At 42.2% G+C, this 144,179-nt stretch overlaps 4 protein-coding genes and 1 long non-coding RNA gene across 7 annotated transcripts; 4 read left to right on the top strand and 1 right to left on the bottom strand.

Annotated features, from left to right (window-relative positions):
• Nucleotides 1–4,865: 4,865 nt before the first annotated feature.
• Nucleotides 4,866–53,264, top strand: LOC136675926 (leucine-rich repeat and immunoglobulin-like domain-containing nogo receptor-interacting protein 3). Its single transcript, XM_066652741.1, has 3 exons — nucleotides 4,866–5,156; nucleotides 51,142–51,657; nucleotides 51,780–53,264. Exons 2-3 carry the CDS (start codon nucleotides 51,187–51,189, stop codon nucleotides 53,121–53,123), a joined length of 1,815 nt encoding a protein of 604 aa, XP_066508838.1. The 5' UTR covers nucleotides 4,866–5,156; nucleotides 51,142–51,186; the 3' UTR covers nucleotides 53,124–53,264.
• A 13,794-nt stretch (nucleotides 53,265–67,058) lies between these two features.
• Nucleotides 67,059–84,092, top strand: LOC136675907 (uncharacterized). Of its 2 annotated transcripts, none has more exons than XR_010796229.1 (4): nucleotides 67,059–67,313; nucleotides 70,065–70,185; nucleotides 73,747–73,951; nucleotides 83,828–84,092. It is a non-coding gene; the product is annotated as an uncharacterized lncRNA (long non-coding RNA). The 2 variants fall into 2 exon arrangements; XR_010796228.1 differs by lacking the exon at nucleotides 83,828–84,092 and adding an exon at nucleotides 75,447–76,329 and having other exon boundaries at nucleotides 67,068–67,313.
• LOC136675906 (one cut domain family member 3-like) lies at nucleotides 72,020–99,020 on the bottom strand. Its single transcript, XM_066652709.1, has 2 exons — nucleotides 97,994–99,020; nucleotides 72,020–72,312 (listed from the first exon to the last, which is right to left on the bottom strand). Exons 1-2 carry the CDS (start codon nucleotides 99,018–99,020, stop codon nucleotides 72,020–72,022), a joined length of 1,320 nt encoding a protein of 439 aa, XP_066508806.1.
• Nucleotides 99,021–125,619: 26,599 nt separating this feature from the next.
• Nucleotides 125,620–132,965, top strand: LOC136675909 (E3 SUMO-protein ligase PIAS4-A-like). 2 transcript variants are annotated; one of them, XM_066652712.1, is made up of 11 exons: nucleotides 125,620–125,778; nucleotides 126,582–126,861; nucleotides 127,176–127,260; nucleotides 127,667–127,708; nucleotides 128,708–128,798; nucleotides 128,940–129,065; nucleotides 129,247–129,352; nucleotides 130,103–130,176; nucleotides 130,495–130,655; nucleotides 132,075–132,208; nucleotides 132,595–132,965. In XM_066652712.1, the coding sequence occupies exons 1-11, from the start codon at nucleotides 125,752–125,754 to the stop codon at nucleotides 132,681–132,683; spliced, it is 1,215 nt and encodes a 404-aa protein (XP_066508809.1). In that variant the 5' UTR covers nucleotides 125,620–125,751; the 3' UTR covers nucleotides 132,684–132,965. The 2 variants fall into 2 exon arrangements, with proteins under 2 accessions (XP_066508809.1, XP_066508810.1); XM_066652713.1 differs by having other exon boundaries at nucleotides 132,598–132,965.
• An 845-nt stretch (nucleotides 132,966–133,810) lies between these two features.
• On the top strand, nucleotides 133,811–140,924 carry LOC136675547 (dual specificity mitogen-activated protein kinase kinase 2-like). The gene is made up of 11 exons (XM_066652140.1): nucleotides 133,811–134,698; nucleotides 135,101–135,311; nucleotides 135,829–135,975; nucleotides 136,380–136,457; nucleotides 136,597–136,648; nucleotides 136,761–136,885; nucleotides 137,032–137,245; nucleotides 138,607–138,659; nucleotides 138,769–138,830; nucleotides 138,989–139,034; nucleotides 140,244–140,924. Exons 1-11 carry the CDS (start codon nucleotides 134,610–134,612, stop codon nucleotides 140,352–140,354), a joined length of 1,188 nt encoding a protein of 395 aa, XP_066508237.1. The 5' UTR covers nucleotides 133,811–134,609; the 3' UTR covers nucleotides 140,355–140,924.
• The last annotated feature ends 3,255 nt before the right edge of the window (nucleotides 140,925–144,179 follow it).

A 144,179-nucleotide genomic window follows, 5' to 3' on the forward strand; every position in this document is an offset into this window, starting at 1 on the left:
GGTCAACCCTCATTTATTAGTTCTCCGTCTTGGCTCTGGGGCGGTCTGTCCACACCAACCACTGCTTGTTCTCTTCTGTTTGATCAGCAAATGTCCTGATTTCCATTTTGACTTTGATTTTGTCGCTAAAGAGGACATTCCGTCAACACCTGTGTACATTAGAGGACAGGGGTATACATAGTCTCCTGAGAAGGCCAGATGTAGGCCAGATGTTGGAACATTTCTGTGAGGATATGGTGGCTGTCAGCCTAGAGAATATTGGTAAGGTCAGGCGGTGATGTTTTTCTTAACATCTGGCTGCTCACTCAAGGGTTCACCATAACAGACCACCCACTAACCTGTATGCACAGTTGAATTGGCACCTATTGTACACCACATGCCAGGCTCTGATGTTGGATGATTAGCTCTGGAGTGCAAACACCACCCCACATCACTCCAAAGGTATTGTGGAGCTGCATCCACAGCCCTGGTTTTCTGGCAGTGGGATTGTGAATCTAGGCTCATGTGCAGCTGCTCAAGAATGTCACAATTCATTACCACACATTTCTATGGAGATTGTAAAAACACAATGAAAATAGGGCTGAAGTATAAGGGGTGTCGATAAGTATTTGGATATATAGAGCCTGTTTACACCTGGCATTATAATGCGTTTTTTTTTTATCTGGATTTACTTTGACCAGATTCATTCCAGGCAGGAAAACACATTCTGTTCACACTTGTGTTAAATGTGGACCACCTCTGCATGTGGTTTGAGTCATCTAATCACAAACCGATCACATTGCATTTTGGGGGGTGTTTACACCAAGCTTTAAACCTGGTGGACAAACAAATCCAAACGTGATCCGATCACCAAACACGTATCTTAATGCCAGTTGTAAACAGGCCCTTTGTGTGTTTGAAAATATCCAGTTGTAAATGTTAGCCATGTCTCCATCTGGACCCTGTCCACGTCCTCGCTCACTCACTGATAAAGGCAGCTGGAGATAGTCACAGTCTTCTCTTCCCTTTTTCTCTCTTCTTTCTCTTCCTGGCTAATGCTCGGCCTAATGAAGCTGTCAGTGCTGATCTATCGCTCCATCCCAGGCTACACTTTATAGATAGCGAGAGAAGGAATGCTATTTCTTTGGCCTGGCGACTGAAAACAAAACGATAATTGCCTTCTGTGTCATGGGTGGCCATTTAGTGCCTTTGCGGATGAAGTAATACACTATACTTCCAAAGATTTGTGGACTTTGGTGCCTCCATTTAACTGCACAGATATTCACCTGCAGACACCAGAGACTCTGGTCACCGTTAGCTAGAGGGGTGTGAACTTTTGGGCTGTGAAGTTAGCAAATAAGAGATGAGCATGAGAAGTAGGGGCCAAGGATGTTATCTTTGGATCCTTTGGTTGGGGCAAGATTTTTTCCTTCTACAATGTCGACATTTCATACATTTCACTGGAAGAGCAGGTTCCCTCAGTTGTGCAGCCCACCCCTAGACACGCCCAGAACAAATCCCCCATCATCTGTATCATCCAATGGTTTAATGCCATCAGATCCTCACTGAAATGTACCACTATCTAATCTACAGCCTTCCCAAAACAGTAGAAGCTGTTACTGCAGCAGAGGGAGAGAAACCACCTATAAATACCCTTTGTCTTCTAAGTGCAGCTGTCCACATACTTTTGGCCACAGTCTGTATGTCTGTCTGGTGACAGAGAAAGACCTTCCTGTTGCACACAGTGGCTTATGATCACGTGATGCACCTCTTCTTCTCGCCCTGTGACTCCTCACATTGTATAATTGCCTCAGGCAATGCTCGGATTTAGAAGAAAAAAAAAAAAAAATAAATGAATTAATGCATGTCATTAGGTTCATGCAAAGTCATAATTACATAATTAGCATAAAGGCTTTGAATGCTAATTTCAAGCCACACAAAACAATACTGAGATTCCTAATGCATTTCTGATGAGAACCGGGGTATGGAAAGGTGGAAGTGTGCATAATTGTAGCATTCATTCATCTGTTCATTCCTCATTCATTCATTCATTCATTCATTCATTCATTCATCCTTTGATCAGCCCTTCATTCTCATCAGGGTTGTGGTGGATCCTCTGGGCACAAGGCAAGAACACACCCTGGACAGTGTGCCAGTCTGTTACAGGGCATCGCACACTCATACAGACACTCACAGTGTTGTTTGGATTGCAGGATGAAAGCAAAGCACCTGGAGGGAACCCATACGGACAAGGGGAGAACACTCAAGCAACTCCTGAAAGACACAGGTGCTGACCCCTCCCTCCTTTGTTTCATTGACTGTCATTGTCTGATATTCCAGAGCAACAAGCCTTGATTTTGCAGCTTTAACACGACACAAGTGTGGCTTGTTTTAGCGGGGTCTTGCCCAAGGACTCTTTATCAGTACAGCACCGTGTACCTCCCCAGGCGGGGCCTTGAACCCCATTCCGCTTTCACACAGGACGCAGCAGTGTTACCCACAACACTACACTCACCACACAAGCCCCCAGCGTGCACTAAACGATTGCATAAATATTATGAATGTTGCAGAGCTGCATGAAATCCGAATGATACCTCAAATATTTATTGAGCCGGAGCCTCCGTCTCCGAGCCCTCTGTGTCCTACTATCTTTTTTTTTGAAGGATAAATATCAGCGTGTGAAGATGCAACAGAAGAACAGGAAAGGCTTTGAGAAGATTCCAGAGGAGCCTTCGGTCCCTTCAGTGCTAAACAAACGGCGAGGAACTGTTTTGTAACTCGGTGTGTACGCTGTTGAGAGTGGCAACTTCAAATGTGGCCTCAATTTGTCACATCTAAGGCTTTTAAATGAGTGCCTCGCAACGGAGGCTTTGAACAGGGTTTTCTTTCATTGACACGTTTTAGAAGAGGCAAATTGCGGAGACGGTTTCTTTAATGGATCTGGCTTTTGTTTCTCGCCCGAATCCGCTGCTGTAAAGAATCTCAGTGACACTCCGTGATTTAAATGTTGATTTCGGTTCGTCTCGGCCACAGAGCGTCTCGAGAGCTTCTCCCGGGAGAGACTCCTAATGGCTCTTTAGAGGTAAATGACTCAGTTAAGTAGATGTAAAAAAATGTAAGCAGCTTAATTAGCGCAAAATGCACTTAGTGAATGTCAAAGGAAGACTGCTCATGAAATGTTTTGTGAGATGTTGGTTTGTGGGGGTTCGTTTTTCAGGGAGGAATATAAACATTTCTGCCTGAAAGTGTTTACACATGCAAATAAGTACAAGTGTGAATTAAAGCATCGTTAAATATAATTTAAAAACTTAATATCAACTATTAATACACATTGAAACCATCTTTAAATCGACTAAACCCAAACACACACATGCTTCTGGCTAAAATATTAACCCCAAGAACAGAACACATTGATACACATGCTTTTTTTTATTGAAGTGACCAATAAATCCTTCTCGCTCCTGGATATATATTTTTCAAGTATTTCTTTCTTTTTATTTTATTATTATTATTTATTTTTTATATTTTTATATTGCAATAGTGACCTTAGTGACCTCAGGGGTGTTGGATTGTTGTGTGCATCTTGAACTGAAATATATAATTGAGCCTGTCATCTTCTGTTTATTGTTAAAATGAATAAACAAAGTTTGAATGAGGAACAAGGTGAAACAGAGGCAGCGTGAAGACAGCAACACAAGACAAGACAAGACCTAACAGACATTAATGGACAATGAGTTTCAGAAAATGGAGATAACCTCCAAAGAACCACGCAAGACCTATATGTAACAAAAAATAAGCAATTAACATCATACTGAGAACAAATTAGGGCATGTGTCATTGTCTGAGAGAGAGAGAGAGAGAGAGAGAGAGAGAGAGAGAGAGAGATCAGTTCCACACCGGGCTTTTCCACTGCGACCACAGAGCTTGGCTTTGGGGTCAAAGCTAAGGTCAGAGCTTTCATTTCTGCTGTGGTCTTGTGTCTCTGAGGTGGGGAGAGAGAGAGAGAGAGAGAGAGAGAGAGAGAGAGAGAGAGAGAGGGGGAGAGAGAGTGAGAGAGAGAGAGATTTGATTCTTTCAGAGAAGCAGTGGCCTGAAGTTTGTGGTCAGCAGGCTACTAATATTCTTGACCCTGACCTTCGTCCAGTGCAGTTATTCCACCCTGACACTGTGTACTACTCACTCGAGATAACAGGGTCTTGCTGGTGCTGTTGAGCCGTGTGTGTGTGTGTGTGTGTGTGTGTGTGTGTGTGTTTATTTGAAAACCAGAGGGCAAAAAGGCAATTTTGGTATTTTCATCGTCCACCATCTAGAGCAGGTTAAAAAGCGTAATGTCCCCATTGCTCAAGCCCAAGCATTAGCCAAAGGGGTAACCCTCCCCAGTGTTGGGCTGGAGAACAGTGGAACTGTGTTCTCTATAAGGGAAGTACCACTGGGATGAGCTGGAGTGGTGTTTATGATCCAGAGCTGATCCCCACCCCTGGTTTCAGGAGAAATGCTCCCAATCCTTTGGCCTAATAGGGTACAGCTCATTATTGACAATATGAATTTTAATATTACTGACCTCATCCACAACACAAGCAGGGCCCCACATTCAGAACCTACACATTCTTTCATTAGCATATTTTTAATTATCCACGATCCCTTAACTCTTCTACGTAGTTGATTTGACGCTGCACTTGTGAGACGGTCCCTTGACGACGAAGCCGAACAACGCGAGGACAGAGAGAGACGCAGCAACGGCTCCAGAAAGCGTCGGCGCTCCAAGCCTCTCTCTATCCTCACACACACACACACACACACACACACGCGCGCCCGCGCGCGCACTTCCACAGAGAGAAAGAACGAGAGGCAGAGAGTGCGCGCGCTCTGCTATCCTGGCAGACCCCCTTAGGAGGGGTGAAAGGGGGCTCGTTTTCTCCTCGTTCATGCATTGAAGACCCACACACACACACACACATACACACACAAACGCACTCTCTCCAGGGGCTGTGTGAAGAGGAGGAAGTGATTGGCATGTGGAGCGAACGCGCGCGCACGCTCTCCGATTCGGGCACCAACACGGACGCCGTCGTCGTGTGACTTATGGACGCAACACAGGCGCGCGCGCCCGCAAGCTCGCGCACAGGCACACAGACAGGCAGATGAGGACGGGGCAGGAGCCACGCGACAGCCCTTTGGTGAGGAAACTTCTCTTTTCTGGCTCTTCTTTCTCCCGCGCGCGCACATCTGCAGGGGTGAGGGGTTAATAAACGTCAGGACACGAACGGACTGCCAGGACACTTTAGATTTGCCCCGTTACAGTGGGTTCCAGAGTTGTATGTGTGTAATTACACAGTTATATCACATAACTGCATACTTAGTTACACTGTAATTACATTGAACAGCCCTGTCGTGTAAATCCTCGACTAAATCCTGTGCCGTTCTTATTCGATACTCGAGCGGACTCCACTAAGTGTCCACAGGAGTTTTCATGAACCTTTAGTATTGATCTTTTGACTTCGCTGCTCACAGCACTAGCTGGATTAGCCTAGCATGGAACATTCTTGATGCTTTATATGAACTGAGGTGCTGTCCTTGTTGTCAGGTTATGAGTGGGCTTTTGTGATGTGGAACCAATGTAGCTGCAAGTTCAAGGTTGATGTAGACGCTGATCTGGGGTCAGGCGCATATTACTGGTCTGAATAGCTCTCTTTATTCTCGTGGCATGGCTTGAGAGTCTGACCTGAGGTCAGTTTATTGAGGAATGTTGTGGCTGGACTTTAGTTCTGTATTTATATTATGCACCATACTGACCCATCCATGCTCTACCCACATATTCCCTCTATCCTAGCAACCGTTAAAAGATTGGAGAAGCTTTACAGGACATTGGAGGCACCGGTTCTCAGCCTGAGAAAGTGTAGGCAGGTCTTGGCCAGAGCCTTCACATTTCTCAGAATGGACTGTTAATATTCCAGAGTAAATAACTAATAAATGTAGGTCTGATATCACAAACAAAACCTCTGTTAATTTTGACCTGGTGTTCTCCTGTGTGTATTGAGCAGCATGTTCTCCAGTGTTGATGTTCTCCTCCAAGCATGTTCAGCAGTTAGTGCTCTCCTTGAGAAGTTGAGCCACTAGTGATCTTCTCTAAGCAAGTTCAAAATAAGTAAGTGATAATAATAATACATTTAATTTATATAGTGCCTTTCTCAAACTCAAGGACACTTTCCATAGGATAAAAAAAGATAACAATAAGATGATTACATTATAACAATAAAGACAGCAGATAGTCAAGGTAACAAGACTGTGTTCTCCTCCCCTCCAAACTTATTTGTAACTGGAGCTGTTTAGTTTTGTAACACTTTCAGTAACACAGTTAACCATTTCCCAGGTTTTTAGACATTTCCACCTTAAGTGATCTGAAACAGAAACAATGCGACAGTATTACCCACCTACGAAGCAGGAATAGAGTAATATCCTCGTTTTGGTTCACGCTTTTTAGCGTTTGAAGTTCTCTCCATTGTCTAAAAATATTCCAAATTCCCTAGAGAAAGGACGCCTAGCACACTGGACAGGGACAGTTCGTAAACACATTAGACACACTGTAAAACATTTCTTGTAAATTTTACAGTAAAATACTGGCAGCAGAGTTCCCAGCCATTTACCGTATTTTTACAGGAACACTACTGTATTTCAAATTTACAGCATATTACTGTAATTGAATAATACAATAATTTACTGTAAATACTGTGATTTACAATAAAATACTGTAGCAGATTGCTGTAAATTTACAGCATATTACTGTAATTTAATAATACAATAATTTACTGTAAATACTGTGATTTACAGTAAAATAGTGGCAGCTGAGTTCCCAGCCATTTACCGTATTTTTACAGGAACACTACTCTATTTAAAATTTACAGCATATTACTGTAATTGGATAATACAATAATTTACTGTAAATACTGTTATTTACAATAAAATACTGTAGCAGACTTGCTGTAAATTTACAGCAATTTCTTACAGTGCAGGTGTCCAGGACGTAAACAGACTTGAGAGGCTTGGCATATGGTGAGGAAACATCTTCTGTATTTTATCAAACGTGTTTTTGATTACACTCTTGAACGTCGCCTTTAAGGTTCTCCTCCAAGCGTGTTGAGCTCCTGAATGGCGCTGGGTGCACTGCAGTCTCAAAAGGTACAATTTTGTACATTTGATTGAAGTAAAACTTGTCACACCTCGTAACATCTCCTACAAAATTGCATCTGGGAGTGAATATGGGCGCATTAGTTCTGGCATTATCACCAGCCAGGCAGACGCGCTGGAAAAGCTGGAGTTGATAAGCTGTACGTTCCTGCAGCTGTACACAAACGTGCAGAACTGTTGTGTGTCCGTCTGCGTGCCACGTTACTAAAAGCATGCGCTGCGAATCCTTCGACTCATACCTACACACCGTACAAAGAAGGCTGTTTGTGAGTGTGTGGGAGTGTGTGTGTGTGTGTATTTGTGCGTGCGGCGTGTGTTATCTGCCTCTCTCTCCCCCGCTCGTCCATGCCATTATCAGCAAGAGCGCTTCTGACAGGCGCTTTACCGCGTTGCCCTGGGCAATGAGGAGCTTTAAACAGGCAACAGGAGAGCCTCCAACTGGCAACAGGAGCATCACCAACAGCCAGAGACAGAGAGACAGAGAGGCATGAATATATCAGCATCTAGTTCCTTCTCTTCACACTCCCTTCATCTCTATCTGCCTTTTATTCACGGCACACGTTTGCTATTTATGAACCAAGTGCCTTTTGTTGTCGTGGCAGGCTGAAGTTCCATCAGACTCTTATTTTATTAATAGGGACTCAATTATTTTCTGACACAAATGCTTTTATTTCTGTTGCCCTCACGCCTTAAGCCTCTGTCAAAAACAATCATTTTCATGGATCATAACTGACCATAATTAGAACTGTGCCACTGCAGTTGGTTGGTGGAGTGGATAACTCCACATGACAGTCTAGGGTTTCAACACCGCCCTCCATCTTTAAGAGTACTTGAGCAAGACTCCGAACACTGCATTTGCCCTACCAAGGGCATATCCAGCATATTTTAATGAGCTGCCTTTGGGGCCGGTTGGAGGGAGGGAAAACCAGTCAGGTATGTTCTTTTCGGTACAAGTACATTATTGGACACTAAAGGTACAAACAATGTAAATGTAAAGGTACAGCAATGATGTAAAAGTCCAGTTGTGTTCTCTATAGTTACATTGTATTCTCTTCTGAACTGCGTAGAATAATACATCCTGGAGTCCTGGAGATGCACTTATGAGGCGTATGAAATAAACACAATGTATCCATCCATCCATCCATCCATTATCTGTAGCCCTTACAATCCACCCACCAACATGTGTTTTTGGACTGTGGGAGGAAACTGGAGCACCCGGAGGAAACCCACACGGACACAGGGAGAACACACCACACTCCTCACAGACAGTCACCCGGAGGAAACCTACACGGACACAGGGAGAACACACCACACTCCCTACAGACAGTCACCCGGAGGAAACCCACGCGGACACAGGGCGAACACACCAACTCCTCACAGACAGTCACCCGGAGGAAACCCACGCAGACACAGAGAGAACACACCACACTCCTCACAGACAGTCACCCGGAGGAAACCCACACGGACACAGGGCGAACACACCGACTCCTCACAGACAGTCACCCGGAGGAAACCTACACAGACACAGACAGAACACACCACACTCCTCACAGACAGTCACCCGGAGGAAACCCACGCAGACACAGGGAGAACACACCAACTCCTCACAGACAGTCACCCGGAGGAAACCCACGCAGACACAGGGAGAACACACCAACTCCTCACAGACAGTCACCCGGAGGAAACCCATGCAGACACAGGGAGAACACATCAACTCCTCACAGACAGTCACCCGGAGCGGGAATCGAACCACAACCTCCAGGTCTCTGGAGCTGTGTGACTATGACACTAACCTGCTGCGCCACCGTGCCGCCCAAACACAATGTATTCAATTAAAAAAAATAAGCTACAATTATGTTCCCCATCTAAAAGTAACAGAATATGTTCCCATGAGGGTACCACCACAGTGACAGTGCACTTCCTTGACTCAGCTCGACTCGGCTCTACTCAGCTTTTTTGCTTTTTTTATCGGACAAACCTTGTACCTGGAACCGGGTACTTTATTTTGTGCCTGCTCGCTTATGGTTCCATGTGAGTCGAGTAGGGACTAAACCGTAGCCTGTAAACCTTGCAGAGCGCAATCACAACGAAATGCAGATGTCCAGCACAAACTAGTGTTTTGTAAAATCTCCAAGCTTCAGCAGAGATCACATCTTGTTTTTATCGGAGTCGGAACAGCAGCTCGTAAACTTATGCCGTTGGTTCAAATGCTCATTGGATCTGTGGCTGATGAAAGACTCCAGCGAGAGCAGGGCAGTGTGAAAAAAGAACAAAAACATGAACTGAACTGTTGCACAGAGCTGTGTTCAGTCCCAAAAAACAACAACATGCAAAACACACAATGAGTAAACCATGCTTACATTTACAAGTGCTGTTGCAGTTTGCAAAGCCCTTGGCTCCTGTTAATTATGTTAGTTGTTTAGCAATGTTACATGATATTTTGGGCTGGGGGGGAGGGGGCTCTATTGTATTGGACAACCAACTTGTATCAGTGACCAAAACAGAGAGTAGAGCCGAGCTGAGCTGGGTGGAGTAGGTACCTCTTCTGAAACTAATATAGTGGAACCTCTACTAATGAACGCCTCTACTAATGAATTCCAAGATACGAACCGGGCATTTGAATATTTTTTGCCTCCACCAACGAACCATGACTCTAGAAACGAACCCGAGCCGGCGGCTGGAAATGGCCACTGACCCCAATAGGCGAGTCTCCCAGCGCCCAGACTTGAGTGAGCTTTTAAGATTAGCACATTGTAGCTTTAGCAATTTAGCATTAGTGTAAATAGCAGACATCAAAATTCGTGCTAAGTTAAGCCGTATCTACGCTTCGTCTCCCCACATTCACCACCTACTCTCCGTTATTCCACCCACCCCCCACCTCCCGTCATACAGCCAGTGCCTGTGTTACTCCTCCAGCCAGTCGTCACGTCTTCAAGGTAGCGATGTGTAACAACTTAAAACTTTATTTCTATTTTATTACTGTTTCCACTGTATTTCTCTTTTATTTTTAGTAACGCTACATGTATTTTTTTACTAATTTGAGAGTGTTGTAAACACATATCAGTGCAAAAAGGGTGACTTTCAGGGTGGGGGCTGGAACGCATTAATTGCTTTTCCATTATTTTAAATGGGGAAAATTGACTCAAAAAAACACACTTTTCCACTTACGAACCGGGTCACGGAATGGATCAAGTTTGTAGGTAGAGCTTCCACTGTATTGTCCATTGCCCTTAAAGCAACATTAGATAGTCTTTTACCTTAAATTTACAGCTTCAGAATTATTGTTATTCCTCACTGTCCTGTAATAGGGAGCCTCGGGGGGTGTGGGGCACAGCACTGTAACCAATGTAACTTTTGTAGAAGTGGTAGGAAACTTGAATACATTTATGGTTTGATAATTTTTAAAGACCCAAACTTTTAATTATGAGAAATGTAAACAAAAGTGTAACTTGTTTTTCACCTGTGTTTGTGGGTGGATTTATATCTGTCATTTTTCATGAGTCCTTAGACACAGATGTGTTTTTCTGCAAAGGCTCAAGCTTAATTACAACAAAACAAACCAGTGATTACGGCAACCGTCCAAAGCATTAGCAGCGGTGTCCTGCCGTCGCCGCCATTATGAAAAACGCCAGCAAATTAGAATAAATACATTGTTTACCATTCTGATTAGCCGGACAGGAGGGTTGATTATGAAGATTGTGTGTGTTATGTTGCATAAGGCTTTGGATAAATTTGCCTTTAGAAGAACATAGTGTCCACTGAATTTAGTGGGGATTTCTATCCTCTGGCTACTTTGTGTGGACAGTGTTTGTATCCCTGTATGTGTGTGTGTGTGTGTGGGAAATGAAGTAGTGGCCAAGCCCCCCCGGATATTATGTACCACGTCCTGTCTGGAGCTAATGAATTTCCCGTGTCCTGTCATCATGCACCCTGCCTCGCCACTTGGCACTGGTCCTAATGAGCCCACCTCTATCTTCCCCTCACAGCTGAGAAAGTCTGGCTTCGGACCCCCACTCACCCCTTGCAAAGCGAGGCTATTTAATAAACTCGTTTTCTTGATTGGCGTAAATTGTAAACACATTTCCCTTTGTGTAAATTAGAGTGCCAAAGATGTTTCCACTCAAACACCACATACAGTTCCCTAAAGAACCTCAATGTGGATGTTCTTTTAAAGAACTATTAATCAGTTTGACCTCCAAAAATACCCAACAATGTTTATAAAACGTATTCGTATAAGCGTGCAACTCTTATGAGACAGACTCCAACTGCTTTGATGTCACAGAACGAACGGATTTATGCTCATCACAGTGGGTCCCCCACAAGGGCAACCTGCTCCCTGCCTCTGAGTCTTCTATGGGAACCATATTTGAAAAAGATGTAGATGTTATGAAAAGACTATAAAACGTTATAAAACCCTTTATGTACAAATAAGCGTTGTCATTAATTACACACGAGTGTGAGCAGAAATTGATGCTCATTCTGTCACTAATGCTGTTTTTCCACTGCATGACTCTACTCGGCTCAGCACGTCTAACTTTACATTGTTGTGGCCATTGTTGTCGTTTCCAAAGACAGCGATTCCTGTTAGAGACAGTGTTTTTCAACGTCACTGGCTCCACTTCACGAGGGAGCCCTGCCTGTGGAAAAGCGACAAGCTGTAAGCGAGCAGAGCCGTGTGGAGTCGAGTCGTGTAGAGCCGGACTCATATGTGTAACATGAAGGAAGCCTCCTCCTACTCCCTTTTGCTTTTGGTGACTGCTAATAAAAAAATAAGTATTTCAGCCAGCGACAGACAGCACTGTCTTTGTCCTGGGGTTCCTCTCCCTGGACAAGACGCTGGCTCTAGAGGTCAGTGCAGTGCTTCAGACTGATATGGTTCTAATCCCTGTAACTCTTGGAATGTATTTAAGCTCTGTATGAACTCTGGCCTGGCTCGGCCCGGCGAAACTAAATCAGATCGTCCAACTTTAGCTCTTCAGCCTTCACTGCTCTTTTCACCCGTAACTGCCCTCACTGCAATTAGCGTCCTGGTCCAACGTTAAAACGCTAAAATGAAAATTGATTTTCTTGTTACTAAGGAGATTTTCATGGCTCTGTCACTGTCTGAGTGTAATGCTCTCTCTCTCTCTCTCTCTCTCTCTCTCTCTCTCTCTGTTCTTTTTCAGTGAGGAGATAATAAGTAATATACGTGACATTATTTGAAATAGATACAATTACTCATTTCTCTATATCAGAGCATCTAAAATATATTACAGGGAGTGAGCTGAATAATAACAGATTGAATTAAAGTTACGAGGCGGAGGCTTTTCTTTCCTGAACACAACACATTTCCACTGCCTCCAGGCAAGTCACTTAAGGCCCCATCCTTCCCATGTGCTCCAGTCAATAACTGTAAACTGAGCAGAATGCGGAAGCGAGGATGATACCAAACCTCAGGTTAGATGTGTTTACATTTAGCTCCGAGACTGAGAAAACGGACTGGACCTGGAGCAGCGGCGGAGGGAGGGGCGGGGAACAAACTGAACAGCAGGGGGCGTGATTCCCATGATTCGCCCGTGTGCTCTTTCTCAGTAATATAGCTGATGTTTGTACAGGGGCAACACAGGGGTGCACTGCAGGGTCCCGGGTCTGATTCGCACCTCGGGTCACTGTCTGTGAGGAGTGTGGCGTGTTCTCCCTGTGTGGGTTTCCGTCGGGAACAGTCTGCCAAACGTAACCCAAAAATAAGAATGCAGTATTTATGAAAGTCCAACTCACATGAGAAAATGAATCTAACTGCCTTGTAGTCTCAGAATGAACCTGTTTATGCTCCAAAGAGTGGGTCCCTATCATGTCTTGGTTGCTCCAATTCCCAGGATCTTTTGGGTGCTCACATCAGCGTTTCCACCAATCAGAGAGCGCCTTTCCGCTGTCCTTCTCCAGAGTACTGATTGTTTCCCCCTGTATAAGGGTAATTAAGTGGTGTGCACTGATGATATTTCATGTTCTTGTGGCCATCACATCCTCACAGAAATATTCCATGGTGGAGTCTAAAGCCGAGAAAAGATGAAGCTAGATATCCCAGAGGAACACTCCCCATTGATCCCATCGATTTCAGAAGAAACATTGTTTAAGCAGTTGTTCAAATACTTTCGGCTCTATATGAGAATGTATGAGGTGTGATCTCTCTCCACGCAGCTCCGTGAGCCCAGCAGCTTTAGAGAATTAGTGGCAAAGAGGAAAAGCTCTGTTCCTTGTCTATGTTTGGCTTTGATTTGTAAACTCTTCTCACACCCAGTCTTTCAAAGGCGGCAGTGATGAAGCTAATCTGCTAGCGCCTAGCCCGGCTCTTTGTCTAGCATTGTGTAATTGTTGGTTTGATGTGTGAGGCTGGTCGAACTGCGCATGCGAGGCACGCTTCAAGGTCAAACCTCCATCCTTTAACTCCACCCCCCTCCTCCTCCTCATATTTTTGGTGCAGTTGGAACCCGTTTCCATGGAGGTTTTACCCCTTCAGTCCCTCCCCCATCTCCAGCACTGGGGTAGAAACAGTGGGAGATGTGAGGAGGAAAGGCTGGTATTCCAGTAATGTTCCAAATAAACACCGTAGACTGGTTGGTGTTCTTTAGCTTTCTTTAGGACATGACTGAGGCTAACAGTTGTGTACATTTCAGCTGTATACAGATCAATAATTACTTATCAGTGATTATCAGAAGATTGATTTATTATCTGACCATAACCAGCAGGTAAAACATGTGAGAAACATTCATAATAATATTTGGTTTGTTACTTTACAACTATGTTAAGGGGAAAAATATAAAATACTCTTGGTTGGCTGTTTACATCATCTTCGTTCCATCATTCATTCATTCATTCATTCATTCATTTGTTCATTCATTCATCTTCAGTAACCACTTCATGCTTCACCTATGGGCAGTTTCACACCCTCACTCAGTCACTCACACACTCATACCTGTGGACAGTTTCACACACTCACTCAGTCACTCACACACTCATACCTGTGAACAGTTTCACACACTCACTCAGTCACTCACACACTCATACCTGTGAACACTTTCACACACTCACTCAGTCACTCACACACTCATACCTGTGAACAGTTTCACACACTCACTCAGTCACTCACACACTCATACCTGTGAACAGTTTCACACACTCACTCAGTCACTCACACACTCACTCAGTCACTCACACACTCACACCTGTGGACAGTTTCACACTCTCACCCAGTCACTCACACGCTCACACATGTGGACAGTTTCACACACTCACCCAGTCACTCACTCACTCATACCTGTGGACAGTTTCACACCCTCACCCAGTCACTCACACACTCACACCTGGGGACAACCTCACACACTCACCCATTCACTCACACACTCTCACCTGTGGACAGTTTCACACAGTCACTCACACACTCACACCTGTGGGCAGTTTCACACACTCACTCAGTCACTCACACACTCTCACCTGTGGACAGTTTCACACAGTCACTCACACACTCACACCTGTGGGCAGTTTCACACACTCACCCAGTCACTCACACACTCACACCTGTGGGCAGTTTCACACACTCACCCAGTCACTCACATCTGTGGACAGTTTCACACACTCACCCAGTCACTCACACACTCACACCTGTGGACAATTTCACACACTCACCCAGTCACTCACACCTGTGGACAGTTTCACACACTCACACCTGTGGACAGTTTCACACTCTCACCCAGTCACTCACACACTCACACCTGTGGACAGTTTCACACACTCACCCAGTCACTCACACACTCACACCTGTGGACAGTTTCACACTCTCACCCAGTCACTCACACACTCACACCTGTGGACAGTTTCACACACTCACCCAGTCACTCACACACTCACACCTGTGGACAGTTTCACACACTCACCCAGTCACTCACACCTGTGGACAGTTTCACACTCTCACCCAGTCACTCACACACTCACTCACACCTGTGGACAGTTTCACACATTCACTCACACCTGTGGACAGATTTACACACTCACCCAGTCACTCACACCTGTGGACAGTTTCACACATTCACCCAGTCACTTACACCTATGGACAGTTCCACACACTCACCCAGTCACTCACACATTCACACCTGTGGGCAGTTTCACACAGTCACTCACACACTCACACCTGTGGGCAGTTTCACACACTCACCTAGTCACTCACTCACTCACACCTGTGGACAATTTCACACACTCACCCAGTCACTCACATCTGTGGACAGTTTCACACACTCACCCAGTCACTCACACACTCACACCTGTGGACAATTTCACACACTCACCCAGTCACTCACACCTGTGGACAGTTTCACACACTCACCCAGTCACTCACACACTCACACCTGTGGACAGTTTCACACTCTCACCCAGTCACTCACACACTCACACCTGTGGACAGTTTACACACTCACCCAGTCACTCACACCTGTGGACAGTTTCACACACTCACACCTGTGGACAGTTTCACACATTCACCCAGTCACTCACACCTATGGACAGTTCCACACACTCACCCAGTCACTCACACATTCACACCTGTGGGCAGTTTCACACAGTCACTCACACATTCACACCTGTGGGCAGTTTCACACAGTCACTCACACATTCACACCTGTGGGCAGTTTCACACAGTCACTCACTCACACCTGTGGACAGTTTCACACATTCACTCACACCTGTGGACAGTTTCACACATTCACCCAGTCACTCACACCTATGGACAGTTCCACACACTCACCCAGTCACTCACACATTCACACCTGTGGGCAGTTTCACACAGTCACTCACACACTCACACCTGTGGGCAGTTTCACACACTCACCCAGTCACTCACTCACTCACTCACTCACACCTGTGGACAATTTCACACACTCACCCAGTCACTCACACATGTGGACAGTTTCACACACTCACCCAGTCACTCACACACTCACACCTGTGGACAATTTCACACACTCACCCAGTCACTCACACACTCACACCTGTGGACAGTTTCACACACTCACCCAGTCACTCACACACTCACACCTGTGGACAGTTTCACACTCTCACCCAGTCACTCACACACTCACACCTGTGGACAGTTTCACACTCTCACCCAGTCACTCACACACTCACACCTGTGGACAGTTTCACACATTCACCCAGTCACTCACACCTGTGGACAGTTTCACACACTCACCCAGTCACTCACACACTCACACCTGTGGACAGTTTCACACATTCACCCAGTCACTCACACCTGTGGACAGTTTCACACACTCACCCAGTCACTCACACACTCACACCTGTGGACAGTTTCACACACTCACCCAGTCACTCACACACTCACACCTGTGGACAGTTTCACACACTCACCCAGTCACTCAAACTCTCACAGCTGTGATGAATTCTAATGTTTCACAGAGCTGATTGTATTGATCAGTGTATATCGGATACACTTATTAAACTGGATTATTTTCATGACAAAATGATAAAGCCTTATGTTGGGAGCTGTTGTTAAATATCGTTATTTCATTATCGTGGCTCATATTCACAGATGCTCGGGTCAGTGACCTTGGGCCTATGTCAGAAGTGGGAGTTAACATCTGTGCAGCCGATATCAATAATAGATTCTGGCAATAATTGGTTAATAATAGTGGCAGCTGGGCGGAGCAGGGCTGAGGATCAATGTTGGGGATATTACACATGCTGTGGACATGACACAGTCCAATCCTGGCTTGAATTCTGCAAGATTTATTCAATTGATTAAATTTTTAATGCCCTCTCAAAAATAGCTTGGGCACTTTCCGTGTGCTGAGGCTTCCAGCTGAACGCTGGCGCTCAGCTCACAGCTGGGTTTAACGTGAGGAGGCTCAGGATCCGGGAGGATGACTCCAAACATTCCTTAAATTTCCCCAAAGCTGTATTTTGGTTAAAAAAACGAGGACTTCATTTACATAATAATTTAAACAGTTCTGTTCATTTTAACACTGCAAATACCACTCAGAATCAGACTGTGGTCAGATCATAAATCCATCATCAAACATTCTGACTCCGTTGATCAGTGAATAGAGGGTATCCTCCTGTTTCTTTATGTAGTACGCGTATAGTGTGTGTGTGTGTGTTTGAGAGAGAGATAGAGAGAGGTGATTTACAGTATTGTGGTGTCTCTCTATGGACAGAACACTGCTGTTTACACAAGACAGATTCTCTTCATTCCCTCGTCTGTCACTTACTCTCTCCCTTTCTCTGGCTGAGAAGTGACAGCACACTTATTTCTCCACTTTCTCTCTCTCTCTCTCTCTCTCTCTCTCTTTACCATACATTAAACCATTAAACTCATGGTATATGTGGAAGTAGAGTGTGTGAAAAGTGCTCCCCAGTGTACCATCTCTATGTGTTCTTACTTAAATGAAGATGTCCCAGAGGAAGAACTCAGTTCCACTAAAGCTCACAGTGATACAGAGCCCCGTCTCTCAGGACAGCCTATGGTATAGATATGTTAATAAAAATGAGAGAGAGCGAGGAGGACCTTTTATTGGACCTGAATATTCCTCCAAGGATGTAATCTCAACTTGAGTTTCCTAGCAACAGTGACAGGCATATTCAGATCATTAATAATTAGTTAATTAAAAGCAAACAGATTAATTAATACTTTCATTTTCCTTTTAATGACTTCATTCACAAACACTCCATGAATCACATTTACATACATCCATCCATCTGATCTGCGGTGGCTTAGCTCCGCCCATTTATGCTGAGGTTATAACTGATTTTGAATGTGGCTCAGCCAATCAGAGCAGGTCATTTACATCAATGAATCTTACAGACACAGTAACAAAGGCAAAGGGCTGGATTGTAAAACATGAAGAGAGGACAGATAAGGGTCATGAAAAATGGACCATTACAGTTGCTTATAAAATCCCAGACTGACCACAGGGGGATAAAAGAGGGAGAACGTGTGAGAATGTGAGAACAGACCTGGCGCTGAGCTCGGGCACATATTACCTGGTGAGTGTCCTAGACCCCTGTAGGAGCTGTGCTCTCTTTAGCTTTAGACATGAACAGGACATCAACCTCCAAATCACTACACGAGAGCGGCCAGTCAGAGGAGCAATGACAGGGGGCTGCAGCTCATACAGAATACAGAGAGAGAGAGAGAGAGAGAGTGAATAGAGCGAGTTGGACTGGAATTGAAGAGAGAAAGAAAAAAGAAAAAAGTGAGAGACCCAGCTGGACCTTATTCATTCTGTTGTAAAAGAACAGATCCCCAGGTATTAGCTCTGCATCTCGTTCTCTCTCTCTCTCTCTCTCTCTCTCTCTCTCTCTCTCTCTCTCTCTCTCTCACTCACTCACTCTCACACACACACACACACACACAGGTGGTTACATCGTCCTTTAGGCCAGACACTATGGCTAGGGCTGGTATATTATTTGTTCCTCAGCTCTGTACGTTAGAGCACTGCAATAGGAAAATTAGCCTGTAAGCACTCCTCAAAATTCCACCAATCATAGATCTTCAAGATGATCTGTTCCACAGCATCTTTGATCAACACGATTGAAGAAGAACACTAATTGCCAGTTGTGTTAAAGTAACACTAGATAGTATTTTACCTTAAAATTACAGCTTCAAAGTCATTGTGATGTCATAGAGGTAACAAAGCCTCTGTTGTTGCCTCTGTTGTTGCTCCAGGCTCAGCACTACAGAAACTGCACTACGCCCCTTTAGTAGGACACTCTTTTTTTAAAAAAAAAGGAGCTACAAAAGGTTCTTTGAGCAATGCCATAGAAGAATCATGTTTGATTCCATATAGAACCATATTTGTTAATACATATAAATGGGTAAAGGACCTTAAAGATTAGAGATAGAGTGAAAGATTTTTAAACCTTTAAAAACGGAGAGGGAGGGCCGTCCTGTTTGAGGGCTACGCTGCCCTCCCAGAGACAACAATCAGCACTATCAAGACCATAAGTAGCTAGCTTCACTTTACCAGACTGATGACTCTAGCTAATGACTGTTAGCCAGAAAATAGTCGATGTTTTGGTGGAGCTCTTTTCTTAATTCTGGCTTCTGTGCATAAGCTCCTCCAAACTCATCCTTCAGCACCAGAGGCATTAGCTCCACACTCGCTAAATCTCCCATGATGAACCAACACCCTCTCACACACCTCAGCAGCAAGTCAGCTCTGCTAACATCACACACACTCACTCACACACACACTCACACTCACACACACACGCTCACAAGCTCACACAAAAGTGTTTTGAAACCTTTCACCATTCTAGAACAGCGGTGACACCTTCTGATAGACGACAGAGAGAGAGAGGCTGGGAATTAGCTGCGGCTAAATGGGGAAAATTATTAAATGAATATGCTAATGGGCAATAAAAACAATATGCCTCCAATATTGTGCCCTTAGCACTGAGCTATAAAGACCTTGGCACAGCTTTGAACCCAGAGTCAGTCTTTAACAGCCCCCTCAGATCACATGCTCTTTCCCCTGTTAACCTCTGTCTGAGAGAGAGAGAGACAGAGAGAGCGATGGGAAATGGGGATGAAAAGCAAGAGAGTGAGAGGGAGAGAGAAGAGAAGGGCTGAGTGAGAAACGACAGCTCTGGTTTTAAAATAGCACCAACGTCTTCAAGAACGAATTTCACCATCGTACTTGTTTTTTTTTTTTTTTTTTTTTTTTACTGAATTATTCAAGAAGGACCGTTTGGCAAGGACAGGGAATCAGAGAGGGATTTTTGAGTCATGTGAAATTGATGGCGGAAGGAGAGACAAGAGGAACGAGAAGAGGAAAGACAGAAGGGGGGATACAGGGCAGCCATGTCGTCCTAACCAAAACAACAGAGGAAGGCAAAAATTAATGAGTGCCAGTGCTAAAATATTTAATATCATTATTTTTTTTTTATCCCTATGTATTATGTGTTTGCAGAAGAAGGCAGTGAAACTCTGGGCCTTTTGCCCTTAGTCCAGGTTATAAAACTGCCAAATATATTGTTTATTCATGCCTTATTTCAAACCAGAACTCGTGGTCATTCATTCTTTCTTGGCTCCTTTCTTGGTTGTTGGCTACTTCTACCTCCACCAATCATCAAACAGCTCCTGATTGGTAGAGTTTCAGTTGTGAGTCTGAAAAAGCAAATACTGTGTATCAGATCGAGTCATTACCCAGTGTCTGCGTCTTTGTCGTGTGAAATTTGTAAACAGTTGTTTGTAAGTGTGTGAAGTTTAAATGCTCTGTAATGTTTTATTCACAGTTTGAATTACCACAGAAACACATTTGTAACTTTGGGTAACGCAGCTAACAGTCTTCCAAATGTGGAGGCATTTCCACCTTAAATGACCCAAACCTAAATTTACATTAGAATTACAATCACTTTATTGACCACTGTGCTTGCACAAAGAGGAGTTTGTTCTCTGCATTTAACCCAATCCGTGCAGTGAAACACACATTTACCCACACACTAGTGAACACTAGGGGGCAGTGAGCACACATTACACTCATTACCCACCTGTGCAGCAGGAATAGAGCAATAACCTCATTTTGGTTCATGATTTTCAACTGAGTTCTCTCAGTTGTCTGCCGAGAGAGAGAGAGAGAGAGAGAGAGAGAGAGAGAGAGACACTAGCTTACAGGACTGAGACAGTCTTTTTACGCATTTGCTGTTTGTTCTATCTACTTAACATTACATACAGAAGTGTATTTCCCAGCAATCCAGCAATAATTGTGTTTTAAAAGATGTTTTTTGACACATACACACACTCTCTCTCTCTCTCTCTTTCTCTTTCTCTCTCTCTCTCTCTCTCTGTCACTGCAGTGGGTGTGAAATCTAACGACAGCTCCTGCAATAGGACCCACAAACACTTGATAAAATTGTCTCTCACACCTTGTCTTTTACTCATCCACACACACACACACATACACACACACACAAATACACACAGAGGACAGTAGGGACAGATGTGAACCGCTGGCCAAGGGCATCTGTACTCTCAAGACAAATAAATGTCACCTCCATAAGACTCTGAACCCACTGAGGATACACACACACAAACACACACTAAAAAACACACAAACTGCATTATCAAGGGTCAACTGCAAACCCCATGGCCACACACTCACACACCCACACCTGTGAGCATTTTCTCCACTGCAAATCCACCTACCAACATGAGTTTTTGGATTGCGATAGGTCCAGGAGGAAACCCACACAGACACTGGGAGAACACACCAACTTCCTCATACACTGTGACCCGAGGAGAGGATTAAACCCCAGAACCCCAGGTGGTTTAAACCCTGGGGCTGTGTTCCAGCGACGCTGCCTGTAGCGCCACCATGCTGCCCCTATCGTAATTCATATACCTACCCTGCGCTGAATGTTACATAGTACGGTTTCTGCAGTGACGAGGCTGGAGTAGCAATGGCAGAGGCTCTATTCCCCCGCACTGAATCATCACAATGATTCTGAAGCTTTTGAAAAATGCTACCTAATATTCTTTTAACGGCAGTTTTTTAAAATGATGCAAATGAACCACTGTGCACTTTTTTAAGAACACCTTGTAGAGGCAGGGTCCACAGTGTGTGAGCTTACGGCCACCACACTGTAAACCTGATAAAGAGCGAGTGATTTACTGCACCATCGAGCACATGATTCAGGCCGATTGTAAACGAACAAAACGGGCGAGCGGAAGTAGTCCGTCTCACTGCCTCGTGCGATTCCATTCAGTTTCCTTTTTGGGTCATAGCCTGAGAACGGGCAGCGTTTTGTTCTGAGCTTGTTTACGATCTTTGAATAAAACGATGTGTGTGTGTGTGTGTGTGTGTGTGTGTCTGTGAAAGCCCATGGTAGTGCTTTGATGGATAAAGCCTACCGTGTGTTGAATAACAGCGTTTGCCGGGGTGGATTTAAAGCTGGCTTCTCAATAATGGAGTGAGGAGAAGGCTCTGTTATTTACTCAGCGTCCTGCTTTATTTAACGTCTCGCTGCAGTTAATTATTCATGAGTGTTTATCTAAAGAAAGGGCTTCGGGAGGGCGGGCACTTGCTGTTTGATTAGGACGGATAAAACAAATCTCGACGTTCACAAAGCCTTTCCTACTGAATAATAGAAAAAAATGGCTTTTATAGTGGATGAAGTGGAACTGTGTTTTGTCATAAGGCAGAGCGCACGCGGGTGTGGAGTGGCCTTGAAAGGGCTTCACGTTTTAAGTCCTAAATGCACTATACTTCAATGTACTTTCAAACATCCTGTTCAGCCAAAACATAAAATGTACTCCTCCTGTTTTTCAGCTCTACTGACCATGTAGCTCAACGTTGTACTCCTACAGCTACAGACAGTTGTCCAGACGTGGCTCTGCATACTTTATTTGTCCTCTTTCACCCCTGGACACCACAGAGTAGGAATGATTTGGCTGGTGGGTTATTCTCAGTTAGTGTGTGTTGGACTGATTCAGGTGGATCAGACACAGCAAGGCTGCTGGGGCTTTTAAAGCCCGTGATGTCACTGCTGGACTGGGAATAGTCCAATGACTAGAGCAGGGGTGTCAAACCAGATCCACGTGGGTGCAGGTTTTCTTTCCAGCCAAGCACAAGCCACACCTCATTCCACCTGTTTTTAATCAATGGATCTTGACTTGTAGTAATGTGGGGCTTCTGCTCGGTTGAAAGGAAAACCTGCACCCACACTGGCCCTCTGTGGATTTGGTTTGACATCTCTGGGTTAGAGGATGTGCAGCAACAGATAAGCTACGGTCTCTGACTTTACATCCACACAGTGGACAAACCAGGTGGGTGTGTCTAACAGAGTGGACTTAAAACCAAAGTCCAAACCTTATTACTGGCTCTTGTCCTGCTCTTCCTTTACTGGAATACACCCTGGAGGGGGCACCAGTCCTTCATAGGGCGACACGCACTCACACCTACAGACACTTCTGAGTCGCCAGTCCACGTTTTTGGACTGTGGGAGGGAACCGGAGCACCCGGAGGAAACCCACACAGACACAGGGAGAACACACCACACTCCTCACAGACAGTCACCCGGAGGAAACCCACACAGACACAGAGAGAGCACACCACACTCCTCACAGACAGTCACCCGGAGGAAACCCACGCAGACACAGGGAGAACACAGCACACTCCTCACAGACAGTCACCCGGAGTGGGACTTGAACCCACAACCTCCAGGACCCTGGAGCTGTGTGACTGTGACACCTACCTGCTGCACCACTGTGCCGCCCACCCTTTACTGCTTATCATTAGTTTTATATGAGAAGGAGAAATACACTCCATCTGCTATAACTCTGATTTAAAAGTGGGCCGGCATCACGTGCTGACAGGTTTGGGGCAGGTTCATCTCAGAGTCCAGGCTCCATCTGCACTTTCCTGTGTGGGTAGTCACACACACACACACACATACACAAAAAATAAAAACACAAAAAATATGTGACTTTTCAATCCACAGTTCCCTCACACAGTGAGATATGAGGAGTGATATATGGGAAGAGATGGAGATGATGTACACAGCAGCTGTGTGACACAAACACACACACACACACACACACAATATATTACACCAGAAGTGCATTATAACACATTCTTATAAGTCTTCTATTCTATGAATCTTGCATTTTCAATAGAGCTCACTCTTCTCTAACTGCAGGGCATCACTGACCCGTCCATAACCTCACACAGAGAGATACTCTCTCTCTCTCTCTCTCTCTCTCTCTCTCTCTCTCTCTCTCACTCTCTCTCTCTTTTCTTCTCTCTCTCTCTCTCACTCTCTCTCTCTTTTCTTCTCTCTCTCTCTTTTCTCTCTCTCTCTCTCAATTCCTCTGTCAAATTCAGACTCCCTTCATTCTTGTATTCCTTTGACTTCTCTTTTTCTCTCTATTTGTTGTCTCTTCTACTCTGTACTTCTCTTTATCTTTCTTTCTGCTCATTCATTCCATCACTATCCTTGTTCTCTCTATCTCTCCCTCTGTCTCTCTCCTCTCTCTGTCTATCTCTCCTCTCTCTGTCTATCTCTCCTCTCTCTCTCTCTCTCTTTCTCTCTCTCCCTCTCTCTCTCTCTCTCTCTCTCTCTCTCTCTCTCTCTCTCTCTCTCTCTCTGGACACACACAGATGTAATAAATAGTTCCTAGCCTGAGTATGAGAGTGTGTACTGTATTTTATCTCAGTGCGGGGGTCTCTTTGAGGAGGAAGAATGTGTTGATGGAGGATTTGTCACTGTGTTGTTCTCTTTAATAAACTGACAATTTTCTTCATCCGATGCTTTAACACAGAGGTTTAAAGTCAGTGTGTGTGGTTCTGTTGAGGCCATGGGGAGCTGTGGGGATTTTTTCCTCCTCTTCTTCTTCCTCCTCCTACTCCCTACGCCTCCCACAGAGAGAGTCCCATTCAGACTGCCTGGAGAAAAGATCTCTCTCTCTCTCTCTCTCTCTCTCTCTCTCTCTCTCTCTCTCTCTCTCTCTCTCTATTATCCTTCTCCTCCCATGTAGTGCTTTCTCTTTTCTTCTCTTTACAATTCTCCTACAATTCCTTAACCCTCAGTCTCTCTTTCTTCACTTCCAGAGTCTCTTTCTCTTTTCTTCTTCTCTTTATCTCTCACTTTGTATATTTCCCCTATTCTCTGTTTTCCTCATAATTTTCCTTTTTCACCAGTCTCTGTCTCTCTCTCCCTTCTCTCTCTCTCTCTCTCTCTCTCTCTCTCTCTCTCTCTCTCTCTCTCTCTCTCTCTCTCTCTCTCTCTCTCATACACACATATACACACACACATTCATTCATTGCCTGTAAGAATTTATCCAGTTCAGGGTCGCGGTGGGTCAGGGGCCTACCCAGAATCACTGGGCGCAAGGCAGGAACAGACCCTGAAGGGGGTGCCAGTCCTTCACAGGGCAACACACACACACACACACATTCACTCACACCTACGGACACTTTTGAGTCGCCAATCCACCTACCAACGTGTGTTTTTGGACTGTGGGAGGAAACCGGAGCACCCGGAGGAAACCCACACAGACACAGGGAGAACACACCACACTCCTCACAGACAGTCACCTGGAGGAAACCCACGCGGACACAGGGAGAACACACCACACTCCTCACAGACAGTCACCCGGAGGAAACCCACTCAGACACAGGGAGAACACACCACACCCCTCACAGACAGTCACCCGGAGGAAACCTACACAGACACAGACAGAACACACCACACTCCTCACAGACAGTCACCCGGAGGAAACCCACGCAGACACAGGGAGAACACACCACACTCCACACAGACATTCACCCAGAGGAAACCCACGCAGACACAGGGAGAACACACCACACCCCTCACAGACAGTTACCCGGAGGAAACCCACTCAGACACAGGGAGAACACACCACACCCCTCACAGACAGTTACCCGGAAGAAACCCACTCAGACACAGGGAGAACACACCACACTCCTCACAGGACTTGAACCCACAGGTCCCTCCAGGTCCCTGGAGCTGTGTGATTGCGACACTACCTGCTGCGCCACCCACACACCATTGTCCTCCTTTTTATTTTTCTGTTTCTCTCCTTCTCCCCTCCAGCGCTGAAGCACACTCCACATCTCGTCCTATAACCCCCAGCTCTTTTCCTTTCTTTTATCACATCAAAATATCAAACAGCGCATCATCCTAAAATCTTTGTCGTCCTCTGCTCTAACAGCAGTTATGTGTAGAAAGTGCCTTCTGGAAAATGCCAGAACCTTTCTCCGCACTCCCTCTGTCATCTTCTTCCTTCTGTCATGAGCTGGAGTCGCCCTGACATCATTCCTCTCTCTCTCTCTCTCTCTCTCTCTCTCTCTCTCTCTCCTATCCCTCCTCCTCTCCGCCCTGTTTTAGATTCAGCTTGGGGGCAGCAGCGTCACCTCTGATTGGCTTAGGCCACGCAAAGCACAGGCCAATGAGGCCTTCTTTCACCACTCTCTCTCTCTCTCTCTCTCTCTCTCTCTCTCTCTCTCTCACACACACACACACACACGTTTTTATACATCTCTGGATCATACATGTCCCATAGGTATTACACTTAAGTATCCATAAATAATATTAAAGTCCCATATGTTTGTGTGAGTGTAAAGGTGATCAAACTTAGCTACAGTTGCTATGAAAGAAATAACGTCTATTGTTCTCACTTTCTTTATCTCCCTCTCTTTCCTGCTTGCTCTAATTTAATCTTTCACATGGACCCCCCTCTACCTCACTCTCTTCACTAACATCCCTCCTGTTTTCTCTTTCAGTAGTTAGAAATTTCTCCTGCTTCTTTAAAGGAAAGTTATTCGAGTCCTTTCCCAGAAGTGAAAACCATTCTGAGTCTAAGTCAAATGTCTGTGACCTGCTTTAGTCAAAATACCACAAGGATCAAACCCCACAGCTGCATTCTCCCCAGTCTACACAGCCCTGTTCTGGTCCATTCTGGCCTGCCCTCCCATCCCCATTGATATCAGCACAGGCTGTAAAAGTGATACACACTCTGTAAATGTAGAAGGAGCCCAGAAGCAAATTTACCAATCACTCATACCACTTACCTACTGTTCCTTTAAATGACTGTTGTAGTTATGCTCTGGATATTTGTTTCACTGTGAGTAGCTCTTTTATCTTTTACCCAGCGACAAGAATCTATTTGTATTTGCTCAGGTTAAGTTTAATTTTAGATGTCAGCCTGCCCTCGGGGTTAATGGATTTTTTTGTTAGCTGACTATCTCACCTTTAAGTTTCATAAAGCATTTTTTATGTTATTTTTTTCCTCGCCAGGCTAAACGCTGACGTGTGTGTGTAGGCTGACTGGCTATTTGTACAATGCATTAAAGCAACAGACACATTGACTCCTGAAACTTGTAATGAGCTGTCATGCTGTTTTAAAAACTAATCCACTTGGTAAAGAGCAATTCTAGTCCAAAAAGCACTACAAATAACGCTTTAAAGGGGCTAGCATCGTAATTAATGCACCCTCTTATCTCACAATAGCAGCTTTTTTGTGTGTGTGTTTCTTACCCATTTTCCTCCCTTCTAATTTCACTAAGAATCAGACCACTTACACCATGTAATTATGTTTCGGCACAAACAAGCTAACACCAGAATAAATGGCTTAGCCTTGAGTAGCACAGTTTGCTAGCTAATGGTCCTTTGAATGTTTTCTCAGCTGTACCAAGCTGGACCAGGTCCAGTTGACAGATCGCTGGATCTGTCCCACTTTTTTTTTCTCCGGAACCACATAAGAGCCCAGACAGATCCATTTATAAGCACCATCTGCTGGTGGATGGCTTGGGATCTGTGGATATGCTAAAGGATGCTAGTTTCATTAGCATGTAGGCTGACTGATATTATGTGCTGAACGAAGGCAATGTCAAGAGGGATAAACTGTGTGGGTGAATCTTGTCGTTAAGTCCACTGCCGCTCATAAACAAGTGTCCATCTGTAAATTTATCACCCTTGAAGCATAAGATAACAAATCTCTTCTGCTTAGAAACACAACTGGTTTGGAAACTGCTCTTTGAAAAGAATTTCTCCAAGTACTTCAATGAGAATTAATTCATACTGGCAAAGGTGTATAGGCTGCATAAATCACTATTGATTAAATATAAAGAGCAAGAAATATTAGTGGGAAATTTTGCGTAGAAGTTTGGAAATTTCCTTTAGTGGATCAGGTTAAAATGTCTTTGGTAACGACGACTACTGACGTGCAGACTGACCAGTTAAATATTTACAGAGGTTATCGACCAATAACGGCAGCTCTACAGTCAGACCGTCCAATCAGAAGATTTTAGGCTACTTCACCACGCCCCCTTCTCACTCAAGCGAACCAATCGGAGTAGGGGAGGGCGGGACTAGTTTGTGAACAAAACGCTTCTCGAAGTTCTATGTAAGCTCTAGAAAAACAAAATCCCGGACGTTTGTGAAATTCCGCCCGGACATTGTTTTATGTCTAAAAAAGAGGACATGTCCGGGTAAAAGAGGACGTCTGGTCACCCTATGTAAGGTAAGATGAAAGGGGAAATGAAAAAATAAATAAAATCACTCATTCAGTGCAGATACACATGAATTAGAGAGTTTGGGACTTTTTTTGTTGTTTTCCTTGCTCCTTATTTGTGGTTTCTCACTCTAAACTTATTACAATTTAAAGGAACAGGCGCTGAAACGTGTCTATTTTACAGGTTTGTTTAGACAGGGGAGAACGCTGCTGTGGTGTTTGATCTTTGGGGTGTTTTGACCAAATATCATTTATTTGTCATTTATCAGTTATTTGTAATGTATATGTCAATGTTAATATGTGCCAATCACAATACAAGGCTCTACCATCGTGTCATCACTGTTGACAACTGCAGGCTCTAAGTGTTGTGTCTTTGACAGATTTCATTGGCTTCAGTTATAGCCATGTGTGATATTCCATCCATTCAGCGGCTGGTCTTTAGGATCAATGCAGTGAACGAATAGTGGTCATTTGTAGATTCTAACAGAAGTTTCACTGCGAGTGAGAGATAGGTTGATCTTTGGCCCTGGGAATCATGTGATCTTATAAATAAAGGAGGTAAATAAAGGAGACCATCAGCCTGCCATTCAAAACTCTGCCAACCAGTCGACAGCCAACACCGTCGTCCTGAAATAGGGTTTTGAATGCTGTCAGACCAGACTCTGAATGTTCTGCCCATCACTCTTGGATGGAGATTGAAAACTGGCCAAGTCGAGCCATGCTGTTATAATTGGGTGGAGTTGGGCTAGCCATCTGTCACCCACAGATTTTAATGGAAAAAACAACCTCATTCATGATGGTCTTCCAGTACTTTTTCATCTTCTTTGGTAGTAATTTTCAAAAATACCTTTTCTGTAGGAGATTCAAAGACAATAATGCACACGGAAACAAGACAGATTTGGTGCAGTTGTAGCCATTCTGTTGAAATAGCGTTAGCTTGTTGAGCCACAACAGCTTTTTACTATTATTCATGGACCCTATTATCCACTTTTCACCTTAGCAGTATTAGATTTTCTGCCAGACTCTCACTAATAGAAGCTCCATTGACAAAGCAGGGCACCTGAACAAGTTCTATCTATGTGTAGTGGAAGTGTACCTTCCCCACTTAGCAACAGCTAGAACCCGTGCTTCCCTAACTCTTTAAATACAGTCACAAGTAGTTCATTGGACCAACATTATTGGTTTTTGAATAAAGGACATGACCCAACTCATATTACCAAGAGTTAACATTTTTGGATAGTCTGCTAATAGACACTCTACAAAGACATGCAACATGCCACCTACAGATTGTCAAAAGCATTTCAGCTGACACTCAGGAAACAGCTTATCAACTGATTCTCAATAACATGGGAATAGATCTTTAGACAGCATTTAAATGGGGTAGTTCTGTCTAAATGTGGAGAAGTTTAATAGACATGCTCTAGACTATCAACTGTTCATTTAATTAATCACTGTTTGGATAGTGGGGTCTGTAGTTCCTCCACTTGTTCTGTAGACTGTCAGCTTCTTTAGTGCTATCATAGTTTTGTTTGTCCAGTTGATATAGATTTTCAATAAGGGTTTAGGTATAAGCAAGTTGTAGCAGTTGTAACTGACTTCACAATATAATTGTACCTGAATAAATATTAACTAGGCCCCATCCATATGTATCTGTTTTCTGTCTGTTTCAGCCTCCTGTGTTGAAAAAATGGAATTTTAAGTCACTGAGAAAAGAAAATTTCAAAAACTCTACAGTTGTTTTTTGTGATTAAAGGCAAAACAGAGCATTTTGAAAATGCTGATGTCACACATCTAGAGGATAGATTCCCACATATAAATAAATACAGTGCAACCTCTACTAACGAACTTTCCAAGATACGAACCGGGCATTGGAATATTTTTTTGCCTCCACCAACGAACCATGACTCTAGAAACGAACCGGAAATGGCCACTGACCCCAACAGGCGAGTCTCCCAGCGGCCAGCCTTGAGTGAGCTTTTAAGATTAGCTAATTGTAGCTTTAGCAATTTAGCATTAGTGTAAATAGCAGACATCGAAATTTGTGCTAAGTTAAGCCGTATCTACGCTTCGTCTCCCCACATTCACCGCCTACTCTCCGTTATTCCCCCCACACCCCACCTCCCGTCATACAGCCAGTGCCTGTGTTACTCCTCCAGCCAGTCGTCACGTCTTCAAGGTAGTGATGTGTAACCACTTAAAACAATTTTATTTCTTTTTTATTACTGTTACCACTGTATTTCTTTTTTATTTTTAGTAACGCTACATGTCCACTTACGAACCGGGTCACAGAACGGATCAAGTTCGTAGGTAGAGGTTCCACTGTTTAAATTATGCTGTATTAGAATTATATAATGTATTATTAAGATATAGATACAGTAATTTCATAAGTTACATACTGCACTACACAGGGAGTATGTAGTGATTTGGGATTAAATTTGTGTAATGTTGTCTCCCTTTAAGAAGTACTGTGGCCCCCTATTGGACTGGCAATGATAAAGCAACTGTAGATGTGGATGTTTTTAGAAAAGAATGGAGGAAAATGTCAGTTTTAAAAAATATGTACAGGGTGTAAATTGAAACACCCTGCAGTTTATACTGACCTAGATCATTTGTGGAATCAATTTTTGATAATTAATTAATAGACGACATGGAGTCTGTTGATTTAGTTATAGACATGAATATAAAGATATACTCACATGTTGTTGAAAATCATTTAATGGACTTTGACTTTGTCTTAAATTTGTACAGTGTCTGCAAGTGGACTATCCAAATAAATTATTACCAGTTTTGCTAATGTTAGCATTGTGGAGAGAAGTGTTTCTTGAGCTCTAACAAAGTTTCTCTCAGAGCAGTGTAAAGTTCAGCTTTGAGGCTCAAATTGGACTCACTGTACTGTGTTTTAATGTATAACTGTTTTGGCTGGAGGACTTTGACAGGCAAAATCTCTACAAATAACAAACCTGCTGCAAAAACAGTGTCAGAAGCTAGCTATGTTAGCTCTGATGCTCACACGTGGGCTATGCCTTTGACCCACTGGGCTGTGCTAGAGTGTTTGAAAGCTTGATAGTTGTGGTTTTTGATGGGAGGATTTTGTCAGGACTTTTTCCGTATATATCCCTTTGCTTCTTGTCAGAGTCTCGGGCTCCCTGCTTTGACTGTGTTACTTGAGCCCTATTAGTCACACCTGCATCTGTATGCCAGCTTATTAGCCAGTGATGTGGTTAATTAATCCCATAAGCATGGCTTCAGAACCAGCGGACATAGCACAGAGGCCCTTATCTCACCACTGGCAGGCAGAGGGAGGGAGATACACACATACAGAGCAGTAGGAGCTGTATATCTGCAGTCATTTTCCTGTCTAAGGCTCATTCACATGGCTATAAACGTCAGTAGCCTTGGGTTATCATTGTAATGGAAAGCAAACTTCCTGGTCAGGTTCACTGAGTTCCGTTCAGCTTTTGTCCGGCTAATACCCCTTAGACACTGTGCATGTCCTATTCCTAATTGAGCTGGACATCTCGAGTGTGCCGTCAGTTAATGGGGGGGATATGTAATACGCTTTTAACGATGTGCTCCAAATGTTAAGTCGGTGCACACCCTTAATCCCCTGGACGCATACAGAGTTGAGAGAATCAGTCAGCGTTGAAATAGATCTCCATTAATTTAGTGCTGATCCTCTTCACTGGGCTGGCATTTAGGGAGCTCTCACTCTGTGTGTGTGTGTGTGTGTGAGTGTGTGTGTGTGTGTGTGGACGCTTCTTAACATTGGCCACTTAAAAAATGTGCTTAGTCAAATGTATACATAATTTTCACATGAATAACATATATCTCAGTTTTGTCTGTGACTTCATTTATGTTTGGCAACCATTTTGGTTTTGGTCATATGTTATTTTCGTGGAAATTATATGCGCTACATGCTCGGGACAATGTAATTCATGATTTAAAGTAGCGTTTTTGGGAAAGAAGAAAAAAGGATTGACCAGTTATGTTCATATAAAGACATATTCAAGCCTGATATTAGCTCCATTAAGGCCACGCAGCTTCGTTTGTACAATCCCTGGAAATGGCAGTCATTTCTGTCCATAAAACAATTTCATTTGTTAAGAATTATTTTACATAACACACTGTATTATAACACACTGAACAATCACTGGATTAGGAACATCTACCTTGTGTCGACACTCATTGCCCATTGTCTCAGCTCCACTCATCGTACAGGAGCACTTTGTCGTTCTGCAATTACAGACTGTAGTCCATGTGTTGCTCTGCATACTTTTCTAATCCACATTTCACCCTGCTCTTCAATGGTCAGGATCCCTAGAGGACCACCACAGTACAGTCATGATTTTGGGTGGTTGATCATTCTGGTGGTGGTGGTGTGTGGATCAGACACAGCGGAGTTGCTGGAGTATTTAAACACAGTGTCCACTCCCTGTCCACCCTTTGAGACACACCTACCTCATTGATCCACCATGTAGATGACAGTATCTTATCTGTTCCTTCACAGTTTGTCCTGGTCTTCTTCTAGTCTTTAATTAGCGGACGCAGGACGCCGCACACAGGAAGCTGTCGGCTGTTTTTTTTGGTAGGTGGTATAAAACTCTAGCAGCGCTGCTGTGTCTGATCCACTCTACACCAGCACAACACACACTAACACACCACCACCACGTCAATGTCACTGCAGCACTGAGAATTATCCAGCACCCACATCATAAATGCAGCAGGGTGAAATGTGGATATGAAGGTAATTGTAGAACTACAAAGTGCTCCTGTATGGTCTGTAGAGCTAATAAATTAGACCGTGAATGTAGATATAAGGTAGGTGTTTGTAATCCAGTGATTGTTCAGTGTATAACAATATGATTATTATTATTGGACAGCTCCAGAGACTTGGAGGTTGTGGGTTCGATTCCTGCTCCGGGTGACTGTCTGTGAGGAGTTGGTGTGTTCTCCCTGTGTCTGCGTGGGTTTCCTCCGGGTGACTGTCTGTGAGGAGTTGGTGTGTTCTCCCCGTGTCTGCGTGGGTTTCCTCCGGGTGACTGTCTGTGAGGAGTTGGTGTGTTCTCCCCGTGTCTGCGTGGGTTTCCTCCGGGTGACTGTCTGTGAGGAGTTGGTGTGTTCTCCCCGTGTCTGCGTGGGTTTCCTCCGGGTGACTGTCTGTGAGCAGTTGGTGTGTTCTCCCTGTGTCTGCGTGGGTTTCCTCCGGGTGACTGTCTGCGAGGAGTTGGTGTGTTCTCCCTGTGTCCGCGTGGGTTTCCTCCGGGTGACTGTCTGTGAGGAGTTGGTGTGCTCTCCCTGTGTCCGCGTGGGTTTCCTCCAGGTGCTCCGGTTTCCTCCCACAGTCCAAAAACACACGTTGGTAGGTGGATTAGCGACTCAAAAGTGACCGTAGGTGTGAGTGTGTGAGTGACCCTGAACTGATTAAGGGTTACAGATAATGAATGAATGAATGAATGAATATTATTATTGGAGAACTTTCAAAGAACATTTGGATTCTAAATTTGCAGTTGTTACCATATTTATGTTTGTAAGTAGAAGAGGATGTGTTCTTTTTAGATGTAAAGCACCTTAGATGCTGCTCCACAACTGTGCTATTCATTGCTTGGCATCAAAGACACTTTGTCCTTGCATTTTGAATTGAATTTAATGAGACTTTATAGTTGTTTGAAAATCGAGAAACGCTGATAAAGCTGGTGCCAATCTATTGATGGAAAATTGAATGGAAGTTCACTGAGGTTCTCAGGGTTAAATGGTTATTTTCATATTTATAAGTTTTACTATCTGAACTGTTCACCTCAGCGCAGGTCCCAAGTGCCCCACCTTTGCTTTTGCTTCAGAGAGAAATAGGAAAGAGCTTAGCACAGGCAGCAGCTTCGAGAGCTGGAGTAAATGTTTTTCTTTTTATTCATGAATATTAAACTGATGTGCATTACAATAGGCAAAGAGCAAGTTATTTGAAAGGATAAAAAGATCATCTCCTCTAGAAGTGCTTAAGTGCACTTTTGCCTGCATTTGAAATTCAATGCAAGTCAATAGGGATTCGACGTTACTGCCCACAGTGCTGCTTGCTGAACAATAGACCATCGAGGCCTACGAAGCCTTCCATAGGTCCTCCAAATTCATATCGTAGTCTAATTATTTTTGGCCCATCGGCGTAATCACGGAGGAGGTGGAACACCGGACCCCTAATCTCACCCCCAAACCTCTGGCTGCTTCCCAAATGGCCGTGTGAAGGACACATCTAACGAACTTCACTCCAGCTAATGGAGTATTGTAATGGCCTTTAAGATGGTGATGCAGATTCCCCTCAGGGGAACTAGCGAGGGCAAGTCAATGAGAGCATGTCAAATAATGACTAATGAAACACGGCCCTGTTTCCTTCATCGTGCACTAACTCTCTGTGTCACCTTGGCAAAATAAATTAAGTAGGCAAAGTCACCCTGACTATGCGCACACAGCACACAAACCCACATGCCTTCTATAGCAGCAGGAGTACTCGCTGTTAGAGCCCGGGGCCTGGGCTCCATATCATCCTTAACTGTTGGATCAGAAACATTCCTTTTGTTTTTGTTTATGATCCATGTTTCACCGTTGTGAGAATTTCAGTCCGTAATCATTTCCTTTTTTGTTTAAGTTTCTGGTTTTAACTCACACTACTCTATCATCCTGAGAGTCCCAAAACAGCTTTGAGCATTTTTTACTGGCCCCAGGACAGCGGTGTCTGGAGCCCTGCCCTGTGTGGTGTCACAGCACTCATCATAATGCACAGATCTGATTGGCTGAGTATCCTCACATGTGATATGCGCTACTCTGGTAATTTCCTGGAGCACTAAACCTGAGTCACACCACTTAAAACAAACTCTCTAGTAAAAATTAAACAACTCATAATAGTTTATCAGTTACAGGTCCAGGTCTGGAGAGGACAGCGTCTGGGTCCGGACTCGGACCGCCTATTCGTGACCCCTGGTATAGGCATATTTCATAAGTGAACACAGTTCTGGGGTCTTAAAGAAACACCTGTGAAATACTTTGTTCAAAATACCACAAGGATCAAACTCAACAGCAATGTATTCCCCCTGTCTAAACCCTGTTCAGAAGTGTTTCATCAACTGTTCCTTTAATTGATAATGAGCCACACTTCAGTTCAAAGAAAGAGCCCAGCAGTGAGGGGCAGGGAGCAGAATCTCTTTTTTTTTTATCAATTTTTGCTTGGTTCTGTTTTTTCTGTTCTTCTATTTTCTCCATTTTTCCACACACACTGTTTATTTTGTTCAGATCAACCTTAATTAAACACTGGTCACACTGTGTAATTGGAGAGACTAAGGAGGCAGAACAGTTGTATAGTGTCTGCACTCTACGTAAGATACAGCACAAAAGCTAATTTCCTGCTATATTTTATATATTGGAGCTTATAGGAGCTCATTGAGCACTCAGGCCTGCTTCCAATTCAATCTCCCATAGTGCAGTGCGTTGTTAGCCCTTTCTGACACATTTACAACTCGTAGCATCCTATTAGCTCCCACCGTGTTGGTCACTCACATCCTGAGCTGACCAATAAGCCAGACTGACAGCAGCTATCTGACCAAGGCCAGCTGCTACTGTTTGGTTTGTCTTTGTGTTATGTAGGGTGTACTGCAGTAAATATGCTCATTTGTAACTTTGTGGAACCATGGTGATTTAAGACCTTTTAGTTTGTAATTAGTGTCCTTTGTGTCCTTCTTTGCATGTTTATGATATTAAACAGGCTGCATATGCAGGTTTAAGATTTAGTGTTAGCGCATGCTATTAGCCTTATAATTGATTGTGTTGCTATAAAATACAAATGGTTCCACAGGCATACTGTTTATCACTGGAACTCTTAAGGGGCTCATATGTGGGTGTATACTTTATCTCCTAGCTGTCATAAATTCATAACTTACATATAAGCTAATTAGCATTTAGCAAATACTGGACATGTTATAATGGCTACTGTACAATAAGCCTCAAGACTAAAAAGTGACTGGAAGACTGCATCACAAATCCACTCCACAGCACAATGCTGGAGGGCTTTACACCCCTTTAGCCCACACTTGCCATAGGACAAGGTGGTTTTATGCACATGTTTAGCTGCTAGAATGCGTCCCATTTGGATACATTGCTTATGTGTGGAGACTAGACAAGCTGTGTTTACAACTGGGGCGGCACGGTGGTGCAGCAGGTAGTGTTGCAGTCACACAGCTCCAGGGACCTGGAGGTTGTGGGTTCGATTCCTGCTCAGGGTGACTGTCTGTGAGGAGTTGGTGTGAAGGACTGGCGCCCCCTCCAGGTTGTATTCCTGCCTTGCGCCCAATGATTCCAGGTAGGCTCTGGACCCACCGCGACCCTGAACTGGATAAGCGCTTACAGACAATGAATGTTTACAACTGATTGTACGTCCCCAGTCAGTGCACTTTAAAGCAGCTGAATTCACGGATTCTTTAGGGAGGATGCACAGTAGTATATTTTTGAAAGTAGCAGACAACTGGTGGTGTAACTCTGTAAGGGTGAAAGTGTGTGTGTGTAGCTGCACAATGTGCAGAGACAAGGTGAAAGGCTGCACTGCATCACATTTTCACTTCCATAAGGTAATAAATCATCAACAGAAACTTCTCAGTACACACACTGTGAACACGCACACACACACCTCTTTTAGAGGTGTTCACACACACTTCGAACACATTCTCTGGGCCAAAGGTCTCAATCTCTTATTGACATTAATTAATCAACAGAAGCAGGTTAACCTGCAGTTCCACCTCTTCGAGATACACACATGGGACACACACCTGAGCTATTATTCACATCTCTCTCTCTCTCTCTCTCTCTCTCTCTCTCTCTCTCTCTCTCTCTCTCTCTCTCTCTCTCTTTCTATTTGTCCTCCTCTGATGTGTTTAAATCTGTAGTCACATTTTCTTGTGTATTGTAAGACTTAATTAAATCCATCAGCAGTGAATTGTGGTTTCTGAATGTGCTCTGATTGTATCACAGTGCAGCAAACAATAAAGGCAGGTTCTCGTACGCAGTGAAACAACAAACAAACCCTCCATTCAACTTGCAGATACATTTTACTAAAACAAAGGGGTGCTACCTTGCATAGTTGATTAGCCAAGACATGTTTGGCTTTCTTAAGTTTGCTTTTTATTTTTAAACGGGAGCTACAAGGCTAATGTTGCTAACACACAATGGAAACAAGTATGCAGTCAATTAGCATTCCACAAACAGTACAGCTAAATGATCACACATTTGCCTCAAACTACTTTCAAATGTTGGGTATCTCTAATATAGGGCTGCTTATCAGTGTTCTGATAGTAACCTTGGGGAAAAACATGTAGAATTTGGGCTCTTTCACCCATCCCAGAGAGCATGAAGGGCTTCACCCAGCCAGCTGTTCGACATCTGCCTGCGTACTGTCCATACTTTGCACACACACCCTGCTCCCCTACTCGGGATTACTGACAATATGGCAAGGCCAAAATGTCTCTCTCACACACACACACACACACAACGTAGCCATCATAATTATCTGTATGTCACACACATACAAAGAGACTGAGACATTCACAAATGTCAGCGTAATGTAAGTCATCAGTGTCAGCGCGTCAGAACGCATACGGACAGCTTTGTGTCCAGGCCTGAAAGACGTGGTTAGGTCACAGCTGCAGTGACCTCACACACATACAGACGAGGCAAGGACCTCAGCTCCCCTCTGAGTAAGTCTGTCGGTTATGTAATTATCAAGCATTTTCTGTGGAGGACTACGCCTTGAAATGTAACTTTCCAATTCCATCGTTTCTGTTTATATTTACATTAAAACCATTGTCGTATGAGCTGCGTATGTATCACATACATATACACAACTGGCATTGGGCAGAAAGCTTACAGCAGTACACATGTATTGATCCCCAAAATCTTATTAGTGTGATATGATGCTCCTGCCCAAGCTGGGAATCGAACCCTGAGTATTATCTTCTTTCTATAATTATTCCCAGGGGATGTGGAAACAAGCATGGGAGAGATCCTGTACCTGAGGAACCTCATGAAGTTAATCTACTGGTGGCTGACATAAGCAAATCAGGAGGTAGTGTACTCCTCCAAAAGTGTTGGGCCACTCAGTCACATTTCTTAACATCCCCATGTGGCTTTCCCCACACTTTCTGAGCAAATTCAGCCCAAAATGTGTCCTGTCCTCTCCTCCTCCTCCTATTCCCACTTACAAATCAGATTCACTTCTCCTGCTTTGGCTCTCTTCTCTGACCCAGTGAGACCCTGCTTCAGAAGAGGACAGGAGTTATTTAAGCACCTCTTTATTCACACTGGGCTTTTCCCCCACTTTAGGGAGCGGCTCCTGCCTCGCCTGCCTCTTTTAGAGGAGAGCTTGTCACACTGCATTAAACACACAGATAAAAGAGCCCAAGCTGATGCTGAAACAGGGTAGTTCCTCCACAGACTGACGCTGAAGCACTCTCCCTGCAGAGGCCGGTCAAACTATGTGCAGTGGGACATTTCTAAACGTAGAGAATTCACTTTTAGTCTGATTTATCTCATATAGCTTTTTTTCAGTATAATAAAATATATGTTGGAACACACAACCATCCCCCCAGGGGCGGCACGGTGGTGCAGCAGGTTAGTGTCGCAGTCACACAGCTCCAGGGACCTGGAGGTTGTGGGTTCGATTCCCGCTCCGGGTGACTGTCTGTGAGGAGTTGGTGTGTTCTCCCTGTGTCTGCGTGGGTTTCCTCCGGGTGAATGTGTGAGGAGTGTGGTGTGTTCTCCCTGTGTCTGCGTGGGTTTCCTCCGAGTGACTGTCTGTGAGGAGTGTGGTGTGTTCTTCCTGTGTCTGCGTGGGTTTCCTCCAGGTGACTGTCTGTGAGGAGTGTGGTGTGTTCTCCCTGTGTCTGCGTGGGTTGCCTCCGGGTGACTGTCTCTACAGCAAGCATTACCATTAGTAGACCTCTTTCCAGACCTGATCTGAGTGATGATTCATTCCGAATCTGGGACCAATATTTGATGAATTATTAAAAATAAAAAACAGAGGTTTGTGGCTGATGTGCAAAATGCACCGCTGATTCAGTCAATAAGGCAATAGCATCACTGAATCAAGCCAATGAAACTGTTAGTTTAACATGTGTGGCCAGTTCACTAAAGACAGCTATTGAGGCGCGAGAGTGAGGGCTGCAGGGTTTGGTTTAAAAATAAGGCAAGTGGAAAATGTACCTCTTGTTCCACTGTGCCCATGTACCTTTTGAAAAATTTTGTTATCCATTAATTCTTGGGGTTGTTTTTGTCTGTATTTTTTGGTAGTCGTGCCACCTTTTCATCATGTTTCTTCATGTTAATTAGAAATCTAACATTTGGAAACAGGAGCTGAAGGAGTTCTTTTGTATTTTCATGTTCACAAAACCCTGAGTGAGGTGAAAAACAAGGCCCACTGGATTCATTTGGAAACACACTCTGCTCTGAACCTCTTCATTAAAGGTTTGATGTGAGAGTGTATTTTGCCGTTGGCGATCAGAGGTACATGATGATGCGAGCGGTGGAGTGTGTGCGGCTGAAACAGCGTGGTGCACACTCCGCACGTGTGCCAGGGACAGGGCTTTCATCTTGTGGCTCTGTTCCTCTTGTTTACTGCTTGGTTGCTGGGTGTGTGTGTGTGTGCGTGTGCGATCAGTGTGGGTTAGTGCGAGGACAGAAATTGATCATAGCAAGCGCACATTTTCTACTTGAGATGTGGACCCCTCACAGTGGCAGTGAATCTGCTTAGCGTCACTTTAATAACAGCCTATGTGTGAGGCCACAGAAAATGTATACACCCGATCAAACAGACTTGTTTGGCACAGAGCCAATAAGCTAACACAGTTTTGGAAACAGTATGATACGCACTGATACACACCTATCCACAAGCACCCAGCCCTTTTCCTTTCTACTCGTTTATTCCTTTCCTTTCTTCCCCTTTTCCCTTGGCATCACAAGTTCCCTGCTCCATTTACAGTGTGAGTGATGGAGCGATTCCCTTGTCTCTCTTTCTCTCTGTCTGTGATGGCGGTGGTGTATTGACCCGTGTGATGTTGCTCTGGAGGGGCTAGGAACCGGACCCTCGGTGGAAAAGTGAGCAGAGGGGAAGCTGGCTGAAGGCTATGCACTTTCCTCATGCCTCAGCACTTCAGCACTACAGACTTTTACTGCTGCTCAGGCCTCAGTGAGAAGCAGTGGCAGAGAAGGCAAGCCTCGGGCATCAGGGTGACCTGCTTCTAACAGCTTATTAACCCTTTAAACTGCGGCCTTATTACTGAGCTCTTCAACTCAATCACATTTCACTAACCACTCTACTCACAAACAGAAGGGGGTACTTTATTACTGTAGCTCTCAACCAGGACCTGGCTAATGACTGCAGTATGAAATTTAATGGTGCGCTGGTTGAGGACTTGAACAAATTCATGATACCAACTACTTTTCAGACAGGAATAACTACTGATTTAGGCAGCATTTAAAATGATAACTAGGTGGTGACTTATTTCATAGTGTGTGAATAAGTAGACTCCAAGTTAAAGGCAATGTTCATGTTTTGTAAGGAAAAAAAATCATTAGATTTGTCTGTTTGTGTGCTCAACGCCGATATAATGTGTTTATAAAGCCCTGGTATCTGTAAATGAGTAAATAAACAAGCTGTCTCGGTCCGGTATGCTAGGTTTCTCTCTCTCTCTGCTCTGTCCTACACGGACTAAATTCTCCTGAGCCCTTGTAAATGTTCCGGGTAAAGTCTGAGTCAGCGCTGTACGTTCCGGAGTTTCTCCGGCACGCGCTGTACAAGCGCTGTACGTCACGCCTAAATCACGTGATTCATCTCCCGCTGCAAGAGCGCGCCTGAGGCAGAAAATCTCCCGCTGTGAGCTGCATGTCATAACGACCGTTCCGGGACATCTCCGGACCCGAATATTTCGCAGTTTCTCTAGAAATTCTGTGTGAAAGGGGCAATAGTACATCTCCATTAAAGAATTTGCTGGGGTTGCCCAGATATAAGGAGATAAATGTAGTTAATATATTCCTTGTATTTTTCCATTTTACAATATTTAACAGCATTTTTAGCAGCATAAAAACATTAATTTATTACTTTCATATATTTAATCATTTTGGGAATTGCTACAGATGGGAATTTATTTTTTAATTAATAGGAGAACTTAAAATTATGTTTCGGCATAGCTGCTCAAGATGAGGGTGGGTACACGAGCTTTGCCTGACGTAAACAACGGCTACTGACGTGCCGACTGACCAATTAAATGTTTACAGAGAAGGTTATCGACCAATAACGGTAGCTCTACAGTCAGACCGTCCAATCAGAAGATTTTAGGGCACTTCACCACGCCCCCTTCTCACTCAAGCGAACCAATCGGAGTAGTGGAGGGCGGGACTAGTTTGTGAACGAAACTTCTCGAAGTTCTATGTAAGCGCTAGAAAAACAAAATCCCGGACGTTTGTGAAATTCCGGCCGGACATTTTTTTAAGTGTAAAAAAGAGGACATGTCCGGGTAAAAGAGGACGTCTGGTCACCCTACTTAAATATTAAAAGAGTAAATCGATTACTGGGCTACTGAGTGGTCAGTGTTGACCCTATCTTAAGGCAATCTTATCTTCAGTCCCCTGCGGGAGACTCACTGTTGTGAAGAACTGGTGATAACTAATAATTATTTAGCAAAATCACCAAAAACTTGTGCTGTTAATCACACAGCTCCAGGGTCCTGCTGTTGTGGATTCAAATCCCTCTCTGGGATACTGTCTGTGAGGAGTTTGGTGTGTTCTCCCTGTGTCCACGTAGGTTTCCTCCAGGTGCTCCAGTTTTGTCCCACAGTCCAAAAACAGACATTGGCTTCTCGAATGTGTTCCTAGGTGTGACTGTGTGAGTGAAAGGGTGAGTGTGTGGTGCCCTGTGATGGACTGTCCCCTTGTCCATTGTGTGTTGCCCAGGCATTCCGTGTAAGCTCCGGACCCAAAGTGACCCTGAACTCAAATAACAGCTACAGACTATACATGACTGAATGAATGATTATATAGCACCCCCTTGTGTTGTGGTTCCTAATCATGATTAAGTACGTATGACTGTGAATGTGATTACAAACCAATTTCATGTGGAGTTTTGCATTTAGAAAGTGTTAGAGGTTGGCCACTTTAATGACTATCCATGACTAGTCTATAACCTTGGGATTAACATAACACAGAAACTTCCATAGTGGAGCTTCTTGAGATGTGTTTTTATGGTGTGTGAGGGCTTGCAGCATGTCTAGCATAATTTTTGTTCCTTCCAGCATAAAGATGGAAATGAGTTCCTCCACACATGTAAATCAATGTAAATCAAGGATAGTCTTAATGGTGTTGGACCAGGGAAGCATCCTTATGAAACATCATTACACACATAATGAAAGGTGTTAAATCAGCTTGCAATAAATACAAAGAGCTCATGGGCTGTTAAATTCCTACTCGCGTTTGTGTTTTGGGGTATTTTTGAGCAACACCACAAGTCCTGATTCTCTTTTTATTTAATTTTATTCTGGAAAATATTTGTGAGAAGAACAGCAGGGGCTTTCAAATGAGGCTCATCTTTACCCTGATGAGGAAAGGCATCAAAGCATGCGCTGTATGTCATTTTATGGCATTATTAGTCGACATCTGCTCATACTTTACTAGGATTTTTTTTGTCGTTTTTTGCCATGCCATCTATTGGATTACAATTAATTAGTTTATATATGTAAATATATTATAATTCATTTAAATTATATATTTACAGCTCAATTTCCACTGTCGGGATGCAATATTTCTTTCATTCTTAGACTCCTGGATACAATCATAGCAATGTAGCAACAATCTGGGCATCAGCACATCTCTCTGCCACTGGATTTTAGACTTCCTGTCTAACAGACCCCAATCTGTTAAATTAGGCAACTTTCATTCATCAACCATCACCTTGAACACTGGCGTTCCACAAGGTTGTGTTTTGAGCACGATTCTGTTCAAACACCATAGTCAAATTCGCAGATGACACCACGGTAATAGGCTTGATTACAGACAATAATGAAACGGCCTCCCGGGATGAAGTACAGCATCTGTCTTTATGGTGCCACAACAATAACCTGGCACTAAACACACTCAAAACAAAGGAGATCATCATGGACTTCAGACGGACTAGGAACCAAGCTCACACCCCCATTTACATAAATGGAACTGCAGTGGATCAGGTGTCCAGTTTCAAGTTCCTTGGTCTCCACATTTCCAGTGATCTCACCTGGTCCTTGAACTCCTCCGTCCGTCCTCATCAAAAAGCCGCAGCAGCGCCTCTATTTTCTTCGGAGTCTGAAGAAAGCTCACTTGTCTCCCAGGATACTGGTGAACTTTTACCGCTGCACCATCGAGAGCATACTTACCAACTGCATCTCTGTATGGTACGGCAGTTTCTGTGTTGCAGACCCCAAAGCTCTCCAGCGTGTGGTAAAATCAGCACAGCGCATCATAGGCACCGAATTACCTACCGTCGAGGACATCTACCACAAACGCTGCCTGGGCAGGGCAAGAAACACCGTCAAGGACGTCACCCACCCAAATCATGGACATGTTATATCACATGTTATATCACAACTGCACTTTATGTAAATAATCACAACTGCACTTTATGCAAATTACGTAAATAATGTTATATATTGCACTTCTGGTTAGACGCTAACTACATTTCATTGGCCCTGTACTTGTACTCTGCACAATGACAATAAAGTTGAATCTAATCTAATCTAATGTGTAAAGCATTTTTTAAGAGTTTAAGAAGCGAGAACGAGAGCAGAGGTCCTTTTCGTCCTGTTTTTCTAAGATGGGAGCTGATGCTTTGGTAATGTTTCTAGTTTTGTACATTCTATGCATTTTCCAACTTTTACACGTGCATCCACACACATATTTAAAAGGGCTGTCAGATTGTACTCATAAAGCCAGAGCACCATCGGGCCTGTGTGTGTATATTTGTGTGCGTGTGTGTGTAGGGGGGTGAGTGGTAGTGTATGGCACTATTTTTAGGATGAGAACAAATTTCAAAGTAGCTTCAGCAAATTCTCCCTCCCTAACCCCCCAAACTGAGACAATCCCAGTCCCTCTGTGTGTGTGTGAGTGTGTGTGTGTGCGTGTGTGTTTGCAGAGCCTCTCCTCAGACTTCAGTGCACAGCAGAATTATTTTGGGGGTGAAATCTGACTCACTGGGCTCACAATGACAAATCTAACCTCATTTCAGGAGTCTTTCACACAGCAGAGAGGCACCGTTGGCGTGCACAGATTTTCTAACTGTACTCATTCTGCTCTTCAGTAACCTATTTATCCCCCTTATTATCCACAGACCCCTGTCCTGGAGCAGACAGTATATTGGCAGGTGCTGTTTCCCATAAAATGAATCATGTTACATTCATTCATTCATTATCTGTAACCCTTATCCAGTTCAGGGTTGCGGTGGGTCCAGAGCCTACCTGGAATCATTGAGCGCAAGGCGGGAATACACCCTGGAGGGGGCGCCAGTCCTTCACAGGGCAACACAGACACACACACATTCACTCACACACTCACACCTACGGACACTTTTGAGTCGCCAATCCACCTACCAACGTCTGTGGGAGGAAACCGGAGCACCCGGAGGAAACCCACACAGACACAGGGAGAACACACCACACTCCTCACAGACAGTCACCCGGAGGAAACCCACACAGACAAAGAGAGAACACACCACACTCCTCACAGACAGTCACCTGGAGGAAACCCACGCAGACACAGGGAGAACACACCACACTCCTCACAGACAGTCACCCGGAGGAAAACCACGCAGACACAGGGAGAACACACCACACTCCTCACAGACAGTCACCCGCAGCGGGAATCAAACCCACCACCTCCAGGCCCCTGGAGCTGTGTGACTGCGACACTACCTGCTGTGCCACCGTGCCGCCCCTGAATCACGTTACAGATGTAGGCTAATGCAGTAAAGTGCACTGTGGTGGCCCAGGCAAGAAACTGAACCCCAGTCCAGCGTGCGGAGGGCAGTCTGTGTCTGTTTACTTCCACAAACAACAAAACAGGGGCATCGTTACACACCCACCCCAACCGTACAATACAGAATTGTCCCATATTTGGACACCAAAAGGCACGTTTCATTTTGAAGCGATACAGGATACTGTCTGTGAACTTTCCACAGGTGTGAGTGTGTGTTCCTGCCTTGCACTCAGTGGTTCCAGGTGGGCTCCAGGCTGACTGCAACCCTGAACAGGAGGAAGCAGCTACAGAAGATGAATGAATGATATGGTAACAAAATAAGTGTTTGTGTGTATGTGTGTGTGTGTGTGTATGAATGCATGAGCAAGTGCCTAGACGTGTGTGCTTCTCAGATTTCTCGTTCAGTTTGCCTACAATGTGTATTACGGGATGCGGTCAGTCAGAGAGATATGTTTTCTATAGTGTCTGTGTGTTTTATGACCCAAACTGACCGAGAGGAAAATCAATGTGTGCCTATAACTGTCTTCTGTATCAGTGACAAAGTGGAAAAAGAGTGCTTTCTCTCTCTCTCTCTCTCTCTCTCTCTCTCTCTCTCTCTCTCTCTCTCTCTCTCTCTCCAGAATTAGACTGAAGGGATGAAGAATAGAAGAATGGAGGAGGGAGGGATGTTGAATAATGAAATTTGAATAATGGCTGTCTAGACATGGCGGCATGTGTGGTATTCACTGCAGTCAGGGCCTCCATCAGTGAGTTAAAGCTACTGCTTCATCTCTGGATGGCTCCTGTGCCACAGCGTTCTTTCACAATTAACTATCACAAGCGTCTTGAAGCAGTGGCTGTGATGTGATTCGTCCTGGAAGGAGGCTCCGCCTCGAGAATGCGCAGAGCTCTGACTGTGGGGCTTGACGATATATCAGTCACGTGGTCAGCAGACTGACAGCCACTATTACTGCCAAGTTAAACAGGCTAGTTTGAAAATAGGAGTGCACAAATCTCTGGTCTTAATGATTCCTGGGGAATATCTGCAATAGACTTCTCCACTGCAAAGCTAGCTTTCTCATTGGCTAGGCCTTCAGAAGCCAGACTGAATGCCTTAAATGTTATATATTCATTCATTCATTATCTGTAACCCTTATCCAGTTCAGGGTCGCGGTGGGTCCAGAGCCTACCTGGAATCATTGGGCGTAAGGTGGGAACACACCCTGGAGGGGGCGCCAGTCCTTCACAGGTCAACACACACACACATTCATTCACACACTCACACCTATAGACCCTTTTGAGTCGTCAATCCACCTACCAACGTGTGTTTTTGGACTGTGGGAGAAAACCGGAGCACCCGGAGGAAACCCACATGGACACAGAAAGAACACACCACACTCCTCACAGACAGTCACCCAGAGCAGGACTAGAACCCACAACCTCCAGGTCCCTGGAGCTGTGTGACTGCGACACTACCTGCTGCACCACGGCACAGTGTGTGTGTATATATACACACACAAAATACATGTACTATTTAGTCAATGGCCATCCAATGTCAGATAGCAACCAATGATCCAATGAGGAATAAGGTTGACAAACTGCACACTGCCAGATATATGTAGTGGGTCAATGGGAGAATGCTATGCTCAATTGGCCACATGTAAAAACGTAAGGGCCATCCCTTTTGGACACATTCTTTCTGAAGATATGTTCAGAAGGATTCCCAGACTGAAAAGAGTGAAGTAATACAAACTGTGGAGGAGCTGGTTTAAGTCTATTGACAGGGTACAGTCTAGCACATGAATTTTTCCAAACAGGAACCACCAACTGTGGGCAGCCTATAGCACAGCAGGGTATCAGACCTGAGTCTCAGCAGCACACCTCACTTCTGCAGTGGAAACAGTTCTGCTTCTGCTTTGGCTGAATGCTAAAGTGTGTTTTCAAGGGGAATTCCACTCGTTTTTCACAATGTCTGCATAAGTAAATGGTATATTGCAAATGCTTCATTCTGGAGAATCTCCGGCAAAAACAGAAACTATAAACATATTGGCTCTAAAATCTTATTTACACACAATACCTCTCGTCATATTTTTAAATTCAGGTTGGATGCTAACTGTAGTTTGTTGGCTTTCTACTGCTCAAGGATGATAAAGTAGAATTTAATCTAATCTGAACACATACAGAACTGTTATGAATGTGCTACATGGTGCCTTTAACCCTTTCTGAAGTGGTCCAAGTGAACACCATGTCTGTCGTTTTGTTTACTGTTCTGTTAACAGCGTGATGTGGCATTACACATGAATATGCACATGCGGTGACTCCTCTATCGGCCGATTTAAAAAAGTGAACATGCTAATTACGCCAGCTGACCTGCAGAAAGTGGCTCACATTGTTTAAAAACAAAAGTGTGGCCTAAAACATATTGTTAACAATACACGTTCATGTTGGAGATATTCATGTGTGCAAAAATATAAGATCAATATTTCATATTGCATGGTGCTGCATAAACTACCCAGTCACATGTCGTCTCCTGAGGACAAAATTGGACAGCTTTTTCCCTTCCCCTTAAAAATGAACTTACTGAGAGTTTAATGTACTGACATGACCCCGTGAGACCCAGTGAGGACCAAAGTGAGTGCTGGATTTGGCAATTACAGGGAGCATTCTGACTTGGCTGGAATCCCCACATGAGTCTGTGAGTGTGATGGAACTGTGCCTGCTGACTCAACCTTTAAGTGTGTGCCAAAACCCACAAACAGCAGCTATATCATTCATTAGCTCTCACTCCACTCAGATCCAAATAATCAGATTAGATGGGCTCTGATACACACCCCTAGTCCGTGAATGTATTATCCCCTTGTTTAAAAAAAATCCTCCCATGTTCCCAATTAATTTGCTTCACTGTCTGGATGTTGCAAAATCCTTGATCAAGATTTTATAAGATCCCCGCATTAGGCTGAAAACTATTTGCAAATGTGTGTTGGGGATGATGCATTTTCAATGGCACTGACATCTGTAGGTGAATGGATTGATTCCATGACTGGACACGGACTGCTAAATTGGCTTTTAAAAAAAAAACAAGGATTCTAAGTTTTTAAACAGCTTTTTATGTATTTTAAATTTTTCTATTAATTCACTTTTTGTCAAACCCCAATGCAAGCTTCAGCCTTTTCAGTAAGATCAATGTTTATAACTTAAGTCTTACAAATTTCATGAAGGTATGAGAAGTCTTGGAAAGGGGACAGTTGGAGTAAGACTCATAAACTAATAAACCCTCATGGTGTAAGTTCCTAAATGCGTTCACTTACATGATCTCTCATTAGTGCCATTAGCATTCAAAGAAAATTGGGTGCTGTGTTAAAGTAGTGCTTTGGACCGACCCTATGACAAAATAATGTGTCCATGTTTAAGCCATTTCATTCATTCATTGTTCAGGGTTGTGGTGGGTCTGGAGCCACCACAGAATCACTAGGCGCAAGGCCCATCACACCATGGATGGGACGCCAGTCCATCACAGGGCACCACACACTCATACATTCACACCTAAAGACACTGTTGAGTAGTCGATTCAACTACTATTGTGAGTTTTTGGAACGGGGGAGGAAGCTGGAGCACAGGGAGGAAACCCACACAGACATGGGGAGAACACACCAAACACATAGAGTCAGGGCTCAAAGGTCCCAGGACCCCGGAGCTGTTCGCTGTTCTTGTTTTCTTTCGTTGGTTTTGCTCCATTTAATATGTATTTGTGCTCTCACATAAACATGAGTCGAGGAGGCGGGACAGTCCTTAAGTCCCTGCGCTACACGTAAGACGCAGCACAAAATCAGAACTTATTTTAGGCCATGTTTTCTGATTTAGGCAACCCTTAAAAAAATAAATAAATAAATAAATAATAATAATAATAATACCCAGGGGTGGCACGGTGGTGCAGCAGGTAGGTGTCGCAGTCACACAGCTCCAGGGACTTGGAGGTTGTGGGTTCGAGTCCTGCTCTGAGTGACTGTCTGTGAGGAGTGTGGTGTGTTCTCCCTGTGTCCGCGTGGGTTTCCCCCGGGTGACTGTCTGTGAGGAGTGTGGTGTGTTCTCCCTGTGTCTGTGTGGGTTTACTCCGGGTGCTCCAGTTTCCTCCCACAGTCCAAAAACACACGTTGGTAGGTGTATTGGCGACTCAAAAGAGTCCGTAGGTGTGTTGCCCTGTGAAGGATTGGCGCCACCTCCAGGGTGTATTCCCACTTTGCGCCCAATGATTCCAGGTAGGCTCTGGACCCACATGACCCTGAACTGGATAAGAGCTTACAGATAATGAATGAATGAATAATACCCGGGTGCTCTTGCTTCATGGTGCATTGGTAGGCTTCAGATATCCAAAGTTAATGTGCACATGCATTAAAAAAATGTGTCCCCTTTAAATAACTCTAGCGAAACCACTCAAAGGAAAGCTTTTTGGATCATTTTTTATTTTGTAAAATGTAGTAAAAATCAATGTATTAATGCAGGAACCCATATATTTTGCAATCCTTTTCTCACTGTTGTGCACAGCAAGGTAATACAAACTCTGGTGGAGTTGATTTAAGCCTGGTGATTGGGCACAGTCTTGCACATGCTGCTAATTTTTCAATCCAAGCCCTCCAGGTCATGAGCAGCATACGGCACAGCTGGGTCTCAACCTTGAGTCACAGCGGTACTGCTGCTGTTTGGGCAGAATGCTAAAGTATGTTTTAATAACCAGCTTGGTGAATGGCTCTAGTGCTGAGGCATTGCAGCGCTCGTTGCTTGCTGTAGCGTAGTGATTCATGGCGGAGAGGGATTCACACTGGTTGTATTTGATTTGTCCAGCCATGTAGGACTGCCGAGGGAGCCTGAGGCTAATAACACTTTTTTGCGAGTTTCAGCAAAGGACTTCTGTCTTAACTCTTACTGACTTTCTACACAGAATAAAGTGCGTCAACGTTGCTGTAGCCATTTAGCTTCCTGCTGCTCATTTCATTTCAGATTAGGGCCCGTGATTCAGGCGTTTAATAGATCTCTGTACTTCCGGAGTGGATGAATTTCATGGAAATTCTTGCTGATGATGATCCAGAATGTCTTATTCCTTTTACCTTATAAATATCCACCTGTGATAGTATCAGCATGATGGCGCAATAAGCTCAGAGCAGATGGATTTCAGTGTTATTAGACACAGTGAGGATGCTGAGGCGAATTTTTGTGGTGCTTTTTGTACCTGGAATTAACGTTACGTAAGAAGTTAAGAGGCTATGTGTAATTCATCAATAGGCCTGTTCCATCCGCTTAGCCACACTACATCACTTCAGTGTGAGATGTGAGGAATATAAACAGTGTATTAGCGTAGGACAATGGCTCTTTCAGCTCCCATCTCTTTTCGAATTTAATGTCATCTGCTGTTCTGCTGGCACGACAAAGATCTCCTCCTTTTATGTAATCAGAAGGTCGCACACAATCTACCGGCTTTAATTTATTCAACGTGAAATGACACACTCGGTCTGTGCAGGCAGGCGCGAATGCACACTTGCACACAGACTTCCTGAAGGCGTTTCAGAAACGGTTTCCGGGAACATCCTCTTGTCTGCTCGCATTATTCCATAGGTTTGATGAGTTCAGTATGTGCAGTGAGGTGAGTCATAAGTGCATGCAAACAGCAACATTAGTTCATTCACGCAACCCCAGACATCCTTTCAACAGTTTCCCCGGCCAAGGTCCAGGCACAAAGTGCAACAGACGATACAAATCCCTTGTTTCAGTACCTCTTGCCACAACGTGTGTTAATCTACACATCATGCAGTTATTCAAGGGGTGAACATGTAGAGTGCACAGCTGTTCTAATTACATACTTCCCCCTCTCTCCGTCTTTCTCCCCCTCCATGATCCCCAACCGCATGCTGGTCTACTCCATGTCTCTTGTTTTCCATCCATCCTCTCCTTCACTATCCTCTCTGCAGGTGTGCGGTAGACTGATCCCTCCTGAGTGAGGTGGCGGGGTGCTCATGGCTACCGCACAGGGCCTTGGCTGGCTGGGCATTAGCCTGGCACTGCTGGCCCTTAGCGCGGTGTGCCAGAGCTGCCCTCCACGCTGTGAATGTGCAGCTCAGCTGCGCTCCGTGTCCTGCCAGCGCAAGCGGCTGTCCGGCGTGCCCGAGGGCATCCCCACGGAGACGCGGCTGCTGGACCTCAGTCGGAACCGGCTGCACTGGGTGGCCCCAGGAGACCTGGTCCCGTACCCCCGGCTGGAAGAATTGGACCTAAGTGAGAACCTCATCTCAACGCTGGAGCCCAATGCCTTTGCCAGTCTGCAGGCCCTCCACACATTGCGTCTCCGTGGAAACCAGCTGAAGCTGGTGCCCATGGGCGCCTTTGCTCGCTTGTCAAACCTCACCACCCTGGACCTTAGTGAGAATAAGATTGTCATCCTGTTGGACTACACCTTTCAGGACCTGCGCAGCCTCAAACATCTGGAGGTAAGAATGGTAGACTAATAGATTATGGGTGGAATTAGCATATCACAGGGAGAAGATCCTCATTAAAATGGGTCTAGAAAATACTACATTAACGTCTATGTTTCATCATGTATGTCCCACAGGTTGGTGACAATGACTTGGTCTACATCTCCCATAAGGCTTTCTCAGGGTTGCTAGGCCTGGAAGACCTGACGATAGAAAGATGCAACCTGACTTCCATCTCTGGCCAAACACTTTCCTACCTGCGCAACCTGGTCACGCTTCGACTACGACATCTGAGCATCTCCGCCCTTGAGGACCAAAATTTCCGTAAGCTGTCAGCTCTCAGGGGACTAGAGATCGACAACTGGCCATACCTAGAGTACATCTCCCCCCTTAGCTTCCAAGGCCTTAATTTGTCTTGGTTGTCCATCACATACACCAACATCACCGCTGTTCCTTCTGCTTCCTTCCGCAACCTTGCTTACCTGACATCTCTTAACCTGTCTTACAATCCTATATCTGTGCTGGAGCCATGGGCATTCAAAGATCTGATAAGGCTGAAAGAGCTACACATGGTCAGCACTAACCTGCAGACGGTGGAACCCCATGCTTTGGGTGGTCTGAGGCAGATCCGGGTGCTCAACCTGTCCAACAATGAGCTGATCACCTTGGAGGAGCGCTCATTTCATTCTGTCAACAGCCTTGAGACTCTTCGAGTTGACGGGAACCCTCTGTCTTGTGATTGCCGGCTTCTATGGATCCTGCAACGCAGACGTACCTTGAACTTTGATGGCAAGATGCCGGTGTGTGCCGGACCTCCTGAGGTACAAGGCAACATGCTGAGCAGTTTCACAGATTCAGCACTCTTTGATTACTTCACCTGTCAAAAGCCCAAGATACGCAACCGGAAGCTTCAGCAAGTGACGGCACGTGAGGGCCAATCTGTCTCTTTCTTGTGCCGTGCTGATGGTGATCCAACACCTGCCATCATCTGGATCTCACCACAGAGGAGAAGGATCACTTCGAAAAGCAGCGGCAGGATCACAGTCTTGCCAGGGGGAACACTGGAGATCCGTTACGCCCAGGTGACCGACAGCGGCACATACATCTGTATTGCAAGCAATGCAGGTGGCAATGACACCTACTTTGCCACGCTGACAGTCAAAGGACATCCTCTGGACTCTGCGCTCTTTGCCAATCGCTCATTATACGCAGTAGACTTCAACGACACGGGTCTAAACAGTACACGTGTCTTCCTAAAGTTCACTCTGGACCTCACCACTATCCTGGTGTCCACAGCCATGGGCTGCATCACCTTCCTGGGTGTAGTGCTCTTCTGTTTCCTGCTGTTGTTCGTGTGGAGCCGTGGAAGGGGCCAACGCAAGAACAACTTCACAGTGGAGTACTCCTTCAGGAAGACGGAGGGGCCCACAACCAGTGGGACCTCCGGAGGGACCCGCAAGTTTAACATGAAAATGATATGAAACAACGCAGCCAGGGGCCCCCTGGGGGAGGCATGAACACCCAACACAAACACACAGCGCTGACTCGCAGATATACACGCAGCAGATACAAAATTTCAAGAAGATCCCAGGTCGAGATTTGATCTTAGGGACTAAATGTGATTAAGCTTACATTGATCTCACTGCCTTTGGATTGCAGCAGATGGTATCATAATTAACGTGACCGTAAGTCACTTTTTAAACATTGTTATATCAAAGATCTTTGAATTCTAAGCTGAATGTATAAGTTTCCTTTCCCTAAAATTGCTTGGGTGGTTGGTTGCCACTGTTCCACAGTTTTGAAAATACATCTTATTAATACTGCTGTAGATTTTGCAAATGCAAATGTGAGCAGCAATTAAGAGGAACAGGACCCCTAACCAAACCTAAAGCGCTTTTAATGAATACATACATTTAATATAGAGTTGCTTAAGAAAATGGCATGCAGATGGTCTCTTTAGAAATTTCAAATATGAAAAAGTATTTCCATAATGTCTTTGAAACATCCAACATGATCATCATGTCACGGCTGTAAAAAAGTCTTTGAGACCAGAAACTACTAAGATATGTTTGGTCTAATTTTTTGAAAAGTAATCAGCCATTTGTACTTCTTCACAAAACATTAGCATTAAAAAATTACTTGGAAAAAGGTGCATTACAAAACAATACCATCATTTAGAGCTTGACATTCTGTTGTGTCTGCGATTAGGTGCTGTGTGAGTTGGGGCAAGCACACTGGCCGCAACACTGAGTGCACAGCTGCTATAGTGGTACGACGGTACCTTTGTAGCAGATTTGCATCACAGTGGATATAAGCTAACGTGCAACCAGGACCTCAGGGTCTGGTTAGGAAGCCAAGCCGTGGGTACTGGCTGCACTATTAGTGGATGTATAGTGCTCAGGCCAGAGTGGTGGAGGGCTGATATGGGGGTCCTAACACCTTCATATCCTCCCCACCGCTGGGCCAAGGCACAAGCCGACGACCCATAAGCCTTCATGGGGGGAGGCTTGCAAGGGCGTCTGGGCCATTTGATGTCAGAAAATGCTGTATGCATACACACAAGTACATGCAAGCACACACACTCAAGCCATATGCATTTATTATCAGGCACAGCTCGATGGAACAACTATAGCTTTATTCGTTCACAGTGATATGCAGGGAAAGATCCACACAAGCTTTCCTCACCACACTTGAGCTTCTCATGATTGATTTTCAGCTTATTGTAAAATAGTAATATAACCAGAGCGAATTTTATTTTTATATTATACCATTGTACAAAATTTGTGTTTGATTAACTGACTTAGTAATCAATTGATTCTCATGTTTATTGAAATGCATGTTTTGATCATGGTTGTTGCCCATGCCTCATGCACATTCATTTCATTATGTTAATTTGCAGGCACAGGCATTGTTAGCATCAAGTGCAATAACAGATATGGTTTATTACTAGAAAAATCACTGGATTGATGAAGGTAAAGGCAGTTCTTTAAGGGTTATAATGACAGAGCATACATAATAGTGTCATAACGCCATTGAAAGTCTTTTAACGTCATTTATTGACTTGGAGATCGATGGTGTAGAGAAGTTTAGCATCATATCACTGACACAGACATGATTTATATATCACTACAATGCAACACGACACCCAGAACATCTATGAGACACAGTGTTTGGTGATGTCATCAACCATCACTCCAATCTCGGTTTACACTCTCTGACACCATTGGCGGCCTGTGTGCGAAGGTCTCTGCTTCTCCTGCCCAGTCTTCACCCCCCATTAGTCCCCATCCCCCACGCCCCGACTGGGTCTCAAAGAGGGAGGGGTCCCTGGCTGGTGACCACGGATGTAAATGAAACTCATGACACCCATCTAGCCCATGTGTATTTGACTGTAGAAGGTATCTTTACATGTTGTTTTTGATCTGTGTTTTATACTTATTTTGAACTGATCTTTTGTTGTTGTTTCTTTGTTTGTAGTTTTATTAATGTTTTTTTTTTAAACTGCCAGCTGTTTTTCAAAAAATGTGTTTGAGGAATTATCTGTTCTCAATACTGTACCTTTACCACAGAACGTTTTACAGCGACAGTAAAAAGTCAAATATGATGTAATATCAACACTGCTAAAAATGCTGACGTCATGTTTTAGGTAAATCTTCACAAATACTGGTTATTTCCCAAGTTATAATTACAAGTACTTTGATTATTATATATATATATATATATATAGTACAAAAATAACGTTAAGTAGCCACTAATTAGGCCATGGGTATTTGGTTTCACAATGGCAAAAACCGTTAGCAAGTCACCAAAATAATTTGGGTTAGCATACCGTGTTTCCAGCTCCAATGCAGTTGAACACAGACTCACAGACTATCAACCAATTTCAGTAACATTCTAACAGACTCTCATCAGCTTGGTTTTGCCATTTGCCCTTTTCCCTCAAGGGAGTCCCTGACACCATCTTTTAATTCATTAGTACAAGTTCAGTTGATTAGAACTGAAGAACATACCCAGACATAATCATGACAGAACAGTTTGGTAGCAATTAGCCTCTTACCATTAGCACTAAAATATGGAAGCCAGATTTAGACTTAAAACATGTCTTGGCCAATCAGCTGTCATGTTAAGAGGACAACATATTAAGAAACCAGATCAATAAATAATTTCGATAGCAAATTACACCAGCTGTTATACATGAATTTCTTTACAAGACTAGCTTGCTAGCTAGCAACAACAAAAAATAAATGCAATTCTTCAGGACTAAATTTCACACAGAAAATTTCTAAAGTATGGACTGAATTATAAACATATAAAGCAAGGCCTCACTGAAGCCAGTCTTGCATAAGGCAAATATTTTCTAATTAATACAGGAGGTCCTCGGGTTACGTCAGTCACGAATTACGATGTTTAGTGGTTACGACACATCTGCCATTTACTGTATAAAGCCTTGTTTCGACTTAAGTGGTTTTGCGTCGTAAACGTTGTAACGTGAACTTCGTGTGTGGTGTGCGCTGCGCGGCGGAAGAATACACGGTTACGCGGCTCGGGACCGAGGAGGATAGGTGTTAGGATAGGATAAGTGCTTACAGTATGTTATTTACGTACAGTATGTACGTATGTTCTGACTTACACCAAAAATTGGTTTACGACGCGACGTAGGAACGGATCAACGTCGTAAGTCAAGGACCCCCTGTAATTCGTGTTTGTCACCCCCTCCTCTACTTGTATTTTATTAACTGTATTAACAGTTTAAAACTGTAATTATGACTTTGCAAGAGCGAAATATCAGTTGACAAAACATGATGGCAGCATGACTTTGAAAGTAAGCTGTGGCCGCTCCTCACTGGCATTCTTTGTTTTACAGAAATTCAGTAAAATGCTTCAGCTGATAAATGTATATTAAATTCAGCCTTTAGTGTCTGTTTGGTGCTGTTGGTAAGAACTGTGGGGTTCAGCTGGGAGCTGGTGTTGAGAACAGATTGATAAACCAAAGAGCCATAGGTATAAAGATGATTTTAAGTCTATTTTTTAAAAAATGCTCTTATTTGGTGCCCCACCCCCTTTACTCTGTTTTATTTTTTATGTTTGAAACATAGTTAAGTGTTCTCAGACCTCACCGACATCATCAGCAGTGAAGTAGGTTGGCGTGTGCTTGTCGTGAGTACAGTCGATGTTGTCCTTGTGGCCTGTGACTCGGTGTTGTTCGTTCAGTTGGTCGGTCCAGTTCGTTTTCTAGTTTTCTAGGTTCTTAGCTCTTTCTGTTAGCGTTAGATCCTTAGCCGTGCAGTCAGTCACTGTGTGTAGGTGTGGTGGCGGAGGGAGAGAGAGGAGGCTCAGCCGGGATGTGAAGCCATGCCCTCCCGGCATCACCTGACCCTATATCCCAACCCACCTCTAGTTTGTGGACACTTTTTTTCCCTCCTACAATGGCATCAATGGACTGTAGCCTCTGCAATGCTACATTTCTGTCATAACTGCATTGATTTCCTGTTTACACTTCAGAATATAGAACACACAGCTGAAAGATGTTAAAGGGGTACATTTTGCAGTTGAGGGAAAGAGTTTGGGGTTTAGAGCGGTACAGCAGTGAGACGTGTTAGCATGTTAGCATGATGTGTTCCCTCTTCTGAAGTGACAAATTGACCATGGAAAAAAAAAAGCATGTAACTTCACAGTTATTTAAGATCAATATGTTCGACCTTATATGGAAATAGCTAATATACCGAAATGCAAATGACTTATGGTCTATGGAAAGGCAGGTAGAATCAGGGGGAAGGAGAAACCATGACAATTGGAACGCTGTTCTGACAGAGCAATATCTTCTTCTGAGCGTTTGACGGTTTTCAGGTTTCATCAAACACACTCAGTTGAGTTGCTCCATTTCTGTCACTGACTCTGCTCTGCCCCCTACTGAGAGCAATATTGACTGGCAGACAGGAATCCCTTTGACCTCCATTTTCCTCCATTCTTTTTCTCTCACATTCTGTTTGTCTGTTTCTCTTTCCTGCATGTCAGTTCTACCTCACATTTCTTTAAGTTTTTCTTCTTCTAATTTTCTCTTTCTGTCTCTTGCTTAGTTTTTGACTCTTATTCAAGGTCTCAGTCTTTTCTCCCTATTCCACACTCTTTTTTTTCTTTCTTCCAGTCCTTTTTCTCTCTCTCTCACTCTCTCTCTCTCTCTCTCCCTCTCTCTCTCTCTCACTCACTCCCTCTATTTTGGTGTTTTCTCTATCTCTCCCTTTCTCGCTGTTTTCTCTCTCTAGGGACCAAAGCTCTGACAACTGCCTCCCAGACACACATTGTGCAGCAATAACTAAAGACCTAGTCTACAGAGGAGCTGTAGAGCTTCACATATTCTACTGGCTGAATTTGGGGATGACAACAGTGTTTAAAACTATGACTGTCAACTAGGTGCTATAGTTATTTATCCATCCATCCATCCATTATCTGTAACCGCTTATCCAATATATATTATATTATATTATATATTATAGTTATTTATATTAAATTTAATTAATCAATACAAATGACAAAAAGTCAAAAGTATGATTTTATATACTGTTTCCATATCCACAATTATTTTTTATCAAAAAACACACACCATATAGTGATATTTAATGCAAGGTGCACAAAAACAAACCTTGTGAAAGCTCGTGAAAAATTAATAAATTGGACTTACTGGCCATTTTGACCACAGTAACATGCAAGTAACTGAAAATATATTCATGAAATAAAATCAATTCAGAAAAGCAGCTGTTAATTCTGTTAAAATACTGATACTATGCTATATATTTGAAATAGATGACATACATTTTCCTCATGCTGGCATTCGCAGTAACTTTTCTACTCTGATGTTCAGAAAGTAGGTCTAATGCTCCCTCGCCCCCTCATCAGTCTGGCCTTGTCTTCGGGCTCCTGCACACACAAGCACCTGTGGACCATGGTATATCTCTTTTTTTTTTAAAGAGAGAGAGAGAGAGAGGGCAAGGATACATATTTTATTTACAAAGAAAGATTCAAGAGCATATCAAAGGCAACAGTATTTACAGTTGAAAGCTGTTTTTATTGAGGGGGCGCTAATAATTTCCCAATTGTTAAAAAGGTCAAAAAGAGCCAGTAAGATTCAAATCTGATTGTTGAACATCCTAACAGGAAATGGCTTAATATATAAATTGTCTTGAGGGCAGATTTTGGTGCAATCCAGCACCAAAGCTTCAGCAAGTCACCTCCAATTACAAGGTCGTGTCTAGTGTCATACAATGATATTGCTGGCTCTAATCAAAATGCAGTGTTAACTTAAATAGTGCTCAGTGCACTGTAGATAAAGAGCCACATGCATAAAACACTGAATTTCTTTTAAAACTCTGTCATATTAGAATTATTTATAAGCAGTTGCAGTGAAACCATCTTGAAATTGTGGTGTGCTGCAGCCCCCCCAGCTCTCTCATACTTCCCATGTCCCTGCTACTGCTCACACAAACAAACTCATTACCAGCAGTCATCTGCAGACACACACCACAGGACACCACTTCACACACCCCAGCACAGAATTTATTCAGCTGTGGTCTAATGGCTCAAATAAAGGCAGTTTTAATTTGTATGCATGCATCTCTTTCATCTCAAGGTCACTGAGAGTTTTATTATTGAGGCGTCAATTTGACCTTTATTAAAGGTTAATGTGGAAAGGTCCTCAGTATTCCAGCGTGTATAACCTCCAAAACACCTCTCATTCAAAGCTACTAAGGCTTTTTTCTCATCTTATGTAGATAAGAAAGGGATATGTAGGCTATTTCCAATGTCATGGTAATGATGTACAGTGATACCCCAGCTGTGTTAGGGAATAAGCTATCAGGCCTGCGTTAGCTTTTATTTAAGCAAAGCCTTTCTTTAAAGTGTCTGGGCGGCAGATGAAAATTCAAATGGTGGTTAAAGGGATTCCATTTACATTAAAGTAAAGAGAAAGGAGCGGAGCCTAGGGGTTAGGGAAATGGACATGGAGACTCCAATTTATCGCCTACAATAAACCATCCTTATAACTCTTTCTTCCTCAGTCAGAGAAGAAACTATTTAATGCACTCTATATACATTTTCAGATAAAGGAAATGATCTGTACTCTTATACGTGTTGATAATTATTACACCACTGCCCTCTGGTGGTGAAGAGCTCTAATACAACACAAGTCCTTCCGATTAAACCAAGCAGGGAACTATTAACTCTATTTCCCTCCACATTATCAGATTTTTCTTATAAGCTTATTACCTGCCATATGCTCTAGAACAGTTTTACTTAGAGCAAATTATGACTGTTAGCCTTAAAGGATATTGCAGCGCTAAAATCTCTACAGTCAGAGGGCTTTAGTTTAATTAAACAGGGACAGGCCTCATTTTAAGGAGAATTTTCCAGATATATCTTATGTTCAAAGCTTTTTTTTTTCACAAATCAGTATTTTCTGAACTTGATGTATGTAACAAACATCGTTCTAAGCTAGCCCTGAGTCTGTTAGCATAGCAGTGTTTGTTGGAGACGTGAATAAAATGCTAGTAGCCTTTTTGCTAACTATGAAAAACAAAAATAAAACCTGACATAAAATAGTAGTAGGCTTACATGAAGAAGATGAAAAAGTGCCATGGTTTGGGTGACACATTTCCTGTTAATATTTGTATTTATGAGAAATAAATCTTGGTTAAAGAGATTCAGGAATGATACTCTCGAAATGGTTTTCTCTCTTGTGAACTTGCAGCATTTGAACTATGCATGCCTTTCTTAAAATCCCAGAAAACTCGCCGAGCACACGTGTTCTTGTATTTAAAAGCTCATTTAATGTGCTTTAATCATACTGTGGGATTGGATGAAAAAAAATATATATATAAAATATTTATTAATCCAGGTCTCAGATCTCTATGAATAAGAGCCATATGTGCACGATTACCCACTGGTGTGATGTGCTTTGATTATTATTATTATTATTATTATTATTATTATTATTCTCCAGACGTACTACTAGTCTACTAATATTTATATAGATATCCTTTGTCTTCCTGGGACCAGTGTGCTGCTTTCAGCTGCTTTAAAAAAACATATAATGCTTATGCGTTTTTATTATGTGATTGCAAGTGTTCATACTGTGATTATCTTTAAGCCATTCTGTCTCTAAGGCATTATTTCTTGTGGCTTTTTGCTCTTTCTGGTCTATGATGACAGGATTGATCTGTGATGTGACCATGTAATGCTGATGATTCTCTCTCTCTCTCTCTCTCTCTCTCTCTCTCTCTCTCTCTCTTTCTCTCTCTCTCTCTCTAAACGTAATCCAGACTTGCTGATAAAGAGAGCCACACACACACACACACACACACACACACACTCAGTGCCACAGAGAAACTAAGCAAGCTTATAAGTGCAGAACAAGTGCCATAGATACTGCCACAGAAGCACAGAGAAAATGTACTAATCAATATATAATATGCCATTGATATTTCATCCAGGAGAAAGGACCAAAATGAAATATCTGTCACAACAGTGCCATAGATGCGTAGAGAAGACACTTGCTAATGTGTTCAGGTGGCATCACTGACCCCAGGTTCTTCAAACAGCTAATATAAATAAAAAAAAGCTAATATGCTTGTCACACTATGAATACCTATAGATTACAAGCGATAGGTTATTGCTTTTAAACTGCAGTAAAACAATACCACAGTGGGCTTTGTTTTAATATTAAATGGCTCACTACCTATGTAGTGCACTGCCTACAGACTGGACATAGCCTACACCATATTGGAAACGCTTCTGTTTATGAATAACCTATATTTAGTGGTGATGGTTGACCCCTTATGCCTCTCTTGTACATTTAATGCACCATTTCACGACCTGTGTAATGCACTATGGAGGAAGCAGTGATCCATCTGAGAGTTGGCCATTGCGATCACAATGCCATATTTTACAATGTCCAATATCCCTAACACAAATATGCTTTTATTATGATGTGCTATTACAGTGTATATTTTTAGCTTTGCTTTATCATAGAGACCAATTTGTGTGTGTGTGTTTATATATATATGTGTGTGTATACTTTCCCAAACCATTCAGGGACTGTGGTCGGCAGTAGAATAGCTGAGCTGAGCTGGTTGTGTGAGAACTGCATGCTTACTTTGATTAGGATCAGTCGAGCGTTGATGATGTACATAATATTTCATCCAACCCCACAGCAGCCTGGTCCTGTCTGGAATAATGTGTTTTTTAAGCATATGTTTGTTTTATACTGTTTGTCTTGTAACAAAAGGAGGAAACCAGACACCTTTTATTCATAAAAGCATGTTGTGGACACTGTGGACTGTCTCTCCGTCCTCTTTTTCTTATCTGTATGTGTAAATGTGTCCCCTCGATCCACTGTACACACTGCACACGAAACAGTGTGCTGTGTTCTGATATGCTGTTGTTGTTCGTGCTGGTGTTTTTTTGTGTGCCTGTAGGTGGCAGTGTAGAGCTGTAATTGAGCTGTAATTCAGGGCTTAGACCACACAGCAGTGTGTAAAGTTAAAGCCCTGCTATTCAAAAGATTTTCTAAGTGAAAATGAACTACATGTCCTTCTGGAGATTTCATGCAATGCATGTTTACTGTCTATTTGCTGAATGAAACATACTGGAAAAAAAACACATTGTGTCAAGTGCAAAAGGTAGTGTACATTGTATATTTTATATCTTTTTTCCGCAACATGTTAAACTCAGCAAATAACACTGAAGTCAAAGGCCATGTTCATGTGTGATCCCTGTGGAAAATGTATATTTTGGGGATTATTTTCACTTAAAAATCAATAGCACACATCACAGTTTGCGTTCAACTCTAGCTCCAATTTATGTCCAACTTCTGTATTTAATGAAATCAGACGGAAATCCACAATAGTATTTCATTTGTTCTGGGTGGGAGTTCCTCTTTTTTTAGTTACACAAACATATATTCTTTGGTTGTGTGTGTGTGTGTGTGTGGTTGCTGTCCAAAAAAAAAACACTTATCAAAACAAAATAAAAAATAATTACTGAAATTATTACTAAAATTAAAATAAAAAAAATGGAAATACGTGTTTTTTTGGGACAGCGACAATGTGTGTGTGTGTGTGTATATATGTGTGTGTGTGTGTGTGTGTGTGTGTGTGTGTCCCTTTATATATATATATATATATAAATAATTTTGAATGACACAGTCACAAAACCGAACTGAGACTGAGAAATGTCACAATGTTTACACCCTACACCAGACTACAGCTAAACCCCAAAATCTGACATTAATGAACAATAATAATAAATCAAACACAATCACAACGTAACCGGTAACTGAAAGACAGAGGTCACAGCTTTTTTTTCCCAATTATTTCTTTATTTAATTAACCAAAACACACAATTGATTTATTTACCCATACTAGTCATTTTAAGATCATTTATGTTCTGTTACAGTTATTACTCGGTTTTTGCCTTCTTTAAAGGACGCAACACGTGAACATAAGTAACTGTACAGGCCCACTGGTTGCTGAGAGGCCGAGACTGGGAGAACAGACTCTCAGAGAAATGACAGCGCTCCGTATATCAGCTATTTTCATTGACGTGGAAGTCATGCATGGCTGGGCAGGTCACTTTGGGAATGAAGAGATGAATCGAATGGTGAGATTTTAGATTGTCAATCCCACAATCTTTGCTTCCCCATAGGCACTCTCATAGTGCAGGTTATGTGTGCGAAGATCATGTGTCTTTCTTATTTCACTGGTCACCTGTCTGTCTCCCATCCCTCTCTCTCTCTCTCTCTGTGTCTTTGTTTATATCTCTCGTTTGGTGAACTCCTCCTGTTCATTCCCTTTTGTACCTTGCCACATCTGTCTGTTCGATGAATCAAGGTCGTAACCCTGAAACAAACAATGCTACCGACCCTTCCTGCCAGGCCCAAAGCTATTAGACTGTAATCCTGTTCTGCACACGAGTATGTGTGAATTGAGCTTGAGATCCACAAGGAGCTCAAGTACATAGCCCCTACAGTGTCTCTGGTAGCTTCTGGTTTGTAGAGAAAGAGTGAGAGAGAGAGAGCGAGAGAGAGCCAAGGATTTGTTAGTAGCGTAGGCACTTCTTTGAGAATAAAAGTTGATATTGTGTCTGATATGGGAACAACACGGTGGCTGTATTAAACAATAACTGGGTTTTAATATTCTGTGCTGCGATTCCTCCTCCAGGCATTCAATCCCAATACCCTGAGCAAAAAAGTGACGTCAAAGAACCTAACAGATGGAGTGAATACAGGAATAAATGAGGAGGAGAGGAAGAGAAAAAGAGGGGTGTTTGCATAGCTCTCTGTGCAAAAATGACTCACTTTTCACTCCTCGGTTTTCAGATTCTCTAGACACCACACATTAGAAAGATGATAAACAAACGGTGCTGTTATAGAGTGTTGGGAGACAGTTGGGAGGAATCCCCCCCTCCTACCACACCGTACAGTCTTCAAAATAAAGATCCCAAAATAGACTCTGCGAAGCTATATCCTGCCCACCTCCAAAAGTGCAGCGCCGAGCGCAGAGTAGCAATGACGGAGGTTCTTTTTGTTATTACAAGTCAGTGAAACATCGCAATGCTTCTGAAGGTGTGATTCTAAGGTAAAAAATACTACCTAGTGTTGCTTTATCTGTTTTGTTTGCAGCTAGCTATAAAAGTAAAGGTTCCTAGTGGTGGAAACTTAAGTGGCTCCTGACACAGCTCACGCTCCAGCACCAATCAGAAGCTGAAAATGTTTGTTGCTTTTTGTAAGACCATGGTGTGTCTCGATAAATCTGTATTTTAAATTCACAGGTGTTCACCTTGAAACCAACAAAGAAAACGCATCCTATTCACATTCAGATCCTTGCACCGTAAATATAAAATTGTGAAACTACCGGTGTGTAACATTTCCCAGACTCCAGGTCCTGTACTAATCAAAGGCTCCCCTGGAACCCTACATTCAAGCCAAGCACTAATATGGAACCCTTATTTTACAGAGTGAAGAAAAGCGTCTGGAGTGTTCTCTCTAAAATTAGACCACCATCAACCAAACTACATCTTAACCTTTACATTCAGAGGAGGGCATTAATCTGCTTCCACTGGGGCAGTGTGTGTGGCCTTTATCAATATCAATATGAAGGGAAATGTCACGGTGAGAGCTGTATGATGTCAATGGCCCATATTTATCAAAGGTCTCCGAGCAGCGCTGATCAGGACTATGAACCCTTAGAATCATTCTCTTTGGGATACTTACCAAGCACCGCTTTTTCTGCTCTAACATGCCCACATCAACTCAGGAAGGGCTTGGTATTGAGGTTATTGGTCAGAGTCAGGTGTGTTAAGAGCACCAAATGTTCAGGGCAGGAGTTCTCCAGAACCAAAACTGAAAAAAAAAAAAAACACTCATTTAGTTTTGATCATTCTGCCCTCACAGGGAAAGGTCTGATAAACAAGGCCTTGGCGACATGTAACCCATGCCTGACCCAGCGCATGTAAATATGGAGGCTCAAGTCCGCAGAGATCTTATGAGTGGATTGGACGTTGGGATGCTGTTGTCAAAGCAACCCTCCCACCCAAAAAAAAAAAACAAAACAAATATCATGACCTATCATAGATTGTATTCAAAGGTCATTGGTTGGAACAGAGCTTTAGTCATTTCTCTAAGGGTCCATTCTCCTGCTCTTCCAATCTCCGGCCGCTTGACAGCGACTCAACCTTCCAGCTTTCTTTTCTTCTTTCCTCGCTTTCTTTCTGTCTTTCTTTTTTCAGTTCTGGTCTTTCTCTCTCCTCCTCATTGGAAATTGATTGTCTTCTACCATCACAAAGACACTTGTAATCTGATTGATTCTTGGGGGACCAGAGGAGGGAGAGAAAACATGGCTGCCTCTGGCTCGCCTCAGCTCTGTTTCTCTCAGAGGCTCTGAAAGCCCTCGCTCAACGGCAATCTGACTCAAAGAAAAAAAATAAAATAAAAAAAAAAAAAAAAAAAACGTAAAATAGTTTAGACAGTAAAAGAATGAGACAGCAGGCTAGGAGGGTCCGGCCGCCATGCACACAGACGTCTGGGCATTGTTCCCTCTAAAGCACCATTTGAGTTGGGTAAGTTTTACCAGGGGATGCTCCATAATGTCAGTTTATAAGAATATCAATTATTATAGGATAAAAAAATGAATTTCACTATATTACCAGGGAATACTACAGATACCAAAAGCAACAACAATGATAAAAAGGCAGATGACAATGTCTATTACTGGTACTGTATTACAAGGAATAACAACAATAACAGCAATATCGGGTTTTGGTAATAAGCCGATTGGGCTCTATTATTCATTAATTATAAATATAAGGTTCATCAGCTCCTGTAACAAATCCAGCACGAAACAGATTTTATGCTTCTTTTCTATATATATATATTTTTTTGAATACGAGTTTTATATTATGTGAAGTGTTTAAATTAAAATACAAAATTAGTTAATATTAAACCTTAGTAGGTATTAAAAGAAAATTATCAGAAAGGAGTCAATGGTTTTTATTATTATATTGACATTAAGTAGATTTGAACATGACCTGGGTTCAGGCACTCTGGGGCCATTTTGTTAACAGTTGGTTTTTGTTTTGTTAAATAATAATAATATACTACAACTAGAAAGACTAAAAACATATTATCCTTGACCTGCACCAGAAACAAAATCATTTTTTAAATATGGGTCGTATGATTATTTTGGCCCATATTAACAGACACAACTTTTACTTCTAAATATATTATTTGCTCTTGGAGGGAACAATGCTTGTGGGCTTTGGTAAGTCAAATGTCAATGATTTAAACGAAACTATGTGAAGAGCAAACGCATGGGGGCGCTGTAGCTACATTGTTTTTTTGCGGCCGAATCCCTCCATGACCCTTTATAGCGTTTGAATTCACTATTTACATTTCAAATGCAACGCGAGGAAACGAGAGGATACAACGCATGCGCATTAACAAGAGAAAAAAAAAAACAACACAAATAACAAAATGCACAGGAAAGTATATCCAAAGAAATAAAGATGGCTTTGTATCTATTTTTGACATCTCTCCCACCCCAGTCGGCCTTTTGTTCCTCCTCATCTCCTTGGCCAAGACGGACGAGTAATCCTGCAGTTTCTAAACACTTAAGTTTAATATCCATGCATAAAAGAATGGTCTGCATCTCGCTAACGACAGAGCTGCTGTTTCTGGGTTTCTTTATCTTTTTTTTCTATTTTAAATATCAGAATCACTTGAACAACACACAAGAAACATTAGAACAGAATTGCATTTGCATTTTGCAACACAGTAACAAATGACTTGAGGGTAATTTTTAAATGAAAATAAATCAGATTTGCTCGTAATGTCTCAGTAATGGTCTGAGAAGGTTTTGTTGATGAATTTTCAGGCCATCTTCTTCCTTAAGTGACACTTAATATCTCATTGAAAACGCAATTTTCTACTCGTAAAACGGACATCTTTCCCTCTATGATGATTCATACTCGAGTTTTCGATTCCACCTGGAGAAAAATCCAATCTTACGAACGGAAAATTCCAGCAATAAGAAGCCAACTTAAGCTTCGTCGTCAGGCCATTTACAGAGACAAAATGGCGCCACGTCTCCAACAGAGGGCTTTTCTGGCCCTTCTGACAGCAACAGGTACATTTCTTTCTTCACCATTTCGTATTATTAACGACCCGCCACAGTTCTGGAAATGCTGTGTGCCCATTCAAAGAAAACAAAAAGAAATGGGTGGAATTTCAGAAAGCATGCCATTGCGATAGAACGCAAAACATAAATAAATAAATAAACAACGGTAAACAAAGATGGCGAAGCAACGAGAGAAAAGGGAAACAGTATAAAGCTTCAAGTCACAATATTTCCAAAACTATTATTTAGCAATATTCATTATCTTTAGGTATCAGTACTATCATTGTTATTGTTTCATTACATAGCCTTTACATTAAAGTTTTTGAGGTATATCAGAATTTTCATTGTCAACACATGCCTGCCAGATTGTACCGGTAGCTAAAGGACATGTAATTCATCTGGGGCTAGGATGGGATTTGGCAAGATGCTTATGAACATGAAAGAATGATTTGGTGATAGATCATATTTACACAGCTTTCCACTTACCTCAGATATAACTGCTCTGCAGAAATTTTGGAAACATTTTTTTTTATTAGTTTTAAACAGGAGCCATGAACTAAATTGTGCTAATACACCTGAAGTCAAATAAAACTTGAAAAAAAAAAGGTTTTCTATAAATAGATTATTAAAAATTCCTCTAAACGTATACAAATCACATTCAGGTCACAGCCTTGATATGGTTTAGAGAAAGTAGGATTTAAGGTGAGCTCCAAAAATGAACAGATACATTATTATTATCATCATGTAGCTAAAAGAGTGCCGTGTGAAATGGCTTCCCTCCATATTTCAGTTACAAGATGAAGCTTTAATCTGCCAATTTTTCAGAAAATCAAGGTGTAATCTTAATGATACCTAGAGCACAATTTAGACAAAAAAATGATTTCATGGCTGTTTGACAAGTGGAAAATAATACAAATAAGATTTTTCACCGAACCATTGATTTGCAATGAGGCATGTGATTGGCAGATCACAGAATAAGAAAACCTAACAAATTTAATTCATTTGCTTCACTTGTGTACATTATTCCCAAATAAATAAAACATATCACTTTAACACAGTTCTGTTATTTTACATACCTTTGGCAACATTTGTGTTGACATGATATATTTTATTTGGAAATGACACATTCAGTGAATGACTTTTTCAGATGCAACTCTAGTGTTTACATTCACACACATACACACTCCATTATACTGTAAGTCACATAAAAATATCTCTGTTAGGAGTGTGTATGTGTGTGTGAGAAAATGTGTGTGTGGAGCCAGAGGTGCATTCCTCTTCAAGCAATCTTCAGGTGGTAAAAAGAGCATCCGTAAATAAATAAATAAATAAATACATAAATAAATAAATAAAAAATGAAGTTTAAATCACATTTCATACAAAAACAAAGTGCTTCTTTCAGAATGGAAAGTGAGGCCCTGTAGCTACAAACTCCTGTTAAAAACCTCAAACAGGAACAGTTTGTGAAATGCAACAGCAGAAAGCAGGAATGTACTTATATGTTCTTTTCTTTTTCATATCTATTAAGCCTCCATTCAAAATGATGCATGGGGCATGCTCCAAAAACAGGAAACTTTAAGACTAAGGGAGATCTAAAATTTTAAACCATCCCAATAAAGGATGGATTTAAAAGGGACACCGAGGAAAAATAGACATAGTTGTTTATGAGTAAGGATGGGCTCATCATATTATCAAATAACAAGTTCTAGGGTCCAGACAAGGAAAGAATAATCCAGGTTGTTACCAGAGTAAACTTTAAAAGCCTCTGTATATTTGCCCAGCTGATGATTTATATAACAGAAGTATGGCAAATATATTCAGCTTGTAAAATTAGAACAGTTAATGTCTTCATTCTGGAAATAATGGACACCCATTAACATTCAAAAAATGTAACAAAACATGGACGTAAACATGCTCCCGTATTAAACATCAGACTGGGAATGCTTGTAAAAACATCAGGTTTAATGTTTTGTTTTCAATTTAAAAAACAGTCCGAATGTAATTATCTAATTACTAAGTTCTGCTGTTAATTGCATTTTACATACTGCTCCAATCTTATGAGATTTGAGGTTTGTACAAGACATCAATAGGTATGCTCTAAGTGTATATGTGTGTGTGTGTGTGTGTCCAGAGCAATCCCACCCGTGGTTGAAGGAAAAAGGCACTCAACATGTACTGCATAGGAGCCACCTCCTTCACCGTGGCATAATGCAGTCTGACTGCTCTGTGTGTGTCTGGATGTGTCTGAGTGCGTTTGTATGGTTCACGTCATTTGTCGCTACATTTGTATGTGTGTGTGTACATGTATAAAGCAACACATGGAGATGAATTAAGGGAGATGGAGGGTATGATTTGGTAGAACTGGCAGGCTGAAATATCTTTGGTATCAGTGGCTGTGTCGCGTGTGCCACTTTTATTCGGTGAGGTAGCCGCACTGGTTCTCACTACAAACGATGTGTTTATGTGTGTTTTAGAATTTTTTTCACATTTTTGCTTCACATTTGACTCTGAAACAACATTGTTTAAGAACCTTGCTTTAAAAAAAAAACCCAAAAAACACACCTCTAAACCTCTCTGACCCTTTTGGCTCATTTTGGTTTCCCTGTTTTGATGCTACAAGTCTACATTGGCCTTTTCTCCGTAGCCACACTGGGTCCAGCTTGAGTTGACGATGGTCAAGAATACTTCTCGATGACTACAGTTGGCAGGGTTATTGTGTGCAGCTTTTGACCGACAAAATATGTTCTTCCGCACCAACAGAATCTGCTTAACCCAGACCCAGGACCACGGCATCGTTTGGTGATGATCCCAAATCGGCCCGCATCCAAACGGACCCTCCGGTTCAGACGTCAGAGAGGTTGAAGTTCAGAGGTTGCTCCAGGTGGGAGTCCATTGTTACGAACATTGTCTTATTCCAGTATACACAACGACCCTTTTTTGTCTCGCAGTTGCAAAGCCGCATCTTTCTCAGAGCTTTTGCTTCGTCGCCTTCTTCGCAACTTCGTCAACAAGGTGCTTCTTTACTTGTAGTTTATGCACAACAGAGCACAAAGAGTTACATTGAATAGAAACTTTGTGTCTATGGTACTAATTACCCGCATCATTATTATAGAGGAGAAAAGACAGAAAGAGGGGTATAAAGGGGGTAGGTGGGGTAAAAAGGGGGGCTGGGGAGGGGGCAGGAAGAGAGGAGGAAAGAGAATATTTACATTTTCTTTGCAGTAGCTTTTGTTGTGATTTTGGTTAGAGCTTTTGGAATCGTACAGGGCTGTTGCAACACATTTGATGTCAGGAATAAGTGGATTTCACCCCGGGTCGGTTTTGCATGATTTGTCTGTTTCATTTCGTACGGACCCCCATTACCGTACAGAATGGAGGGAGGGAAGAGAGGGATTTGGAGAGCGTTGTGGCTCGGAGCCACGCCACCCCCCATGATTATCATTAAGGCATCTGTCATTGGCACTCAATCATACACTGACATGTTACCTTTTTTTACGTTTGGCCACTAGACACTGCCTTCCTCCGCGTTCAGGAGAAAGCAAGCAGCAGCTGTATCCTACCTACCCTACTCCCTTTGAGTAATGATTGTTTCTTCTTTTTATCTTTGGTAAAGTAAAATACCTTTGGATATAAACATCGAACCTCATGCAAAATAGAGTAACTACATCAAAACAGGTTTCTCACTGGATGGCATGGCACTCAACATATTTACTTGGCCCCCTAAACTCTCACGGAATTATGAGATTGCTATGGTTTTGTGTCCAGTAGGTGGCACCGTTGCTCTGTGCATGAGGACCGCTCTGCCTGGCCCCCCCTGGGCTAAAAAATGATTCTGCAGGGGCCAACACAGGGGACTGATTGATTCTTCCCATCCCTATCTCATTGTGCTGAAGCAAGAGCACGGAGCCACGCTGGCAGTGAACGGGAAAAAAAGAGAAGGCGACACGATCGAGAAAAATCAGGACGTGGCCTGAGAATTTAGACGTCTGGCGCGTCTGAGGCATATGATTGGGACGCGCAAACTAAATTCTCACAGCCAGTCACCACGACTCAGAATATCGAAGATCAGATTTGAATGGCGTCAAAGAAATGTAATGTACACTTATGCTAATCGTAATTACCTCAGCAGTGGGTTAGCAGTGAAACATCAGCACGCAGGCTTTCCGGTTTGACGTCACTGATTACGAAGAACAATAGGGGCATGTGCTGGGACGCTTATTGCCATCTCTTCCTTATTGGTTCCTAAGACAAAGGTCCTAGAACATTAAGTCAACATAAAGACCAGCTCTAAGAACAAAGGGCGATGGAGAGCGAAGGCTTAAGGCTTAAATATCAAGCCAAGCAACCTACAGACCAGGCCTTAGGCCTTATTTGCGCTGATGACCAACTTAAGATGGATGCCGTATTCAAATAATAAAACCACCACCGGTGGCATTCCGATGTGAAGAAAGGACCCAACCAAACAAATTAATAGATTAAACCACAGGCTAAAAGACCAGAGCATGCCCTCAGACCCCCTTATCATCAGTCGTAGGGCAGCTTGTGTCCATGTAGGGGCTCTTGAGGGGCATCCGGTATTGGCCATGCCCCAGCCGAGCTGTTTGAGGTTTCTCGAGCTTCAGTGGACCTTGTTGCTGCTGCTGCCACTGCTGGTCTGGACTCTCCAGAAAGGGTCAAGGCTCCAACGAGTGGCGGCCGCAGTGGGCCCCAAGCGCTCAGGCTTTGGAGAAGGTAGTAGCTGAGGTGCCAGGCTGGCCTGGGCTTGTGTTGGCTTCGTCGTGCCAGCGGTCCACGCAGCGGCGGCGGGCGTTCATGAAGAAGTTGCTGACGGTGGAGAGCTCCAGGCCCAGCTGCTGCGAGATGGTGATCTGCATCTCTTTGCTAGGCCGCTTGTTCTCTTTGAAGATGGCGATGAGGGTGCGCCGCTGCAGGTCGGTGAAGACCAGCCGCTGCTTCTTGGGCGCCAGGGTGCGGTCCTTGTGCTGCTCCTGCTCCTTCCTCTTGCAGGCTGCACGGCCAGTAGAGGGAAAGAGAAAGAGAGATAGTCAGACAGGTACAGTCAAGTGAATGCAACTTCTTACAGTGGTAAGGTACATGGTGCTGAGTGTAGAAGACTCAAAGGGAGAACGGAGGATCTGGAACTAAGCACATCTTTAATTGTATCTTTAATTAGGGAACATAATTGTATCTTATTCTATTATAAATGTAGATTATAAATTAAATCATCTTGATTTCATAAGCCCAATTTGACCTCCAAGAGTTACATTTCTATAATGAACACGTACAAATATTCTCCTCTTTGTCTGGAGAAGAAAATATATTTTTAGGGAAAACAACTACACTTTAAAGCCATTGTTGTACCAATAAAGGGGCGATTACACTGTTTGTATCATTAGTGAGCGTGTAGCAGCTCTGAAGTCTTAATGAAATGTCTCATATTGTTTGCTCAAAATACCACAAGCATCAAACAACAGCACCATTCTTCCTCTGTCTAAACAGCCTTGTTCAGAATGACCATATGTTTATGTGCGCCTGTTCCTTTAAATGATAACGAGCCACAGTTCAATTCAGAGCAGAAACTCTGCTTTTTTCGTCATTTTCACTTAGTTATCTTTCATGTCCGTTCTCAGTTTCTCTGGATTTAATCAGTACTCCTACGTCTGGCTGTTTTTATTTCGCTCTGAATAACCTCATGTTTGCGCTCTCACATAAACATAGGGCTGTGATTGGAGAGACTCAATACTTAAGTCTCTGCACTTGATGTAAGAAGCAGTGTGAAATCAGAATGGCTTGTTTCACCCAATAAACTGAGGACTGAGTCTTGTTTCACAGAAAGAAAAGGTACGTTAGCGGTACATTATTGGTCACTAAAGCTACAAACAATGTAAACTTACCTTTAAAGGTACAAAAGTAGTTTAAAAGCCCAGTTGTGTTCCCTAAAGGTACATTACATTCTCTTTAACTGTGTCAAATAAAAAAACAATATAAGTCCTGGAAATCAAATGGAGCATATGACATCAACACAATAGTAAGATCTACATTTATAATAGAGTAAGGTACAGTTATGTTCCTAATTAAAGGTACAAATATTTACCCTTGAGGGTACCACCACGGAGACACTGTAGACACATTAATTAACCCAAGCACTGTAAAGCACCTCATACAGTATCAGAATCCGTTCGGATCACAATAGCTACATAAACGTCTCTCACCTGTTTACTACATTAGCCTTGCTGCTCCATTGGCGAACAAAGGACACTGATTGAACACCATTTGTGTTCATTTGATTTTCCACCAAGCCACTGCTTTAACCAAATAACCATGTCCATAGGTTTAACCGCAAAAGCCTCAATCGTTTGAATATGTCAACCGTGAATGCATGAAACATGTAGAGTTCTGACGTATGTGTGTGTGTGTGTGTGTGTGTGTCTGTCTTTAATAGGAAGAAGCCATCCTCTGGGACTCATGTCGGAGAACCCTCAAGCAAAATCCACTCTCCCTCTCCAAGCTGTTCTCAGTCATTCAGAGGATTTACATTCATGTTCTAGTGCTCACTTCCAGCTGCACAGAGCACTGCATACAAGGTACTACCACCATATGGCTGCGGATCGAGCCGGGCCTGCCTGTAAACCAGCAGACGATGAAAGGTATACGCTGAGATGATTTGCATTTAATGTAAACACTGATAGGCAAAACTACATTTAATTACATGGGTTCAAGCCCTGAATCCTCTCCTCCAACACCAACACATCACAATATATAATATAATACATCACTGTTATACTCTTATAATGTACCTGTAATACCTCAGCCTCAACACAAACATACGCTTCTGATCCAATCCGTATAAAGCTCCTTTGTTGTCGTTCCATACAGAGGCCATACAAATGAAACTGAAATCAATTCTGCACATTGTCATGTTCCCACTTCATTGTGTCGTTCTCCATTATGTTCAGACGTGTGCCATTGTTCCACGACTGAATCAAAAGTAGAGAAAGTTACCAACAGTGCTATAAACATTTACGGTGAAAGGGCTCCTTTGGGTGAGGTTAAAAATGCACACACTGCACAAACCTCCCTGTTATTGTTTACTGACCGGTGGAAATATGAATCCTTATTACAGAAATAAAGTCTGTTTTAGAACACACACAGAGATTAAAAAAGGACCCTCCTGTGTCCATCTTACACCACGAGTCCTTTCTACTGTTTCCTGTCTAATTTCATTCCATTTTACAAATGTCCATTGCTCTCTCTCTCTCTCTCTCTGCTATCTTCTCTTTCTTTCTCTCTCATACAAATACACACATGCTTTGCTGCGTTTGTGTGTGTGTGTGTGTGTGTGTGTGTGTGTGTGTGTGTGTGTGTGTGTGTGTTGCTGTGAGGGTTCCCCCAGTGAGATTGTGCTGAGAGTGTGAAAGCCAGGCCCTGGCGCTGTATGTCTAATTACAGAGAGCCATGAGCCGATCGATTTCTCCTACACAGTCAAATCTGTTTACTGCTGCCATCTAAAGCAACTGCACGCTCATCCATCATTTTCATATACCACTGCACATCACCACATCTCTCACCATCGCTGACACAAAGACATACACACACAAACACTGGCTGAAACCATCTGCACTGCTCAGACACACACACACACAATTACATACAAGTACATTGGTGAAATTATTACAATTATTTAATTTTGTATGTCTATGTATATATACGTAAAAAAAATACAAAAATTTACATCGATTAACAACCCTTCTGTACATGATATTTATTCCCAAACGTGTCACCAGCTGATACACAGCACTTAAACCTTTTCTCTTTGAGAATCTGAAGAAAAGCTTCACATTTTCAGATCTAATAAGCTACAGGAGTAGAACAAATACACGTAAATAAATAGTTACGTTTCAAGATTGTAAGCATTACACAGACAGTCAGTAAATGGTCCAGTTGCCAGCCGTACAGTTTGGCCACAACATACTGTGACACCGATCGGAGACCACTGCTATAAAACCATACAAAAAAAAGTGTAGAAAAACACTTCTGTAATTGTAGCCCATAATGAATGGTGGCTGTATTCTCTGACCTATATTTAGAGCTCTTTTGTCCAGTTGTGTCTCGTTTTTTTATTTTTTTTTTTTCTGTGTGAAGCTCGTTCCCACATTCGGCCTGCTGATGTCCCCCCGCTCCGCGCGCTCAGGGCTCGGTGGGATCAATACAGATCGATGGCGCGGGAAGGGGCCCTGATTACTGGACCACGTGCGCAGGAGAAAACAGAGGAAAATCGATCATTGCAGCTTTTAGGGCAACAGCCGAGCGTAGACAGAAAGAAGAAAGACGCACATTCTGCCTCGTGCATTAGAGGCAGGGCCTTGCTGGAGAAAAATATTCTATAAAAATTCATCTAAAATGTTCGAAACCTGGGTAGCAGCAGAAATGACGGCTCAAACTCCACCCAAATTAGGCTTTTTGATGTATGTCCTGCTTGTGGTTTTGGCTGTATGTTTCCTCCTTTACCACAACTACAAATGTGGATGATGACATTTGTGTTGCGCCTAATTATTGCTGACTGTAGGCTAAAGCCCTGTAGGAGAGTGGAGTAAACAGAATAAGGCCCAGCTTTCAATACAATACAATACTACTCTCCCCACGGCCCAATTTCACGCATAACCTCTTCTAATCTCTTAGGGTCAAACAGTTTGGAGAGAAATTAGTCTTGTTCTGAAGCGCTTAATGTTTGCAAACCTGTAATTACAGCACGTACACGACAAACTGTGCAAAACTGTGAATTTATAAATGTTTTTTTTGCATATTTGAATGTGTAGCCTACACGTATACAAGCATAACAACATGTGTGTACATAGTGACATATTTATGAATATTAAACCTTTAAAACCTACCTATTGATGTGAAATGTTGTGCTAGCATATGCCTATACCTCTGTGGACGGCTTGTTTGTAAGTCTACGGGGAAAACAAAAAGGCCTAGTTGTAAAGCTAGCTCTCATAACCATGTAAACATTAGCCTAAGTGATTCAGGCACTTTCCAATTGGCCTATTTCCATAAATAAATAAGCAACTGGATATATATTTGTTTGTTTTGTTTTGTTTAATTGTTATGATAAGATAATCATTTGAATTTACAGTTTTGTTCTGTATCACACTCTGATGACATTTTAAAACCAGTGGCTAAATCCAAAATGGCTTCCCACTTCTTAAACCGTGTTCCTCTGTGCACAGGTCATAAAACCATGACTTCTACACCTCAGTGTTGGACCAAATGTTAACCAGGAAGGTGTCCTGCTTATGCCAAATGCAATTGTGTGCTATTAGAACACCCCTCCACCATATTATTACATATAAATGTTTTAGACATACTTTTCTCTTAGGACAAACATAATTATAATGTGAGGCATTAGTTAAAGTATTTATTTTATTAAATTCTGTAGGTCTGTACTTTTTATATAAACATTAACATCTCACATCCAACCATTAAGAATAGCTTTATTTATATCATTACATTATTTAAAGGATCCTCAATTGGAATCCCGTTTTACGTCTGGCTGGAACTGTATGTACCTATGTTAATTCATAAAATGTATCTGGTGACATCACTAACACAAAAGCATTTAAAACGGTCTGTTTTCGTAGCCTGGTTTCCTTCCATGGATCTGTGCTTTAGTGGCTACATATCAATTCCAACTGTTCTATAAACATGCAATAATTCCAGCAGGGTCTCACAGTGGCAGCTTTCTGGAGAAAAGCTAGTTTGCAGAATAGAACTTTGAACCACAAATAATGAGGTTTTTCTCCTCTCTAGGTACCAGCTCCCCTGTGGTATATGGCTCCATGTGTAAAATAAGATTAATCTTAATGGTATTATGTTGTATTAAAGCCATTAAAAAGGATTTCAGGACAATGCTGAAGCTCAGTTCAGATAGATGGAGGTTTAAATGCAAGCAGAAGCAGTCAACATCAACCAGATTTAAAAACTCTCAGTGGTCTGGATTTGCTGGGTTTCTGAACAGTATAGACTCATATATGTATTGATGTAGTCTGTCTGGAGAATAAGCATTTCAAATGCGTTAGAAGAAAAACAATCGAGAAAAGCCCTAAACCCAGAACAGTTTTATCAATCCATAGCTGTATTTTATATGATATAACTGAGGGAAATTCTTAGTTTAGAGCATTTTGGGATGCAGGGATGACTGCTAGAAGAGGCCTGTATTATGGAATATATATGTGTGTATATATATATATATATTGTGTGTGTGTAAATTAAGCAAAAAAATAGTTTTTTATCCTGTTTTGAATTCACTATATTTGAAGTCACAAACAATATTATAATATTACATTGACATATCCAGCCTTAGTGGTATGCTGCAGTTTCATATGTTTATGTTATAGGGAGTGGACTGCTTTTTAAATGAGGCAGCTACAGTGAAATTAGTACAGAGCACAATAAAAAATAAAAATAAATAAATCAGCCTTAAAGACGCAGTAACCAAAATCTTATTCTAATGGATAAAGAAATGTAAGGGTTAAAACTATCTGTTACCGGATATGGTACACAGAATCACAATCAACAAGTAGGCCTCCTAGGGGTAAAAAACTAAGAAAACAGATAGCATATGGACCCTTCAACCTGTGTATAATTCATCAGGCAGTCAGATTACAGCTCGTCATTTCTTAATCATCGCTGTTGTTTCAATTGTTGGGATTTTTTCTTACAGAATAATATTAGTCTCAACATCGATTGACCTGCGCTTTTAAGTCCATTTCATGGAGCATTTATTTAATTCAGTCCCCCATGCCAAGCTTTCTCTGGCTCCGAGCTCACGACTCAATAGTCTGTAATGGAATGAGTGAGTGTTGGCGCTAATATACTGATAATTTAATACATAATGTCTGTTTGCCTTAGCAAGCCATTACCTCCCGCCATTTTACAATGCCAACAACGCGCGCGCTTCTCCGTCTTCCTCTCCACGCCATTCCGTTTAGAGTTAAACCCTCACCTGTAACAAGTCTCTCTCTCTCTGTCTGTCTCTCTCTCTCTCACACACACACACACACACACACACTATTGGTCGCATTCTCTCTCTCCAATTTCTGTTTTACATCCTCACTCTCTCACACATGTCGTATTTAACGTTAAATCTCTCTCTCTCTCGCTCTGTTTACATTCTCTCCTTTTTTCTGTTCCATTCTTTTTCTATGTTCCTCTTACATTTTCCCGTCATTGTATTTTTTTTCATTTCGCCTCGGTATTTTGTCATATTCGCCATTCCGTATTCTATATCTGTTTTTGTCCATTCTGCCTTTTTATTTCTTCCTCTTTCTGTCCTTTTACCCTCTCTCTCTCCAGTTAAAAACTGAAATATAAAAAAAAAACTTACCGTAAACTGATTATTTTTAAAATCTGAAAATATAAAAGTCTCAACACTACCCCGACGCTCCACAGGAAACAGAGCGAAATATGGCATTTACCTCTGTACCTTTTGTTATATATCTCTGTAAATAATAAATAAAATAAATTAATAAATACCGAACACAACTAATAACTTCGACACATGCCACGTTTTGTTTATATTTTATTTGTAGTAAAAGTAACAGTGCAGCTGTCTGTTCTCTGTAGAAAACTTCGACTCGTTTTATCTGCGAAGACCAGCACGTCATTTGACGAGGGGCGCGCGCACATTTATTAAACAGACCGTGCTCCACTTCACGAGATGAAAAGCTGTAAGCTCGGTCTCATTCCCGACGCGAGCCACTTGTCCTCTGACTGTTTGCAAACCGCCTTTTAATTGGCAGAGTCTGTTTAATTTCGTAATCCAGTGGTAATCACAGTTATTGATATGTTATCACTAAGATGGATGAAGTTCTCCGTGTTTGTGTCCGTGGGCGATATTTTACGCCCCTCCTGTTTCCTCCAACCTGAGCTTTAGCTCTGGGGCTACTCGCTTTCTTTAATGCCATTTTTCATCAGCTGTGGCTATTGAAGCACTGGCCTTTGCTTGAATAAATATTCACAGGTTCCAGTAGAGCGAGGGCCAGCCAATCAAAGCCATGAACCTCAACAGTGATTAGAGCACGGAGCACTTAACGCCTCGTGCCTGAATTGGGGCGAACTTTTACTTCACTTAACACTGACATAAAGGACAGACATAAGGTCAGACCCAGAGTCGGCTTTGAAAGTTTTGCTGTTTTTTACGTATGTCCATTGTCCCCGCTGGACTGAGAATAGACTACCACCCAAAAATACCCGGTCCAGACCAGGAAATGACCAACACAAACAGCGACTGTGCAGCGACAGGTGAGCTACTCTGACTGTACATCTACACGGTGGGAGTGTCTAAAAGAGTGGACAGTGAATGGGCAGTGTTTATAAATAAAAATAAATAAATAAACTCCAGCAGCACTGTTGTGTCTGATCCACTCTCAGCAGGCCATCACATGAACCACCACCACGTCAGTGTCACTGCAAATTTTAATCCACCCAAATAATACCTGCTCTACGGTGGCCCTCTTGGGGACCTTATGACCATCGAAGACCATGGTGAAACAGGTCTAACAAAGCGTGCAGCACAACAGATGATCCATGGAGCTGACAAAATGGACAAGGAGTGTGGAGACAACCCAGTAAACAAGGAACGTCCCTAGACGTTCAAAATAGGTCTAAAAGTAGTCTGTCCGTCAAGGACATATTTTAAACGTCAATGGACGTCCAAAATCCATCTTAATAAGTTAGTTAAGTGGTGACCAATCGATAACGTCAGTGGACGTCCAAAACGCGTTTTATACAAGTAATTTATTTCGGGACCAATTAATAACGTCAATGGACGTCCAAAATACGTCTAATAGTCGTCTTTTCAATGTCTGTGTTTGGACGTCTTTTCAACTTTAAGAGAACGTTGATTAGACGGCAGTCATTACGTTATTTCAACGTTGAATCAACGGCTAATTGTTTACTGGGAAGGAGGAGGCTTTAAAGTTGTGGCTGGTTTGTGCAGATCTTATAGCTTCACACTCTACAGACCAAAGTTTATTAACTCAGCAGATGTGAGAATGTCCGCGCTGTAACTGTCTGCGTTGATTGAGCAGTTCAACAGGTCCGAGACCGGACTTTAATAATTGAAGTATTTCACACAGTGTTTATATATATGTGTGTGTGTGTGTGTGTGAGAGAGAGAGAGAGAGAGAGTGAGAGAGAGAAAGAAATGACAACGACCAGTCGCGCTCGTGTGTGTGTGTGCGGTCTGAGAGTGTGTGTTGGGGCGATGGAGGCGAATCGATGCTGTAACCGCACTGTGCGGCACACCGCGCGGCTGGAATCGATGCTCATGAGCGGGACTCGGCTTGTTTTGGGCCGAGGGCTGAAATGCGCTCCTCTACCGAGCAACGATGATGATGATGATGATGAGGATGAAGGATAATAACCATCATCATCATCATTCACTAAGTCCAAACACGAACCCGTCCGTTAAACCGAGCTCGCGCTCTGAATCGCTGTCGTTTGAGTGGTGTATGATAAGTGTGTGTTTCCGGTTGTGATGATGACGGAGGCGGGAGAGGTCTGACGAAGCCGAGGGCTCTGGCTGATTCCAGCATGATGTCAGTTTCCTCCATCAATACATTACATCCTGCTCACGACACGAGGACCGAGCAGGAGCCGTTTCGCGTCGATTATTCATCAAAAAGTGAAAAAATCCGCCCGTCGGCAGAGCCACACCATTTACATATTCCGTATGTACACGCACACACACACACACACACACACACACACACTCCATTACAAAAGTTTCAACACTCCTTTTGGGAAAAAAATCAAATCAATCAAATAAACACGTTCCCACACTCTCTGGAAGAACCCGTTAAAATAAAGAATGTTTATTTTATGTTCAATATTTAACTGAAACCTAAAATGCAATCCAATCCGGTAAAAAAAAGAGCGGTGTAAATTAAAGGGTAGAGTCCATGTTAATTTCTACAGCTGATAAAAGTCGGAAAGGAAAGCGAAGCTGTTCTCTAAGGGTTCTTCAGGAAGTGCCCTTCTTTCTGTTGAATAAAGCAGTGTTTTTTTTTTAAGACGTGTCCCGTATTTTTGAACACCGGGTATTTTTCTGACCGTGTGTGGAGTATTTCACAGTAATTTCAGTGAGATCCTGCGGCTCGGTGAATCAGAACAACGCTTTCCCAGCCCAGGAACAATCTGTGGGTAACACTGATAAACAAGAGAAATAAACACAACTGTATTCAACACTTCCCTAAAAGCGCAGAGCTGTCTGACGGAATGTATTCTATAACTTAATTCTTACGTTAAATGTTCCACTGAGGGATAATATGTTCTGTGTGTGTGTGTGTGTGTGTGTGTGTGTGTGTGTGTGAGGGAGAGAGAGAGAGTGTGCGCGCGGGTACACACACAGCGCTAGTCCTGCAACATAATTCTCTCTCTCTCTCTCTCTCTCTCTCTCTCTCTTAAATACACACATAATTGTAAATAAATCAATAAATAATACAGCACAAAATATATTTTTACATTTTACAGAAACGAGTTTATGCGAACACTCTTTTCACTCGTCTCTCGTTTCTAGACATCGAGTAATATATTAAACAAACTGCAGCAAACCTTAAAATATTATACTTCTAAATAATACCAATAAGCGCCAAACCGAGCCCCTCTCTCTGAAAATATCGATCTCAAATAAAAATATATGAAATAACGTAACAATATCGTGTATATAATATGTATTAGACATCATGTGTGTGTGTGTATATATATATATGGGGGTGGGGGGTTGTGTGTGTGCCTGTGTTTTAACACATCAACCTGCACTATTTTTTTGTATTTGAAAAAGTTATTATTAAGTTATTATAAGTATTATTTTATTTTTTGAGAATTTGTGTACAACTCTAAAGTTGTAATACAAGTACAGTACACTGCAGTTACTCTTTGCAGTTTAATGTAGTTTTAGTACACATATGCCTTTCAAAGGATTGTGTGTGTGTGTGTGTGTGTGTGTGTGTGTGTTATACAGATGTGAATTTCTTGGCTCTAAAACCAAAACATCTTTATTGATCTCCCAGTGATTTGCTCCTCTGTACTTTCAGGACTATCTTCGCACCTGTAGTTGAAAGGCTCAGCGTGCAGAAGCTGGTAATGAGTTCATGGTGTAGCACCTGTTAGCATTAGCATTTGCTATGGAATGTGTCCTGAGCCCCAGTGTAATTGGATATGAGGACTGTGGGAACACACAGAGTGAGCCTGGCCTTTGGAGAACGGTGTAATAGAAGCTGAGCATTCCTATAGTTCAGGTCAGGGCCAGTTCCTCTGTGTCTACTACGTTTTCTAACTGGTCTCCAAAATCAATCGCTCAGTGGACAAACATCTGACAAGCCAGATCTATCCCTACCAGCTCAATTAAATGCCATTCATAGACAGATTGATTGATCCAGATGCAGAGGAGCGAAGGATCTATAACAGATCTTATATTAATCCCACATTACACCATTAGAGGCCTTTACCAGGTCTAGGCTCTAGTCTTCATTTTTAATAATTATATACAAATCCACGGACATTACAAGGAATTACAATTACTGTCTTCGACTGTGTCTTTGGGAGCAGTAGCACTGGTTGAAATAAACCCTCAAACCCTAAGCTCATTTCTATATTAGTGACAGAATTATTGCTAGTAACGTCAGATTTATCTCTGAATGATAAACCTGCAGTTTAACGGCTTCGACACATGACGTACAAAGACATTTCAAAAGCATGCTCACAACAAAAAGCATCTGCTTTGCTTTTCTATAGAACAGAACCAGCTCCAGTCACATTTAGCTTTCTCTAAATCCGTGCCCTGTCATTAAAGCTCATTTCACATTCAACGTCTGTCCAACATGTGCATTCTTTAAAGTGGCAACCAGTGTTTTGTCAAGCTGTTTTTGTCCAAGTTATATATTTATATATTTTTTCCAATAATTTCTGAAAATCACATCTTTAACTGCCTCATTTTCCAAAGCCAAGTACTCTAACCTATTGTGAGCCAGAAGAATACAGGGTCTGAGCCCATTGTTTACAAGTAACTCAAATATACACAGCTATAGAGGGGGTGTGTACGCTTCTGTTTTTGCTATTGACTTTGGTTCTTGCATTCAGAATCATTTCGGAGACAACGTCCTCCCTGGCAACTTTCAGCTGGGTTTTAGCCACTTGTCGTTGTTGTTGTTCTCTCTTGGCTTGTCGCAATAGTGCGATAAATCAGTAGCAATATCATGTTGTTATTGTCAAAAAAATCGCAGCAAGCCACAGAAGTCCCAGAGTTTAATTCTCTGTCACTTAATGTTTCTGTGGCATTTTTACATAAACAATCTGTTGTGAATAAACTCCAAACTACCACTAGTTTCTTAGAACATTTCTATTTATATTTGTATTGATCCATTACTTAATTCTCGGGAAGGATTTTCATGCTGTCAAATCTCTGTTTTTAATCTCTGTTTCATTAATATATTTTTTTTTTTTTCATTTTTCCGCAACAGAAAAAGTGCACACCTAACAGCTATGCAACATCTAATAACCTACCAAACAATCCCCATCAGGTAAACAGAAATGAAAGCTTTCACCCGAGATCATGCTCCACTCAGCAGGTGTTTTGTCCATTCCTACACTGGCAGAAGACAACCCAATGTTGTGGTTCTTAAAATAGGTCCCGCAGACAGGAAGCTGTTACATAGAAAAGGAAACAGACTCAAAAGTAGTAAAGATGATGCTGGAGTTCCCTGAACAATGTCTTGACCAATCGGAGCCCAGACTTCAACATCATTGGATGTGGAACACCTGGAGCAGAAAATGAACTTTGGAGTTGAGTAAAGTCAAACGTTGGAGATGCTAATTACTTAAGAGTCCATTATATTTAATTGTTGTAGCTTCTGTGTAATGAGATGTTTTGCTATTTACAGGTTGACATATCAGTGCCTGGAAGAATTAATTAATAAATAATGACGGGTGAATTTAATTGCTAAAAAGGTAATTGAAGTTGGTCTCAGATTGTGCACAGTAAGTTATCATACTAATGGAAAAGGTCATGAGATATAAAGGGCAGCTACTGCTAAGTGTGTAAAATAATAAATTAATTTTAAACCCAATAATAATGGAGATACAGTGTTGTGATGTGGAATCTATTTATACTTCACCATCAATTCATCCAGGCGATATAGACCTTTTATTATAGCCTATTTACCAGTATGAATTGGCTGTGTACCTTATGCCATCTTTCAAACAAAATCTGCTCTTTTGTCTGTGTCTTTGAGTGTGTGTGTGTGTGTGTGTGTGTGTGTGTGTGTGTGGGAGGTGTGTTGCACAAACAGCTCTGTTGGTGGGAAAGTGTTGTGAGTGGTGGGCCTTGCTTGGCTGACTGCTGCTGCTGGCTGTTCTGTGTGTGTGTGTGTGTGTGTGTGTGTGTGTGTCTGCTTGGCTAGCTGCTGCTGGTGGGAGCCCCAGAGATGGAGGGAGAGAGCAGGGGAAAGGAAATCAATACAGATTCAGCGCAAGTCAGATAAGCCTTAACAATGTATAGCACAGGCACACTCTATAACCCGATCACATACACACTTACACACGCACACATGCACTTTCACACTCGCACCATAACACACATTCAGACACACACACTTGCTGTCACACATTCACAGAAGGACATAAAGCTCGGCCCAGGCCAACATACCTTCACACGCTCAGCACACTCGCAACAAGCGCACGTTCATTTGGCATGCAGAGGCACACGCAGCTACACAAACGCATGCGACCTGTGTGACCCCTCGCCTTCTGCCTGAACACAATGCACACATCTAGGCACACAGCGCACTTCAACCTTCAAATATCAAATGATCACAACCTTGGATTGCATTGGAGTGTATTTTGCTGACAAGCACAAAATGATAATCAGTGGGGCATGTAAATGAGACGGAGTGATGGCTGTGGCTGGGAATGTTCCTTCACTACAAATGTCTCTAATTTAGAGCAAGTTTCACATGCGCAGGCTTTTCCTGAGCTCAGTGTCTTTTGTTTAACTCCCATTCTATTTTTTTCAGTAATGTTGGAGTTATACATTGTACATCCTCATAAGTTAGTAGGAATTAGAAAGCCTCCCCACACACACACCCCTCCACCTCCAGTAGATAGTGAAGGTCTGCTTTACAGATGCCCTTCCAACTCATGCTAAAGGTACTGTATGAATGGATACACACTCCAAAGAACAGACTTTTGCTGTTCCACCGTCCACTGCTGTGGGGTTTTGGCTAAAAGTAAAGTGTTTCATTGTGCAGAAAGCTTCAGATCTATATCTTTACAGTGGTTGTGACAGGAACCAAACATCTATCTACAACGCTAATCTAGCCATTTTATTCACTCTGGACAATCTGTGAGTACATTTTTTGGCTTTTTGTATGAATCAACATTTCAAAAATGAAAAATATTACAGAAAAATGCTGAAAGGTTATACATTAGACTTTAATATTCTCAAATAATGTATGTTTTGGCCAATGCAGTATCTGAAAATGATCAAAAATAATTCTCATGAAAAAAGACACCATATTAATAACAAGCTCATGTAATAGTTTTTTGTGATTGGCTTAACACACTTGATTCCTATCACAACCTCGAGAAATTCCTACATATTCATACAGTGGAGAATTTAATATAAACCACTCCTAATATAATTGTTTACAGAAAATGTGAAAACTAGGTGAGGTATTCCGAATATTTTTGCACTGAAGCGTATGAATTCAGCGTATCCTCGATTAATGTCGATGACGTCGCGCTAATTTGCTAGTCACTAATTTCTGTTTATAGTTAGCATTAGCATTTCAGTCTGAGGTAACGTTTTTCTTAATGTGGTCTCTTAACATTCGCCGCACGTTTTTTCTTTGCTTACCGAGAAGCTGACTCGGTTACAACAGCCAACCCTCTCCCTCTCCACCCCTGTAGCCCCCCCTCCTCCTTCCCCCTCACGCTTATCAATTATTAACGGCAGAATCGATCATTTCAGCAGCTCGCCCTCAATCCGCTGCTTTTCACAAAGTCAAATCTCTCCCACCCTCAATCAATCGCAGCTCGCCGCCGTCTGCTTTTATCTCGCATAACACACATTTTCTTCGTGTACGATTTGGCGAAGAGGGTTTTTTTTTCGCTCCCTCTCCCTCTCTCAGACTTTGTCTTTGCTTTAAAGAATATTTACATTCGTTTCCACAGTTTGGAGGACATGAGAGAAAGAGCCAAAGCGGCTTTGGTATTCCTGTGAATTTTTGAGCAGGCCCTAGACGTGTGTGGTGGTTTTGAATGTACAGTAGCTCCAGCCCCACACTCTGCTTCTTCACTCCAAGCACTTTTTTCTCGTTTTAAAAAACTGGGTCATCAGAGACTCCTCTGGTTTTTGTTTGATGAGTTTTCAACTTTTAAATCCAGCAATTCACCCATGAGCTGGAATGTTTAAAGCTGTTTGTTTTTTTATTTGCACCTGCCTAGTTATGAGTGTTTAACCCATAACGGCTCAAGCTCAAGCTAGGTCTCCACAGGCCCAACACAGGTCCTGCGCTGATAATAAAGACTATATTATGTTGGTTTCATATTTAAAGGGGAATTATAAATAGACTTCATTTCTTACATCTGGTTCCTCTCACTACCACAATAAACAATTCTGTCATTTCTGAAGAATTTCACATAAAACTACTCTAAACAACTTTATATATCAGCAAAAAAATAAAAAATCTTAAATAGTTTAATAAACTCCCCTTTTTAAAAAGTTCATAGTCAAGTTGTACCAATGTTTTGTGTGACTCTGTTGCATTAACTCCTTAGGTACATTCACACAAACACCCCTTAGTTTAGGAGTGTAACCATGACATGTTTCTTCTGTGCTATTATTCAAACGTTTATAGACCTCTACCTCCTAGTGAGTCAATTCAGCTCCCTTAAGGTTCACTCAACAGATCTCAGTCACAGGTGTTCAGCTGCAAGCACATTTTGCATAATCTCCAAAGAAAAGCCAGGACCAATAAAATGGGACTTTCTGGTGCATTTGTTTTTATTTATTTTTAATGTATTTAACATTACACTTATATAGCGCCTTTCTAGAAACGCAAGGACACTTTACAATTAACACAACATTCAATTCACACACACTGGTGAGAAGCAGCAGCCAAACACACACAGCATACTCTCGACTGTCCACCTGGAGGTCTGCGTCGGGCACTAGGGTTTCACCCAGGACAGAGCGCCAATACATATCTGGGCACACACACATTCACTCACACACCAGGACAGTTATTAGCCTAACCTCACTAATATCACTGCCCTCAATTTTATAAAAATATTAATATGGACAAAACCAATATATTTATGTTTGACGACAATGTCAGGTTTCTTGTTTGTTTTTGGCAGTTTTTCTGTGGCGTTTATGTTGTTTATATCGATATCAGAATTATGTTGTATCGACTTAAATTTAGAAATATATTGTGATATCAATTTTGCCAATATCGTCCAGCTCTAAATGAAATACCCACAGGACCGCCACTGTGCTCCTGCAGTCAACAATATTGAGTCTCACACATCCACAGTACTGTACATCCTCATGTCTAGCACACCTCACACCCTTCTACTCCAACACAACACATTTGCACATTCTCTCTCTCTCTCTCTCTCTCTCTCACACACACACACACACACACAAACAAACTGCAGCCTAGACGTCTGGGCTGAGCACACAATCAGCAAACTTCAGTATTGCAAACTACTATTGTTCACTGGAGCTTTCATGCGGTCGTTTGCTAGACCCCTCTCATGGGCATCCTCTTACATCGTCAGCCATTTTGCACCAGCGTTTGTACTCCTCCAGTGACCACTGCAATACCAGAGGGACTGTGATTTCTTTTCCTTTTTGGGTGAATCCACTGCACCAACAAATCTTATTCAGTACTACTGTGGCAGTCATAATGGATGGTGGGTCATCTTTTTGTGATGTGCTGCAGTGAAAGAGGGAGGGAGGAAAGGAGGGAGGGAATAGAGCAAAAAAAAAAAAATACAGAGAACAGAAGAGAGGAGAAGAGAAGAGGGGGGATGGGAGGCTATGTTATTGATCTCTCATACGTGCAAAGCCAGGCAAACATATGAGAATGACAAAGCCGCAGAAGCAGCAGAAGCAGTGGTAATGGCAGCGATTCCTAGCCACTGCTGACTCTCACTTTTGCATTCACCCCACATTTAATTATGAGATTTCCTGAGATGAGCAATTTGATGTGCTCGCTTCTCTCAAGCCATTATCCTACCACTTGTTATTCACTGAGAAATGGCAGATCCGCAGATGTATTCCACAAATATGGCGGGCTACTGCCTTGTAGTAATATATCTGTATATAGCAGCGACTAGTGTCTGCACTGCGCTGAGGTAAATGTCACTGCTTTCATTCATTAGGTGCAAGTCAAATTGTCCATGCTATTTATAAAGTGCTGTGCCAGTGTCAAAGACTACGTTTTCATGTGTTTAATTTCCACAAAAACATCCACAAAGTAAAAATTCTAATCTAACTAATTAATCTATTACATCTAATCTAACCATGGAGTCGGAAACAATAAGTGATGCTAAGCTCTGGGCTCTCGGTGGCTGGCCATTTGTATTGAGTATGTCCACATCCTTTCAGACCCAACGCACTAAGCTGAATGGACAGAAACACCTGTATATTTCTCAGAGTGTATCACAGATAACAGCTATATGTGCTCTTTAATTGATAAGGACTGTTTTGGTGCTCTACAGGTCTTGAGGAGATATTAAGGATTCCAGGTGGTCTTTGACTTTTGCACAGTACTGGATAATTTATAAGCTTTTACAGAGCTTAAGCATCCTTTAAACTCCTTTAAAATCTTACTGTCCACAATTAATCGTAGGGCCTATTGTCCAGTATTAATTATTCAGCAGCTACTATGAATGTAATATGGAGTATATACAGTTATAAGAGTGTGGGATGGGTGTCTGGAGCCAACAGTAAGTCCTGTATGATACAGCTGATGGTAATAATTTTTATGTAATTTCTAATATCAGAAGCCAATGGCCAGTTGGTTCAGGGCTTGCTGAGGTGTATCTGTGGCTACTGGTTGTAGCAGCAGATGGAGATTAGTCGGAGTATTCCTTTAAGACTTCGGTTGCCTTACAGACTGCATTTATCACACTGCACCCCGTCATATTGATTATGATCATGAATGTCTACTTTGAGAATACTTGAGGTTTGACCTTACTTTGTATAAGTGGTGGGATTTCGATAAAGTAGGCCTCTTATACACACTGCTCATTTTAAGGATTACCAGCAGCTCTGAGCGATCCTGAAACAGTTGTACGACATAAAGCGCTCGTGCTGAGGCTTTCTTAATTAAGTGCTGGAAGCCACTTGACTTTGGCCTACATTCGGTTCGCTCTTATAAGCCTACTTATTGTTTCCATGTTCCTGTTATCTGGAGAGCACTTGTAGAATCCTAGCTAAGCCTCTCTGAGCTACAGACATTTCTACAGAAGCCCTGGCAACGTCACGGGAGGGTCCTTTCTGAGTGGTGATCCCCATTCTCTTCGCTCTTTAAAGGATGGTGTAAATGCGATATATATATGTATTTGTATTAATTAGCATTAGCAATGCTAGGAGCTGTGTTAGCGTAATGCAGTGACATTCTAACTGTGTGTCGTAGCCATATTTGCATGTTTTATTGTATTTACAGCAGAGTGGGTGGTATTACTATGATGTAATGCTCTAATCATGTTCAAAAACTCAGTGATGAACTGGGAGAATGTGTTCTAGGCCGTCAGCCAATGCCGTAAATGTCAAAAGTCAAGCTAAGCCAGAGAGAGACGGAGAGAGAGAGAGAGAGAGAGAGAGAGAGAGAGACGGAGAGAGATGGAGAGAAAGAGAGAGAGAGAGAGAGAGAGAAAGAGAGAGAGAGAGACATCTACCGTAATTCTAAATCCTGCTGGCGTCTACCATCGGACTGAAATGCATTGATTCACAGTCAGTGACATATCTCGGACTGCCAGGTGGTCTGGTGTGATGATTTTTTTTTTTCTCTTGATATTGGTCCCATCAGACATATGTTGATTCCGCTGTCAGTTTGTGGTTAATCTGACAATTTTAAGCCTTCGGTTCAGTGCCTGAAGGCCTAAGCAACAAGACTGATATCTTGCCCCTGTGTTTACATAGATATCATAGAGGACAAGTGTATTAGCTGGAAAATATTCAACCTGATATCACTTCCAAACCTAAAGAGATCAGTAAAACTATAGCTGCTTAAATGTTGTCATTTGTATGTTTTGCGTAATTATTATTATTATCCACTGGAGGTGCTGTTTCACTAAATACTTTCAAACTCTCTGTTGTATACCTAAAGAAGAGCTACGAACAGTCTGGTTTTCTGTTAGCAACAGCGTGACACAAACACACCACACTACATTTCTGACCTTTTAGAGTTCACAGTCAGGTTTTTCAGTTATGTTTAGGATTAGTTTTAAAGTTAGGTTTAGGTTAAGGATTAGGTGTTTATATGTGAGTCTTTAATCTGCAAAAAATGTTCTATTTCTAATCTTTTGGAGCTTAGTGTTAGGTTTACTGTTCAGGTGACAGTTAGCGTAAGGGCTAAGTGTGGGTTGGGTTTCACAGTGGGTTGCCAGATATTCACGTTTTATTCAAAATTTAGGAATCCTGGGAATGCTCGTTTAATGAAATACATATGATTTCACTTTGAGACGGAGGCAAAAGTTTTTCGCAGCGTATTTCAAGACTTTAATTCTTGACAAAAACAATGACAAGAATTGATATCAACATTTGCAAATTTGAAAAAAAAATGAAATAACTAATGAATAAAAATGGAATAATGATAAATAAATATTTAAAAATCATGAGCACTGTCCTTACAACTGACCAGAGAGCTGTTTGTTTTAGTTGTGTCTAAATGACCGGTCACTGTAATCCAGAGTCATCATGAGGGAATAGAGTGAAAACAATACCATAAAAAAACCACTGAGATCCTGCATGGGGTCTTAGCAAACAGGCTTTCACTATTTCACACTGTCACACTTCAGTCCATTTAGACATGTGGCCTGGGGAGCATGGAGTGGAGTGAATAGAGCCATTTCAAGACTCAAGACTGTACCACAGGACGCGACTGGTTTGGTACGCACTAAATCCATTTCCAGATTCTGGAGCAGTTTAGTTACCTGTGAAGTGAGAGTTTCTCATGGCAGAGAAATTCCTCTTATTTTCCAAAATGTCTGCATATATCTCATTCAGATGGTTTTGACAGGAAATCACATGCAGTTATTGCAGGAATTGATTAGGAATGCGCCGCCTGGACACAGTGAAACACTTAAATCAATGCATGGTGTAAAAGTGCTGCTCAGCTACGTGTTTAACCAAAGGCTGCACTGAATCTTAAAAGGTTGGTCATGAAATTATAGGCTTGGGTTCATTGTACTCTGCCCTGATTGGCCACCAACAGAAGACACTGACCACAGTGGATGCACTGGCAAATGTCCTTTTAAAGTCCAAGGACGCGACCACCTTTAAAATCCATATGTACTCTGTAAACACTGGGCTTAATGGGAGGTGGAATGTTGAAGCCATATACTCCACCAAACCATCCACATCCAGACATTTTCAGTCTTTTCCTGCCTCTAAATCTGGGCTTCATTATGAAGGAACATGAATTTTAAAATGAAACCCTACTCTTAAAAACAAGATGAACGTCCACTGTAGTTTAGTGTGAGCTGAATTTACATGAACTCCTCCCCTTTATACACTGCAGGTTATCATATCAAATTTATTATGATCCCAATCGATGCCACATTGAAGTTCCTTTCTCTTTGCTTTTTGGTGGCAGTATAGATTCCCCATTGGCCGGACCCCTGAGACAGGGAGGCAGCGGCCTCGTGGTTAGAGAGGGCAGCATTAGTGACCTGCAAGTGGACACACGTCCAATCTGTGCACATTTGAATGCCTAATGGATAGCTCGGCAGCCGTGATTAATTGCTTCTCAGCACAGTCAGGACACTGACTCTCTCTGTCTCTCTCTCTCGAGCGCTGTCTCTCTCTCTCTCACTCTGTCTCTCTTTCATTTCTCTCATTCTCTCCCCCTCTGTCTTTCTTAAGCCACTCATCCACGATGATTACATTCATTCTGAATAGTCAGAATCTTAAAAGATGTTGGAAATAGTGTTGGGTTGCAGTAGATGGTAGAATCACGGGAGTCTCTCGTGAAGATAAAGTATCCGTGGATGTTCCGGGGTTATGTTAAAGGGTTTGTAATGATTTTTACAGCGCTTGTTTTTAATTGCTCACAACACATTGTTTGACTCATTCAGAAATGCAGCAGTGTAAAAAAATAGTCCATTCCCATAAGAGAAAATAGTAAATATGAACTTCTAAATAAAGTTTGAAAATGGTTATATGATGGAAGAACCGTGTTTTTAAAAGATAAGTTTAAGAGTGAGAAATACAGGTTTCTTGATAATTAAAGGGAACTTTTATTTTGAAACACGTACGCAGCGTCATGGCCTAGCGTCTCTGTTCGTTTGTTTGAATGTGTTTCTAACACTGTTTACTTTTTTTGTTTCCCCGTCAAATTACATTCATTTCATTCATTCGTTCATCAATAATCTTTTCTGTAATGACTTTATCCTGTTCAAGGTCTCAACACGAACACTAACGCTCACATCTATGGCCCCTTTTGAATAGAAAATCCACCCGCCAACATGTGTTATTGGACTATGGGAAGAAAACCAGGGCAACCGGCGGAAACCCCCGCAGACACGGGGTGAAGTCCATGCCGCTGTCAAATGACAAGTTTTTTTTTTTAAATAAATAACATAAACATGGCATTTACAAGATTTACAAATAAACTAAAGAAATGTGTTCACAATTTTAAAAATGTATGAATGTAACACATTGGCCTGCATCAATTATTTCACCATATTTTAAATATATATTGTGATTTTTCAACATCATACTCAAACCCAAAGACAAAAAAAAAGCAACAAGGGAATTAACAAAAAAATAACCACATTTGACCGGGAGTGACCGAACTTTTAAACATTGGTGCGGCGCGGAAGTGGACACAAAGAAATCCGCCGTTCAATAATTTCCCACTTTTTGAATAATTTAATGCCTTTTTTATTCATCCCAGCCAAAGAAACCCACAAACAAACACACTGTCAAAATCCAAAGGTTCTCGTGCAAACCTCCAGACCGTCGTAGCTGAACGGAAGTGGGGTAGTCGGGGTCTAATCAGCGCGCGTTAAAAAACAAAGCGAGCTCAATTAAAAGCAGGCGCAGCCGCGCGCTTATCTGCCTCCGCGCTTCCCAATCGAGTATCGATCCGCGCGCTCCATTTAAAAGGGACGCGGCGAACTGCGCTATCGATCAGCTGCAGGTCGAGAGAAAGAGGGGTTGGGTGGGTGGTGGGGGGGCTGAGTCAGAGGCAGGCTCGAGGGGGGAACGCGGGGGGCGCGAAAGGCCCAAAACACACCAATCTGACCTTTTTTTGTGCAGGGAAAAGCCCGTCGGAGATCCCCCCATCTGCCGCGGGAGCGCGCGCGAGCCGGACACTCATCAAACCGCTGACAGAAAATCGTTCTTTAAGTGTTTGATGGCCGTCCGCTTTAACTCTCATTCAGCCTCTGTTTGCTTCCGCCGTGAAAATGCAAAGACCCCAGACCCTAACCGCGCGGAACACATCCATTGACATCAACGTGATTCGGACACCAGGGAAACGGAAGCTAGGGGTTCTGAGGCTGTTTGACGTGTATTACATTACAGTGTGGCTGGCTTTAGCGTAAACAGTGGTGTGCAATTTTAATCATTAAAACTGAAGCTGATTCGCCAAATCTGAGGAATATATTGTATTATATTTACTTTGTGGCTTCAGCATTAATTTAACGACTAAGAAGAATTATTAACTGTAATGGGACAGGGTATTTTATATTATGGGCCCAGAATGGCCTGCACTAAAGACAAAGACAGTGCAATGTTCCCCTCAGAACTTCAGCAGGGGTCTTAAAGTCCAGTTGTGTGCTTTGAAGGTAGACATTACACTCTCTTTTCAGAAGGAAATTGAATATATTTGCGTTTTGTGATTAAATGTTGTGAAATAAATATTCCAGGGTTGAAATGGGATTTTATGAAATGACCTATATATATTATACAGTCTGGTACAATTCTATTCCCTCATTAAAGGTAAGAGACAGTGAAAGATACCACCACAGAGAAAGATATTAAGAGAGTGTGGAATTGTGCTTCGCAGTGCATCAGTTATGGCTTTTTAAAAGACATAAAATCAGACATAAAATCAGCGAGTCTGATCATATTTTAAATGTTTAAAGCACCACCACAAATGTCCACAAAAAGGATTTTTATTCCTAGAACGGTTCAATCAAGCCGTGAACCGTTTAGGGGCCATTTTAACGGTGTATACTTTAACATGCAGTAGGTTTCAGAGAAATAAAGAAGATACTATTACACGTGGATCATTATTAACCCCTTGGTTCTGTATATACATAGAGCTCAATATAGCTTTCTCAGGTGAACACCAGTGTGTATGCACAGCCCTAGCTTTCTGTGTCCGGAGGGTGACAATAAGATTAGTGTGATGTGCTGAAGAGATATGGGGTAATGGGAGTGTGATAGGAGCCATGATCAGAGTCAGCGCCCACTCAGTGCAATCAGTGCTCAGTAAACTGGAAAAGTGGTGAGTGCCAAGGAAAAACGGGACATCAGACCATATGGGACAAGGTCATTATGGGACAGGAGGGGTTATTCAGGCCAGTGAGATGGGCTCGGACTCCTGGACACCTTCATAAGAAGCGTATTGTTTTTCCAGCAGCAAAAGGCCATATTAAAAACAGGCGAATATGAATCTGAAAAATATTTTAATAGGGAATAATACCAGCCGATCAATACATGTGATCAGACCTTATGTGTGTAAATACTGACCTGCAATGCCACATATTATAACACCACAGCTTGGTTTCAGTGATCATTCTCATCGCTGCTCTGACTCTGACGTGGTGGTGGTGTTGCAGTGTGTGTTGCCCTGCTACAGTGGATCAGACACAGCAGTGCTGTGAGTTTTTAACCACTGTGTCCACTCACTGTCAACTCTGTTAGACTCTCCTACCTCGTTGGTCCTCCTTGTAGACGCAAAGTCAGTGGTAGTAGCTCATCTGTCGCTGCACAGTTTGCGTCGGTCGTCCTCCAGTCGTTCACCAATGGACACCAGACGCTATTCACTGGATATTTTTGGGTTGGTGGACTCTTCTGATTCTACTAAAAACTCCAGCAGCACTGCTGTGTCTGATCCACTCGTACCAGCACAACACACACCACCACTATGTCAGTGTCACTGCAGCTATGAGAATGAGCCACCACCCACATCATACCTGCTCTGTGGGGGGTCCTGGGCGTTTCAATGAGAAACAGTGGGCTAACAAAGTCTACAATGCATCGGATGGACTACAGCTACTAATTGTAGAACTACAAAGTGCAGCTCTACGGTCGGTGGCACTGATAAAGTGGACAGAGAATGTAGAAGCAAGGAGGTGGCTTTAAAGCTTTGGCTGATCTGTGTAGAACTGAGTCAGATGTTACAGCATGACACCAGCCATCAGACCGATCCCCCTGTGAAGTGTCAATAAATATTTTATGGATCTCTTGCACACGGTTTTAGCAGGTAAGGAGACCGTCAGTCAGAAATCCCTGTTGAATATTAATAAGTAAATAATAACCACTGCAGAAAGCGGAAGGGAGCATGTGCTAACCATCACACTTCTGTTTTCACGCCAGCACTACGCAGCACTCGTTGCTTTTTCTCGTATCTTTTGCATCAGATGTTCACGTTTGACCTCGTATGTATAATAAATGTCTCAAAATGATAATGTGATCATTGTAAATGTGATTGAGCTCATATGCAAAAGTTTGGGTACATCAGTGTATAGATTTCCTATGACACGCTTCTCATATTAAAGCACGATTACTGTTTATCTGTTGGATTTCACACATTGTGGATGGAAAAATAATAATAAAAAGAATCCATAAATTTATGGCACTTTTCATATTTTTATAAAATCATCGCTGTCCAAAACAAAAATATATATATATATCTCCATTTTTGTCGATTCTTAGTTTACTACATCATTTAAACCCAGAGCTGTCCTTCACACTGTGTGAAGAAGTCCACTTTCCTTCCTGAGGTCCATTTGCCCATTTGTTTGTAAAGTGCCGAAGCAATGGTCAGTTCAAATCTCCCTATGGTTTCAGTTCAGTTCTCTCTGCTACCTCACAACTCACAACGAACCCAAACGCTCAGCATGACACCTGTGGTAGCCTGTGTGCTGTCTGTACAAGGGTAAACATCCAGACTGCCTTTAAAGACTGAGTTCAGGTATAAACAGCACCCCCCCACACCCCCACCCCAGCTGGCAGTGTGTGGTTAACAACAGAGAGCAGAGACTTGTCATTTATTTCTAAACTAAGTTCATGAGGAACAGTGTCATGTTGTATTCGTGTAAAACAGAATCATTCACCACTGCTTTCTGCTGTCACACACTATCCCTGGGTTTGGAGCAGGGTGTGTTTGGGTTTGTAAAACACTGAAGTGAGGAGTGGAGCCATTAAAGGTTCCAACCAGCTTAAGACTTTAAGACCACGTTGTGACTTTGGTTACTCTCCTAAGCCTTTGACTAAACCCAACCCCTAAACTTCTAACACAAACATAAACCCAGGCCTAACCATAAACCGAAACCAAATCCTACACTAACTTTGAGACTATCACCTAAGCCTAACTTTAAGAGTAGACCTCAGCCTAAACCTGATCTTTACTTTAAGAGACATCGCTCCCTAAACCTATCCTTAAGTGTAAGACTAGACATCATCCTAAACCTCACCGTCAATTTAAGACTAAGAATCACCCTAAACCTAAACTTACCTTTAAGACTAAGGCCACCTTAAACCTAAACTTAACTTAAAGACTAATGCCACCTTAAACCTAAACTTACCTTTAAGACTAAGGCCACCTTAAACCTAAACTTAACTTAAAGACTAATGCCACCTTAAACCTAAACTTACCTTTAAGACTAAGGCCACCTTAAACCTAAACTTAACTTTAAGACTAATGCCGCCTTAAACCTAAACTTAACTTTAAGACTAATGCCACCTTAAACCTAAACTTAACTTTAAGACTAATGCCGCCTTAAACCTAAACTTAACTTTAATACTAATGCCGCCTTAAACCTAAACTTAACTTTAAGACTAATGCCACATTAAACCTAAACTTAACTTTAAGACTAAGGATCACCTTAAACTTAAATTTAACTTTAAGACTAAGGATCACATTAAACCTAAACTTAACTTTAAGACTAATATCACCTTAAACCTAAACTTAACTTTAAGAATAATGTCAACTTAAACCTAAACTTAACTTTAAGACTAATGCCACCTTAAACCTTAAATTTAAGACTAATATCACCTTAAACTTAAACTTAAATTTAAGACTAATCCCTAAAGTTACTAAAGTGGAACAAAAGCGTTACAATAACTCGGTGTTTCCAAGTTGGCAGGCGTGTGTATCTCACGCTTTAGACGTGACCCCGGTTTGCCTGTGTTTACATCCTTGGTCTAAAACACTCACCGGCCAGGCGGAGCGCGGACATGCGCTGGAACTCGGGCTCCTGCAGCCACTTCCACATCCTGCGGAAGGTCTCGCGGCCCGATTTGAGCTTGCTCCAGGGCTTGGGGTTGCGCAGCAGGTCGGAGAGCGTGCCCTGCGAGCGGCAGAGGATCCGCTGCGCGAAGATGGCCTGCGGGATGCTGTAGCGCTTCAGCTCGGCCGTGATGCGCTGCGCCACCTCCTTCGTGTTGATCTCCTCCACTTGGCCCCCGGGGCCTCCGTTCGCGCCGCCCTGGTTCGCGCCCGGGTTGGTGCCCGGGTTGGCGCCCCCGCGCTCCGCGAGCATGGCGCTGGCGGCCTGCATGTGCAAGTGTCCGTGCGCGTGCATGCCGTTGAGGTTGATGTTGGAGAGGCCTCCTCCCGCGTGCGGCTCGAAGCTGGCGGCGCTCGGGGCTCCGTAGGCGGCGGAAAGCGCGTTCTGCGAGCCGTGGAGCCCGTTGGAGAGCGACGAAAGCGGCGAGAGTGGCGAGAGCGGCGCGCCCATGCTGGTGACGTCCTTGGCGTAGTGGTGGTGGTGGCCGTAGAGGTTGCTGACCAAGCTGCCCGGACCGCCGGGGCCACCCGGGCCGGCGGGGCCCCCTCCTCCACCCCCGCCGGGGCCCCCTCCGCCGCGCTCGTCGCGCATGAGCGTGAAGCTGCCGCTGACGTTACCCACGGAGTGGTGCGGGTGATGGTGCGGGTGGTGGTGCGAGTGATGATGCGCGTGGTGGTGCGGGTGATGGTGCGGGTGGAATTTGTCCGAGACGCTGGAGATGGGCGGCAGATGCTGCAGGGGCGCGAGCGTCGTGTACGTGCTGGAGAGGCCCATGCTCGGCTCGCACATGCTCCGGTACTCGCCGGCGCTCTCCAGCAGCGACGCCGCCATGCTCGAGACCATGGCCGGTCGCCCGTGAGACACGAGCCCGCGGTGCGGCGGCGGCGGCTGCGCGACTGCCTGCGCGTGCGAGACACCGTGCATGTTGCTCAGGCTTTCCATGGTGAGCTCCATCGCGAGGAGAGAAAGACGCCGCTGCCTTCCTCTCTCTCTCTCTCTCTCTCTCTCTCTCTCTCGCTCCCCAACGGTCTTCCTCTCTCTTTCTCACTCTCTTTCCCTTTCTTTCTCTCTCTGCCTCTATCTCTTCTCGCTCTCCCTCTCTCACTACAACAAGAGGAGAGATGTTGCCTTTACACCTCCCTCCCCCTCACTCTCTCTCTCTCTCTGTCTCTCTCTCTCTCTCTCTCAGACCAGGGCAGCTGCTTTTGTTTTGTTTTTCTTTCTTCTCTTTTTTTTTCTCTTTCTTCTTTTCAGCAGCAGCCCACCCCCGGTCAGTCCAGTCCTGTTCCGTTGCGGCTAAAGCCAGGAAAAGAAGGACAAACAGAAAGAAAAGAAAAACAAAACCCTCGCCGCCCACTCGCCGGTGCCGGACAGTGAACGCGTGCGGCTCGCTCGCTGTGCAGCTGTGGCGCTTATGCCGAGAGGCTCCAGCGCCTCCACTTCCATGTCCGAGCGCGCCTGCGCGTCCGCTGCCTCGAGAGGAGAGGAGGGAAAAAAAAACAAAAAACGCGCGCGCTGTCCACGGTGCTGAAGCGTGAAGGCTTCTATTCGTGCGGGCGTCTGTGCAGCCCAGAGCTAATGAACACCTTCATATACATCAACACGCTGTGCATAAGTCAGAGACCACCCGGGTTTCATTTCCCCTCTATTGAAAAGACCAGTACGTTCAGCGTCAGGAAATTAGACAACATATCATTATAACAATGTCCTAAAATACACGGAGGCTGCTAAGAAATGAAATATAATTTCTCATTGTGCGATCTGAGCGCCCTCTGCTTTTACCACAGCCTCCACTCCTTTCACACCTGCTTTAGACGCTGTCAGAATAGCCCTAAAGTTCAGTCTTAGAAGTTGTTTCTTTGTAATTTTCACGGTCCAGTGCGATATTCCCGAGGCCTCCTGGAGTGGACAGTCCATTGTTCAGCCGCTAGGATTAATTCCTCATTTCCTGTTCTCAAGGGCTTCTTCTCGCCGGCTCCACATCCTTTCAGTCCCACCTCATAGCGTGGAGTTGTCCCCTCGGAGCGGAAGAATGGACACAAACACCTGTGGAATTGATCTGAAGAGAGAGAGAGAGAGAGAGAGACACGTCCCGGTGGCTGTTCTCTGAGAACGCTCTATAACTGAAGAGCCAATAAAGGGAATAGCCATCAAGTCGTAGCTCTAAATGGCTGTTGGAGTGGAATTTGAAAAAGTAAATAAATAAACAAAGGGTGGTCTCTGATTTACACACAGTGTAACAGAGTGCATTAATAAACAAACAGGTGTAATGAGACTGAAGTGTTTACAACAGGTTTACAACACAACCACACTTCCGGGTGGACATTACGCCAATTAAAATAGAACAAGGTACAAAATAAAAAACACAATTGAACAATTGCAGTAGCTTTAAATGCCTTGAAATTTAAAGAAAATACATTTTTTATTATGTTTAAAAGTATCTAAATCCTAAGAGCTTCCTGTCCTTTCTAACAGCTCATTTATAACAGCGTTTTTATTATATTTCATAAATAAATATGCTGAATGCAAGCCTGGGAACATAAACAATATAACATTAACGTGAGTCAGTAACACACCCCCATTAACAGTGACTTTAACATCAATATTTACCTCTGTATGAATATCACTGCATCTGGGCCTTCAGATATACGCCTACGACCACTCTTTCAACCTGTTCATTAGCCTCTAACCGCATCGCTAACGCACAGAGACCAGTTCAGAAATGCAGCGCGGTTATAAATTAATATAATTACAGTTACGCGTAACATATGACATTTGTACTTTCTCTGTCATTTGACATTTACTCCATTAATTTTTCATGGAATTATACTTCAGCGAACAGCAGTGAAAGGCACGGAGGCAGGTCTGGAGTCAGTCGGTTTCTATGAAGAATATAACAACAATAATGCGGTGATAGAACGTGACGTATTTTTTTTTAAAGATAAGGCGTTAAAACAAAACCCACGTAGAAAAACTGGTCTAACGCTGAAATTTGGAAATGTAAGAAACACTCTTTAAAAAAAATCACCTTAGTAAAGGATATGGTTCTATACAGAACCCTGAACACGGGTTCTTCAGACTGATGGTGAATGTGCTATGGTTCTATACAGCATCTTTCAGAAAAAGGGTTTTGTATGGCACCGAGACAGGGTTCCCCTGTTGTTACGATGTCAATAACATAGAGGAACCGTGTTGTTTGGTGCCGTAGAACCGTCTTTCTGAAAGGTTCTTTTTCTCCAACAACCTGAAGAACCCTTTCATGAAGCAAACAACTCCTTATTCGTGTAAAACACTCTCCTGGGTTCTATATAGAACCATATTCTTTTGTAAAGAACCCTTGCAGAACCATCATTTTGAAGAGTGTATAATTACTTCTGCATTTTCCAAAGACACGTGGTCAGAACACACGCGCGTTTTTAAGTAGAACGTTTCAAAACCGTACATTAACGATATTAGACTGTAATTATAGAAATGTCTAACTACTGCATATAAAGCTGTAATTCTCATCGTAAACTCCTGAACATAACGGTTTTCATTGTTTACACTGTGATATATTGATGGAGGCCTATGCACAGTTCATAGTGGAACATCCGAGCGTGGCCCTGAGGGGTTCACATTTCTGCTCGTTTTCTTCCGCGGTCGCTGTTTATCTGCATTTTGAAACGCGGCCTGTTCTAAAGTTGTTGTAAACTTTTGTACGAGCTCTCGTTCCGCTGCTCGCGAGAGAAAGAGCGAGCGTGGGAGAGAGAAAGAGAGAGTGAAGTGCTGAAAGAGTGCAAGTGGTGTGAAAGCTCGAGCTCTGCGGCCTGTGTTTGGCGCTTCTCGCGCGGCTCATTGATAACTTGGATCGATATATCGACTGACACTGATTAATTCTGTTTTTTGACCCCTGGGCGCGGAGGGGAGCGCGCGGGTCAGAAAGTTTGGAGCAGAGCGCGAGGCGAAGAGCGCGCAGCACACGGACAGCCCTGCAGCACGCGCGCTAGAAACGGAGAGGTAAAGGCTTGGTGTTCCGTCAGCGGAGTTTTCTCTCGTCACTGCGGCTCTGCGGCTGCTGTGGTGCGGGGTGTGAGGAGGACTGACGCGCTGGGAAAATGGGGGGGGTGTTACTATGGCGGCAGAGTCAGCAGGCCTCGGCTTTATTCACTTAAACTCGGGCTTGAAATAAGCAAGGAACTATGTTTCTCTGTAGAGGGCATGATATCGTAATGTTAATGTAAACAATATAGTCCTAAATATTTTATTAACAGTGGGATTACTACTATATTTTATTTTAAATTGGGATTGGTGGCGGTGCACATGCGCATATCCAATGTTTTTATTTTATTGTCTAATTATTATTGTATTTATTATTATTATTATTATTATTATTATTATTATTATTATTATTATATTTTTATATAAAATATTTAAATTATTATAAACAGTAGTTGTGCTGATGGTGGTCATTTAGGTCCAATTTTCAGATTGTTATTAAAAATGTTCTCCTCCTTTTTCCTCTTTTTCTTCTAAATTCTTTATCTACTTCTTGTGAAGAATATATTGAGTGTTTGGGTCATAGCTGGTGGTGCAGGTGGTGTCCAGGGTGCACTGTTAATTAAATGAGATGATAGTGATTATTTATTTACATTACTACCATTCTTTTGTTTACTGCTATTAAATGTTATTGTTGTTGCCGTCATTGTTATTGTAATTGTTTTACATGTTATCGGTAATAGAGGTGTTCTCGATGGGGCTTTTATTGTCACTGCCTTTATTGTCAGACTAGATCATTATTTAAAAATAAATAAATAAATAAATAATATATATTTATTATTATGATTTATTCATTTATTATTATTAATATTAGTAGTAGTTTTACTGTTAATATGTTACTGTTAATAATGTTAACGGTGCCCAGATGCACTGTCAGCTGGTAGTTATCATTTTTATCATTTATTATTATTATTATTATTATTATTAATATTATTATTATTATTATTATTATTATTACTGTTGTTATTGCTGTTAGTGATAGAAATGCACATAAAATGATAGGGTAGAGGTACATTATTGGTCACTGAAGGTCCAACAATCTAAATGGACCTATAAGGAACAACGGTGTTTTTAAATCTGACTTCTGTTCTGTAGAAGTACATTACACTCTGTTCTCCAGAAGAAGAGGTGAATATTTGTAATATTTCATTAAAGAAGTGTGTAAAATAGTAGAACATACGTCATGAAGAAAAGCTGGGTTTATCAAATCAACACAACTTTTACAATCTATTTCATCTGGGATATGGTACAATTGTGTTCTAACTGAAGGTAAACTAATGTAGGGAACTTTGAGGGTACCACCACAGCGAGAGCAATTGGTACCGCCACAGTGACCGTTGTTTTGAGAGTGTGGGATGATGCCCGGCCCAGTTGTAATACCAGATGGTGATTATTATTATTATCATTATTATTTATACTATTATTATCAGTGGTGTTGGTATTATTAGAGGTGTGGGTGCTGTAAGTGTGTGTGTGTGTGTGTGTGTTGGGGGGGGGGGTGATGACTGTTCTCCTGCTCTTCTCTAATGTCTCTCTATCGATGATTCTGTTTGGGGAATAAATCACCGTGGATCGGTTCAGTCCGCGCGCCTTTAAGCCTCTAATTTACACACACACACACACACACACACACACACACACACGCGGTCGACTCGGTGTCTTGTTATTTGATTTAATTTTTAAGTTTAAATTCAATTACCACTTTGATTCAAAGTTTTAAAGTTTCTAAGATCAAAAAAACTTTCCCGCGCCCTGCGGCGTGGAGCGACTCGAGACTGAAACACACGAGCTCACCTTAAAACGCAAACAAAATCATTTTATACTTTGTCTAGACCTGTATTTTGATGAATACATTCGTGTCAGTGGCGCCCCAATAAATAACAAAAACTGTAAATTAAAAAAAAACTGCTCTACATTGTTTTAATTATGTTATATTTTATTTTATTAAACTGCTCTACTTTATTTTATTACGCTTCATTTAGATGCCTGTTATGATCAAACATTCACCAGTTGCTTTAGGCTTCCGAATCTCTCTATGACGTAATCATTGTTTTTGTTACGTAACATTCATCAATGGGTCTGTTTTTCCATTCGTTTCAGCTTCAGAAAAAGTATTTAATCGCTTTAACAGGCGTTAATCAATGATGCTGATGTTTACACCTGCTGTAGGTGTTTTTTTTTTTTCGTTTGCTTGTGTAAATGTTTTATTATTATTATTATAATTATTATTAATTTGTATGCATCACAAAAATTAATGTGCAATGTTAATAATAAATATTTACTTTTATAATAATTATATAATACTGCACAATGATATGACGTCATAAAATGATATTATAATGCACTGAAATGTTATTATTGATTATTCTGAAAGAACAGAATTAGATAAAGTTATTTATTGCAAATGTGTTACATATTAAAATGCTTAAATATTTATATTATTTTTTCTAATATGTTCGAACTACAGCTCTGTTACTTAAGAATAGTTTTAAAGTTATGTTACATCCCTCTTAAGTACGTTATAACACTCGTCTTTCTGGGTTCGTGGTAAAAATAAATCCCGTAGTTTAAAACACGTGAAAAAAAATGTAGTAAACGGCTTATAACGAAAGAATCCGTCATTATTCTAATCGCGTTTATTCTCTGAGTGAATTTCCCCGGATGTGGAAGAGAGGATTATTTTAAACTCTGAATACAACAAATACACTATATTTACTCCATTGCAGTGGAAGTTTGTCTCTGGCGTTTTTCGATGACGGAATTGGAACCAGGCGGCCGCATTGATGAGCTATTGATTTATTGATTGGGGCCTTAGAGCTGAGCTGGAGCCTGGAGAAGAAATACGCCGAGAGTGAGCTTCACCATTTTCCACATTCTACTTCTACACATTACATTAAAGCACATTTAACTCAAAACTGAACAACAACATTCGCGTTCTTACATTTTATTACAAGCCTGTGACGATGTAATAAAATACAATGCTGTATATTGTGTTACTTGGTAATATATATTTTATTGGCCTTTTGTTCATATCTTAATTTAAAGTACAGTTATTGTACGATTAGAATATGTCTTGGGTTTCCACTGACGATAACGCATTTGTTTCTCTACATTTTTCTGCTACTTGTTTTATTTATGTCTCTTACTTACCCTTTTCCTATTGGGCGTTTAAAGTTTGTGTTTATGTTTTTCTGTTTATTATCAATTTTTCTTGCTATTTTTATAATTATTGTTATTGAAGTATTAACAGTGACAATACAATAAAAAGACAAACAGTGGTTTATTATTTTATTGTATGTGTAACTACCTATTTTTATAGAATGTGAGAATTTTGTCAAAATATGAATCTCAATTCCAGACGTAAAAGCATAAATAAAGGAGACAACAATAAATTTGATTTGTTTTTAATTTTCCCTGCAATAAATTATGTATTATTTATTTAATCTTTGCTTTCTTTTTTAATATATTTTTTTAAATCTACTCCGTTTCTCTGTGAGCAATGCACTCGTGAAATGTGTAACACGTGTTTTTGTTTTTTGCAATTTTTGTTGTTGTTGTTGTTTTTTTTCAATTAATTTTAAAGATAAGCCTGTTTCAGGGCCTCGGGCAGCGCGCGAGTGTGATGGAGGGGAGGCAGGTGATGAAGTGGAGCTCGTGCTGCTTCCATTCGATCGGAAATCAATCACCGATGGAAACGGGCAGATCTGTTAGAATAAGAAACAAAGGAGAGCGCCTCGGCCTCTTAAACACGCGCTTTAAAGACACTCTGTATGCGACCTCTATTTGGGCACGAGAGCTTAATTTATCTTATTTCAGGGGATTACTCAGTGGAAAGACACACGTCAACGCTGCTGCTATAATGACAAAATCAAATAAAACAACAATAATAATATGAAATGAATACACATATATTATTGGCTCCTAAAGCTATAAACAATGTAAATGTTCCTTTAAAGGTACAACAGTGGTGTTTAAGGGCTTTACATTCTCTTCTTTAGAGGGAGAGGTGGATATTTGTAAGAATTCATTGAAGTACTGTGTAAAACACAAGAACATGTTTCCTGGAGAAATGGGGCAAAAACAACACAGTTTCAAAGGCTACAATTAGAATGAGGTAGAAATATGTTCCCTAACCAAAGGTATGAAGATGTACCCTTAAGGGCACCTCCACAGTGACAGAGTGTCTGACAGTGTACTTTACAAAGGCATATAATATAAGACAATTATGAGCTCTGTTTTTTTATGTTCAGTTCATTAAAGAAGTGCCAAGTGTTGGCATTCGGATGATGCCTATTACAAACTGGACTCCAAAAAATTTGGGACACTAAACAAATTGTGAATAAAAACTGAATGCAATGATGTGGAGGTGCCAACATCTAATATTTTATTCAGAATAGAACACAAATCACAGATCAAAAGTTTAAACTGAGAGAATGGATCATTTTAAAGGAAAAATATGTTGTTTCAAAATTTCATGGCGTCAACAAATCCCAAAAAAGTTGGGACAAGGCCATTTTTTACCACTGTGTGGCATCCCCCCTTCTTCTTACAACACTCAACAGACGTCTGGGGACAGAGGAGACCAGTTTCTCAAGTTTAGAAATAGGAATGCTCTCCCATTCACGTCTAATACAGGCCTCTCACTGTTCAATCGTCTTGGGCCTTCTTTGTCTCACCTTCCTCTTTATGATGCGCCAAATGTTCTCTATAGGTGAAACTGGACTGCAGGCTGGACATTTCAGTCCCCGGATCCTTCTCCTACGTAGCCATGATGTTGGGATTGCTGCAGAATGTGGTCTGGCATTATCTTGATGAAAAATGCAGGGTCTTCCCTGAAAGAGATGCCGTCTAGATGGGAGCATATGTTGTTCTAGAACCTGAACATAGTTCTCTGCATTAATGGTGCCTTTCCAGACATGCAAGCTGCCCATGCCACAAGCACTCATGCAACCCCATACCATCAGTGATGCAGGCTTCTGAACGGAGCGTTGATAACAACTTGGGTTATCCTTGTCCTCTCTGGTCCGGATGACATGGCGTCCCAGTGTTCCATAAAGAACTTCAAATCGTGACTCATCTGACCACAGAACAGTCTTCCATTTTGCCACACTCCATGTTAAAAGACCCCTGGCCCAGTGCAAACGTCTGAGCTTGTGGAGCTTGCTTAGAAATGGCTTCCTCTTTGCACTGTAGAGTTTCAGCTGGCAACGGCGATTGGCACGGTGGATTGTGTTCACTGACAATGCTTTCTGGAAGTATTCCTGAGCCCATTCTGTTATTTCATTGACAGTGGCGTTCCTGTTTGAGGTGCAGTGACGTTTAAGGCCCCGGAGATCACGAGCATCCAGTAGAGTTTTACGGCCTTGACCCTTACGCACAGCAATTGTTCCAGATTCTCTGAATCTTTTGATGATGTTATGCACGGTTGATGATGATAACTTAAAAGTCTTTGCTATTTTACGCTGGGTATCATATCAATACCATTCTGGTATTGCTGCACTCTCTTTCTGCCCAACAATGGTGGAATTGGTGATCCTCTTACCATCTTGGCTTCAGAGAGACACTGACACTCTGAGAAGCTCTTTTTATACCCAATCATGTTGTCAATTGGCCTAATTAGTGTTAATTGGACTTCCAGCTCTTCGTTATATGCTCAGTTTCCTTTTTCCAGCCACTTATTGCTACTTGTCCCAACTTTTTTGGGATTTGTTGACACTGTGAAATTTTGAATCAACATATTTTTCCATTAAAATGTTACATTTACTCAGATTAAACTTTTGATCTGTTATCTATGTTCTATTACGAAGAAAATATTGACATTTGTCATCTCCACATCATTGCATTCAGTTTTTATTCACAATTTGTTTAGTGTCCCAACTTTTATGGAATCCGGTTTTATTTAGTGTTGGTTTGTAGGGAAGGGTTTGGTTTAAGGTGCTGTTCTGTTGAGGATAGGGGTAGGGCATGGTTTAAGGTGCTGTTCTGTTGAGGTTAGGGGCAGGGTTAATGTCATTAATACTTGACCCTTAGCTACACTTGGATGCAATAACACTTGGGCTTTAGATCCCAAATGAACAAAGAGTAAATAAAAGGAGTCCAATAACCAACAGGAAAGATGCAGGGTGTTACTCAGTTGGCCTTTTCCAAACAAACACTTGAGTAAGTTCTATCAGTAAAAATCACTGTGCTCTCATCTGTTAAATCTTTTCAATCAGAGAAAACCAGAGAGCCATTTCACTATAAACTATGATTAGCAAGAGATTAGCAGACCTCAGGCTTTAAAGTGATTTCAGCATTGAGCTTTCAACATTTGAACGTTTACTAAAGAGGTCAATGGAGACTAAACGTTGCAGACTGAACAGTCCATTACAAGACAGATTATTTCTGTAGATTGTGCTCCTGTATGAATAAAGACGAATACAAGATAAAGGTTCTGACGTTCTGCTCTTGGTGCTATCAGCTACTACTGAAAAGTGAAATGTTTTTAAGCATTGGTGCTTGAGAGACTTCCTTTTTCAGGCTTTGATGGCATATGAGTTTTTAGGCCGTGGAAAACCTAGGGGTTTTTACATCTAAAGCAATGGCAGTATAAAAGTATGATGTCTTATTCTGCTTTATGGTGCTCTTTAGTGATTGGTTCTCCATCTGTTTTCTAGTTTAGTTCTACAGGGGTTGGACGATGAAACTGAAACACCTGTCATTGTAGTGTGGGAGGTATCATGGCTAAATTGGAGCAGCCTGGTGGCCAAACTTCATTAACTGCACACTGCACCAGTAAGACCATGTGCATCCAATGGTTCAAACATTGTATCTGAAGGCGGCGCCGTGTATCAGGACGACAATGCACCAATACACACAGCGAGACTGGTGAAAGACTGGTTTGATGAACATGAAAGTGAAGTTGAACATCTCCCATGGCCTGCACAGTCACCAGTTCTAAATATTATTGAGACACTTTGGGGTGTTTTGGAGGAGCGTGTCAGGAAACGTTTTCCTCCACCAGCATCACGTAGAGACCTGGCCACTATCCTGCAAGAAGAATGGCTTAAAATCCCTCTGACCACTGTGCAGGACGTGTATATGTCATTCCCAAGACGAACTGACGCTGTATTGGCCGCAAAAGGAGGCCCTACACCATACTAATAAATTACTGTGGTCTAAAACCAGGTGTTTCACTTTCATTGTCCAACCCCTTTAGTTTCTTGGTTTGTTTCTTTGTGGCTGTCAAGGTTTCTAGTCTTTCTGAGTATTTCTAAGTATAAGTCTGATATTTTCCAGATACTTGTTGTCATTCCTTTGCATCTTTCTGTTCATTTATTCAGTTCATTTTCCTTATTCTAATGTTTATACGTTCTGCCCTTATTCCTCTGTTTTGGTTTTTAAAGTTTGGAATCTCAGCTCTATGCCTGACAAACCTGAAGGCTCCTAAAGACTCACACTCTTCTCTCACTTACATCTAATCAGTTTGCTATGTACTTCACTTTCTGGGTCTCAGTGATTTTTCAGGGCTTTTCCGGAAAGAAATGACTTGTCCTCCATTGCTTGTGTTTTGGAAGAATTTTGAACTGTTATGAACCCTCCGCACTGGGCCCTGTTTCTTTTTACATCTGTTTTAAGGAGAATTTTTTTTAAGAAGAACTGTTTTCCTTTTTAAATTTACATAAAAATTGCTGTTTTGAAATGTTTTTAGGTTCTGAAACATGACTTTTATTTTGGCATGACTGTTAATTAAAGTCCACCTGCATTCGGCAATCCGGGGGTCCAAGCTCATTAATACGGCCAACCACTGTGTGGTGATTAAAGATAATGACGATGATAAAGATAACGGAACACAAAGACTGCTAACCACTGCCCTTTTTAGGTTTCTACGTAGTTATGAAGTGGAATGAAATACACAAAAAGCCCTAACAGTGTTTTGACAGATGTGAAATAATATGAAATGAATGGGCCCAAGCACCTACACCTGAACCGTGGATCTCTTCAAACACCACAGTGTCAACGTGATCTGGAATATTTTCCAAAATCCAAACTGTACTGTCTGAGCATTTGCTCATGATGTAGTTTAATCCACTTAACCCTTTGCAATAAAAAACATAACTGCTTTAATTTGATAGAACATTTTTACCTGAGTGTATCTATAGAGTGAAGCTGAAGCGGGGTCAGTGTGGCTGGACGTGCACTGATTCACTGTTATAGATTTATGGTAAAGCTACTGTAAAATGCTATTATTGTATGCAATAATACTGTACACCTAAAGCACTTGGAAGCAAACTTCCTTTAAATCGAGTTACTCTCACAGGACTTTTTCACACCGTAAGCCACTTGTCGAACTGAGCGACTGGACAAAGTGATGCATCTAATGCCGTTGATGATTCCTACTGCTGCATGCTGTCTGTAATGTCTTATGGTTCATGTCTATTCATTACTGCTACTGCATTAAAGCCCAGCATTGACTTCCATTAGACCGTACAGTAAGTAAGTCCTCTCTTGGGCTTAAACCCTGTGGCATTTGGAGTTCAGCTCGACGTCTCACTTGGAATTTACATTAATGTGCAAATACCACCGGGCGGGAAACATGCTGGCGGGAGCATCTTATTGTTAAGGGGGGTGTGGGGGGGGGAATAATAAAATAATAAAAACAAGCAACCCTTTAAATCCACTGGAGCACTGGTTGCTAAGAAACAGAGGGAGAGATGGATTGAGAAGGAATAGTCGATCAATTCTACAGGGACGTGTGCATGTGTGTGTGTATGTGTGTGTGTGTGTTTTGTTGTTGTTGTTGAGACTATGCTAAAAATGGTCCAGTCTGCATATTAGTAACAAGGGGAAAAAATGCATTATTTCATTTATAAAGCAGTGGCCCAGACTCTGTTTGTTTGTGGATGCAGTGAAAGTAGCTCCGCCCCTTTATATTTCCACTTGATCATATGCCATCTACTGCATAATTCATGCACAAATTTATTGTTGAAAGAAATCTATGCATTTTTCTAGAATAGGACACACTTTCACTCACAACCACAAAAACATATCTTCAAACACACACACACACACACACTTCCAAACACTCACACACATGCTGTCTTCCGCTTGTGCATATTGAGAATGAGTATTGATCTTTTCTGGCAGTCGGCTCCAGTCTTTCATAGCGTGCTGTATCTGATCTCTATTCTTCACACACACAACAGTATGGGTTCTGGGCTACAGTAGCACTGAATGTTAAGCTCGGATGCCCCTTTCAGTCTCTCTCTCTCTCTCTCTCTCTCTCTCTCTCTCTCTCTCTCTCTCTCTCTCTCTCTCTCTCTCTCTCTTTCTTTAAGTATCTGTCCTTTTTTCTGAAGTATTGAGACATGTTTTGTTATATTTTTATATGAATGTATATGTCTCAGGGGTGAAAGCAGGTGGAGACCCAGGTCAAAATCCATTTCTTCTTGATTTTGAAAGTAGCTAAAAATTATTAAGCACAATTAAATTGTAGTGCACTATTTTGATTTCATTGGCAAACTATTTTATTTAGTGTAGTGCACTATTTACACAATTACTTTTACACAGGTTGCTTCCAGATTAAAAAAAATTAATTCAAGGATTCAAGTTCTAAGGTTAAAAATTGCAATGCATTAAAACTATATCATTGAAGGAAACATGAATGGAGCAGTCTTCAGGGAACAAAGCAGAAGCTCATCAGGCCAAGAAACACAAACAGGCAGAAGGTGGACATTTAACTCAAGATAATGACCCCAAACAAACAGGCAAAATAATTGTAGACTGCTTTCTACAGAAAAGAAGATGAAAGTCCTGACATGGCGTAGTCAATCCACTGATTCAGATCTCACTGAAAGGATGAGAGATTTTGAAATTGTGAATCTGTAAAAGGAACCCAACATTTTTGTATCGCTCTTGTCTCTAGTTTGCGAGTCATGTCCTCTCACTCTCTCTTTCTCTCTCTCCCTCTCTCTCTCTCTCTCTCTCTCTCTCCCTCTCTCTCACTCTCTCTCTCTGTTTCACTCTCTCTCCCTCTTTTCCTCTCTCTCTCTCTCTCTCTCTCTCTCTCTGTTTCACTCTCTCTCTCTCTCACTCTCTCTCTCTGTTTCACTCTCTCCCCCTCTCTCTCTCTCTCTCACTCTCTCTCTCTGTTTCACTCTCTCTCCCTCTTTTCCTCTCTCTCTCTCTCTCTGTTTCACTCTCTTTCTCTCTCTCTCTCTCTCTCTCTCTCACTCTCTCTCTGTTTCACTCTCTTTCTCTCTCTCTCTCTCTCCTCTCAGTCATACACTCATCACCTCAAAACTGTACTCACAGTTTCAGAAGGTTCACTGCTGGATGCAGAACGACCAAAGAAATAGTACAAATCCATACTGGAGAGGGTGCCAGGACCATCACAGGGCAACACACACTCGTGCAGTAACTCACACACATACCCCAACAAACAATGACACTTTGAATTTACTTAATGTATATCCCTCGATGTAAATGGTGTTATTTCATGCAATCATTTTACATTAGAAATAAATTCAAAGTGTAATTATTTTAGAGCGGGGCAGCTTCACACGGCCAGTGAACCTAACTATGTGTGTGTTTGGACTGTGGGAACAAAACGGACCACCCGGAGAACACCCACTCAGACACAGGGAAAACACAGGGAAAACTCCTCACGCACAGGGAGCTGGAGATGTGTGAGAGTGACGTTATCTGTTGTGCCACTGTGATGCTCAGGGTGGAAAAAAAGGGAACTATATTATTATTTTTATAATTTATTTTTATAAGGTGCTGATATCCAATTTTCCAAAGTAAAAAACGGTTCTTTAGGAAACCAATATTGTTCATATTATCTTTAATTAATTAGCAAATTTAATTAAATCCATCCTGTCCACCACCTACACAGCCACCAGTGTTCAGCACCTGACCATAAACACACCACAAGGTTTGTTCAAATGACCTTTGTAAGCTCCGACAACTCACTCTGTCCTCGCTCTGGGCACCTGCAGGGGTCACCCGATGTCCAGTGAGGGCTGGAGGTTGATTTGATTTCACCTGGTCAGTTGGCTCTTATCACGACTCTACAGGAACAAGCCATATGCAATCAGGCACACAGCGCGATCACTTCTGGCATTCACAATGGGGATTAATTGATCCACTAATACGACCAGATAAAACAATACTGAGCTGCCTGTGCAGACGCACGGACCAATGACGGGCCAGCGTCGAATGGAATCGGCCAATAGGAAGGACAGCCGGGGAAGACGGACAGCGCTGTGAAGACGGCCTCTGTTTGTTGTTGGAGAGTCAATTAGAAACACATTGGTGAGGGGACAGTGGAGGAGAATGGGGATTGTATTGAGCACGATCCGTGGCCGGGCAAACACAGTCCTGTATGCAGTCTTAAGACGTTCAACACACGTACGCCTATGCATCATCATGCAGTGTTTGCCTTACACTAATACACAGCACAAACACGCTGGCTTTGAAAACATAATGCACTGAATTGACTTCATTAAAATGTGTATAGAATTTCTCCATTTAATGATTTTATAACAGTGTGATATGTCGCCCTGTGAAGCACTGGCGCCCCCTCCAGGGTGTATTCCCGCCTTGCGCCCGATGATTCCAGGTAGGCTCTGGACCCCCCGCGACCCTAAATTGGATAAGCGGTTACAGATAATGGATGAATAAATGAATGAATGAATAACAGTGTGATATGATTATTTTTTTATATAAATAAAATAATATTTCTCCAATAACATTAAACAAGCAGCAGTGTCACTGCCACACAGCTCCAGGATCTCGGGGTCCTGGGTTCAAACACAGCCTTGGGTCACTCTCTGTGAGGAGTGTGGTGTGTTCTCTCTGTATCTGCATGGGTTTCCTCCAGGTGCTCTGGCTTCTTCTGACAGTTCAAAACCACAAACTGGCTGGGTGAAATTGTGCATAGCTGTAAGTGTGTGTGTGTGTGTGTGTGTGTGAGAGAGAGAGAGAGAGAGAGAGAGAGAGAAAGATTGGGTGAAGGAACTTATATCAAACATGTTTCCTCCTTTTATATCCCTGTCAAAATTAAATACGGAAAAAGAAATGCTTACATTTTCTATTGCACATGACACTATTTTGCAACAGTAGATATTTATTTAGTGGCAGGGTGGCGCAGCAGGTTAGTGTCGCAGTCACACAGCTCCAGAGGCCGGGAGGTTGTGGGTTCGATTCCCGCTCCGGGTGACTGTCTGTGAGGAGTGTGGTGTCTTCTCTCTGTGTCTGCGTGGGTTTCCTCCGGGTGACTGTCTGTGAGGAGTGTGGTGTCTTCTCTCTGTGTCTGCGTGGGTTTCCTCCGGGTGACTGTCTGTGAGGAGTGTGGTGTGTTCTCCCTGTGTCTGCGTGGGTTTCCTCCGGGTGACTGTCTGTGAGGAGTTGGTGTGTTCTCCCCGTGTCTGCGTGGGTTTCCTCCGGGAGCTCGGGTTTCCTCCCACAGTCCAAAAACACATTGGTAGGTGGATTGGTGACTCAAAAGTGTCCGTGTGTGTGTGTGTGTGTGTGTGTGTGTGTGTGTGTGTGTGTGTGTGTGTGTGTGTGTGTGTGTGTGTGTGTGTGTGTGTTGCCCTGTGAAGGACTGGTGCCCCCTCCAGGGTGTATTCCCGCCTTGCGCTCAATGATTCCAGGTAGGCTCTGGACCCACCGCGACCCTGAACTGGATAAGGGTTACAGATAATTAATGAATGAAGATATTGATTTATTTGTGTTTTGCAGAGTCCTTATGTAATTGATTTAGGTCAAAATTTTGCAAAGTTGGAATACCCTTAACCCATGAGTTACTTAGTATTGGTTCACGTTAACTTAACACTAGGCCGTATTTGTACTTACGATCACAACTCCAAAATCCCTGTAATGCTCCACTGATTAGGAAGACCAGAGCTTCTGTCATTGCTAATCTGGGCTCAGTGCTGCAGAAACTGCACTATGTAACTTCAGGAGAAGGGTAGAAAACCATCCCCCTCCATCCTCCTCCCCCTTGGTTCCAGCACAGTGCTGTAAAACTGAATTACACTCAGCAACTGTAGGGTGAGCCCAGGAGCAAAAAACACCAAATCTTACTCAGTGTTCCGTTAATTTGTGGATTGCAGCCCACGCTGTATGGTGTAACAGAACGTACTGATAAACAAGCACAAGTTCCCCGACTCCAGCTCACTGTATTACTCCAATAAACAGGATGATGCCAGCAGTGCGGCCATGAATCTAGCACAGCGCATGCATAAGAAAAGAGGCCATTCACGTCGAGAAAGGAGTGAAGGATTCTCTCCTGTTTGGATTTAACGATGGCCCCGTTCTATCCCTCCCGCACCTGTATCTCTTCAAATCTCCTCCACTCATAACCGGAAGAGAAATATGGCTGCCTCCCTTTTTTTTCCACAGGCATATTGATTTTGTGAGGGGGAACAAAGGAAGATGGAGAGGGCCAGAGATGCAGGGTGAGGAAAGCATGCCATTTAGTCCACGATGGCTGCTTCATAACATGCCAGTAATGGGAGATGTAGCTCTTTTTTTCCTTAAAGGGAAAGACTTTTCATGATTTAAAGTCACAGTGCTGTTGTGTTTACTGTAAGGTGCTAAATCAGATTTTTAATTCACGCTACAAAACACTATGATGTTAAAGAAGAGAAGTCGGAAGTCTAGCTCCCTGAGATCGGGAGGTCAGTCTGCCAACAGAATAAAACACTTTCCCTAGATACAAATGACAAGCAAAAACAGCTAGAAATGGGTTGCACAGCCTTCTACTATTCCTCTGCATCTCATACCATTTTCATAATGAGATATAGTAGCGCTATTGACTAACTGGAGGACAATTTCACTTGCTAAGGTATCATTTTTTGCAGTGTATAGAGTGCGGAGAGGCAGATCTTCATTTTGCAGCTTGTATGCGTGTGCGCACGTGTGTTATTTTCTTACAGTATGAGAGTGAGAGTGTTGAGCTTGTGTGTAGGTGATTAGTCTGGTTGGCCAGCGATAGAGAGAGTTGATCAATATCGTATTGATCGTAGCCGGGTAGAGTCAGGGGGATTGGGGGGGTGTGGGTGGGTTGGGGGTTGGGGGGCTGGGATGGAGGGAGGAATAGAAGAGGGATGTGGGGAGAGGGAGGGAGTGGGCTGCAGGTTGACTTTTAAAAATCCTTTACTCCACAGATGACAAATAATCTTTTGAATTAGAGAGAGCAGGGTGAAAAAAAAAAAAAATAAACCCAGTCATATTTCTGGCCAGTTCTGACAGCGCTGAAATGGTTCCGTCCAGCCGCTTTCGTGGCAGGCCTTTATGGGCTGTGCGCTGTGTGAAATCAACACGTACAATGGGCCTCTTTGCTTGAAGGCAGGCGTTTTATTTTTCGATATCCTCAAAAGGAAATAAGCACTTGGCTCCTTTGTAGCTAGCACGGCCAGACAGGCCGCATCGACGCGCCCAAACCGACCATCAATCAGACATAATCCTCCCTTTTTTTGAAGGAAGAGCCTGACCAAACATGTTAATGTGGTTAGAGAATAAAAGCCAGACACAGATTAGCGCAACCACATTTGCATAATGCTAACTATAGCTGCTTGTTTTCAATTATCGTTAGCAACATTAGCTGTGTCAAACCGGCCTGGTCGCTCATCTCAGTAATAGCATGAAATGCAGATTCTCCACATCATCACTTACTGGCTTTGTTTTCCTCCAATCAGAACAGACCTCAGATATCAGGATGTTTGTGGTTATCAGGACGTTTTTTTTTTTTTTGTCCTTTTTTTTTTTTTTTGTCCTTTTTTTTTTTTGTCCTTTTTTTTTTTGACCAACTTTTGCCCATTCTTGTTGACACACCTTGTGTTAAACATAAATGCAGTGTCCAAAAAGTCTTTTGATCATACCCTAGTTAGATCACTGTGTAGCAAAAGCAATACGGTGAATGGATTAAGGGCAGTACAGTAGCGCAGCAGGTAGTGTCGCTGTCACACAGCTCCAAGGCCCTGGTATTATGGATTCGAGCCCCGCTCTGAGTGACTGTGAGGAGTTTGGTGTGTGCTCCCTGTGTCTGCATGGGTTTCCTCCGGGTGATCCAGTTTCCACGCATGGTCCAAAAACACATGTAGTCATGGTAGGTGAAAAAAAAGTGTCCCTAGGTGTGTGTGTGAGTGAATGTGTGAGTGTGTGTCGCCCTGCAATGGACTTGCCCTCAGTGATTCAGAGTAGGCTCCGGATCCACAACAACCCTGACCTGGAAGAGGTTACAGACAATGAATGAGTTAATGAGTGAATTATTCTGAAGGCACCAATAGGCTCAGTGTTCAGTTTCGATTGTAAATGAAATGGCCTTAAATGGTCCCTGTCACCACCAGCTTAAAATGTAAACAAATCAGAATCCTTGTTTCTCTAAAATGTAGCATTTCACATTAAACCAATTTTAATTACTCTGTTTACATTCCATTATTCTGTTCATTTCTACGTTTTAAAATGTTGCTTGAAAAATTTTGCTCATGGGCTCCCCCTACAGTTACAGAATTGTATCTGATTTTGCCGCAGTGTCCTAAAACCAAAGGGGAGGAGGAGGGGGGTTGCTGTTATAGTGCAGTTTCTGCACTGCTGAGTCTGGAGTAGCAATGTCAGAGTTCTCCCTATTACAGCTTGTATTGTAAATACACAACCTAGTGTTAATTTAACCTATGAATTTACCTAGTATAAGTTCATGATAGTCTGTTCACTGCAGCCCACACCGTGGTGCAATGCATCCATCCATCCATCCATCCATTATCTGTAACCGCTTATCCAATTTAGGGTCGCGGTGGGTCCAGAGCCTACCTGGAATCATCGGGCGCAAGGCGGGAATACACCCTGGAGGGGACTGGTGCAATGCAGTGTTCTGCTAAACTGCCTAACTTTACCAACTCTCACTGTGTTACACCAACCAACTGGATAATGCCTGCAGAGTGGCCATGAATCTAGCACAGGGTAAAGAGTGAGATATATTCTTAGACCAATACCCTCCAATGATTTTCTGAACTCTTACACAGTGCTCTTGCAATTTTGAGAAGCTGTAAACACTCGGAAACATGGAGAGGAGGTCATGCACTTTGGCTACAAAGACTTCTCCAAGCTAACTAAACATAGACATGCATTCCCATTTGCTTTCTTTTCTTTCCCAAAGAACTACTGCTCAGGATGCTCCACAGACTCATTGTTGGTGCTCTTGAGTAAGACACTGGGAGTAATCAGAGTGTGCAGACAGTGGACGAGGGTCTTCTAAGCTGATTGAAGGGCCTCTCTTTAGCCAGAATGCCGGGAGGAAGCTTGCTTAACAATGGCAAGAAGCCTCACGAGGACGGCAAAGGCATTGTTAATATTATTGATCCATATCCTTGACTCTGGTGTGAAAACGTCTTCAGTTATGAGGCTGGCGTGTCTCGACTCTATATGCGGAATCTCTTGTCCTTGATTAGACACATGTGGAGGCTCTCCAGTCTTAACCGCCAAGGCTTCCAGTGAGGATTGCCCTGGCTGTAGCATGCCTGCGGTTATAAACGCTCTTTTTTTTTGTTTTGGTTGATTTGAATTGTTAAACGTGTGGGCACATTGTGTTGGCTGTGATTCATGCGGTGTGAACGGCTCAATAGGCAGAGTGTTGTGTTCAGCAAGAAGTGATCGAACCACAGGCAGGTGTGCAAGTTTAATCTCAATATTCCAGTTACACTTTATTAAAGTTTTAGGGCAGACCTGCCTTTCATTTGGAATCGCACAAATCTATAGATCCTAGCCTCGTTTTGAGGAAGGCTGTTTTAGGCTGGGGTCTGCCGTCAGTTTGAATTAAGGCTGGAGAATAAACCTGCTGACCATGTGTCTTTTAAACATGTTTAAAAACCCAAGGATGTTAAGATAACAAACTGCTGATCCCGGAGCTCTTTCCATTGGGTGCAGAGACCTAACGTGATCTGACAAGTCTTGTTTTAAAGATTCTTGGTAAAAGCTGGTACAAGAAATTGTCAGGTGTTCAAAACTGAATCAAGCTGCAGCTGATGGTAATGAAACCTTACAAATCAAAGGGGTTTCTTTGCTGTTGCTGGGATTGGGAATGATCCCAATGATGAATTGTTAAAAATAGAAGTCAAAGACTAGTAAATTGGGTTATCGTTCATTCATTCATTCACTGTAACTGCTTCATCCTGTTTGGGGTTGTGGCATGTCTGGAGCCTACCTGGAATCTTCAGATCCAAGACAGGAACACACTACTCACCCAGCTACACACACTCACACACACCTGTGGACAACCCACCTACTAAAATGTGCATTTAGAGTGTGGGAGGATAAACCGGAGCACTCGGAAAAAACCCACACAAACACTGGGAGAACACTGTATGGTAGTGACACCCCCATGCCATCTAAAATCGGCTTGACCTGGAATAAACCAAACACAGACCCCGGATTATGCCAAGGAACATAGTACATAGTGCACCTCTGTGGTAAGTGGCTGATACAAGGAAGGCACAGCTTATAACAATCTCAACAACATGTGTGGACTTCAGGAGGAGGGTGTCCAACAATGTCACATCAAATTTTACAGTCTGCATTTCTAGTGACCGTCCTGGCCATATGTCAGAGGTCATAGGTCATAAGGAAGGGACCTCAGAGGACCCATCTCTCTGATGGCTGTGGCCTGATCCATATAGGCATTTAAGCACTTAGAGAGAGTCCTTCTGTTAAATGCATTAACGCTGGAGATACCCTGTCCTATCTCATATTTTCATAGTTGACATGTTTAAAGGGACATTTCAGCCTCAGAATACCCTTTATTATGGCATTTGTCATGTGCGTACTCTATAGGGCAGCACTGCATCCTTCAAACACATGGGCTTGACTGAATCATTTTCATTCATCAGTCTTTTTTCATTACAATACTCATTACATATGTTATTGTAATGTCTCTCACACACATTGGGCACTCCTAACATGTTATAGCAGTATCGCTAGCTACTGATCAAGAGGCTGTGAAACACATATCATCACTGTCCAATCCAAATCATGTACCTTTCAAAACAGTAACATTTTAGGAGAAGGAAAAAATTATTTTTAACGTTCACTGGAAGTCCATCCATCCATCCATTATCTGTAAGCACCTATCCAATTCAGAGTCAAGGTGGGTCCAGAGCCTACCTTGGAATCATTGGGCGCAAGGCAGGAATACACCCTGGAGGGGGCGCCAGTCCTTCACAGGGCAACACAGACACACATTCACTCACACACTCACACCTAGGGACACTTTTGAGTCGCCAATCCACCTACCAACATGTGTTTTTGGACTGTGGGAGGAAACCTGAGCACCCGGAGGAAACCCACGCGGACACAGGGAGAACACACCAACTCCTCACAGACAGTCACCCAGAGGAAACCCACGCGGACACAGGGAGAACACACCAACTCCTCACAATTCACTGGAAGTCAGTGTAAAACAAAACTTTATTTCAAGTAATTTTGGCGCATTTTCTATTGGGCCATTCATTTTGAAATTTTTACACAGTGCTGTTCAAATGATGGAGTAAACTAAAAATCATGTTTTTAATTGGACAACAATGATACGTAGTGCTAGCTAACACTAACTGGTTATCCAATCTTTTCCCTTTTTCTTTTTTAAAGCAACAGTAGCTAGTATTTTAACCTCGTTTTTTAAACTAGAACTTCAAAATCAAAACAATGCTTCACTGTGCTGTAAATGGGAGAATACAGCCTCTGTTTTTGTGACACTCCGGACTCATCACTGCAGAAACAGTTTTAGATTTTAGACTTTATTACTATTAGCCCTGTTATTATTGGCTTCAGTGGCTAATGCATCACTGCTGAAACAGGCATTAATTAATGTTTGTTTATTTGAGCTCAAGCTCAAGCTGTGTAAGTATCAGAGCTACAGATCATCAAATGTTAATCCACTTTGGCCACTTCACAGTTGTGCTTATCTCACACAAATGAAAAAAAAATGCATTGCATTATTAATTATAATTGTGTAACTAGCAATTAATCATCAGCTAAAAATTCATGATCTAGGCCTAGGGTGCAATTTAGATATTATATATATTCCCAAACCCCCAATCAACAATCACACTAACTTAATAAATAAATAAATAAATAACAATAGAATATTATCTATTCACTACTTTAAAAACAAACAAGAAAACAAACAAACAAAAAATGCACACATCACTGTCCCCTAAAGTGTTCCAATACAGGTTTCCAGGTTTGTTTGAGACAGTCTTGTGCACCCTGGCCACAGCTGCATAAAGGCTCCATTAAAGCAAAATTAATCTCAGACAGCCAGCGTTTAAATGATGAAGCATAGAGCAATTTCCAGTCGAGAAGAATCACCTTTTTGGCCACAACCACACCAGCCATCACAACCTGTCGTACAGAAGATGGAGGAGCAGCCAGTGCTGTAAAATACCCATAGATTACAGTTCTATTCAATTTCAAATGTAATTGTACTCTTGAAAGCCAGTTAAATACAAAACAGGGCAAAATAAAAATAGGTGAATCCTCCTCTACTTTACATCCATCACAAAGTGGGGATACTGAGCCAATTTTGTTTGGAATTCAAATAAAGACGTTTCTGTGAGATGTGAGATATTATTTCTGCAGCCTGTTGTTTGGTTTATTCATCCTATCCTTGAATTTACTGAAGACAGGGACAGCAACACATTTACCCGACAGCCTCTGCTTGAGCCAATCACCCCAGATTCTCTTCCTTTCTCTCTTCCCGTCTTATAACATTTTTATCCTCCATTTTCACACACTCTCCTGAAACAGAGGACACCGAGGGGACTCTGTAAAACAGTAAAGAGGCACTTTGCCAAATCAATTGCTTTGTGAGCCTGGAGGTGCACTGGTGCACTGGAGAGACTTAGCTAACCCTCTCACTTTTACCATCACTATACCAAATGGACACAGAGGCCGGGGGGTCAAAGGTCAGGGCTGAAGGGGAGCCTAGTCAAAGGTGCAGTGCTTGTGTAAAATTCTCCAGGAGGAACGTTACGTAAGCGCTCACTATTGAGCCGGGTGTGTTGTGTTTATGATCTGTCACATGCAGGAAATGGTTTATCAGTGTTGGAAAGGAAGCGTTTTACTGAGAGGTCAAGAGGGTTCAAGGGGTATTAACTCGTATTTTAAATAACGGGGTACTTACCCATAAATCACTCACGCTCAATATATGGCTCTAAAATTTCACTGCCGAATCGGTCATTTTTAATTCTGCCATGTGCTGAAGAAGTGCATCATAAAAGTGGTGAGTGTTTTTGGTAGAGCACGGGCCCATCCATAATACATGAGTCGCCCTCATCTTTCTGAAATGGCTGCATCTTTAACGATACCCATATTCACTACACAATTTAGAGAGTTGGGAGCCATTTTCAGGTGTGTCCAAAAACACTGTGGGCACTATCTGCTGCACTCATATTTCCACAGTGTTATGCAAAAGGTATATAGCTACACTGACGTTGTGGTGATGTGTCAGGTAGGTGTCTAACAGAGTGGACAGTGAGTGGACACAGTGTTTAAAATCTCAAGCAGCACTGCTGTGTCTGATCCACTCGTCTTGGCACAACACACGCCAACACACCACGACCACGTCAGTGTCACTGCAGCTCTGAGAATGATCCACCACTCAAGTCATACCTGCTCTGTGGAGGTATAGTAGGGGTCCTGACCATTGTAAAGCAAGGTGAAAGGGGGCTAACAATGTATGCAGAACAACAGATGGCTGTAGTTGTAGAACTACACAGTGCTCCTCTATGGTCAGTGGAGCTGAGAGTATGTGCAATGAGTGTAGAAACAAGGAGGTGGTCATAATATTCTGATATGGTGGTGAATACTGAGCAGTGCATGCTTTATTATATACTGTATGCTGCATATTGCATCAGTATAATTATATACAGATATGGAATCACTGTAAATAATAATAAGACTAAGAATTAATGTCACAAAGAGTAAACGTGTAGTAAGGGAACCTGTAAAGACATACTTGACACTGCTATAAAATTACAAAGGATTTTCTCATTTAAAAAACAAATCTGACTGAAACCATGTTTTGAATCCTTTCTACCAAGACTAGAGCTAGGACCCTGGAGGAGTGCTGCAGTGAGATGTGGAAACTTGTTTACAAAGAATACAACAAGGAGGTCCATTCTCCACAATCCACATTATAATTTTTCACAGCAAAATCACAAACTCACAATGCATCATTATTTCTAGAAAGTGTTCCAGTGACTGACTTATCTGCAAACCTCTGCTTTTACAGTTCTCAAAGCTGGACTGCTAGCCGCTAGCTGATTGGGGCTTTAAAAGTAGACAGTATTATTGACCACATCCTGCCCACCTTTGGTCAGCATTTTTTATTATTCTGTTTAATCACACCACAAGGCCTTCCGCTAATACCTTTTATTCATTCGCATTCCATCTGTTGGCTGTTCCTTCTTTTAATTTCCCTCCCTCCTGCGCTAATTTCTCCCAAACACTTCTCCTTTCTTTGCCCTTGTCCTCCCCCCACTCACCCCATCTCAGGGCTCTAACGCATGGCTGTCTCCATCATGCCGCCGCCTTTAAATTAATATATTGATATTGACAAGCCATCTGCCGAGAGGCATAAATTATTGGAAGGGAGAAGGCTTCGGTCACATGACTTTTAGCATGCGTGATGATATACACCCCCCCCCTCAGGGATGGACACTGTAGGTGCCATTTTGAAATGCATGGTGGTCAGGCCACTGGACATGTGTTTGTTTGCAGATGTTTCCGTATTCTTAAACACAGGGGTTACCGTATATACTTTAAATTAAAGGAATACTTCAGCCAAAGGTGCCTATGGCTAAACAATCGATGAAAGTGAATCGCCACAAGTTAGCATGATTTACATAGATTCTGCTAATTGGTAACTGCTGTTTACTAGCCTTAAATCATTATTAGCGCTAGCATTATTGTCACAGTCAACTTCCTGAGAAATATTTGCACCCCTTGAGTATGACTTCTTTCGCATGTTTCTAAAGAGAGTTTTCCACACTCCTTTTGGCCGTGTGCATAGTTGGCACATTTGTCAATGTTCTAATCATCTAGATGAGGCTTCGCCAAGTTAAGAAGATCAGCCAATCAGCAGAGTGCCTCCTATGCCCTCTGGTCAGTGCTGACCCCCTGACCCCTTCCTCCTGACCCGTAGGTCAAGGATCACCTTCAAAGGTCAACAATCTCTGGCCACTGCACTGGACAGAGTCATCACCATGGATACGCCACTGCCCCTGGAGACAGCAGGAGCCATGGAAACGACCCTCGGAGGTACTACTTGAGCACAGGTTTGATGAAGTTTTGCAGGACTTCAGCTCCCCCTACTGGAAAGAAATGCAGCTGAAGAAGAGCATCCCAAGTCATGCATTTGATAGTATCTTTTTCTGAGAGACACAATGTATTACCCCTTACACACAGCTAATGAATTCACTTACTTTAATGTTCACCGATTGTGTAAATATAATCTCAAGATTTGGAAAAACATAAAATGAAATGGGGCGCTCTGCAGTACCCGCATAAGTGTGTAATGTCACAATGCTCGATGTGACATAAGGACATAACTGATATATCTAGGGATATATCTACCGTAGTTAACTCTTAACTTACAAGTCATTTTGCTGGTTAACTACACGTTCATTGTAGGCTAGCTGACTATAGTTTTAACATGGTACCTTTAAATGCTTATTGTACAAGAAATACTTCAGTTACCATTCAATATCAAAGCTTAGTTTTAAAAAAATACAGGATTAAGATTAGTTGATGTCAACAAATATATGTAAATGATGTAAACAAATATCTGGAGGGGGCTGAGAGCAAGGAGACGGCGGACCACTATTGGCCCAGTGAGGGCAAAGTTGGAGGTCCACTAGTGTTTTGCACAACGTTTTCTGGGTTTTAATCACCACTTTTAGACAAAATGCACACATTTTAGCACTTTTTCATTCACCTTCCAATTTACATTTATTTCCTTCATTGGGTTCTTTTGTTATCCTTTATAAATAAGATTAGTAAATAAATTGAATCCAGCACAGTGTCAACATTTTCAGCATAATCATTTTATATCAGGCTTATACTCATTATTATATCTCTCATAGTTGTTGGTAATATTTGTATTAGTTTGTTTTCCAGAATAAAAGTCTCTGTGAATTTAAAATCTATTTGAGGAGATCATAAATGAGTTATCTGTTATCTGAATCCAGTGAAACAATTTAATCCTTTATCTTTTAAATACACTTCAACAGCAGAATTGCGCCATCTCGCGTTTGGAAGTGCATTACTAGGTAGTGCAGGTATTTTAAACCTGATTTTAAAGAAAATATTATTAGTAAAATACCTGGCATTTAACAAAAGCTTAAACTATTACATACATAGAAATTTTTAAAATATACTGTGAAATATTTAGCAAGATTTCCACTCGTTCGTTAAATCGATTAAATTCAAGCCGTCACTAACAGGCTCCAAAAAAAACTGTGCGTAACCATGGCGTCGGCCTCGGGGGTCACGTGACACCGACACTCCCTTATTAGTGGTGGGCGCTGGATTATGAATTTTTGGAGCCGGTCTCATTAAAACATTAACACTAACTTCCATTTGGTGCAGTGTTTCTGAGGTAAACCTGGAAATGTCCGTTGACCTGCAGGAAGCCATGGTAACTCTCTACATTAAAACTTGCATATGTTTGAGGGAAAGGGCGTCAGGCAGGACTTTTCAACGCTCTGTGTTCAGAAATATGCTTCGTCCTGATGTTGTAGGTCGAGTTTAGGAACATATGATGTTTTATCTGGTATATCTGGTACTTTTAATACATAAAAAACGAATCTTAAGTGGCGTACCACTTAAAAGGTAAATCTAGTGTTAGGTCCAAACCCCTTTTCTAAGATTTGCTGGAGTGGCTGTTTGTGTTAGTATCCAGTCCAACAGAGATCACACATTACAAATCCCAGCCTGTGCACTAATGAATTAGTCACAGCAACCTCCAGCATCCATACAGGCAAACTACAAACACAGCTGTTCATGTCTGAGTACAGGATTTAATGATGCTATAAAAATGCAGGTATTGTAAGGGACTTCCAAAGTAACCTGGACCTTTCCTGAAGGTCTACTTTGCTTTCTTGCTTAGAGGGAAATTCCAAAGCTTTGTCAAAATATATAAATGAGTTGTAAACAAAGTAATTTAGAGGGCCATTTAATACTTACCATCTTATCTGTTAATGTAATAATCACAGTGATAAAACATTTAAATAATGGTAAAAAGAAATGTATTTGAAGACCATTTTGCCTGCAACAAACAAGATGTTTGGATTTTCTCTCTTCAATTCTCTGAAAACAAGGCTTCACACATCAAACCGTACTGAGTGGCTTAGTTTACACCTTCTCACTTTAATGATGTGGCTATCTTGATTCCCATTAAAGGTAAGATATAAAAGGAACTGCTTTGTGTCTCCTCCTCAGAACATGGTAGAGAGCCTGCCAGTGGCTGAGCTGCGCTCTCTGCTCTCTACTATGGGCAAGAACAAAAAGGGGCTGAAGAGGGAGCTAGTCCTGAGAATCAAGGAGCTCCTACAGAAAGAATGCAGGCCCGAAATTCTCTTTGTGATCCAAGACGTCTACCAACACCGTCAGTCCTCTAAGGCCAGCAACAGAAGCAACATCCCAAGCTCTGCTGAGGTCCAGATGTTTAAACTCCCCATGTATGACACACTGCAGACCATTGTTGCTCCAATGGCATTAGGTACAATACTATTATCACCGATTTACCATTAAAAAAATAAATAAAAATCTTTTCATATTTAAATTATAGATGCGTAACATTCCTTCAACGTGATGTGAATTGTTTACCACAGTGGTGAGAGTAAACGTGTTAATAATTCAATCCCTGAAAACTATTTCAATAGACATTGATACGTAATATGACTTGTGTTGCTAGAGCCATAGTGTTTTGATAGTTATGAAGTTATCTACAGCATATTTATTTAAATCCAAAGATGGTGAAGCAGGGTGTTTTATAATAAAACTGGCCCAACTTTCTCTTGTATTCTTTCACAGCCACCACTGTTGGTCTAAAACTGCATTCCAGCTTAATTAGTTTTCAACTGACTCAAAGCCAATTGGCTCGGTTAAAGAATTCACAGTAAGTTAACCTTTCCTATAACTAACCAGGGTTTAGATTTGATTAGATCAAAGTTTAAAGTACAGTCTGCTAAGGAATGCACCTCTGCAAATTATAATGTCCACTGTGTGTTGAATATCTTTTAAAATATTGGGGAAAATGCTCAAATGTTTTGTGACAAAGTCATGGCGTGTCTTACATTTAGATTTCTTCAGCAAATAAGTGCATATAACGTTTTGTTGTAAATTGATTGTCTAAGGGTTAATATCCAGCTCTTTGTCTCTTATGTCGTGCAGTTGTATTGTTCAAAATATTAATGTTTCCCTGCTGTTTTATTTAAATGTGTCACATTTATTGTTGAAAGCTAAAAATTACATCTCTCATCCCTGACTTTTCCAATGATTCCTGTTACCGTTTCTCTCCTCAGAGAGCCCAAATCTGGACTCAAGCCTCTTCAGGTGGTACTGAGGTGAGGCTACGAGAGAGAGTGTGAGAGAGTGTGAGGGAGATGTGTGAGACTTGATTTCGAGACAGTAATGTAAACATGAAATGCACTCAGCAGCAGGTAGGGGGTGCTCATGAGACAAAAAAGCCAATTCTTATATTGTATTCCTTTAACCCTGCTTGGTGACAAAGTGTAGTCTCCTGCTCTGATCCTGATGAATTATTGGTGTTTGAGCTGAATGTCATCAAACTGTGATTGTATTTAATGCCTGTTCTGTCTGGATATTTAGCAACAAAGTTTTTTTTTTTAGAATTTTCCATTAGACTTTTCCCAGGATTATAGTATAAAGTACATTTTACATGCTTTTTCGTTCATTCATTCATTATCTGTAAGCACTTATCCAGTTCAGGGTCGCATTGGTCCAGAGCCTACCTGGAATCATTGGGCGCAAGGCGGACCCTGGAGGGGGCGCCAGTCTTTCACAGGGCAACACACACACTCACTCACACACTCACACCTACGGACACTTTAGTGTCGCCAATCCACCTACCAATGTGTGTTTTTGTACTGTTTGAGGAAACTGGAGCACCCGGAGGAAACCCACACAGACACAGGGAGAACACACCACACTCCTCACAGACAGTCACCAGGAGGAAACCCACACAGACACAGGGAGAACACACCACACTCCTCACAGACAGTCACACGGAGGAAACCCACACAGACACAGGGAGAACACACCACACTCCTCACAGACAGTCACCCGGAGGAAACCCACACAGACACAGGGAGAACACACCACACTCCTCACAGACAGTCACACAGAGCGGGAAACGAACCCACAACCTCCAGGCCCCTGGAGCTGTGTGACTGCGACACTAACCTGCTGCGCCACCGTGCCACCCAACATGCTGTTTATAATCCCTAATTCGCAAATGTTTAGTCAGTAGAGGTCTACACTGTTCTCATATGTAGTATATTTAAAAGAGCAAACACTTCTCATCTTTGTTGTCTGAGTTTCAGATTTTGCTACACAGAGAGCATTGGTGTTGAAGAAGATCAGTATCCTCCACAAATTCTGGTGATTGTCAACGGCTGGAACTGTTCTCCACAGGTGGCTGCTTTCTCTGTATTTCTAAGGCTAACCTGAAAGAATGGCTGTTTGTTTGTTTTTAAAAGTATCTGTCCTTTCTTGTGGTTGCTCTTTTTGTGATGTACTCATAAATGAATATAATGACATTCTGTTATTAATCAGGTTCGCTATTCATCCAGTGCAGCACGGTCGGAGCCTTCTCGTCCCTGCTACCCGATCAATCTCACCCCGTTACTGAGGCAGACAGATAAGAACCTTGTTACTATATTCTGGAGGGGAAATGACAAGGTATACTCTTATTGTTCTAATAATTACTTTATTTCTAATATTGAATGTACAAACTTTGTGTGTTTGTTTTTGTTTTTTACAAAGTCAGGATATAAAAAAAAATAAACTCACAACAGTGTCATTCTGTTTTGGGAAATACCTAATGAGTCTCCGCCCCTTTTATTTGTGAGTTTGTTTGTAGCACTATTCTGCAGCTGTGTATCTGGTGAGGGTGTTCACTTCTGCCGATTTGCTGGAGCAGCTCCAGAACAAAGCAGTGGAGAGTAAGGAGCAGTGCAGGCAGAAAAGTGAGTGGCTTTACATTGAGAATCCACAGCTGTAGCTTTTCTTATCCTTGATCAGCCGTGCCTCATTACATGGTCAAAAAATACATCCACATACATGTGTCTTTATGCTTTTAAATATATCTTCACCAACAACGAAACAGTATCCACGTGTGCACAGTACCAATCAAAAGTTTGGATACATCTTCTCATTAGTCGTTGGTGGAATAGGGCTAGTCACTGTATAGAACTGTGTACCAGCCCCTAACTCTGCACAACACAAGCTATGGTCTCAAACACATTAAGAAGGGAGCAGTTCTACAAATTAACTCTTGACGAGGCCACAGCTGTTCACTGAAAACCATTCCAGGTGACGACTTCATGAAGCTGATTGAGAGAACGGCGAGTGTGTACAAAGCTGTTGTCATGGGCTGCTACTTTGAAGAATTCAATGTATCAAACGTATTTTTTTTTTGTTTACTACAAAATTCCATGTGTTGCGTCATAGTTTTAATGTCTTTTATATTTATTTACAATGTAGAAAATAATAAAAAACAAAGAATGAGAATTGAGGTGTGTCCAAACTTTTGACTGCTACTCCACATTCACAGTATGTGGAAAATGGTGAGTGGGTGTGTCCAAACATTTGCCTGGTACTGTATTTGTGATGAAAAAGAGCTAAATAGCAATTCATATATATTTTTCACAGCTCTTTAATGCGTCATGTTTTAGAACATTTTAACCACGTTGTGTGACATCTCCTTTTTTTTTCAGTTTGTGAGAAACTGTGCTGTGACTCGGAGAACGAGATCGCCACCACAGGGCTGCGAGTGTCCCTCATCTGCCCGGTAAAGATCCACATCTAATCCAGAACTTGCACTTTGAGTTATATTGTAAAGGTTGCAGTTGTACTAAGATTTAAAAACACTGACGTTTGGAACGCTAGGTTTATACATTATTAACACTAAATACATTTAGAAAGATGGAAGAAGATTGACACACTTCACACACACAGATAAACCAATGGTTTAAAATGTTATTAATATCAATTTTTTTTTAAAAAGTTATCTTAATGTTCTGACATTTCAAGATTGACAGAGCCTTAGAAAAATTGCTTTAAGATTCTGAAACGCTCCGTGTGAATGTGTTTTGCCTTGTCCGGAAAGCTTGCAAAAACCCGCATGTCCACCCCCTGTCGAGCGCAGTCCTGTGCCCACCTGCAGTGCTTCGACGCTGGCTTTTACCTTCAGATGAACGAGATAAAGCCTAGGTGGACATGTCCTGTTTGCCACAAGCCTGCGCCCTTTGAAACCCTGCAGATCGATAGGTAACATCCTCTCCACAGACACCTACTTTGTTATGATGAACCATTCAGTTTAGAGGGGTAAAGGCATTTGTTGTGATGATGACAGCTCAATTTAAGCAGAAAAACGTACATTTTGCCCATTCAAGATATTGTATATCGCTGTTGTCTGAACAAAACCTCAATTTCTGTCTCTTTCTGAAGTCTTTTCCATTATTTGACAACTCTACAGTGGTATGAGAAAGTCGTGTTGTGGATCAATAAAAATGATCCAACGTTTGGAAGAAAATCTTTTTGCATTTAATTTACATTAAAATCTAAAGCTTTTTTTTTCTTCTCCTGTAAAGCTACCATTTTGGAGATACAAGTACAGGCACAAGTCCCACTCTCTCTCTCTTTTTTTTTTTCATAAATATTTTAAAGCTGTTGAAAATGATTAATATTTTTGTACAGAGGTTATATTTCAACCTGATTCCTTTCACATAGTTTTGTTCATAAATTCATGATTTTTTTTGTGACCACTTGATCCAGTTCAGGGTCACGGTGGGTCTGGAGCCTACCTGGAATCATTGGGTGCAAGGTGGGAATACACCCTGGAGGGGGCACCAGTCTTTCACAGGGCAACACACACATACGAACACTTTTGAGTCGCCAATCCACCTACCAACGTGTGTTTTTTGGACCGTGGGAGGAAACCGGAGCACCCGGAGGAAACCCACGCGGACACAGAGAGAACACACCACACTCCTCACAGACAGTCACCTGGAGCGGGACGTGAACCCACAACCTCCAGGTCCTTGGAGCTGTGTAACTGCGACACTTCCTGCTGTGCCACCGTGCCGCTCCCTACCTGTGATGATGCCTCATTACAATCACTATGAGGGTGGTAAAAGTAATGGTTGTAAATAATTGTAAAAGACATAAAACCGCAGGTGATGTTCGTATACGAATGAGAACATAATTTAAACCACATGCTACTTGATCATGAGTTCCACTGCTTTAACCTGATTAAATCTCTTACCAATCAGCTACTCATTGCTTTTACATGACATTAGTGTAACGAGTGCCAAGTGTGTCTCCCATAGGTGGACCCTGAAGGTGACTGGATAGTTTCATAAACTCATATTATGGGAGAGAGAGGAAGTACAGCAATTATATTGTTGGTTAAGCTGACCGTGTTGAGTGTGTTTACATAGTAATGTTACCACTGAGATCTGATTTCAGCAGTTAGCAGGTATTTAAGTTTGTCATGTAAATAGCTATTGACGACTTATCAGATTAAAGACCTTACCAGATTTCAAATATTGAATTTTTGTAGGGTTGTGCTACATAACACTATCAAGACGCGCTGAATGGGAAGCACCACAGACTTGATATTAATTCAGGCTAAAATGCTGTAAGCTGAATATGTAGATACGAGCAAATGTGTTTGTTTTTGTGTAGTTTGCTGAGTGGCATCCTCCAGAGTACCAAGCAAACAGTGAAAGAGATTGAGTACCTGTCTAATGGCTCCTGGAAAGAAGTGAGCGAGAAGAGAGAGAGCATCAAAATTCCGGACCCCTCATCTCTTAGCTTCAGTAAGCAACACCTACCAGTAACCCCCCCCCCCCCCCCCCCCCCCCCACACACACACACACACACACACACACTTACTTATACACCCTTTAAAAATAAGAAAGCAATCAGTCTTTTTTTTTTTCCTCTTTATATAGCCTTTATTCTGACACCTAGTGGCTTGGTTGTATTAGATGCTGCTCTGAACCTATGGCCACTCTCATGTGGATACCTCAGTGTGTGTGGAGCATAAATAAAGCAGTTTCAGTCTTCAGCTCCAGGAGATGCATGATGTTAAATATTAATAAAAATCACTGTCAATAATATTATATTAATCATTAATATTCTCCTATTATTTTGGCTGAAAATGGTCTGTGTTGCCTGTATGATGATCTGCTTCCTGTGTTAGTAGATGATGATGATGTTGTGGATCTAACGCAGTGCTCATCTGACGACGACGATGATGATAAACTGCAATGCAACAAAAGAAATGTATGAATGTATGTAGAATGTATGTAGTGTGGGTTTTCTCTGTTAAATTTTTAATGTGGAATTGTTTGTGCATGTTTTTATTAGCACTGAATTTTTTTAGATTCATACAGAGTCCTGCTGGTAACATTCCCTATCATTAAATATCCTGACTTAAGGTTTGATAGAATACAGATTTGCGTTATGTCTACAGGGCATGTATTATCTTCCATTTTTACTGTTTCAATACAGAATGTAAAAACGTTATGCAGTTAGGGCCTTGTAAAATGCTTCTTATTTAATAAATTTGATTCAAGCTCTTACTGTGATCCTGTTTTAATACTCACGCCAAACTAGAACTAATACTTTAATTCACACTGTTTGTTCTGAACTTTGAAGACACTCAGGCTTCACTTTAAAAATAAGGGTTTTCTTTGTAAATTTGTAGTGCAATATCAGGCTATACATAAGGTGTTGGAACATTGCTGTGAGGATGTAATTGCATTCAGCATTAGTGAAAGAAGAGATGTTGGACTAATAGTTGTGGATCACATGCCACTCAATTCATCAAGGAACTGGAAGGTAATGCAATCCTATCCCTCCAGAGAATTGAGCTCCACCGCTCCTCATCGTCATGTGATATGATAACCCATAGCGGCAAAATACTCTTTAAAGGGATGTCTGGATTCCTTCAGACACTGGGTCGGTCGCTGGGACAGGGATTAGGCCTTGTTCTGTACTAGGGGGTGTTTTTAATGGTTTAAGCTTGAATTGTTATTCCAGTTTCAGGACTAACTGGAAAAAGTTTCATAAAGAAATCTCAAATATAAAGTGACAGCAGTGACTATCGCGAGATTTCAGACTCCGCTTTCTAGACCAGGAGCTCACTAGGCTAACAACATAGCAAGTCGTGGCTGTGTCTCAAATGGCCCAATGTACCCTACAAAGTGCACTTCATAAGTCAAAACGGATGGCTTTTACAGTCAAAACTGAATTAATTGTCCAGGCTCAGTCAAGGCCTGAATCTCAAATGTATCTATTCATATAGGTAATGCACGACTTAGATGTAGAAACCGTTATTTTATGATCTAAAAGTACACTATGTAGGCATCAGGGAGCCATTTGAGTTACAGCCCTAGCAGCTTTCCGCACTTTATTCAGGGACACTAACGTAACGTTCGCTGTTACCGGTGGCTTTTGAGAGCCGGGGAGTTGGAAGTTAATATTTATTGGGTTTTGGAGTACTGTCAAGTTCTAAGGGAGCTCGATGGTGTTGTTAATAATTCTCAGCAAACTGATAAGAAGTGTATAAGATTCACTGATACAGGTTGACGTTAGCCAACGGTTAGCCACTTGAGGAAGGTGTGAATTCGCGGCTAATCGTTTTTATATTTGACGTTACACTGTCGGTTATTGCGTATTAGTTCCTAGAAGCTGAAGTCTTTTTGAGTGAGATTTGAGTTCAAAGTTACGGAGGAAAGTTGTATATTTGCGTCAGTTTGTTCACCTGCTGCTATATTTGTCGTTTAGCTTTTCCTTACTAGGTTTATTTAGCTCTTTATGCTGGTCGTTTAGGTTCGCAAATCGGTAACGTTAGGCCTTCTTCGGGAGACGTGTCCTTTGTGAGAAAAATTTTATCTAAATTAAACGGGTAATTACAAAATTACAGCTAGCTTGAGGATTAAAACTATAAAAACACCTGTTAACTCCGACTGCAGTAGCTAGTTCACATATGCCTGAGGTGTATAATGTCTTATCAGTAGGCATAGTTCTATTAAAGGCTTGCCAAGATTGAATTATTGCACAGTTTACTGCATTCAAGTTTTAAATGTGGTAGTGGCCTGAGAATTCCCTAAGCTCCATGACAGTGTCCAAACAGTCACTTCCCTCCAAGGCTACTTCTACTTCTGTGCACGCCTGTTTAAAAGACGTGTAGTCCGAATTGTCAAGTTGAAAATGGCTCCTAAAAGAAGACCAGAACCTTTAACAATAGGCAGCACTGGTGACGCCCAGACCACAGGCTCAAACATAGGAGCTGCATCTGAGTAAGTTGTTTTTATTTTTACTTTTAATTTTTCGTTGTTTCTTATTGACATAGACTTTCTTTGGCTAAAAGTCAGTCCATTCTAAGGGGTGGGGTTTTCCAGAAGGATTACTGGATAATTTGTCTCAGTCTGAGTCACGTCTCTTACCTCTCCTCCTGTTGGTTAGGTTTGACAAAATGAATGGAAAGCTAACAACTGCCTGTTGTGATGGAAAAAAATAATACAGTGCTGGGAAAATCCAAAAGCACAGGTCTTTAAATAGAATAGTCAAATAAAGGTAGTATAAGATTGTATTTTTACAAGTCTGCTAGTTCTGCTTTTTCAAGCTCAGAAAACCTGCCTTTTATACATGAGTTGATAGATTTGCAATGTGTTTTTTTTTTTTTTTTTTTTTTTCCTCAGAGCAAACCTAGAGGCCCTTCAGAAGAAACTAGAGGAGCTTGACTTGGACGAGCAGCAGAAGAAGCGCTTGGAGGCCTTCCTCACCCAAAAAGCCAAAGTAGGGGAGCTGAAGGATGATGACTTTCAGCGCATCTGTGAGCTAGGAGCAGGAAACGGTGGGGTGGTTAATAAGGTCTGCCACAAGCCTTCGGGACTGGTCATGGCCAGAAAGGTGAGGGTCTGAACTAAAGGTGGCACGGTGGTGCAGCAGGTAGTGTCGCAGTCACACAGCTCCAGGGACCTGGAGGTTGTGGGTTCGATTCCCGCTCCGGGTGACTGTCTGTGAGGAGTTTGTGTGTTTTCTCTGTGTGCTCCGGGTGCTCCGGTTTCCTACCACAGTCCAAAAACATACGTTGGTAGGTGGATTGGCGACTCAAAGTGTCCATAGGTGTGTGTGTGTGTGTGTGTGTGTGTGTGTCTAGGTAGGCTCTGGACCCACCGCGACCCTGAACTGGATAAGGGTTACAGATAATGAATGAACATGGGTTTAAAATAGGAGCTACCACATCATCATGATATCAGATGTATTATCAACTTTAAAACATAAAAACAAATATCACTCACAGGTAAAGTGTGAATTTTGGTGTGTTGGTAAATAATAAACGTGTAATATTAATGCAGATACACTTGCTTGTTAATTACATTTCAAAGTTTCTCAAACAATTCTTTCTAATCTTGTTTTGATGTAGTTGATTCATCTTGAGATCAAGCCAGCAATCAGGAACCAGATCATTAGAGAACTGCAAGTCTTGCATGAGTGCAACTCTCCCTATATTGTGGGTTTCTATGGAGCCTTCTACAGCGATGGAGAAATCAGTATCTGTATGGAGCACATGGTAAGAGTATAAGGTGTCTGACACAAGTCAATGAGCATGTTATGTTCCATTAATTCTCTTATTTTTAAAAGCGATTTAGATTCTGATGTGTTCAGGTTTGTTGCTTCCGTTTTGATCTAATCTGTGCAACACTGTAAACCTCTAAATTGAAAAACTAACATTTTCAAACTGCAGGGAACTTTGTGATAATGAGATGCAGGATCGGGTGCATTGTGTGATTGTGTAAGAACATGAAGCTGCAGGGGTGCTATCTGTTCCTTCTAATGAGCCAAAAAAGCCATAGAATGGCTTTGGCAGCACTTCCAGTTTAGCTCACAGAGCAAGCGAGTGAGTCATTGTGTCTTGGATGGAGGAATGGAGATCGTGAGACAAGATCACAGATTTAAATGTGTCTCTGGCTGCAGGATGGAGGCTCTCTGGACCAGGTACTAAAAGAGGCTCGGAGAATTCCAGAAGAAATCCTAGGGAAAGTCAGTATAGCTGTAAGTATTTATAAGATATTTTTAAGTAGCTGGAAGTATGGTAAACTGTTTTTAATTATACATTCATGACAGATACATCATTACACTTGTTCTTAAGAAATGGACATGTGATCTTTTACCATGTTTTATCATTTTACAGGTTTTAAGAGGTCTTGCCTACCTTCGGGAAAAGCATCAGATCATGCACAGGGGTAACAGAACTGTATTAACAAGCTCCAATGGACTTTTAAAATGAGTACAGTATACAGTTCATCACTGACACAAAAATACTGATTCAGTAAGCACCGTTTTTCACAAATGCAGATGTCAAGCCTTCTAACATACTGGTGAACTCGCGAGGGGAGATTAAGCTGTGTGATTTTGGAGTGAGTGGCCAGCTCATCGACTCAATGGCCAACTCTTTCGTAGGCACAAGGTCATATATGTCGGTAAGAAAGTCTTCTGCTCCCAACTAAGCTGTCTGAAGTGACCAAAAAACTGTACTGTACAGTAACTCTCAGCTCTAAACTATCAAGTGTAATGTCCACTATTCTGCCTCTTCCTCAATTGTGTATTTTTTTTTTTTAATCCCAAGCCGGAGAGACTGCAGGGCACTCACTATTCGGTGCAGTCAGATGTGTGGAGCATGGGGCTCTCACTTGTTGAGCTGGCAATCGGGCGCTACCCCATCCCTCCCCCAGATGCAAAAGAACTGGAGGCCATTTTCGGGCGTGCAGTGATGAGTGTAGAGGAAGGAGAGAGACACAGCACGTCACCCAGACCCAGACCTCCAGGCAGACCTGTCAGCGGTATGCCGCACACTGCACTTTAGCATTGCTTTATTTTATTTATGTCTGATTGTAAACACTTTGGGGGCGGCACGGTGGCGCAGCAGGTTAGTGTCGCAGTCACACAGCTCCAGGGGCCTGGAGGTTGTGGGTTTGATTCCCGCTCCGTATGTGAGGAGTTGGTGTGTTCTTCCCGAGTCCGAGTGGGTTTCCTCCCACAGTATAAAAACACATGTTGGTAGGTGGATTGGCGATTCAAAATTGTCTGTAGGTGTTAGTGTGTGAGTGAATGTGTGTGTGTGTGTTGCCCTGTGAAGGACTGGTGCCCCCTCCAGGGTGTATTCCCGCCTTGCGACCAATGATTCCAGGTAGGCTCTGGACCCACCGCGACCCTGAACTGGATAAGCGCTTACAGATAATGAATGAATGAATGTAAACACTTTCACTTACTTACTGTCTGACATCTAATGTTGAAATGCGCATGCACAAGTAGGAACTGTTAGTTCAGCCGTATTTCACAGAAAGAACGTAATGTGGCGCTACTACACCGTCTGTTGATAGTTCAGCCATATTTCACATTGTAGTTCGTGAACTAATTTTGGAACCGTTTGGCATGTTTCCTCCGATATAAACTGGTTTCGCGAACCAGAAAAATTAGTTCACAGCTGGAACCAAAGAACAGTTTCTCGGTGGGAACCGTGGCTCAATAATAGGAAATAAGACAGGAACAGGCTCCGTTTGTGTGTTTCTGGGGCTACGTTGGTTAGTTCACAAGCTCAGCAGGACGGCTCGGATCTCTGCAACATTTCCACACGTATTATATCTCACAGAGAGAGGACTGTGGAATTTGTCGTATTTCACGTGAGTGTGTGTATTTGTGTTGGGGAGACATTTTGTGGTGTTTATAAAACTCCATACAGCTGCAGACAGCCACATTAAACTTTGCTTTAACCAGTTACATTCAATAAATAAATAATTGTAATTTTTAAAATTAGCAAAACACTTGGTCTTATTTGTTCTTTGGTGGTCGATCATCTAGTATTTATCTTTTAATAAAACGAACAAGAAAAACACTGATGCTGGTGTTATATTATGAACAAAATTCGTGCTCCTTTTTCATTTCTGCATTTATTACCTGCCGTCCATGTTTTCTGTACAACACACTCACACAATAAAAACCACATGTAAACAAAGAGACACCTCTGTGACAATGGCTATATGGCTAATGGCGGTCCAGCAAGACTCGGCTCTTGTTTTAATGTGGCTTGTAGTTTTGTGGAAGCCTGGCTTGCATTATGTATGAGCATAAGTGACTACTATGAAGTTTTTCATGCTCTTATTTCATTTTTATTTTTTTATGTATTGCAATTTTCCTCCTGTAGGACATGGGCCTGCCATGGCTATATTTGAGTTGCTGGATTACATCGTCAATGAGGTAAGGAATGCTCAACTTAGTTTTTAAATTTCTCACAAAAATCATAGCTGCTGGATGGTGCATGTATGCTTTATTTACTCTAAATACTGTACTTGGTGTGTGTTTATAGCCTCCACCTAAACTGCCTCATGGAGTCTTCACCTCTGATTTCCAAGACTTTGTATACAAATGGTAAATATACATTTAATCTTTTCATTTTAGCAGCACTTTGAATTTATCTTCTTAAGAAACCTTTAAGAATTTTTTGTTTAAACCTGTTCTAGTAGGTTTGTGACTGTTTTCATTATAATATGTATTTTTTTGTTGTTGTTGTTTGTTTTGTTTTGTAGTCTCATCAAAAATCCTGCAGATCGGGCAGATCTGAAGATGCTGATTGTGAGTAACTGTGTGACTCTCTATTGTACTAAAGGTGGCACAGGCCAAATGTGGCTTGTAAAACTAAAGGTTTTGAAATCAAAGCCATTTTAAAATACTAAGTATTCACATGTATGAACAAAAATCAGATTTTATTTTGTGATCAGGGCCCATCTGAAAAGCTTTTTGGAATGAAATGTACTCCAGGAGAGACATGTAGCTCCTGAACACATGATTAAAAAAAACAAAACTGATAATTTATTGGTGGCGCAGCAGGTAGTGTCACAGTCACACAGCTCCAGAGACCTGAAGGTTGTGGGTTCGATTCCTGCTCCGGGTGACTGTCTGTGAGGAGTTGGTGTGTTCTCCCTGTGTCTGTGTGGGTTTCCTCTGGGTGACTGTCTGTGAGGAGTTGGTGTGTTCTCCCTGTGTCTGCGTGGGTTTCCTCCGGGTTACTGTCTGTGAGGAGTGTGGTGTGTTCTCCCTGTGTCCGCGTGGGTTTCCTCCGGGTGACTGTCTGTGACGAGTGTGGTGTGTTCTCCCTGTGTCCGCGTGGGATTCTTCCGGGTGACTGTCTGTGAGGAGTGTGGTGTGTTCTCCCTGTGTCTGTGTGGGTTTCCTCCGGGTGACTGTCTGTGAGGAGTGTGGTGTGTTCTCCCTGTGTCCGCGTGGGTTTCCTCCGGGTGACTGTCTGTGACGAGTGTGGTGTGTTCTCCCTGTGTCCGCGTGGGATTCTTCCGGGTGACTGTCTGTGAGGAGTGTGATGTGTTCTCCCTGTGTCTGTGTGGGTTTCTTCCGGGTGACTGTCTGTGAGGAGTGTGGTGTGTTCTCCCTGTGTCCGCGTGGGTTTCCTCCGTGTGCTCCGGTTTCCTCCCACAGTCCAAAAAACACATATTGGTAGGTGGATTGGTGACTCAAAAGTGTCCGTAGGTGTGAATGTGTGTGTGTGTGTGTGTGTGTCACCCTGTGAAGGACTGGCGCCCCCTCCAGGGTTTATTCCTGCCTTATGCCCATGATTCCAGGTAGGCTCTGGACCCACCGCGACCCTGAACTGGATAAGCGCTTACAGATAATGAATGAATGATTATTTATTAATGCAAAATTAATTGTTAAATAGGTAAACATTATTATTTTTTCTTGTTTGTGTTCAGTTTTCTTTCTTTGTAGTTTCTTATTGCAATTATTTAGAGCCACTCCGAAAAAACAGTGATGTTTTCTTTTTGTTCCCAGAACCACACATTTATTAAGCGCTCAGAAGTGGAAGAAGTGGACTTTGCGGGCTGGTTGTGTAGAACTATGGGCCTCAACCAACCCAGCACACCCACCCGGACAACTGAATGAGAGAAAACTCCTCCCTTAAATACAGTCTCACTCAGTTCTCTCTCTCACTCTTTCTCTCTCCTTTTTCTTATTTTTTTTTTTTTTTGTTTGCCGCCTTTAGTCCTGCCACATTTTTGCACACAGTTCTCATTTACAGAGCAATGTGTATACACGCCATAAACTTGAATACAGACACTGCCCAAGTGAAAGAAAGCAGTTTTCTACTATGTCTGGCTCCTGCAAAGACACACACACACACACACATATCTCTCACAGTATATCAAGTATATTTTCACATTCAGTAATATGCATGCACACACACACACACACACAAATACATACACATACATACATTATTGATTTAAGGCCTCTCAGGTGAAACTTATATTAAATAAAGAAATAAATGTATAGAGATATGTCTTTATCCAGGCCTAGTTCATGTGCTACAGTTAAAATATATATATGGACAAAACCTGCACCTCAGTCACTGTTGTATCAGACAGTCGTGATGAGTTCAGTCTTTCTTTAGTCTTTGCCATGAACCAGAAACGATTGTATGTGTCATTCAGCCTTTATCTCAATAAAAAAAACGTACGTGATTTCTTGTAGCTTTCTTTGGTGGTTGTTTTCATTGTGAGATGATGATAAGGCAAGCGAATACCATTATTAAAAACATTTATATGAGACACACACACACTAGCTTTTTGGTGCTTTGCTCATTTTTTAAAAAATAATGACACTGAAAGGGATTGTAGAATAAGCAAATTTTGAACAGATAAATTCGGTACTACGTGTCTGAAAGGAAGCTGAGCTCTCAAGAAGCCAGGCCTCACTGAGAAAAGGAAATGGACATGAAGAAAATTTGCAAATCAAATATAGAAGTTACTGGTCTCAGAACAGTGGACTGGCCCCACGGCCCAGATGTCAACATTATTCAATGCTTTGGGGGGTGACTGGGATTGTGAGAAGAAGAAAATGAAACCAACTTCTAAGACTGAACTGTAAGAAGTGGAAGAACATTTATGGAGATTTTTTTTTATTCTTTAAAAAGAATGTCCCCCAAATTAAAAAGGAACTCAGATTATGCTGAGGTTGGTTGCACTTAATAATGCATTCATCCTGTTCTGGGACTGAACAAACAACCCCAGGACTAATATTCAAAATAGCAGAAAAATCTGCTGAACAATGAATATAATAATTAATAACTCTTCGTGCCTAGAAAGTCATCTCAGACAGCACAGGAATATGAATTTTGACATTTTATATCACACATCTAAGACCTTTATCTGTTTCTCCATACACGCTGGGGAAGTTGCAATTTCATATTCCAGCCAGCAGGGGGCAGACGCTTCATCACTGTTTACAGCAAAGCGTGCACACTAAAGAGATTTTGAGGGGTAGTGGTCTTTTGACCTATTCATCTGATTCTGTGTTTTTATACTGTTCCATGTTTAATAGGAACAAGAAGGGTTAGTGCTTATACTCCATAAACAACCCGCTAGGATCAGTCTTCGTGACAATAACCTTGTTTGAGAATCAACAAAGGAGGAATCTGATCCTGGATTAGTAATCCTACTCCAAATCTCTTACGTTCTAGACTTGATTCTCTGTCATTGGTCCACACTGTAATCTGAGTCATGGAGTTCATTATGTGATCACAGTTTCCATTGGAGAATGTGTTTTGTCTTTGTGTCTTCTAATATTTACTTACATATAAACTCTGCTAGGACTTATTATTAACTTCATACATATATTCTCCTCCACGATCTTGTCTTCCATTCCCTCCTGGCCTCATTGTGATGGCCCAAACAAACATTTTATTACCCCAAAGTCACTGTTTTATAGCCCGGTTTATAGCTCTAAATTCCTGTGGAGAAAAAGACACGAGACACTTCTGTCCCAGATGAAGACGACATTATTTACAGCATCGAAACTAAGAATGTTCTTAGTCGTTTAGAGATTTTAGTTCAGCTGCAGATTCAGATTCACAGGACTGTCACTGAGATCTCAACACAAAATTAAAGAGACACTGGTGATGGTCCTGGGCTTTTTTCTCTGGACAAATACTTAAGCAGCAGGAGACTTCAGCTAATTTGATCAATACAGATATTTTAGTGAGAGTCCATCTTTGATCTTTATGTACTTTAAGGCCTTAAACTCTCTAAATGACCTTCAAAACAATGTTTGAGGAAAATGGCAGGTTATGTGTATGTGTAGCTTCTTCATAAAGTAATAATGTTCTGTGATTTAGTTGTTGGAGGCAGTAAAATGACTTCAGCTGTCTGGTTCCTATCAGTATCAATGTAAACAATTCTATATATGTGCATTGCTCTGAAATGAAGCATTTCCCATCAAAACCATTGTGAGTGACTGAGTTCACATCTTTACCATTTAACAATTCAGACCATTTAATAAATGGTGGTGTTCCCCTTTAAGAACGGACTGCTGCATTGGCTTGTGCTGGGGCTTTTTTTTTTGTGATTGTCAGCAGCAACTTTAATTAAACAAACACCCCACACTGCCCCCCATTCTGAAACAAACTGCTGTAGTCTGGGACCATCATATCACACCCCCACTCCACCCACCACCCCCAGCCTTCAAAAAAAAAAAATACCCATTTGGTCCAAATACTGCTGGATGTAATAATATGGCCGGATTGCAGAGAGGATGCTGGGCATTTGCCCCACGGCTGTTTTCTCCCAGACAAACAGGACGAGGTTGCTTTAAGCCCTCTCTCCCCTCCACTGCGGCAGCAAAGTCTGCAGTCATTAATATGCAAAAATGCAAATGAGTGGGTAATTAAGAGCAGGAGTTCTACAGAGGCTCTTTGATTGCTAATGAATTCTAATCCGCAAGAAAGGGGGATGGGTTGATGAAAAAAGAATGAGGGAAAAAGAGAGCATGGCGACGGAATGAACTCGATGCACTGTCTCTCTGTGTCTCTCTCTCTCTCTCCCTTTCAGTCTCTCTTTCTCTAAAGAAAGATGGACCGTCCTTCACTGTGTCTGCTGATAAATAGTTGATTTGTCCTCTACACTAGGACAGAGGGGAAGAGTATGGTCAAGCGAGTGTGCTACAATATATAGGCCGCAGTGAATAATGCAGAGTACAACACAATCCACAATCCATCACACTGGCGTCCATGATTAAAGGGCCCTTATCCCACATTTTACATCACAGTTTCAAACTTCTTGTCATCCTTTTGAAATAAACAGAATGCTTTTGTCCTCACCGACCCGCAGAGCTTTTACAATGTCCATAAAAAACACTGAATGGAATGGGAATGGCTCACCAAGCCCAACACCAAGTGTAAGCTAGAGGGGAATGTTCTTCAGACTGATGGAGCACCACTAAATATAGTTGGCCATTACCTACCCTCCTCTAAAAGTTACATAGTGCAGTTGCTGTGGTGCTAAGCCCAGCGCAGCAAAGACAGAGGATCTTTTCTCCCTAGTACAGGTCAGTGATGCATCAATGTAATTTTGAATTTGTAATTTTAGGGTTAATATAGTACCTAGTGCTTAGGGTGACCAGATCTGAGATAATGAAATACAGGTCACGTCTTCGAGGGGGGGTTTGATGAGCTCTCGCCCCTCGCTCGCTGCCGTTGTACGCTTAGCTGAACCCATGTGTGCTTTTAGGTCTTTTACAACTTTATTTGCTACACAAAATATGGGAATTTCTTTCTTAATTAATCCGAGAACTTACATTTACGTTTCGGAATAGCTGCTCGAGCTGAGGGTGGGTACATGAGTAAACAAGGACTACTGACGTGCAGATTGACCAATTAAATGTTTACAGAGAAGATTATCGACCAATAACGGTAGCGCTACAGTCAGACCGTCC

This window comes from Hoplias malabaricus, chromosome X1 (genome assembly GCF_029633855.1).
Source record: "Hoplias malabaricus isolate fHopMal1 chromosome X1, fHopMal1.hap1, whole genome shotgun sequence".
NCBI classification, from domain to species: Eukaryota; Metazoa; Chordata; class Actinopteri; order Characiformes; family Erythrinidae; genus Hoplias; species Hoplias malabaricus.

Bases quoted from the DNA above. Each gene is read 5' to 3' on its own strand.
- LOC136675926 (XM_066652741.1), top strand. From the start codon at position 51,187: ATGGCTACCGCACAGGGCCTTGGCTGGCTGGGCATTAGCCTGGCACTG. The intron at 51,658-51,779 runs GTAAGAATGGTA...TATGTCCCACAG, and splicing joins GCAGCCTCAAACATCTGGAG to GTTGGTGACAATGACTTGGT.
- LOC136675906 (XM_066652709.1), bottom strand. From the start codon at position 99,020: ATGGAGCTCACCATGGAAAGCCTGAGCAACATGCACGGTGTCTCGCAC. The intron at 72,313-97,993 runs GTGAGTGTTTTA...CTGGCCGTGCAG, and splicing joins GTCCGCGCTCCGCCTGGCCG to CCTGCAAGAGGAAGGAGCAG.
- LOC136675909 (XM_066652712.1), top strand. From the start codon at position 125,752: ATGTCCGTTGACCTGCAGGAAGCCATG. The intron at 127,709-128,707 runs GTGAGGCTACGA...TCTGAGTTTCAG, and splicing joins CCTCTTCAGGTGGTACTGAG to ATTTTGCTACACAGAGAGCA. The intron at 130,656-132,074 runs GTAACATCCTCT...GTTTTTGTGTAG, and splicing joins GAAACCCTGCAGATCGATAG to TTTGCTGAGTGGCATCCTCC.
- LOC136675547 (XM_066652140.1), top strand. From the start codon at position 134,610: ATGGCTCCTAAAAGAAGACCAGAACCTTTAACAATAGGCAGCACTGGT. The intron at 135,312-135,828 runs GTGAGGGTCTGA...GTTTTGATGTAG, and splicing joins GACTGGTCATGGCCAGAAAG to TTGATTCATCTTGAGATCAA. The intron at 136,649-136,760 runs GTAACAGAACTG...TCACAAATGCAG, and splicing joins GCATCAGATCATGCACAGGG to ATGTCAAGCCTTCTAACATA.